We start from the raw sequence: 123,329 nt of genomic DNA on the forward strand, positions 1-123,329 counted from the left end.
GAAGCAAAGAGGAGTGATCAGATTTTATACACTCACACCTTGCCAACATAAAAATATTGTTCCTATGCTCACGTGCAGAAACGGAACCCTGTAGCTTCCTCAGATTTTGCCTGTAAAATATATTATACAATTTTATTACAAATTATCCACCAGATGGAGCAGGAACATCCCAGCCAGAGGGAAAGTTGTTGGCTGTGGAGGGGAGAAGTGATCAGTCCATCCGGCAGTGGCAGCTGTGAACAGAGAAAAAATTGCTCTGATGTTCTTCGCAGCTGCACACAGGGAGGCAGGATTAAGTATTACTTACAAAAACATGTATATTCATGTGATATACACATGCTCTACAAACATTACATCAGCAAAATAACTGCATGGGCAGGTTCATATGGAATTTCTCCAGGTGATGGCAGGTTTAGGGTGGGATTAGTGTAGTCAGAACTAGCAAAACAACAGTGCAAAGCCACAGATATACCCCACCTGTTTGATCAACCAGGAAAGTTATGTACAAGTCAGCCTTTAACTAATAAAAATAATTCAAAAAGAGGGGAAAGGAAAGGAAAGGAAAGGAAAGGAAAGGAAAGGAAAAGGAAAGGAAAGGAAAGGAAAGGAAAGGAAAGGAAAGGAAAGGAAAGGAAAGGAAAGGAAAGGAAAGGAAAGGAAAAGGAAAGGAAAGGAAAGGAAAGGAAAGGAAAGGAAAGGAAAGGAAAGGAAAGGAAAGGAAAGGAAAGGAAAGGAAAGGAAAGGAAAGGAAAGGAAAGGAAAGGAAAGGAAAGGAATCCAACAGTATGTTTAAGACACATCATTAAGGAAAGGCAGTTCTGCACTTTAATATTTACCACTGCGTTTTGCAGCTGAAGTTGTCCAAAGGTGACATGAACTTCACTGCTTTCTGATACAGTAACAAGGTAGGCTTCCTATGCAATAAGTTTCCTGCAGTGTCTCCTCTTCGATTTCCAATGTATGCTCTTGGGACACAACTCAAATCACGTGCCAGCCTGGGAGACCATGCCTGTCAGATTCCCTGTACACTTGACTTCTTTGGACTGTCAGCCAGGCTGTGAACCTTCTAAAATGCTTCCTATCATAGAGAGCAATCAGGCAGTTATCTGGAATTTCCCATTCCTCATTGTCCGAACTAGCATCCTCCCTGCAGTCAGTAGCATGAGGGTTGTCCTCTCTCCACTTCTGCATCTCTGATACTTCCTTCCTGTAAGTAGATGTTTGGGAAGGCTGGGTGACAAAATGTTGCCAACTTCTGACTCAATTTCTGTGTGTCAGGATCACTGTTTAGGGTGACGGTGGGTATAAGGAGCTGAATACCAGCTTCAATAAATTATAACTTTCAGTTTTTCTTCTGTGGCAGTTGTGTTGTCCTCTGACTGCTAATATCTAAAGCAAGTTAGGTAATATTTTTAATTTTCACACGCACACAAAAAATAAAAATAAAAGTTTAAAGATTCCTTTTTTAAGATTTTTCTTAAGAGTCTCCTTTTTATTTGCTCAAAAAAAAAAAAAAAAAAAAAAAAAGGATGAATTTAAATCAACAAGTGCTTCTTACGTGAGTAAAAAGCTGCAAGATAGGGCCCGAGTTAAATTATATGGGGAACTGGGAAGCAGATGCCTCCAGTGAAAGGTCAAGGGCTTATTCCCACAAAGCATTTCTCATTCAAGCAAGTCACGTAAAACACTCTTCGCAGAGAGTTACTCACATGAACAAGGTGACAAGACCAAGATCTTGTGTGCTCTGTAACCACTGATACTCTCAAGTTATAGGAAAACTCTTATCACAATGATAGTGTTTGTCTGCTAGGATTAAAGTTGATTTTAAAAATACTTTATATATGTAGAATTTTGTCATAATTTCTCATTTTTCTTTTTAAACTAAAACCCTACTTTTCAAAAGACATGATTGTTTAGGGATGCATTGTTTAATGTATGCATTAAACTAACAGACTGGACACCTAAAAAATCAGTGCTTTTGTGCCACCATTACATCAGTGGAATTTAAACAGCAAATTTCAGCGGTAATGGGCCAGAATTAAACAAGGGCTTAACTTCTTTAATTTAAAACTGAAATCCAAATCTCTTTTTATCTGAAGCCCTCAAAATGCTTCAGTTTTCATCACCGAGGCTTCCCAGGCACCCAAAAGCATTGTGTCAGTGGAAGATCAGCAGTGCCTGCACAGGGGCAGCCAAATGCCTAATTCCCTTTGGCACTATGGGAAACATCCTGCTAAATGCTCACCCCATGGGTCCAGTCTGGTCAGCGCCCTCCAGAGAGCCAACAAAGCACAGGCAGTGACAGTGGGAATGCCACATTTCATGCAATACCTCATCTGTAACAACTGAGAAGATCAACCTGGGTGAAATTAATCACGCTTCAGTTTAGCCATCAAGGACTGGCAAGTCCAATCTGTAATCACCAGCTCATCTTACCTGTAATGGAGACAATTTATTCTCTCCTCTTTTCCTTTCATGAACATAAAAGTAATTACACAAAATAAAACAGCTGCCAATTATCCTAAACAAACTATAGCCTACTGCTTAGAGCACTGTCTTAAATTGCAGAGAGAAGGAATTGCCTCCCTTATCTTGGTAAAGCTGACTAACCACCCAACTACTGCATGGTTCCCTTCCTCCCTCAGGAAAGATAAGAGCAGATTCCTGCTTTGTTTCCAAGGGAGAGAATTTAGGCATCTGCCTCCCCCAAAAATGTGGGGCTATGAGGGCTTTTAAAACCCTCAGACTGTTTAACCTGGAGGATCGCATGTGACTGGTACAGCCACAGACTTTAGGAAATTTTCCTTAACTGTACAGTCCTTCTCCACTCATTTTCTTTCCCTACCATCTCATACAGGAGAGCCTTCTCTATCCAGCTGGCAACAATACTGCCTTTTATTGGTCAATCTTTCTGCACAGGAAATGTGTTAAAAATCTGATTTCTTTGGGAAAGTCATCAAGGAAAGAAGCGCCTCACTGTTCCTACTTTCCCCTCCCAAACACATCTTGCATACTTTTAATGATGATAATAGTACAAGGGGAGATTTTCCAGGAATCTGGTGCTGGGAACCTTTATCCTCCTCCTCCATTAGCCACCCAGAACAAGGCCAAGCCTTGGGGTTTAAATTTGAAAAGTATTCCCAGGCATCAAACAACTAGTGCCAAAACAACCTATGAATGACATGTACCCTCTTCAAGGCACAAACTGGGAAAATAAAAGCCTAAAGCAATAGGTGATGCCTACCAAAGTGAGTTTTGTTTTGTTTTGTTTTGTTTTGTTTTGTTTTGTTTTGTTTTGTTTTAGTAAGGAAAATTGTTACCTACCTAGTGATTAAATGTGACCAATCAGGGATACATTGTGGTCATCACATGACATATTTATTTCACTTCTCATTCCACCTTCAGGAAGCTGCTACTGTGTGTTGTCAACAGCATTCATAGTTTTGTAATCTGAATGCTTTCTTTTTAGGTGGATACCTGAGCTTTATGTGTGATATGACACAGTGATATAAATGGAAGAGAAAAGAAAACTGCAAAAGGAGCAAGTCAGCTACACTTAGGTTTATTTTTCACATTAAATTAGGCTCATCATCAAGTAATATTAGAGCAGGAATGAATCCTTAGCCAAAAGAACTTACCGAGCCGTTAATTATGTAAGCTGTATGATGGAGAAGGCAAATGAAGAAAATGGCATTAGAGTAAACACTGCAGGAGTATTCAAAACAACAGAATCTTCACACTTTTCAGCAAATCCAACTTTAGAGTATACAATTAACAATGAATTGCATTCCTATTGGATAACTAAAAGCCCTCAAAACTTGGCAGAATGAGGACCAGGATTTAAGTAAGCCTTCCTATGTTTATTCAGTTGGTGAGAAAGCAAACCCATGATATTTAATGCAAACAGCTTTCAAGCATGAACTCTTCGTGATGAATTTGTAAATGGTGAATACTCACCATCTAGAAGTCAATGTGCTGCTTTGCGTGCCAATTACTTTCAAGCACGGATTTCTCAAATTGAACAAATCCTTCCAGTGACAGTGCTCAGGCAGCTTATCATGTTCCAGGGCGTAAATATGTTGGCTGAACTGTGCACACTAATATGCTGGTATTGACAAAAGGAAACTGGGAAAATTGACTCAGAATTAATGAAGCAGTTCAATAGCAGGGAACAGTATTGGCAAGAGGAGTTAAACACAATTACAACTTAAATAATGATGATTACTTGAGTTGTGAATCCCAGGGAGACAATCCCATTACAGAACAACAGAACAGAGAAAAGCAGCTTGGAAGCAGGAATCTGGTTAACCTTTTGGACTGGTTAACCATCTCTTTCCTTAGAGAGCATGCCCTGAGAAATGTGAAAAATGCTAGTGATTATCTGCTGGAATTTTGTTGTCAGCCTACCAGACAGAAAGGTTTGTCTGCAATGGCTTCTGAACTATTAAAAAAAAAGAAAAAAAAAAAAAGAAAAAAAAAAAAAACATAAACCAAAACCCCACAAAATATTAATCATTTAGTGAGAACTCTGCTGCAAATGTATGTCATACGGGCAATTAAACTTTTATGCTGTGATATGTAAACAAAATCCAAGGATGGAGACTCCCCAGATGGAAGGGTTTCTGCAGTTTATTCCCATAGAGCTGAGTATCTTGCAAATACAGTGATGAATTTTTTTAAGGAGAAATACAGGTCCTGATTAATGTGGTGGTGACAGGCTTAGGACAATGTATAGAAAATATTAAATTTTATATAAACATTTACATAAACATATAAAAATAATTTGACCTGGGAATGCTGTGTATTTTCCATGTTTTGGGCATATCTTAAGCTTAATGTGTGCCAAGGCTGCTGAAGACAGCAGCAAATTGCTTCATAGTTTTTGCTTTATGCAAAATCGTCCTTTTTCTTGGGCTACTTACTGTCAAAACACATTGAACTCTACTAGATCCAAACTGAAGAGCTGCATAATGTTTACCTAACACTCAACTGTCAGCTCTTACTAATACAATCAAGGGTCTGTGCAAAGATTATAAAGTAATAATTCAGTTCTGGTTACTGTGAGCATGAAGCTTTTAGTCTCAGTTAAAGCAGCAGCAGTCTGGAAAGACTTATTGACTATTCTTTGGATGAATTTCTCAGTCATTCCAGTGAGCCAGGGAAGATTTGATAGGCTCTCAGAAAGGTGAGGACCCCCATCTGTATATGTACATAACCATTGCACAGTATCTTTTACAAAATATGTATATCCTTAGCAAGTCTTAGAAATCAGAGATACACAGCAAGAACTGACCTATTCTGTTTAACTTCTGTTTAAGGTAAAAACTCTGGAAACTGTTTACAGCAATGGCAGTAAACACGCAACAGTGCAGTGATTACCTAAGTATCTTTGAAGGAATTGCTGAAACAGCTCCTCAAGGAAAGCAGAAGCACTCTTTATTGACATAAGGGTCACCAAAAGGCATTAATATATGTTTCTGTTTTCATGTTTTTTTTCAGCTGAACCGGAAACTATGGACATTGAGAAAAAGAACTAGCATCAGAAAATTAACTCTTGATCAGAGTGACCTGCTAGAGCAATGTGAAAGGTACTTATTCTAAGTTGTGCATAAGAATATTTATTGTTCCTGCTCAGCTTCTATTCAGCAATAAAGATTGATAAGCTGGATTTCATATTTCCACAAATAACATTCCTTTGTGGATTTTTCTGGGTTATGATGATAGTAAACTATAACAGTAAACAGTTGTCTTCTGTAGTTAAAGCTGATTAAAAATGAGCTGCACTGACATATATTACAGATGAGACCAAATTATTTGTCTCTGCTAAGTGTCTGGTATAATATTCTTCAAAAAAAAGGTTTCAGCTATGATTTGTAATTTTGCTACCCCAAAGTCTAGGGAGTAGTCCTTCTACATGTCAGTTATATGACTGCAATCTATAGTCTGTATGCATAAGACACTGATGTTTTGACTTCAAATGTAATTCAGGACTCAAAAATTATTTTAGTAAAATTCCTCTTTATTTGCAACAGTAAAGAATCTCAGACAGCATTTTGCTCAGGGCCCCAACATACAGGACAGCCCTTTCAGCAGAGAAGCATGCTGTTTTGCTTTACACATAGATGTCTCCAGGTGGAAATGTGGAGATGTTCCCCTCTCCATTTCCCATCATCTGATAGAACCACATCTGCCCTTAGAGGCAAGGACTTGTCATGACAAAATGCTTTTCAGAAGGGTCTCTTTATTTTTATTTTTTTTTGCCACTAGTAATCAATATACAACTTAAGGTGATATATCCTAACCTTTCTGTACTCTAGGGGAGTCAGAAGAATTGCTTCAAATTGAAACGTCTACAGCTCTTACTAAAAGTCAAACAAAAGCCAAAATAAAATATCAGCAGGACCAGAGAGTATGGCAGTAGTCAAACATGACACTGCAAATATGACTTCTGGTGTGTAGCATGTTACATAAACAGAGACTACACAAGAGACTACACAAATACAATAGAAGATGAGGATGGCAAAAGATATGACAAAATTTGTGAAGGGGCTCCCAAGGGGATGTGAGAAATTGAGGCCACGGTGGGGAAAAAAAAAAAAAAAAATCAGTATATACACGACATGATTTGTATGAAATGCTGAAAAAGACTCAATGTTTTTTTTCCAGGGAGAACTTACACTTCCAAAATCTAGATGAGCTCTTTGAAGGACTAGATGACTAAGCTGATAAGGGTGATTCAGCTTCTATCACAGCACTTGAGTTTCCAGAAAGACTTTTGGCAAAAATCCCTTGTCAGAGGCTCTTAAGGAAGCTGAGTTGTCTATTCATACTTGAAGTACAGAAACAAACAGTAGCACACATGGTCACTTGCCACAATGCAGGGAGGTTGCTGTTCTCACAGGGAATCTTTGCTGGAACTTGAGAAAGCATGAGAGCAACCAATAAGGGATACACAAACAGAAATTTGCTTTGCCAAACCACAAATTACATGAGCTCATTCAAGATGGTGCTCTCAGTACAGACAAATACATTTCTGCAGCATGCACTGAAATACAAACTCACTTTTTTTAGAGCATGGTGCTAAAATCACAGTGTGACTGAAGCTGGAAGGCATCTCTGGAGACCACCCAGCCCACCCTGCTGTTCAGACAGACTCAGCTATAGCAGGTTGCCCAGGATTGCATTCAGATGAGATTTTCATATCTCCAGGGATGGAGACTCAACAGCATCTGTTGGCTACCTGTGCCAGTGCTTGATCTGCCTCCCAGGAAAGCTCCTTCAAACGTTGAAATGGAGGTTCCCATCTCCCAGCCAGCGTTCATTGCCTCTGCTCCTGTCACTGGCTGCTGCTGAGAAGAGCCTGGCTACATGTTCTTTCCCCTCCCCCATGTATTTATACACCGTGATAAGATAACCCCCCTAGTTACAGTATATATAATATACATACGATGCTGAACAGTCCAAGATCTCTTGGCCTCTCCTCATACAACAGATGCTTCAGTACCTTTGTGCCCCATCACTGCATTCACATCTGCCTTACGCTAGGTTACCTGGACCTGGATCCAGCACTCACCAGTGCTGAGTAAAGTGGTAGGGTCACCTCCCTTGACCTAACACAGCCCACGGGCCTTCTTTGCTGCCAGGACCTGCTGCTGGCTCATGTTCATCTCAGCACCCACCAGGACTACACGTGTCCTTCCCACCAAAGCTGCTTTCCAGCTGGTTGGTCCCCAGCCTGTCTTACTGCATGGGGTTTTCTTCCCCAGGTACAGGGCTCTGCATCAACTTTTGCTGAGCGTTATGGTGTTCCTGCCAGCTTATTTCTGAGTAGCAGAGTAACCATCAGGCATACAGTCTCCTCCCTCCAGTCCTGCTGTATTTACAGGCTTCGTGAGACAGCCACCACTTCCTCACTCAGCTGTGTGGTGCCATCTCCATCCCATTATTCCTTGCTTACAACCCTCCTCACCAGGCTGGCCAGCCTGTTAACAAAGGAGCTTTTGTCCCACACGGTCACTCTTCACACTTCCCAGCTCTCTCCTGGCTGCATGGCTGATGGCCACAATGAAGAGCAGCAGGGGTAGAGGTCTGAGGGCTGGATGAGCCTTCACAGTCTCTCTGCAGCACCCCGGACCTGAGCCTTCTGGCAAGCAGCCTTGCTCAGAGCTACCCTGTAACACACAAAAGGCAGGGGGATGGTCAGAGGCTTCAAAAGACAGGGTGGTAATCTATAATGTCTTTAGCACTGATTAAGGAAAATTAGGTCAGATCTTATAAATAACATTTTGTGTGTGTGAGTTTTCTTTTTTTTTTTTTCCCTTTAACTACAGAGATACTAGCATAGGTGATAGAGACAAAGGTATCTCTCCCTGTTTTCTTTCAGACTCCTGGCACCAGCCCACTCCAGCAGCTGCAGAATGCTCCACACCCTCAAGGCTAGGCACCTTGAAGTATCAACAACTAATTCCTAGCAAAGCAGTAACAGGAAAAAAACAAAACCAGCAACATGCAGCAACCTTTCGAACCAGCAAAGAATCAGACCAGGCACGTACTTCTATGTATTAGACAACCAGTGCGCCTGTGATAGCTGTTTACTGGGAATACTTTTCCAATTTACAGTAATTCTTTTCATAATATATTCAGATTCATTTGCTTCTCTGAAACGCCAAGATGTATACACGTACGTGTCCAATATTAACTTACTTGGCATGTCTGGAATTGACAGTTCATATCATCAGCAGATTCTGACTGTATTGCATCCTCTCTGCTTTAATAGAGAAGCAGCAACAGCCTGAGCATGCCAATAGAGAATTGATCTGAGGAAATACACTAAAAGATGCCTTTGATTAGACCAGTGCTTTGTCTCATATTTTAACCAAGCACAGACTGCAGCCTGCAGAAGAAGTTGAGAAAACCAAAAGCAATAACAGGAAGTCAGAAATTACTGAGAGAGAAAATAGAGAGGCTCTGGGACTTCACAGAGAACAGCCACTGGAAATAAAGCAACACTTGATGATAAAGGCAAGAGACAGAAGTCGCATGATCAACTACTACTGTGCCCTGATTTCTTCAGAACAAGCAACAGACTGTTGTCCAGAAAATTCAAATGAAACCCCAGGCTAATGCGGGTACTAGGTGTAAAGCAAATTGCCAGATGTGGGCATTCTAAAGGCAATAATAGGATGTCTAATAGCACAGATGTTTTCTGAACACAAGCAACAACAGAACAAGGGATACAAAAAGCATCTTTTGTTGAAGTCACACTAAGAAAAAGCTTTGTAAAGTTACACCAAGTCTAAGCACAAAAAATGCATTTGCAAATACTATTTGATTGACATTATAAATGCTGAGACATGGGAAGGGTGACACGAAAGGCACAATGCAAGTTATGATGTTTGCGTTACAGGTATTTGTGAAACGAGCATGTAAGATTTATTGTTGCTTAAAAATCCATCACATTGAAAACTGACTCTAAGGCACCCTACCTACTGTCATCCTGTAGCAAATGATGACAGTACTTAATGTCTTAGTTGTACTGGCACGGTCTTTACCACCAGCATGAAGTCTCCAAGGTCTTTATGCATCCCCACAATATCTACAGTCATTTACAATCCTCAGGTATAGGCTTTAGATCGCATCATCCACCAAAATCAGGTTCCGAGGTTCCTCATATAAACTGTATGTATTAAATGAGCTGACTCATTGTTTAAGTGGCAACTTTTAAGAAGATTTAATGTGAAAGGAGAAACATTGGTATTCTTCACTGTCAGACTGCAAAAAGCTGGATGTTGACATTGAGAATGCAATAAAACGCAAATTGATTTTTTGCTCACAGGAAAAAAAAAGTTAAACCTGTGTGGCTTGCATTAAAAATGAAAAGCACATATAAAATGCTGAGTACTTAAATTCAAAAAGCAAAGATTATTTTCCCAGGGCACATTACGTAAGGTTATTCTAGAGTAATGTTGTATACTGGAGGCAACCACCCTTTTGCAGCTGAATTTCATTGCTACCTTTTCCATCTCCACACCCTGCCAATGGCCTTTCTCCCTTAAGAACTACTGCTCCCCTATGGATTACTGCTATGACTTTGTCACTGCCCCTTTTGAACTGTTCTGTTTTGCACCTTACTTTGACATACATCATGGACAGGAGAAGGGATAATGTAGGCATCTGAAAAGAGGCTCTCTAGACAAATCGAATATAATTAGTAATTACTATGTCCATTGTGTACACACACGCAGATCAAGAAGGGTGAAAAAGCAGGATTTCCTAACAGAGCTCATGCATCTTGAGAAAGAATTTAGATCTGGTAACACTGCTTTTCACTTCACTGTCTCCCAGGCCAATAGTATCACACACTGCCCTACCCTTCAATGCATTGTCCTGTAACATACCCTACCTTTCACACCTCAGAGAGCTGCTCCTACAGCAGCCAACATAGCCTTTGGCTGCACCTCACCCCACAGATTGCCTAAAACCTTTGCTCCCTCCCAATCTCAATTTACTTCCCAGTTTCTATGCTGAAGAAGCATCAGGAGAGAGAAAGTTTCCTCCTGTTCCTGAATGCCACAACTGGAAACATCATACACAAACCTATGAAGAGGGGGGGAAAAACACCAGCAAAACGTTAGCTTTGTTAGAACTGTCTTTTCTCAAAACCACAAGGGGACATTTCCCAAAGAAACATCTCCCCCTGCACACTTCTCTTTATAAACAGAGCTATCAGCCCACCAAACTGCTGGACTGCTACCCAAGCAAGTCACTCGCAGGGAACTGGGACACCGAGTCCTCACAGAGGCATTAGGATAATCTCATTTAGAGCACGGGCTGCCAGGGCAAAGATCCATGCCAGAAAGGAATTACCGCAGAGAAGCAGAGCCAGCACGAGGTGTTTTGTCACCCTGATGTCCTGTACAGGTACAAGCATATGTCCTGCTCCCTGCTGACCCAGCTGCCCTTCTCCAGCAAAGAGAAGGAATAACCTGCTGGCTGTGACCACCACCAGAAGGGACGTGCAGGTTTAAGAGGTTTTCAAGACAAGCACCAAGACCTCAATTTGTATATTGAAGCAGCTGAGCAGAGGTGTGGTTTTGTACTTGTAACAAACCTCTGTACTAGAAGCAGCCCAATAGAGAAAAACTCTAGCTACAAGAGAATAAAAATGATGCAGACTAGAAGCGTAAAAAATTACTAGTTGACATCTAAGGTGTAACCTTACTTGTCTATTCATACGACAAAACAGAGCCGGCATAGCCACAACAAAAGGAGGGCCTAAATTGCAACAGAAACGTAAGGACACTGACAACACCCCAGACTTCGCCCCTGAGACTTTTTCTCATTAATAAATAATACTTCAGCTCCATTCAAGGACTTCAAGTTGTGTTTTTGTGATACCAGATTATTTGATTTGCATTTTTAGTATAAAATAACTTCCTCTGAAATACCATTCACTTTACCTCTTGATTAAATGCTTGGCCAGTATTGAACTCAATTCAATGTCACATAGTACGCTGTACAAAAAGTCTGGTTAAAATAATTACAGTTCTTGATTATTTCATTTTTGAAAAACAGATTCCTGAAGTCAGGAATTGCACAAGACTGCTGGCTAGGTGCACAGGTCTTGCTCAATGCAAACAGCACATCAGCTCCGTGCCGTGCCCTGCTCCCCCCACCAGCCCCACGCCTGCTCTGGCTGCACATCAGGACGCACGTATTCTGCAGGGCGTTTTCCCTCTCCCTGTGCTGGATGTTATACTTTGCTCTCTGAGGAGACACCTTGCCAGGTCCTGGATGAACTAATAGTTTCCTGCTGGAAAGGATACGTTCACTTTTTTTTTCCTTGTCTAGGTTGGCAGTGACTGAATGAAGCAGTTCTTGAAGCCCATCCTCTGGCCCCTCGCTGGAGAAGGGAGTGTGTCACTCACAGACAGAAGTCAGGACAGACAAAGGGCTGTTTGTCCTGCATCTCCCGTCAGCCCTCCCTCTTCTCACCCCCGCTAGCTCTAGCTCTCTGTGTCTATCTGAAAATACACAGCTGCCAAGAAAGTGAAAGAGTGAAGCAGAAGAAAAAGGTATGTCGTGCTCCTGAAATTATCCTTGTGCACTTGTTCTTCTGGTGCTAGTTACAGACCACAGGATTAGAAATACATATGGGAACATGAAGAAGATTTGGGAAAAATCAGATACATTGTAGGCAAAAGATATTATTCAAGACAGATGCATCAATATGATCCAGCTAAAGATAACTCTTTCCCTATCTTGCTGTTCAAAGCTGGATGTTATATATTAACATCTGAAGTCATTAAACATACTATATTGCCTGCCTGTACTTAATATTATTGCAAAGTTGGTGAATGTGGAGAGAGGTGTGTTCACAATGAATTTCTGTCTTTAAGAAAACTAAACGGGTTTTAATGAGAACTCAATTTCTGGAAAGAATCATGGTATTGATGGGAATTACAAAGCAGTAATTCACTGAATTCATTCTCAGTGGAATAGCTGCTGTCCTCACAATGCACCAACTGTTAAAGAAAAACAGATTTGAAGACTTCTTTAATGGAAAAAAGTTCTTAATATCAGTTATGAAGTTCTTGTGTAATGATTTATTACAAATGCATTAATAAGCCTAACTATAATGCACTAACACCTAAATATTAAATGTTAAGTTTGGTTCTTTACAGGTGTTTCTGAGTTAGAAACCTGACAAATGAAAAAAAGATAAAAGGCATTTTATTTTGAATAGGTACTTCTAGCTCTCGACCTCAATACACGTTGAGATTGCAGTGTATAAGTTATGTCAAAAAATAAAAAGCCTCACCTTTTAAAGCACAAATTGCCAACTTGTTAACCCAGCACCTGCCACTGGACTGATTGGAACAGATCACACACCAAGACAGTACCAGTTAGATTAGAGTATCTGCTGTTTTCAGAATTAGGCAACTGGAGAGCCATAGACTGAAAGGTATATATAATGGCTGACAGACAAAATTGTAAATATTTATCTTTTCCCAAACTAGAAGGATCTCTAGATGTGCTGAAATATGCACCTTGTGCCATTTCTCAGTGTTCCCTGTGACTGTCTCTATTGCTAGCACCTGAACTCCTACAAATATCATGGGGCATTTAAAGTGCATCTCTATTCTCATGAAATACTACCCTGTAGTTCTCAGCCATGGATGCTGAAACCTGGGTTATTCTGTTTGGTCTTTTTGTGACTACCTCTGCTCCTTGCAGATCCATAAGCTAGATGGTGCCAAATCACTTGGCAGGACAATTCAAACACTCTCGGGTGAATGAGCAGGGATAGTGGTGATTCTTGACTCACAGCTCTCAGTCCCAAACAAAATGTTTTCTTCAACACAAAATCCTAATTTTTTTCAAAGCACTTGTTTTCACAGCTGAACTTCTCTGAACTTTACTTACACCATGTCAAAGCAATCAGAGAAATAATTTCTTAAAATGGACTTCTGCAAATGCAAAGTGATCTTAAATATTTGTGGATGGTTTTACTCCTCTGATAGAATTTGAGAAGATATAATCTGGACAGAGAACCTGGTCAGGCTAGGCATAACCGGCATTACTATTTTTTCAGAAGGTTTTACATAAATGTAAGACTGTTTGTGGGCAGTGATTTTTGAGTCCCTTTTGCAGTTGGATTTATTCAAATTTCCTTGATTTATTTTTTTTAAGACAGTTTCTATAGTATGCAAAAGCAGATAAGGTCTTTGATATGCATTTTCAAATGCATATGCACTTCCTAGCTCTGCTATTTAACTAAGCAATTGGTAACATTCAATCATTTGTGAAACCATAGTCAGAAGTTGCAGCAGTTTGTCAGGGGAAAAACAATTCTGCTTCTGAAAGATCTGCGGAGTTCATCATCACTGATCCTGTGCAGGGAACTGATGAAACACTCCAGTTCCTTGGCGATCTTTCATCTGCAAATAGGTACCATTCTCTCACTGTAAAGAATAACCTTTTGAAGAAAGGTCTTTGACTGAAAGTTTCCTTTCGGTTACTAACTGTAAAAAAAAAAAATAAAAAATAAAAAAAAGTAAATGTTTAAGAAAAAAAAAAAAAAGACTTTTCTGAAAAACAGCAATGCTAAGCAAATAAGATGCATAACTGACCTCTTAGTGAAGTTGTCTGTCCATAACTCAATGGCACATGACTCTGCTAATACCAATTTTGGCAGCTATCCATATCAGCCATCTCAACAATGCACCCTAGCACTATCTTGTTATACTCCAAAGTGGGCACTGAGGTATCCCTAAAGTGTAGATCATGATTTCTGAATCCAGCAATTTGACAGTCTACAGAAAATGTGTCCATTTTCAGGACAGAATATGTTCCTATGAATTTTGAGCAGATCAGCAGCTGGCAACAGACTCAAATGAGCATTCCAGCTAAACTCCATATAGAGAAAGCTCATCCAAATTATTAAGAACAAAAAACGTGCACAAGAGCAAGATATTATAAATGCCTCATCCTCGGGGGAAGAACTGATAGAATAATCCAATCACAGAAGACAGGCACAGAAACCTCTGCTTCCTGAATTTATCTTTCATGGAACATTTCTTCCATTAAATACTTTCATAATGAAGTTCAATTACTTGAACAGAAAAATGTTAAATTGTATTCCTGACATTGGCATTTATCAAGGTATAGTATAAACAAACTTCCTCTTTGAGTATTAGACGTCCCTTAGCAGAACCCTCAAACTGCAGTGTTTGTAATCCCACGAAATAAAACCATTATTATAATGATTCTTTACCTGATTATGAAAAAAAAAAAAAAAAAGCAAAGTTAGAGCAGTGTTTACTTTGAGTAATTTTGAGGCCTAGACCTACTAAAGACGGTACGTTATTTAATACCACACTCCAAGGCAATTAAAAAATAGATCCTTAAGGCTCCATTACTAGTAGTTTATGGAGTCTTCTCATAAGTTCACATACAAGTTCATAGAAAGTAAAAAGAAAGATTGGATGAATTATGTTTCAATGACAGAAGTTAAAAAATACACAAGAGCTTAGTCATATTCCTTAATACTTTGGCCACTTATTAATAAATTTGAATTCCCAGATTTTCTTAACTATCTCTAGCATATCATGGAAAGTCAGCAAGAAATCTAAGGTAGTTATGTAACTATGCAGGAAAAAAAATATACTACCAATACAGTAAATTTATATGTTTAAAAGCTTATTGTTTGTTTTTCAAGTGTTACCTCAACCATTCTACAAAACATCAGAAGCAGGACTCAATTATCTTAGTGACCTCTGTACCTGACACTTTTCTTACCTAGATAAAAGCTCTGCCACCTTAACCTGAGATTTGATAGTCTTTGCTCACATGTTGTTTTATTCCTGGTTTTGGATTAGTTTAGAGTGCTCTGCTCTGCAGCCACACAAGACAGACCCAAACTAGCCCATAGTGTTGTAGCAAAGGGCCACCAACTCTGAAGTGCCAATGTGATGAAACAATCTTTTTGATGCTACCACAAATAAAGTTGGGAACGCTCACAGGGAGAGCTAGCTACACAGACTTGACCATTGTTTCAGGTGAGGTTTCAGAGCAAAATTCATTTTAAAATCCAGAGATAGCAAGTCTCTTTCATTGAAGCACGAGGCAAAAGCAGTAAAAAAAAAAAAAAAAAAAAAAAAAAACGTCAAACCCACCAACCTCTCAATCCTAATACCAGTAAAAGAAGGACTAACTTAGAAAAGCAAATGCAAGTTCCAGGGTCATACCCAAAGCTTTGTGACACAGACTCTGTGCAAAGCAGCCCAGAAAAGCACAGCTGGCTTTAAGCAACCTCACACAGATGATGGGAAGCCTCATCACCAACAACAGTTCTGCAAGGAATAGTTTATCCTATCATTTAAAAAGAAATGTCTATTAAACTATAATGACCTCTTGTAGCAAGACTCAACTAAGTAGTTTTCAGTACCAAGATAGATTAAAAAAAACTTCTTGGTAATGCTGCATCCCACCAGAACCTGCAGTGCAGTTCTTGCCAAGGGTACAGCACCTGGCAGCCCTACAGGGCTCTGGCTGCCTGGGCCATATAGCACTTCAGTTTCTCAGGCAGCCTGGGACAGCAGTCTGATTCAGCAGACAGTTTTTCCACAACTTCTATGGGGGAAAGATAGTATTAATTTCATGCGAATTACTCATTTCAACTGTCTCAAACAGCTGAAATCACCAGGAAGGCAATGAGAGCCACGAACATGTCCCCCACACTGGTAGCCACCGATATGTGCATTTACACTGCTGAGAGAACACGACCAGCTCAAAGCAATTTTCTCAAGGTGAGAGGCCAAAGCAACAACAAAATTGCCAGCAACAGAAGCCTCAATTCCCAGAGAAAGGATTCCTACAGTTGTATAGAAAGTAATGAATATCAATTCCATGGCAATATTATTTACCTCCTAGGAGAAAACACTTGCCAGCACAGAGGCTCAAACCTCCAAAAGTTCACAGGAAAGACAGAAAAATGTGAGCCAGAAAGCAAGATGGGGAAAAGACCTGTTCAACAACTATACCTGTGTCACGTACCTCATTTCTCTTTAGCACTCCTGCCGTGGGGAGCTTTGCAAAAATGAAAACACTCTCAGCTCTGCTTCTGCTGAGCACTCTCCTGGGTGCTCACATGGCCCCTTCCCGGCGTCCCTCCTGTTACAAGAGGGCTCTGAAGGACCACAACTGCCACGGCATCCACGAGGGCATGGAGAACCTTCGACAAATCGATGGAAGCCTGAAGGATCACTTTTGGGAAGGGAAGGGCTGCGAGACTGTCTGTTACTGCAACTTCAAGGAACTGCTCTGCTGTCCAAAGTAAGGTTACATTCAAGATCATAGAAACTTGCCGAGTTCTGTACAGCCATCCATTATATTTCCATCACTTTACAGTTTCCACTGAAGGAATAAGCTGCCATTACAAAGAAACACATTACTTGAGGTGGTATGAAGCTATATCAAGATATAACCAGTTACCTAGCACACTGGCAGTTTTCAATCCTTGTTTTTCAGGGCCTCACCTGGGACATGCTTAGCTTACTTTGTAAACCTGCAAGTGCCATTGGGAGGGGATTTAGCATTGCAATTGCCCAGCTTTTGACTCTTCTGCCAATAACTGTTTAAACTATCAACATGAACTACAAATCCTTATTCACAGCAGTTTGCAATGAAAATGTTTTCAGGACCATAAACAAAGCCATTTGATTTCTGTTAGCCAGTAAAGAGTTATGTTGCTATTCCAAGGCATGTGCATATATGTCAGCTGAATTCTGTAAAGACAGCTGTTTTAAGTAGGAAGGCAAACGGGGGGAGAATAGGTTTTCAAATGCCTGCAAGGGAGGAAAAAGATTTAGAGACTTAGCCAACACTTTGCCTGCTGGCTGACAGTGTTGACAAAGCAATACAGAAATTCTCATGGAATGTGTTTTCGTTGTTGTTTTACAGAAAGAATGTACATCTCAATAAAATTAATATTTAGTGAATAAACACCACCAGCCCATACTGGTTTGAAGATATAAAATATATTAAGAGATTATTTCCATTCAGCTTTCCAGCAATGTCTTTTCTTCAGGAAATTTAGATTAAAACATCAACGCTTCACAACTTCTTAATGCTCCAGGGACATTGTAATGTGATGGCATTATATAGGCAAGCAAAAATAACTTTTTATATGAGCTCCTCTTGCCACACAAGTTTCTCAAGTCCCTTAAGTCCAATAAAAGATAACTTGTCCATACTCCTGTAGAGGACTAGATTTGAAACAAGCAGGAATGACTCCTAAAGCTAGAAATTTAAACATTTAGACCCATAGCACTGTTTAAGTACATTTTTCATATTTCACTCTCCCTATAACCAGATACAGTGCCCTCACCCTGAAGCACACTTCGGGTTTCCAGCCTTAACCTGAGCTTTGAAAGCCTCTTACTTTGATACAAATACACAAGGAAGTCTTCTTTCATCCATCTTAAGGTACGGAAGACCTAATATGTGGATCTGTTCTCAGGGCAAATTGCACTAAGCAGAGTGCATGCACGTGCCAAAGTTCTTTATAATATTATGTATTTTGTAATTTTATTTTTACAAAGCTAAAATACCATTCCAGAGTCCTGGCACAATGGTCAGCCAAGAGAGTTTTTGCCATCACTTCTGAATCAGGCCAGCAGAGGTAGAAACAGTATCTTCATACAGACCTGCAGCTGCATTTGCATAGTTGGAAGGGCATCCCATATACACAATAGTAACACATACAACTCATCAAAAACTAACAAACATAGAAATGCATGTCACGGTAAAGCTCTAATAATTATTAAAATATCTAAATCTCTTTCAGGGAGATTTTCTTTGGACCAAAGGTATCTTTTGTGATCCCCTGCAACAGTGAGTGATCAACATCAAGTCTGCCAGTGAGGACAACAGACATCGTTCTGCAATTGCATAACACTTTCAAGGGGAAAAATAAAACCAACATCAAGCAAAAACAATAATTAAAAAAAACACACCTCTCTCTCTAAGCACATTGCAGCACCTCTCTTTACAATGGAGAAAAATTTCCTTTCTTTACCTTTTTGGAATATGTAAGAAGTTCTCCCTTTGAATTTGGTAGCTGTCAATTAGCTCCACATATCATGCGAAAGACTGTACAAGAGCATAATAGTCTTAATATGCAGATCCCAGCAAAAAGCCTACCTTTTTAATAAGCACAGTGTTCTCAACTAGTTTTTATGAAGGAGTTTCAAGATTAAGCTTTCATGTGGTTAAGAACTCTTGCAGGAATCTACTGCAGTGCAGCTTCCTGTTGCTTTATTGCCTCTACACAGTTAATGTTGGTTTAAGCTGACACTATTCAGTACCTAGCACTTCCATACATAGGTTTCCACCTTCTACCTGGCCGTCTCGGAAAAAAAATAAAAACAAAACTCACACCATTCATCTTTGAAAATTCTACTGGAAAAAAGTTAAGATTCATACATAGTAAAGTACATGTAAATGATAATTATGTATAATTTTTCAGTTGCATCTGAAATCTTAAGATGAACATTGAACTCTTAGAATGCTAGAGCAGCAGTGATAGCATATATATATATATATAAATTCAGAAAGACATAGAAAATCAGACTGACACAGGGTCAGTTAAGGCAACATAAAAATACTCACTTAAGCAGCTTTTGGATCAAGCCTCATTTGAAATACAGTACCTGGGAATTAAAGTTAAAATCCCAGCTTTTTTATTTTTAGGGTAAGGAAACAGTTGGGTAAATGAAGACAGAGGTAACTAGAAATATTGGAAGTAATCATCTTAATTTGAGTTATTGTGATCTAGCCTATACAGTTACCTCTCAATACCTGCTGAGGCTGATTACAGTATCAGAGAAAAGTAGCCAGTAATTTATATTCACTTATAAATTTAACAGCAGCCATCTGAACAAGCCAGGCTTAGAGGCAGTAAACTATCTTACTGCCTTTCAAATGGTAACCCTTTAGCCAGCCACATGAAAAGCATGTAGTACTGAGGTCACTATTTTTACCCCCTCAAATCAGTATATTGTTCACCAAATAATTTTACATTACACTGAAAACTGCTAGCATTGAAGTACCAAACTTATTTCACATACCATATGAAACATCAATGACTTTTTCTGTTAGTAAACAAGGGTTGGATGGGGTAGCAGTGTCTTGATTATACATAGCTAATAATAAACGTTTCAAGTAAATCTGCATGTACCATTTGCCAAGTAATTTTTAGGCTACTGGGTGTTAAACAAACAGTTTGTTTCACTAGGCTTTTTAAGCCTGGTTTGTGTAATTATTCCTGAGTCATCTGGGCTTCTTACCAAATCATCAATTAAGGAAAAAATAATCTGGCAACTCACAGTTGAAACATACAAAGTCAGTGTTTTGCTAAGAAAACATATGGTATCCACTCTTGTGCAAAGTCCTCTATAAACTTCTAGTAGTAGTAAGTGCAAGTAGCTTCTGATGGTTATGGCACCTAGTTCCTGTGTAAATCATGTTGCATATGCCTATCATCCACAGCTTTCTAGAGCAGGAGCAACAAGAACTGAGGCAGATACACAGCTAGGTTGTAAAGTCAGTAAGTGGTTTTCAGTTACTTCCCCTTCCACCACTACTGACTTGGAAAAATCCACAATCTGCTGGAAAAAAAGTTTTGCCGCTTTCCACATGCGGATGAATAAGGTCACTTAGGCTATTACTTTAAGACCAATTCCCTATAGAAAATTGCTTTTCTTTCTTCCCACTCTCCTTCCCTCCTGAAGGATCTTCTACATGTCCTGCCAGACCTAAATGCAAACGTTCATCCCTGCCCTCCATTCTGTAAGAGAGAAAAAGCCTTTATCCTTCAGGTGCCCAGTTTAGCGCCAGTTTCTCTGGATGCTTTTCCAAATAATGTTTTGAAGACTACAAATTCAACCTGTGCAAAGACCATTTAGTAAACAATTTTGCAGACACTTCTGTGAAAAGGGTACTGAAACATCTCCCAAGAAATACCAACTTTAGCCACCACTAGCTAGATATCACTAACCCACTAAGCAGTTTGAACTTAGGCCATCACTGCAGAACTTCAATGTGGAAAGATCTAAGACACTGTGAGTGAAAGAAATTAGACCACTTATAGCTCCTGGGAAGGCAGCCAGTTTGAGTTTAGGGTTTATCATCATTCAGTTAAGCAACAGAGTGCCACAGGTCAAAATAGCAGAATGGAGCATCTTGGTTGCAGTGATGCCAAGAAAGTAGTTTTCCCAAAAAAACTCACAAGATTAACATCCATCAGTTTAGACCAGAGATACTCTCTCATTTTTCCCTATTTAAGAAATAGCCTTTAAACATCTGATAAGGTTAGAAGTTGCAGCAAATGCTAACTGAACAAACTGAAGCCATGTCCTCCTCTGCTTTAAGCTTCTCTTTCTGCCTTTTCTTCAACCCATGCACACAGTTTAACGCAGAAAGAAATATTTCATGTACCATACATTTAGAGTAGCACAATAACTAACAATGAAATCCAAGAAGTCATACATAATCCTGTCTTCAACATCACAGACTTTACTAAGATAGCCAATTAAATATATTTCTCATGGTACTTTATGTTTCAGTGTGTTCTTTGTTTTTGTTTTTAAGCAGCCTGAGTTAATGCATGTAACGAACAAGAAACAGCATGCCTATTAGAAGATACTGTATGAACCCAGCATAAACTCAGTCTGCCGTTCTCCAATTAAGTTCTTAGCAGCAGTCTACGTAGATGAATGGGAAAAAATGTCAGCAGCTAAAGAATTTTTTTCCCAAGTGGAAGATTTCTCAGCACAGTAAGCTGCAGCAGTCTTTTCATCCATGCTTATAGCTTTGAAATTCAAGAACCACATTTTTTTTTCCCCATTTTAATATCGGAGCAGGAAGGCTTGAGTGCTTGGAAGCACATATCCAAGCAATGACAAGATGAATAAACAAATCAGAAAAGCCCACATCAATTCTTGTTACCAAAGAGGAAAATGAAAATGTTATTCAGCAATTTCTGCCCTGCTAATAGCTGGAACTGTCATTTAAAACCTTTTACTCTAGGAAAAAGAGCCTATTGCTAAGTCTGCCACTTTTTTTTTTTTTTTTTTTTTTAAAGACAGCTTTGCATTATGAGAACTTGAAGTACATTCATAAACGTATTACTGGTAGATTTTAAATGAAAAAAAAAAAAAACATTACATAAGGAATTAAAGCTTAATTATTAAGAACAAGTAACTCACCAAATAAGTTAGACACATCCACTTGAGCAACAGTATAAGTGATATTTATTTAAAATAGTTTGCTGAGGAAGTTTGTTTCATAAGAGATGGTTTTCAAACAAATCAGCAAGGTTATGAAAAATAAAACAGAGAAACTCTCTGGGGAGGAAAAAGTTACAAAGAAAGCTTTTGCATATCAACAAAAACCCTCAGTCTTTTGATTTGCAGCGTGAGTCTCAGTCCCAACCTTTTCTGTCTAGTGAACACCACTATCCATCTTTAGATCTGGTTTGTTCTTGTCATTCTTCACTGAGTAGATGAAATATGTTAAGGTGTCCTTTTCATTCACTGGAATTGTCCTAAAATGGCAGCCAATTATCTACAAAGGAAGAATGCAAGGAAATTAAATAACCACTTTTATATGCAGAAACGGAAGATTCAGATTTAAATAGACTACATTAAAAAATGTTTAAGAGCTTGATCAAAAAGCTTAAAATTAATAGAGGAAACTCTACCTCCCTTCAAAAGTCCTTATTAGTCATACAAAAGTTAGGATAGGAACCATTTTATTGAGAACTCTGAAACAAATACAGCAGATTGTACCCTAGTTTCCAAAGTAAAACATGCAGAAAATTGTCAGAAAAAAACCAATCAATTCTCACAACAAGCATAGGAATATCATTACATCTATGTAGTCAACGCTTGAATCCTATAGAACGTGTAATGACTATTGAATATCAACAGAACTACAGCACAGAAATTAGGCTACTACTCATTACTCAGGCTGAAGAGGGACCTGTATCATATAGAAAAATGCAAGATCCTGAAAAAAGAATTTAAGACTGATTATTGAACATTCAGCTCTTCAAAACAGAGCCATCAGGGATAAAAATTCACTGTGGTATACATACTAAAATGTCAATTTCTACAGTTTGAATCACTTCCGTAATTCCAGAAGTTTTTTTTTCCCCTCTTCATCAAAATGGACTGTCAGCTTTATAAGTATTCACATTGACTGACTGCCTCAGTCTGTTCTTTGGCTTTTTGCAGAACAATTTTTTAGACTAAAATTAGCAAGAGGAAGGGAGGAGAACAGGACTGCTCTTTGAACTACCACAAGGTGTAAGTGTTTAAAACAATTAGCAAGTTAGAAAGCTTTTCAAACCCCTGTCAGAGACAGTTTGACAGAGCCCTTTAACATGGAGTTTTAAGTAACAGCTAGCAGAACGACCATTGTACATTAGGATAGGTTACAGGAAATCATATGGCCTATAAAGTAAGGAAGTTCTGTGGCTATATCTCACAAAGACCAGTAGGTCAGTCAAAGCACATGACAGAAGCTTTGCCTATTCACATGAAGCAGCACAAGCAGCATATGCTACTGCAAATATCTCATGAGATGCACCTAAAACAGACCCTTAGAAATGCCAGATCTATGGGGGAAAAAAAAAAAATAAAATCACTTGTGCTTTTTCAAATCAGTCCTGCTAATTCAAGAACTAGCTGTACATCAAGAAAAGCAAACTGGATTTAAATTCTTACTCATAGAAGCAGCAGCAGCATTGTTCTTTTACAGCTTGGCCTTGAGATCTCTCACACATTTAAGAACCTTGGCTTTAATCCACACTGCTTTGTAGAGAGATCAACAAAATGCCTGCACTGAAGTACAACTGAGCATTACTGCACAAAACTGAAAAGGTGGCAGCTGTACTTCCCTCCTGAGAGAGACACCAGTGCTTCCACATATTTATATCAGCAGTCTGTAACTGCACCTTAGCAGTGTGGAAGAGTTCCTTTAAAACTGCACTCCCATACAGTAAAGATACATACAGCTGTAGTCACTGCTTCATCACTTTTAGAAATATTACTGAGAAAAAAGAATTTCATGACATTCCATTCTGCGATAACAGAATTGTTTTTAATTGATAGAAATTAATGATCAATTGAAATCTGTTTTTCACGTTTCTGTACTTTCAACACATCAACATATGTCTATATTAACTAGGGTTTTAAAGCTAAGCTTGAGCCTTACTAGAATTTCATTGCTACCTCAGTTCCCAGCTATCATCAGCAGGACTCTTAAGCTGAAGGTGTGACTGATACACAGGCTACAAATCCACAATTCTATGATATTCAGAGAGACGCAGATCACCTTACCATTCAACTCAGCACTTAGTGTTTTTAAGCAGCATACATTCCTTCTCAAAGTTAACAGTCCCTCCTCTGGAAAAAACTTTTACTTTTGATTCACTTGGCTCAGGAGCTGTGGCCAATGAAGGAAGCTAGATAAGCTGCTCCTTTTTGTTCTCATAAAATCCAGATTACACATGCACTTTATGCAAGGATCATATTGTATAGAGAAGAAACACACATGCCATAGCAAGTTGCATTCTCTATTATGGAACAAACACTCATACGTACTTCAACAAGCTGTGCTTTGTTAAGTCCTGGTCTGGTCTGTAGCTTGAAGTGTCTTTTGTACCTTCGAAGTGTGTTTACTTGTAACTGATATAAATCAACCTAGAAGAAAATGAGGGAAGGGGAAGAAAGCAATCTTATGTAACTGATAAGGTTTCATTCATTAATAGCTTGCCTCTCAACATTTTAGGATCTCACGCATACAAAAGCATAGATCTTTGGAGCTGACAGTCTTATTTTGACAGAAAAAAAAAAAAAAACAAAAACAAAAACAACAGAACTCCACCCCACACCTTCAAACAGAAAGAAAAACACTCCAGTTCAGTTTAAGAGCAGTTTACTGTTAGTGAACATGGCTCTTCCTCCTGTTAGCAGCAGACAATATTTGGAACTCACTACTGTACTTCAATATTTTCTTTTTTTTTTTTTTTCCCCTGTTTGTTCCCAGTTTTGAGCATGCTTGCACAAAGGCCAGTAACAAATTTTATATAATATCTGATTCAAAGGATGCTTTTGTATTGAGATTTCAGCCATCAGATTTTACACAGGTTACATGCAAGACACAGCACATCTGTACCATGAGACAGCATGCATTAGAACCAAGAAAATGTATTTAGTACAAAGTTCTCTGGCTTTAGGTGAGAGAAGGAAACAGCTGCTCCTGGTCTCCAAACATGTCCCTGCTACATAAGCACAACATAGGAGGTACGTGCACAGGCATAGTTGCCCAAAACTATTTTTCAGTGTGAGTTGACAGTTGAGAGAATTGCACAAGCTCCTTTTAGGGATATAAATACACAACCTCAATCCAGTACTCCCTTGGTTTTAAATCCCACAAACTCTGATCAACAGTCACTTCTCCCACCAACAGCTTACCCTCCTGGACAATGCAAAAGAAAGTGAAATCAAAAGACTGAGGAGGAACGTAAACTGACAAAACAGGCTGAATGAGAAGTTCTGTTAGGTCAGTTGCTATTGCAGCAGTGTTCTCCAAACTTCCTGCACTAAAGATCAGTTAAGGCATTCATTTCTACTTTAAAGCCATTTAGCATTCTCAACTATAGAGTATTTTGTGATTTTGGGTAACAACAGTGCTAGTGCCTACTTGGTAACCTGGCCAGATGTGATGCAATGCTTCCTTATGTGCAGGAGGATGGGCATCCCCTGGTACTTAAGCCATACTGTGGAAGCCTAGTCCTCTCGGTAACAATCACTAATATCTAGTGATGGTCATAACTGAGGTGGAAATTGGAAGGCCCTGCAGGTGCTCAGAATATTTTTTTTCCCCCCTTAGTAAACTGGATAGCAATTGAAAATATAAGTGGTCAAGGGCCAACAGGCATGAAAGGTGTATAGTAACCACATGGGAAGTGCATACTGCTGTTGTCCAAATGGCTAGCTGAAACACCTCAAAAGTACTACCCTGGCAGCTTTCTTTCCTGCAGTAGAACCATTAAAAATACACTTGCTTTTTTGTTCTAGAGATATCCATCAGTTGTGTCATACTTTATTATTCTTGTCTGGGAAAACAAAACAGGCTCGCTGAAGAGCTGCAATTACCTCTCTGCCAGACAGCTACCTAAAGCCACACGGAATATTAGGTTTAAAGAGAACTTTCACAGAAGCGATCCAACATGTTTACCGACAAAAGATACAGTCCAGCATTGAACTACTTCCAATCCCCTAAAATCCTCTTAGTCAGAGCCTTCAAACTGGAGCCATGTGCCTTCAGGCAGGGATTCTTGTACAAAGTTTCATCACCTATATTGCTGATTTCTGCAGATGCTGACCATAAGGATGCCATTAAATTAACACTTACGGAGCAATTTTGAAAGAACGCTTTAAAAATCCCTCTTGGAGAAGACCAGGTAGGCTCTGCTCAAAATTAACACACGGGCTGTAGCAGAAATAATCCAGAGCACGTGTAGGAAGAAGAGAGCCCTAGGTACATTCTCTCCCATTATATTATTGGAAAAGGTTTGAGAGCTGTGGATCGCTTTCATAATGGGTGATGTTTCACTGGTCTGTAGTGCAGAAAGCAAGCAGAAGTGCCATCCTTCTCAGCTCATTTTGAGTACAGCTCCCTGAACATCGCTTCCCCCAGCAAGGGCTAAACACAAAGAGCTATGACTAAATTTTCCATTAGACTAAGGTAACGGGGTAACTGCAAGAACCATCTGCAACACATTTTGCATGACAGGCAAGGATTAGAGGGATGGGGCAGTGAAACATTTATATCTCAAGTCTTACATGCAATTCCCTTCAACCTCTGCAAAGAGAGGTCTTGCTAATAAGTAGCAAAGCACAACTTTCAGTAGGACTGTGGAAACAAATCACTAAAGGAGAAAGCTGGAAGCAGCAGTTGTCTGAGAGAACTAGCACACACTTTAAAACATTCTAGAAAGTCTTGTTCGTTTTGTTCTGCACAACTAACGGAGCAAATCAGGAGTCAGCCTTTTCCCCACTCCCCAAACTAAAGCTGTAAGAGTGGGAAAGCAGATCTGCGCAGACTCAGCGGTAGGTAAGAGCAAGCTTCGCATAACTATTAGAAAGAGCAACTGTTTGACTACCTCTGGAGTGTCGATGTCTTGCACTGGTGAGTCACCATCATCATCACTGCCTTTCCTCTTTCTTCTATTCCTCACGCTCTGAATTAAGTTTTTGTGGAAGTCACAGATATAAAGATGTCTCGCCTAAAAGAGCAACATCGCAGCTTTCAATCACCTCCGCGTAAACACCTCCTGGGCGTCCGACACAAACAAACGCGCACACGGCGCTATCCTCTCGGCCAGCCCGCTGGCAGGGCGCAGGGAGCTTCCCCACCCGGCCCCGCCAGGGCAGGAGGTGCCAGGAGGTGCCGTGCTGCAGAGCCCTGCCGCCGGCTGGGCCGGGGAGCGGCGAGGCGCTGCAATGGGCTGGCGCGGCGAGAAGAGCGCGGCACAGACACGTACAGCCCGCCCTCCGGCTCGGGGATCGCGAAGCAAACAAGCAAGGAAAAAAAAAAAAAAAAGAGAGAGAGAGAGAGAGAGAGAGAGAGAAGCCAGCAGGAAAAGCCGCCTCACGCTGTTTGGAGGACAAAAATCCGCCTCTCGCCCCACATATCCCCCCTCCCCGTGCTCCCACCGCCGCCAAGGTCAAGCAGCACGCAGCTTTACCCCCAGCTCCCCTCTGTAGGGCCGCGCTGGCTCCGCCGGGGCTCCCCACGCGTGGGGCCGGGGCCGGGGCCGCTGCTCAGCCCCGTGCCGAGCCGGGCCGCGCCCGATGGCTGCCAGGCGGCGGGGCGCGGGGGGAGCCGTGCGGGTGACGGGACGAGGCGGGGCGGCCGCAGCCCCGAGCTAACTAACGGGGCTGGGGCAGCGCCGGGAACCCCGGCAAAGTCCGGCACGAGGAAATTAAAAGAAAAAAAAAAAAAAAAAAAAGAGTGGGGTGAGACGAGGCTGCCACGCCGCCGGAGGAAAGAGTTAAAAAAAAAAAAAAAAAAAAAAAAAAAAAAAAAAAAAAACGAAATGGGAAAGAAAATTACTAATAAGAAAAGGCAGAACTTTAGGGAGGGCAGCGAGCTGCTGGGGATCGGGGAGAGCGGCCGGGCTCGCCCCGGTGCCGCCGGCCCGTGACTCACGCTCTTGTCCAGCTCGATCTTGACCTTCTTCTGCGAGATGCTCTTCTGGATCCGCTTGCTGAAGCTGGCGTTGCCGGCGGCGCGGCCGCAGCGCTCGCCCTCCTCCCGCAGGCAGCACAGCTGCCCGGCCCCGGGGCCGCCGGCACCGGCAGCACCCGCCGAGCCCGCGGCGGCACCGGCACCGGCTCCAGCACCGGCACCGGCACCGGCGGCCGAGCCCGGAGCCAGCCCCGGCGGCGCTGGCGGCGGTGGCGGCACCTCGGCGGCGGAGCCCGCGCTGCCCAGCGGGGCGGCGGCGGCGGCGGCGGGGTCGGCCCCCCGCGGGGTCACCTCCTCGGGGGCGAAGCCGTTCATGCCCGGCGCCAGCCCCGCGGCGGGGCGCTCCCGTTCCCCCGCTGCCGTTTCCCGGCCGGTGCCGCCCGAGTCGCCGAAGCCCCCCGCGGCTACCGGAGCGTCGGCGTCGCCCCGCGGGTCGCCCCACTTCCTCCTTCCCCCTCCGTCATGTGGGGACTCTTCAGCTGTTTCCTATGTAACAACAGCAACCTGCCCGCCGCCGCGCACCGCCCTCCGCCGCGCGGGGCGCCACGGGAAACGCAGTCCCGCCGCCCGCAGCCCTCGCCGCGCGGCGACGGGCGGGGAAACTACAACTCCCGGCGTGCCCCGCGGCGGGACGGGGGCCGGCCATTTTGCCGAGGCGCCGAGCGCGCTGGCCGCGGCCCGCCCTCTCTCCCCCGGGTCTACCCCTCCTCTCCGCCCGCCGCCGGGAGGCCGGGCCCGCCGTGCTGGGGCGGCGGCGGCGGCTCGGCCCCGCTCTTAAAAGGCCGCGCTCCCTTCCCCCGCTGCTGCCGGTCGCTCCTCCCCGGCCGCGCGGCCGTTGGGATTTGAAAAGCGGGCGGCGGTTGCGAGGCCGCGGGGGGCCCGAGGCGGGAAGGCGAGGAGTGAGGAGTGTGGGATGGCGGCGCCCCCCGGCGCTGCTCCCGGCTCGGTTTCTCTCCCCCGGAGGCTCGCGTTGGGTGCCCGGGCAGCGCGGAGCGAGGAGGCCTTTGTTAGGGCTGCCTCGCAGCACGCAGGGTCCCACAGCACGGGTCTGCGAGGACAAAGGCAGCGCGGAGCAAATTGCGAGTGCGGGCGTTTAAATGGTCCCTCTGGTAATAAAGGCGGCTCTGACAACCAAAAACACCTCAGGTTCCTGCAGCGCTCTCAGTAACGGTGAACCTTGACCTGCACAAGACTAGCTCAACGCTGCAAACAGCGACAAAAGTATTTTTGCTTTCCAGACTGCACCAAACTGCACGAGGGACGCTGCCGTGAGGCCATTTAACAGCTCAGCTGGCGGCAGCGCGGTGACAGAAGCGGCAAACTTTGACCTGCTGCCATGCAAAGCGCACGCACCGGCCAGCGAGGCTCCGCTTTGCTTTCGAGCCGCGGCGGACATTCCCCGAGAGCCCCGAAGCGGCAGCGGGGCCGGCCGTACGCGGGGCGCGGTGACTTAATCGCGGAAACACGCGGCCCTATCCATTACGGCGCGTTCTCAGCGTGCAGAAAGGAGCAGAAGAGTAGCGGGGAGGTCAGTGAATGATTTGAGAAGACGCAGATCCGGTGTAAGCCAAAGTTCTGCGCGAGCCAGGGAACATGATTATACCGCAGTTTCAGTTTGTGCTGCAGATGGTTTTTTAATCTGATTACATAACTCGGTATTAGAGAGTAAGGGCAGGTCCCGCTGACGCTCCCAACAGTTGTAATTGAACGAAGGATACAGCAACTGAAGTTAGGCTGAGCTTAAAGTAACAGGCAACAGTTACACAAAAGGCATGTTTCAGTGATTAGGGGGAGGAATTGGGTAAGGGTTGGAAAAAATATCAAACCCTCTTTTGTTATCAACCAGGCTGAAGACTAAACGAAGCATCTGGGTTTAATTCCGCATTCTGCCACTGTATAATCTCAGAGAACAGACGTTTAACTCACTTGTAAGGGTTCTCGTGATTTGACCATTTCAAACATCGTAATTATGTTAACATTAAAACAAAACAAAGAAAAGGAAAAAAAAAAAAAAAGTGGGAGGATGTACCTAAAGAAGGACATAGGAAGCACATGCTGGGAAAACTGGGCCAAGGGTGAGTTCCAGGAATTTTTCAGAGGAAATCTGGGTCACGAATAGCAATTTCTAGAATCTGACATTGTCTCTTTTGAGATTCATTTAATCTCTTCAGATGGTTTTGACCTTACAGGGAGCATAAAATACATCAATCTACATACACTATGATTTGGTAAAACAAGGATCATGCACACATTTGCCTGATCCTGCTTGTATAGTTTGTGAGCAACTAAAAGCCTGATTGTTACTCAGCCATGCTCGCCAATATGTTAATTTATAAGCTGAATTTCAATAGAGTAGTATCATAGTTTCATGATTAGATCATGATAAGACTGTAGTGGGGCTGAGAAACACAGTTCTGCTTCTGCTGTAAGCTGCTCTTTTTCACACCTGTGCCCTGTCCTTCTTTGTGCCTGTAAAAGCGTTTAGAAAGCTCCACAGCAAACTAGATTGGGTTACAGCTAGACTAGCAAAAGAAAATCAGTCAAGTTTAACCCCGATCTGCTTGACTGTTCAGTTGCATGATCGTGTCCCAGCACAGAGGAAGATCCAATGGAAGGGCAGGACTGTGTGACTGATGCAGGAACAGGGAAGGACCTTCTCCTTCCATATGAATGTCTGCTTAGAGATATCCCGTCCCTTTTAATCTTGTATCATATGTGGGATCAAAAAATGCAAAAAGTTTGGGCATTGTGAAATAAATACTAACAATAATAATAATAATAAAAGTTGTTGCAGAGGGACTCTGCTAGATGTATATTGTACAAAGCTATGATTTTTGAACATTAAGCTCTAATAGTGTTTAGTAGAAGTATTCAGACATAACTAGAGCATGTATAATGAGAAATTTTAAATAAATATCAAGGCATGCAGTATTGCAACAATATACTGATTAGAGTAAAACCTCAAAAATTCAAACAGTTAAAAGAGAGTGGCAGTTCCAAAGCTGCAACTCTCGGTATGAGATTCTACCAGCATTTATGGTCTGAATCTATGCCCATCATGGATGCCTGAAGCAAAATACGGCTGACACATAAGCAGTACAGAGAAGGAATGGGAGCTGCTTTCTTGAGAAGTGTGCCCAAATTCGTAGCTCACAGGCTCTGAACTCAGCGGGACTCAGGGACCAGTCCTAGCTCTAAGGAGGTCCAGGTATGAGCTGAGCAGCTTATGCCTGTTTGAGATGCCACATGTCCCAGCTCCTGCCAGCTTCTGACTGATGTGTTTTGTAATTTGAGAGGGCAGAACGATAATTGGCCACATCACCTTGGACATATTACAAGCACATTGTAAACGTATTATTAGTAATCTTGGAAAGGAAATGTGTTTTGTAACTGTATATACACCTTCCCATGATAAGGTTCACTGGGGATGACTACTCCCTTCCCCATTAGGTGCCATTCACCTCAAGTCTCAGTGTAGTCTAGTACACTTGTGTGCTGCATCTCAATTTATCCTGATAGCAAATAGAGTAATACAGAAAGTGATTGGCATTAGTTTTTCACATCACATGTACGTTTTGTTGTGGACTGTTAACTGCTTCAATTCAAAATAGATCCTTGTAAAGTGCTTTAAATATTCTGCAAATTCTACCACGTCCCCTGATGTTTTTGATGAAAGAGCAACCAGCTCGACAGGAATCCACTGGCTGTGCATCAGAGATCATGGAAACAGTTGAAAGTTTGTGTTTTAACTGCTTTATTAGAGATTGAATTCTATTTGTTGCTGTAAATTTTGTATAGAACAGCAACTAAATCTGTCATTCCTTAACAGAAATGAGTTGCATCCTTTTTGTTGTGCTCTTCTTTCTCAGATTTTTGATTTTCTGATTTTTCCTCTCCCACTCCAGCACCCACTAACTGTGCTATTGCCTGTCGTTCTGCCTCCCATTCATTGTTCAGCTCCATGTAAGCATAGAGCCTAAAACACGGGAACACTGGATTTACTTACAAACTATTTCTTTACTTCATGTTTTACATTGGTTATGCTGTAACTTTGTTTGGATACTTAATTGTATAACAAAATCTGCATAAGCACACAGAGTTTATTGTATGACAAGCAAGTGAGATGGTAAGAGAGAAAATCATACCTTTAGCCAAGAGAGCTAAATTGGTGCAAAACTGGTATTTCCAGGTCTTAGAGTAAGCCAGTGGAAGCCAATGTTCCTTTTTAAGCATTCTACTTTGTAAAATGGAAATTAAGGGTGTATAAGAGTTTATGTAATGTGGCTTTTATTAGACTTAAAGTAGTAAATAGGGTCCAAAAATAAATGTTGTATTTTAAGAATAATCTAGGTGTTACGGGATTAAAACTGATAAGCCTGTGTACTGTAAAAGCTTTAAAGATTTGTAATACATGCCCCTTAACTGTTTGTACCAACTCACATTTGCAATAGACATTTGTTGGGCATCAGAGGACCTTCTATTAAAAGGCTTTGTTTTCACGTGCAAAAATATATGTGTCAGCACAGAAAAATAAGATGTTCTTTGTTGAAGATACATGCCAGGAATTATTTGCTGGGAGGACTGAAATAATGAAGTACGTCACATACTTTTTGTTTGTAAAGTATATGTAGATGCAGCTTAAGGAAGATACTTCAGCTGCACACAAGCAAACACAGAGCCTACCTTCAGCTTTGTGCTGAGGTATGTATTAGGTTTCAATAATCGTTCTTCTCACAAGCCCCCATTCAGCAAAGTTAAAAGTGCACATTCATCTGCGTCAGAGTCACTGTGTCACTGCTCAGTTATCCATCCTGGCTACTTTGATTAACATTTTGTTTCATATTATGACTGCTTGTAATCACACAGTCAGAAATAAAAGTCCAACAAAAACAGCATTAGTGCTTCTCTGAAATGTAATACAACAAAAAAGCATCACCCCAGAGATTTTGTTTAGTAATGCAACAAAAAATTCAGCTATGAATAATAGATCAACACTTGTGTATTGTAAGAGTTATTTTTAATCCCTTGAAAAGAAATTAAAAGCTGAGTCAGCTCTCTTGATACTACAAAAAAGACCACTCTGTACTCTTTGCTACCATCTTACATTCTGTGAAACAATTTCTCAGTTACATAAACTCTGTTTGACATGTTCTTTATTCCCTTTTTGTTTTGAATAATGCACATTACACAATTTTTGTAGTTTTTTTCATAGGTTCCTAGAAACTACAAGGCTCCTTTACACCATCTGCTCCTTCTGATATGGGCACCTTTTACAGAAAGAAAAATGGGAAACATTCATGGCCCTGTAGCCTGTTGCAGTATCCTCATCTTTGCAGTACAGTTATAAGCATCTCTAGGTCTGACTTCACTCTTGCTGAAGTTAACTTCAGCCACGAAGTGCCCCTGGAGAGCAGGTGAACACTTCATCCACCTAAATCTACAATGCATGGATTAGAAATTCTTTAGAGGATAATTATTTGCTCTCAAGTCAGTAAAAACTAGAGTCTGGTGCTAGTAATAGATACTTTTATGAAAATAAAATGAGGAAAATTACATGTGGCTTTGGGGTTTAATTGTTTCTCTGACTTCCTGCAGAGCTCATTCTGTGTCAGAGATACAGGCTGACACTCCAACAAACTGAAGTGCAATGACTGTTTTGAATGAGACTTGTTTTTAGCTAAGGTTGCTTGAAAACAAATCCTTAACTGGGAAATATTATGAGGAAAAGATCTGATGCAATGTTTTACAGAATTTTTCACAAAACATGACCAAGGAGCAGAATTTATTATTGCAGTTGCAAAGCACACAGGGTACTGCGTTTCCCACATTTCTATAGTACTTACTGTCATCGATCGTTCAATATATAGCGGTTGATCAAAAGCATCACTTCTTCCTTAGAAATCACCACATTGTGCTTTTCCTGCTTCATCTTTAATGCTCTCAAAATCTCAGTTCTCTTGGAAGATAATGTTAGAGTCTCAGCTTTAGTACTGATAAAGCTTCCAATCTTTACAGTTGTAAAGATAAGTTTGTAATCAGGTCAAGGACATACATACTCTAAAGCAAAGAACGCAAAGAAAAATAGACTCCCACCCTTTAGTTTCAACATTATCATGCTTAAACAGATATTATGGCTTTTTATCTAAGTGTTTGGTTGTTAATGTTTATTAACATTATAAACACAAATGATGAGACCTGATTCCGCTATTACAGCTATCCACAGGCACTATAAGATCCTTAACTCTCTCCACAAGTGAGTGGGACAGAATTTTAGTTGTTCTCATCATAATTTATGTCAGAATTAGGAAAATAATAATACAGCTTTTTTACCTTTGAAACAACTTTAACTTCTTTATTCTGTGATTATCTATATTTTTAGTTATATCATGAAAGTCTATTCTAAAATGAATTATAACTTTGTAAAGTTATAAAGTACTTTTTTTTTTTTTTTTTTAAACTGCTGGAAAAAGTGAATGGGGATTGTATGCTTTTAATATTTGTACACATTACAATAATTTTAAAAAATAAATGCTAATTATTAATATAAAACACAGCAACAAAAATTGCACAAATCAAGCCAATGAACTGCAGCATGTTTGATCCAGCAGTAATAAGCCTTGCATCAAAATGGATTATTTCAAAGGTTTACACTGAAGTTGAGTTTACAGATTTTAAGGATTGTTCCTTTAATTAAAAAAAAAAAAGGGGGGTGGGCATGGTTCAAGCTGCAATTTAGTTTCTCAATGGCACTGAATAAGAAGTTGTTCAGTGTCAAAGAACAGCATTTGAAATCTCCTTATTTATTTTTTTCAAATGCATAACTGCACTGTTCCGTCTTTCTTTTTTTATTTGTAGTAGGGCTTTAGTCCTGCCAGTAATTACAGAGGGCTTCTAATTAGCCTCACGCACTAAATGATGAGGATTAATCACAGAACCAAGGATATATTACAGAACATCCCTAATACTTTTTCCACAGGAATTGGTCTGTTGAGTAGAAGCTTTAGGTTTTGACTGTTATTATAGGCAGATGCATTTTCTAGTAGTACAAAAGCTCTGAAATATCCTTTCCCGTTACCGTAACACACTTAACATAATGGTACAGTGCAGGGTATACAAAGGGGTCTTCTAGAGAAATGGTAATTTTATGTCATCAGCTGATGGAAAATCACACAGGATCCATGACTAAAAATGAGACTAATCATTGAATCAACAATTTCAAATTTTCCTAGGTATTTTTATTTATTTTTTCAACAGATTACCTGTGTATCCTGTGATCATTTCCATGACCCATGACAGCACTATTTGCCAGCAATAACAGAGAAGAGAAAATGATTTTACCATGGCAACGTCTACATTAGCAACAGCACAGTAAGAATATATTTGGAGAGTGAAACTCACATACACTTGTGAGGCTTTACTTCAGACTACTTTATTTCTCCAAGCCAGATGTCAACGACGTGTGTTCCTGCAACACATCTTTCACTGTGGTTTCATCCAAAAGTTATCTTCATTTGCTTGTGCTTTTACTTCTCTGAAATACGAAGGAAAAACATGGTAAGTAAAATCCCATTGGGAGACTCCCTTTAACAGAGTATTCTTGTCCTGAACTAATAAATTAATTCATGGAGATGGACTCACAGCTGTACTCCCTGGGTCAAAAATGAAACCCGGTGTGACTTTCATACCAGCGTGTACTTTGTGTGACCAAAACATGAGACATTTAAGTTCATCTACTACCTGGACACAACATCCATGCATAGGAGTATTACAGTTCTTAGGTATCAAGCTGTTTGCAGCCAAATCCACTTCCCTTTGGCCACATGAGAGAGGATACAGATTCTCCCTTTCTCTTGTGGCCTGTGGTACACAGTGTTGTCAACTTACCATTTTCTTTTTCTTTCCTAAAAGATTTAAGAATAGCAGTTACACGGGAAAAAGCTTTTGCTGTCAGGTTCGGTTTGCTTTCAAGTTTCTAGCCCTCATGACTGCAGAAAAAAATAGTCCCAGAAAATGGAAAAGGTATAAACAAAACACTCTGATTCATTCTGTAGGATTTTCAACAATTGCAAATCATCATCAGTTGCCACATGCTTCATTTTGGCAGCAACAAGCACCAGTGGCTAGCCTCACACAACTACTTATGCTATTCAAGAGCCGGACTGTGATTACAATTCTTCGAAACTGTTTCCTGGATGTCACACCTTCACAGACAGGCATAATCCAACCCGTTGTCTTACTGTATAGAAGGAAAAACATCCTGGAACTACGTCCTCCAATTTCTAAATAATGCAGCATTTGTATAATAATTACATTTTACTTATTAAGAGTAAGTCTCGTATACATTTCAGATAAAGTACCAGTGTTTATGAAGGCTGGAAGAGTTCTGGGGATGAAGGCAGAGGGAACTTGTTTTTCTTTTTTACCCATTTAAACCAATTCAGTAGCGTAAGTTACAACTAATCACATTTTAAAGTCCCTCTGCACTGCCTGTGAAACCATCTAATGGATGAACAAGGGCAAATGACTATTTTCTTCTCGTATCTGTAACAAGGGATTAACAATATAGCAAAATATAAGAAGGTCTATTACGATCTACAGGAGAGAAGCGTCATATGAGTATTAGTTTGTAAATAAGAAAGGAAATGAAATTTAGAATAAAATTACGACTGAAAAAGTTCAGTTCAGTATAACAATTATTGTGACCAGGAACAGCTGGTGTTCCTAATATTATCTGCATTAGTACCAAGAGAGATTTGTTATGTTTATTTCCTATCATATGACCACTTCAGTTTCACTCTCTGCTCTGCAGCTGTCCCTGGTAGTGTCTAATATAGGCTGTCTTTGTTTTAAATATTTGGTACACAGCACAAAGTCAAAACAAGTTACTGAACTCAGACTAAAACAGCCTGGTGTAACAAGGCCTCTGTTTGCCTACTAGCTGCTGAACTGGTTATGCAGGCTTTACAATAGCATGTACAATAAAACTAATGTTTAGACAGTAAATAATTTCATTTTTATAAAACAGATATCATGTCCATGTTATACAACTGAAAAAAGGGGAAAAGCTCTAACATATTACTTTAAAAATAAGTCTTTAAGATATGGACAGGAACTCCAGTTCTGAGAACTTCTGGGCAGCTGCACTGCTACATATGTTTTTGTCAAAGTACAAAGAAAGTAAATGCTGATAAGTGGAACACTACAGCAAGCTGAGCTTTGTTTGGAACTTCAGTAAGCAGTAGTTTAGGTAGTTCTAGATATTACTTTTAATCCTACAGCTGTTACCATCTATTTAGTATGAGACCCTCATATTGAATAGGCCCAAAACCAGAGCTGCTGTCTGTACACTTTGTAACTCACATTAAAAAGGAAGTTTTAAAGCAGTGACCTTTATTGAAATGCTATTCATGTCTTAGATTTTAATCCTTTTTTTTTTTTCTATACAAAAAAATGCTGATACTCTAAAGCTAAATTCACTTTTTCTTTCAATATCTTTCATTGTTACTAGTGAAGTTAGGTGACATTAAAAACGAGAGTGGCTTTAACTCACTTTCATTATTCATCCGGTAAACAGTGATTTCTCAAGTCCATAAGAGGGGGACCATTTCAGCTGCAGACTGCAATTAATCAAGAACGATTACTTTTCAATTTCGCTGCCATTAATGCTACATTATCGTATATTCAATACAGGCATTCAGGTAATAGCAGAGTCTCTGGGGAGCCACTTTATCCAACTGAATGAATTAAAACTAACTGATGTTGTCACCATATAATAGACTTGGATCAGAATAAAAGTTTGGTCTGAGTTAAGGTCTTGCAACTGTAGTTTGCAGCTCCCCCATTTGAACCATACCTGTCCCAAATGCAACGGATCTGTTGACTGAGGCTTTAATTAAGATTCAAATAGGAGGTCTTCGTTCTTTTATTCACTTGCTTTGTTCACAATAAGAACCGTATATATTCAGAAACCTGAACACACTGGTCACAGAAAACAAGAGATACGGTATGTTGTAAAGCATTAACACTAATTGCTCATTTTTGTTGTTCATAACACACTTTTCTTTAAACCAGTTTCTCAGCTCTGTAACCTGTTTCCAGTCACTACATTGCTTATCTTTCCTCACACACAGTTTACTGAAGATTAAGTGAAATCAACAATAGCACACAAAATTGCAATTATGGAGTAGATTAGAAACACAAAATGGCTTGAAACCAGGGAGCTATAAAACTTAAGTCATTTCAGAACTGAATTATTCAACTAGAAGTAAGCCTGAAGTCCTGGAGTTTGTGCTTCTTCCCCACAACTGTCATCCACATGTGGTTAATAAATTAACCACACGGACTGACCAAAGTCAATACTGCATAGATCACTGCTTTAGAAAAGCAACAGTGACTGAATCTCTTGAGACAGAATTTGTGGTTTTGTCTGTAAAGGAACAGTGTGGTGTAATGAGAAAAAAAAAAAAAAAAGTGACAGTTTATTGTGGAGCTAGGCGCACAGAGAAATGCTTTTCCAAGTATGAGGATTCTGGTAGAAAGACAGTTTTGGAACTGACAAGTTTTTAAAAATCAGCTTGCTTGCGTGGGGCTTTCAGCATCAGCACTGCTGTAGAAAGCTTCCAGTATCACATTCAAGCATGAAAAATTCTCAATACTGCCTTCCTTGTTGGAGGACAGACAGATGTTAAAGACTACAGCTGTTTGGTTTCTTATGCTGCCCTATGCTGCATGACACAGCATGATGTAACCCTCCAAGTTTATGTTTAGTTGTACAAAAGCTTTCTTTTTCAGAGAAGAGAACGTAGCAAAAGGCTGTTTTAAGAGAATGAAGAACCTAATTTTGAACAACTTCCTTAAAACATATGATTAAATCATTTGGAAGGCAGGCAGGTCTCATTTTTTCCCCCATAACAGTAATTATGCTTTCTTACTCTACCTGCTTTTCCACAATCATTTTCTTAGGGTAGATAAGAAAAAATGATGCACTAGAGGAAGTCTCCCTGCAGTTATATCCCATAATTTCCACCAACCATTCCAAAATATTTTTCCATGAACTTACTACACTGATGTTAAAAGAAAGAATAATAAAAAAAAACTATAGATTTTTGTTTTGTTTAAGAACTAAGATAGAACACCCAATTTACAAGGATAAAATTCACAATATTCTCCTCTGGTTTAAACCATTAAAAATCATTTCTAGTGCCCGTAACCATTGTGATTACTTTTTGCTTACAAGCTCCCAGAGATCATGACACACTATTTTAGAAGCACTGCTATTGAGAGACCTGTTTCCTGAAAGCTGGTGGAGCACTTTGTTTTTCTTTCACCAGCATTAGTGAGAAAACAAAAGTAAAACTGATTTTGATGGAGTTAATCTACATTTTTCTGTGGCTGTAAAAGATGCAGGAGGTAGTATGACTTTATTCTTGTTTGAATGGTATGATACAGAAAAGTCTGGTGGACAAATAAGGTTTTTAAAATTAGACATGCTAATGGCTGTATTATGATTCATTCTGCACACATTAGCATTCTAAGGATCTACTATGTTACAAAATTACTTTATTAACCAGAAAACATGCTGCAAGAAACTGTCACATACAGGTGGTTCACCACAAAGTAAATGAGTAACCATCTGTCAGCTTAATTCACTAAAAAAAAACAAACAACAGCACTTTCCAGGTAATACACGAAGTAAAAACATTTCTAAAGCTACATCAAGAATTAAAAGCACTCCTTGGGAAGTGACTCGGCCTCCACAGAGCTCAGTACTACAGAACTGAGAACATTAATTCACTACTGCGACGTAGCGGACTGGCTTACAGGAATAAACAGCTGACACCGGAACACAGAATATCCCCTGCGTAAATGTTTATTTTAGAAGATAAGTGTAAGCTTGGTTTGTAGGTAAAACACCATCAAAAGGAATAGCCACAGAAGTTAGCTGATATCAGAATTCTGATAACTGGCTTCTAACAGGCTTTGACATCTGCAAAGGAAATACTCTGCACAGCTCTGTCAGTTCACCTCCCAACCTCCCTTTCTCTAAAGAAGGTTTTGAGCAATTTCTTCAGTTTACACTCTGCCTCTCAGGGCTGCAGCTTAAGCAAACACATAAAGCTCAACATGGAAAGGGGCTGAAGGAGGCGTTTGTTACCATATTAGCAAGCTGCTCTGTGCGAACATGTCTTTGTCAGCAGGAAGAAAAACGAGCTCGGAGGGCCGGGCCCGGTAAATGCCTCTCAGTCAACGAGATCTGAGCAGATCTGCAACGGAAGGGACTCTGGAGATCACGTCAGACCCACTGAGCGGTCCCGTGGCTGCGACGAGTCAGTGCCCTCAGGGAGCTTAGGGCTTCTCGCCGCTCTCCTTGCGAGGCTCTCAGCGCCGCCGCTGAACTAGGTTAACGCGATTAAAGCTCCACCGAGGACGTGACATCCTCGGCGAGCGAAGGCGCACCCTGCGCTGGGGCTGCGCCTGGAAAGGCAGAGCCGCGAGAAACGGCGATGGCTGGGTGTGCCTGAAGGGACGTCAAGGGGGAAAGTGGGGGAGGACAGCGGAACATCGCCACCAGGAAAACACACACAGCGCCCGCAGTCCTGGGCCAAGCCGCCGAACGGGCGCTGAGGCTTCACCCCTGGCGCCCCCTCGGCACCGCGCGATGCCTTCCCTCGGCGGCCTGCGCGCTCCCGGCCGAGCAGCGGAGCCGAGGGCCACACCCCGGCTCCCCACGGCCGGGCCGGGCGGGGAGGCACCAGGCAGACCCCGGCCAAGCCCGACCCGCGCAGTGCCGCGCCCCGGCTCGCAGTGCGCCCCGCCGCCGCCTTTGTATTTTTAAACCACGCTGCCGCATCCCGCTCCGCCCAATCAGGAGGCGCGCAGTGGCCGGCGACCAATGGCGAGCGCCCCCGCGGTTTTTTAAACCGTCCCTCCCGTCCAATCGCTGCCCGGCGCGCCTGGCCCCGCCTCCCCGCCGCTCTCCTCACCCCAACCGGTTCCAGCGAGTATGCGGGCTGCCGACCCCCTCGCGCGCCACCTAACCCGGCAGCCACTCGGCCGCTGACGTCGGCGGCGCGGCGAGCCAATGGGGAGCGCGGCCGGCCCGAGGGGGCGGGGCCGAAGGCAGTTTGAACCGGCGCGGTGGCCAATGGGCAGCGGCGGGGGGCGGGCCCCGAGGGGCGGCGGGTCAAGTTGCTGTGGCGGGTAGGGCTGCGGAAAACAAGAGGCTCTAAGTGCGCCGCCGGGCAGGCAGTCCGCAGCGAGCCGCGCAGCCAGCAGCGCCCCGCAGCCGCCCCGCCCCGCCCAGCCAGGCAAGGCCCGAGCGGCCCCCGCCCGCGGAGCCTCCGTGAGGGCTGCGGGGAAGCAGGGAGGGAGGCGGGGAGGGAGGGAGGGAAGGAGGGACGGGGGCGGGAGGGAGCGGGCTGCTGCGGGCGGGCGGCCGCCGGGCGGGCGGCTGGGGCCGGCCCCGCGGGGAGGGCAGCTGGAGGCGGCGGGGGGGAGCGGGCGGCGGCGTGGGCCCGGCCGCCACGCGGGGAGCCGAGGGCTGGAGGGCGGCCGAGGGGCGGCGGGTGGTGCTGCGCATGCGCGGGCGGTGCGCGGGGCGGCGGGGGCGTGCTTGGGCGGGAAGGCGGCGGCGGCGCGCGAGGGGCGGGGGCGTGGCCTCCACGGTGACCACGCCCCCATATGACCACGCCCCCCGCCCTGTGGCCACGCCCCTCGCTCATCCGCCTTTCCCCCCTCTCCCCCCGCAGGGACCCGCCGCCGACCTCGCCATGGGCAAAGGCGACCCCAACAAGCCGCGGGGCAAGATGTCCTCGTACGCCTACTTCGTGCAGACGTGCCGCGAGGAGCACAAGAAGAAGCACCCGGACTCGTCCGTCAACTTCGCCGAGTTCTCGCGCAAGTGCTCCGAGCGGTGGAAGGTGAGCGCGGCCCCTGCGGCTGCTGCCCCTCCGGGCTGTAAGGGGCGAGTGGGCGCTGGATCTGAGCCGGGTTCCCTCCCCTCTCGCCCCCGTGTGTCTGCAGACCATGTCCAGCAAGGAAAAAGGGAAGTTCGAGGAAATGGCCAAGGGAGACAAAGCTCGTTATGACAGGGAGATGAAGAACTATGTCCCTCCCAAGGGAGAGAAGAAGGGAAAGAAGAAGGACCCCAACGCTCCGAAGAGACCTCCGTGAGTGGTTCTGTGCCAAAAAAAAACCAAACACACAACCCTATACATTCTAATTGTCTCATACTTGCTTAACCCCAATCGCTGTCTCTCATTTTAGATCTGCATTCTTCCTCTTCTGTTCTGAACACCGTCCAAAAATCAAAAATGAGCATCCTGGCTTGTCTATTGGAGATACGGCAAAGAAGTTAGGTGAAATGTGGTCTGAACAGTCGGCCAAAGATAAACAACCATACGAACAGAAGGCTGCAAAACTAAAGGAGAAATATGAAAAGGTACACTGAAGATAATAGAGTAGTGGCTAAAATTGTATAGGTCACTGTAAATGTAAGACTTCTGTTTTGCACCTAAACCATATACGGTTTGTAGTTCTAAGTGTTTATATGAAACTCTGTCAGGCTTCAGAATGCATGGAAAGGGTGTGGCATGGGAGGTTTCTGGAATGCTTGCAGTGAGCCTGAACATGATTTTTACATATCTAGAGATTTTAGCAATAAGGTGCTTTACTTCCAGAAAAACAGGTCACCTACTTGGAAAAGCACATAGTCATCTTCCCAAGCGCTGTAAGCGTAAAATTCTTAAAACTGCCTGTACAAATCTATGTTCTCTGGCCAAAAGGTGAAAGAATGAAAGTTCCAAGATGGAAATCCCACTTTTCCACATACGCGGCAGTATTAAATTATTGTAGTAGTGCATGATTGTCCTCAGAGTTACACTACCAGCAACTAACCAGCATCTTTCTTGCAGGATATTGCAGCATATCGTGCCAAGAGCAAGAGTGATGCAGGAAAAAAGGGGCCAGGTAGGCCTGCAGGATCTAAGAAGAAAGCAGAGCCTGAAGAGGAGGAGGAGGAGGAAGAAGATGAAGAAGAAGAGGAGGAAGATGAGGATGAGGAGTAAATGAATGTCCTGCTGTAAAGATTTACGCTGAAAATCCAATATTTTGCTAAGAATGTGAACTCAAGTGCAGCTCATTGTTAGCTTCAGTATAAAAATCTGTACAGAATTGTGTATAGGTAATGTGGTTCTTTGTAGGGAGACCTCTATTTTTAATGTAAGTAGTACGCCAAGGGGCTGCTACAGTTCGGTTTAAAAAAAAAAAAAGAAGAAGAAGTTGTGGAATGTTTCTGCATATTTAATGGTTTTGTTGAAATTCAGTGACTGATAGCCAGGTGTTTCTTTTTTAGCTAAGTAAAATAAAGGAGGTAGCTTAATAGCTGATCTTATATTTTGTAGTATATTGCATTGTATTACTTTTTTTAACAATTTTGTAATAAAATGTTGTACATGACTATTGTTGTATTCTTAATGTTTGAGAGGCTGCCTTTCCCCAGAGTTCTTAAGCCCTGTGCAGGCATTGCAGTGTTCTTGGGCTATCACCCCTGCTGTTAGCACAAAATTGACAAAACTCTTAAAAGTCATAGCTCTTTGAAATTCTTTACTCTGAGGGTAGCGAGGCACTGGAACAGGTTGCCCAGAGTATCTGTGGATGTCCCATCCCTGGAAGTGTTGAAGGCTGGGTCGGATGGGGCTTTGAGCAACTTGGTCTGGTGGAAGGGTTTGAAACCACATCCCTTAGTGGTCCCTTCCAACCCTAACCATTCTAGGATTCTATTCTAGGATTCTAAGAACTTGCACAGAATTCAGAATTTTCTTTTGCCTTTTAACCAGGGTTTTCTCTCCCATATATACTACCTTTAGTTGCAATTAAGTTTTTCCTTATGCTAGTATTTGCTTATATCATCTTCAGAGTGAATAATCTAGTTTTAATACTGAACTTGATAGATAATATTTATTCCTGGATTTTTTTTCCCTCAAGCAGAGGTTTCAACGTTTGTTCTTGCTTTATTAGCTGATAATAAATCGTGTACTTTCTAGAGCTCAGGTTCAGGGGCCTTTTCTGCTGTCCATGTAGGATAGGAAAGTTGGCTGTAAGAGACGTGGGATATCTTCCCTGATGTCCCCCTACTCTCTCCCTTTCAACCTGGCCCCCGTATTGGTGACTTTTCATGCGATGCTTTCAGCTTGCAGAATAGCCTGAGAAAGTCGAACATTTCCACATACCAAAGAGGAAGGAAGTATTTTTAAAGAGCACCTTCTCCTGGTGTGTTACTGTTTGTGATGGTAACAGTAACACCAGTTGCACTGTTTCCACTGTTTCATAGTGTTTTGTTTTGTTTTTTTAAATCCAAAACGATATAAAGATTTAAAAATCTAGATTAGATTTAGATATCTGGTGATATTTGCACATGGAAAAATGAAAGATTCCACCACTAACCTCATACCTTCACTTTAATTTGTTGAGATAGGTAAATAACTTACTAGCCTTTGAAAGCCCTGTGCTGAAAGTCATTTAATGCCTAGAGATTAAGTGCTATAAAGGGCATGCTTCCAACCTTTTTCTTTTTTTTTTTTTTTTTTTTAAGTCTCTGTTGCCCATCAAGGTCTGAAATAAGTTTGAGAAAAGTCATTTATATACAAGATAAAAAAAGATCTCAGCTGGATCACCATAGTAAATGTCATTTAGTTGTAGGTTAAAGATAATGTAGCATTCACTTTCTATAAGAAGCCAGTTCTGAGAAAACCATTTAGTATATTTGCAAAAGCATGGGAATAAGGCAAATCAAAACTAAAGGCAATTCACAACTATTTTATAACGAAGTAGGGTACTAACCTTTGAAGACCCACAAAACCCCAAGGCTGGTCTGCCCCCCCCCCCCCCCCCCCCCCCCCCCCCCCGATACTTAAAGTAGCATCAGAAGGGTTAACTGCAGTTTTGCTTGTTGGACCTACCAGAGGTACTCTGCATTTGCAGGACCAGTATCTCCATTTTATTACCTCAGATTTTGGGAAGCCACGGGTGTAAACTGGAAGTGAGAGGCAGTTGTTTTGTGCACTATCCTCTAATACAGAATTTGCAGTTCAAGAGAACCTTTGTCCTTGTCTCCAAAATTCTTCCATATAGAGACAATTCCCTTTCAGAGTATGTAGGTGAAACTGCACTGGTCTCACTTCCATCATATTCTGCTCAGGTTTTCCTGTAGAAACTTCCCATCATCTCCCCTGAATTTTCAGACTCCCTTCCAGAGTAAAATGGTGACACTTCAAGAAGTCTTCCTGATTGGGTTTCTATAATCTTTTGCAGTGGAACAGTAACATCAGAGTAAATTGACTAGTTTGATGATTTGAAATGTTTTTTAGTTCTGCTCTAGTGCTTTTAAATTGAACAAAATATAACACTTCAAGTGTCCTAAAAAGCTGTATGGGTTACAGAATTTTAAATACTGTGCCTGAGTAAGAGAGTATCTTGAGGTAATTCAGAATAAAAAGACTCCTAATTTTTTCCTCAGTGAAGACTTTTGGACTCAACTTCATTTAGTATTAATTGGCTAATTTAGCTTCCAACACAATTTCTGCACAAAATTGTGCAGAACTGTGTAACGTTGCCACTCTTGTCCCATATCCCAATAATGCTGTGTGAAGAGCCACCTGCATTACTTTTGCTTATGATCTCATTAACAAATACATGCTGACTGATGGAGATCTTTGTTGCAAAAATAGTCTATTCTGCTGCTTCACCAGCCTAACCCACATCATTACCCAGATCATTTTGTGCACACACATCAGCATGAGCTGCAGCAACCCACAGCAAAGCTCCACATCAGGTTGATCTATCAACTGAGAATGATATAGTGACTAAATACAATTAGCAGTTTTTCAAATAATATTTTGACCTTTTGATAAGAAGGATGTTGAATACAGATTAAAGACAAAAGGAAAAGAGCATGTGGAAATGACTACCTTCAAATTAAGCTTTAAAAAGCACGGTATGTCAGATCAGGAGTTTCAGATAATGCCCACCTGGGAATACTGGAAGAACTAGTAAGTGATCAAAGCATAAAAGGAACAGTCAGAAAAGACAAGGCTGTAGTAGAAAAGCTAAATTAGTTTTTCACATCCGTGTTCAATATGGACAATCTTATGAAATTGCTCACCAGAAACTTGTACCTGGAGGTGAACAGGGAGGTCTGTCTCAAATCAAATCTAAAACGGACACCCAAAAAGGTTGTCAGCATCAGGAAGACTGATAAATTGCATGAGAGGTCCAGCATAAATGCATACCACCCAGTAAAGTAGACCGAGACCACAAAAACCAAGACTGATGTGGATAAAGAGCAGGTGTAAAAGAATTACAAATGTAGGAGAGCAATCTTTTAAAAGTGGAACTTACTTCTAAACCAGTAAAAGGGAAAAAAAAATTGCACCCCAACAGACCAGATGCAGCAATGTATTGCAGGGAAAAATGCCATCGGAACACGTTGAGAAAATACATGATTATTAACTTTCAAACATATCAGAACCAGGAGGCCTACCAAACAGGCCTTTGGGACAACACGTGATCAAGATGCAAAAATCAATGCTCACAGAAGATTCAGGAATTTTTATTTATTTATTTTTTTTAATTTTAATTTGTAACCTTGAAGAGGAGCTTCAGAAAGAAGTTCATGACAGAACTTGTAATGGAGGAGGCATGGTGGAGCATCTGCATCAAATCCAGCTATAAAAGGTTTTGAAAAAGAATGACAGGACAGATGGTATTCATCCTAGAGTTCTAAAGAAACCCAAGGATGAAATGGCTGAACCATTAACTGTACTTTGTCTTTTTTCACTTAAAACTGTCTAGCACTAGAGTAATGGAAGGTCACAAATATGACACTAATTTTTAGAAAGCATTCCATGGGGATACAGGGCACTTCAGACCAGTCATGTCCATATGGCAAGTTGAGAAACTCTCACAGTACAGATGAGAATTTCTGGACAAATGGCTAAATAAGACATGAGAGGAAGTCCTGTCACATAGACTTTGAAAAAAATCAATGAATGTGAAGATAGGGAGATCAGGTAGATTTCTGAAATTCCTGACAGACTCCTCATAAAGAAAGCAAGCCGTCATTGAAGGTCTCATGTTAATGAGTGATGGGATAAAAAATACAGGAACAAGATAGAAATTAATTACCTGTTTCACCAGTTGAGAAGAATCACCTATGAAAACCCATAGGTTATTTTTGGAGCTCAGGTTAAGGGCTAGTGACGACTATTCGATATATATAAATATATATATACGTGTGTGTGTGTGTGTGTGTGTGAATGACTTGTAGAAAAGAGGTGAATGGTGCTGCAACAAAGATGAGAGCTAACAGTGAAGAACTGCAAATGTAGACTGCATCCTGAAGTGAGAGCATAATAAAAATAGCAGGTGAAACACGCTGTTTATACAAAATACATTACATGTTAATATATTTTCTCCCAACACAAGCAAAGGGGAAAAAGGAGGACTAGTGTTTATGTCTTTGGTGATGAGGATGGACAATACACTACATTACATGCTAGTCAGGAGGAGATGCTGGAACTGTAATAGATAATTCTGTGAAGATATAAGAGATGTTTGTTAGAAAAGTATATAGGAAGTCAGGCATTATTAGGTAAAGTAATTCAAAAAGTAACTTAAAAAAAAAAAAAAAAAGAAAAAAAAAAAAAGAACTACTTATGAATACTTCGCCTTATTCCTAAAGAAATATAAGGTTTAATAGGTGATTTATTTACTTATTGTGTTTTCAAAAGGAAAACCCTGATCAGAACAGCTACAAACCCAGGAGCTAAACGCAGTGTATACAGGCTTTAGAACTTAATCAAGAATTACAGCAACAACAACAAAACTGCAAATCGACTTGGACAAAAAATAAAAAAGCATGGAACAGAAGTTCTATCTTTGATTCACTAATGATCTGTCAAACTGTTTCATAACTGTGTATGATAAGTACCTTGTATGTAACACTAGTATATACTCAGCTGCTTACTGCTCAGCAATGGATTATTTGCTGTGGTGGTGACTGTCACTAAACCTGCTTCACTTGTATTACCATCCCAGGCATATATTTATCTTTGTTTTCTCATTTTGGTTTGTATTTCTTTCCACATCTTGAAGTACATAAACGTTTTGCCCACAATCCCTGCATTTCTGGAATTGCTGGGCCTCTCATCTGAGCTCCATCACAGCCTGGTCTGCTTTTCCATGATTCCTTTTGAATCCAGTGTCAAGAATCCAGTAACAGAGCCCAGATGTAGAGCTCATTGCTACATTCTTCAACACACACAGCCCTTGTGGGACTCATAAGCCTTCCAACTGTGGGATGTGCATGACATTTAAACCTACCCAGTAAAAAAGTTGATTGTCTATACCAATTTTTCTTCATCAGTGCAATCAAGAGCTGTCAAAGGCCAGCAGCAATTAGTGAGTGAACCTGTAGGTAGCTCCAACTAGATATCATGAGATCAACTAGCCTTAGCCTCACTATTGGAGACACTTTTGGATTTTCAGGACTGAATACGGTGTCAGCCACCAGAAAAATGTTTAGTTTGCAATCTGGTGCTACATCTACAAGCTCTACGGCTATTCTCAAAGTTTCTTGACCCAAACTTCTATTCGTAAAGTTGTGCACGTAAATCATCTCTTCAGCAGAGCCGAACGGATGTTTGAATGAACAAGCTTTAACAGCAGGGTCAGGTAGCTTCCAGTAGAAAAGACCACATTCTTCTAAAAAGGTCTTTTGAAAAATGTGTTGTGATGACATTATTATCAGTGCTGCCACCTTGAAGCCCGCTCCTGGCTAGCTGAACCCAGCACTGACCTAGCACTAAATCCTCCTTTGGGAATTAAGACCATTAACAAGCCTTCATAATTCTTCTGTATCTCACTGATTTGTCTCGGCAGGGGAACAAGCTGCAGAGCCAGTGTGTCCCTTTAGAAACCTTCATGCTTTTTGCATAATCAGATGTGATAGATGACCAAAGTCTGCCGAGATTCAAAAACTGGTCAGACAAATTCTGGAATACTAAATAGAAAAACACTGTTCCTAGCTCAGACAGCCCTTGAACTGTAAATTGCCAGAAGTAGGGAGAGTGTTACAGAAGTATCCTCACCCTGTCTTTTCGCTCTGCCCTGTGCTGCTTGACCACAGTGAGGCTTACTGAGGGAAGCAAGACCACTGTGCTAACTAGACTTTTTGTCTGATCTCGTACGTGCTTTTAAATTTCTTATGTTAAGCTCAGTTCATGTCCTAAGTCAGAATATTCTTTGCTTTTGTCCAACAGAGACAAGGGATCCTGATATTTCAGAAGCATGGACCACAAACATCACACGGAAGGTAACGGGACACTGTAACAGGCAAACAAACAAACAAAAACAAACAAAAACAGAACAAAAAAAAAAAAAAAAAAAAAAAAAAACACCAAACAACAGCAACAAAAACACCAGAAGGGGCAGCTCCAGTCTCCAAGTGGGAATGGCTCAGTACAATGTTACTTTATCCCTGACAACTTCAATACCACTAGCAACCAGTTACCACTCTGTAACTTGGGGTTACACAGCTGTTTTCCTCCTCTACCACCTTACCTTAGTTCCCAGGCCGCAGGACAGACAACTTTCCCTTCTGTCATCACTCCTGGCCTCCAGAGATCCCTCAGCAGCTTCAGGACAGTCAGGACTTCAGGGCATTCTTCAGTACAATGGAAAGTATGACTGGAAACACTTCCACAACTAGGTGTACTTTTTGTTCTGATCATCTCTTCCCAAATATCTCTTCTTATGAATCCCCAGGAATCCAGCAAAGGCCTCTACCTTCATTCATTGCTACTTTCATTCATTGTCTATGCTGCCTCAGAAATGAAAATAGGAAAATTGTAATTGCAGTTCTCTATCAGACAACCATGCTGGCCTTAGGGAAGCTGTCCTACAGGCTCAATCTAGCAAGGCCTCCACTGCCAGGCATGACTCGGTTTCTCCCAGGTGTACCACAGAAGGACACCGTGCTTCCCCAGGGGGCTTTGGGAAAGGGATCCCTGCCTGTGTGGGAACACTGCTTGCAGGGGGCATGTTTTCACCCAACACATGCCACCAGCAGCTCTTTCAAGGAATTCAGAGTCTCCATCCACGTGATCATTCAGAACAGCCACAGAACAATGCAATATTGTGAAAAACCTACAGCTTGTGTATATTGCTTCGCCCCCCTGCCCCTTGCCCCCTTTTACCTGGACCTTTGATTCTACTTTAGAAATCATTCTCAGCATTCTCAGGTTCATTTTCTGAGGGCATGGTAAATCTACCTAATTCAATCAGTGCAGGAGGTACAAAAATCCAAATGTGTCCATGTGGCAACTCACAGTGGGAGTAATTTTTGACTTTGCTGGATAAAAAACTGAGCTCCCTCAGATATGACAAAAAGTACCTAGATTAAAAAAAAAAAAAAAAAAAAAAAAAAAAGGAAAATAAAACACTTTTAATATTTTAAAGTTTGTAACATAGAAGTTGTCCGGTTTTAGAGATATGGAGTTCCTATAAAGATAATAATCCATTTTTACTCTACAAAAGTATAGTAAACCCAAAATTCAAATATTTTATTTACTTCACCTAAAAAACAAGCAACCCATAAGATATACATGTTTCCCAGATTTCTCCCTAATAAATTTTTTAAAGATTTATACAATTTCTACAGAAACATACAGTGTATCAAAATCTGCATAAATCAAATTTATAAAATATGTAGAAATGCATAGTGATATTATCATCAACTTACAAAGCAAGAATATGGGAATTATTTTTTCCAAGCAGGCTATAGTACGAAAAAGTCATTACAGCAACAGCTTCTTATGATCTCATGTTTTGCAAGGTTTCAGTCTCACATACAGAGATTCATGTTCACACACAGCATCAGCTTTTAATGAATTGCACAAAATACCCATTTAAAATGCACACCCGCACAATTTATGTGCCACCATTCTTTCTCTTATGCATAGTAATATGATTAAATTAATCTACCCAACACATAAAAATGGAGTAAGTTTTCATACACACAAGGAACAAGTACCAACACACACCCTTATTTTCCTTATTCCAGTTTCTCCCTCCTTTATTTTCTATTTTTCATACCTCTGAAAGTATAGGTGAGAAGTTTAAAGAAACTAGGAAAGATCCCAAACTAATATATCAGTGCAGACAGCCCTATAAAGATCAAACTCTGTCACCAAATATGATACATAACCCTTGTTAACATCAATGGAAGCTGCATGCAATGCTATTCTAGATTTCAGGGAAGTATTTAGTCATATTTAATAGTGTGACATGTTATAGACATAACTCTTATTAAGTCAGTACACTGATGTCAACGCTTAACAGTCACGAAATCTTGAATAAGGAAGTGAGGATAAGTCATTTCTCCTCCACCTGTCTGTTCACTCTGAGTAAATATTTATACTCCCAAGGGAGCTCTCACAAACTCCTCTTCGGAACATTTTCAGAAACTTCTTCATGTTCTGTTCTGTACATTATAGCACCAAGCGGTTGTATTTTGTGTTCATAATCCCTCAGGAAAAGTTTCCAATAAAAATATACGGAAAAAATTAACACAAATAAATGTGGTTTCAGGATTTCCATTTCTCTTTTCAAATCTAAGACTGGGCTCCAAACTAGCTGACAGATGTCCTTTCAGAGAAGTAAGCAAATGTGTTAGCAAGTTGGATTTTTTTTTCCTGATTGAAAGTTTTAGTTCATCTCTAAGTGATTTCCATTTAAAACAATAATATAAATGAAGCATTATTTTATTTTTTTACATAATCATGCAGTTTTACTTTATTTCACTTTTTTTAAAAAAATATTGTTTTTATGTAAGGCATGGTTTAAACAAGCAGGTGAGTGCTTATAAATTTGTAATTGGAATTGAGAGGGTGCTTACTTCCATCAGCATGTACCACACTGGTGCTAAACTCGACACTAAGCTCTTCCTTGCCCCACACAAAGCATCCGCTTGCTTCAGCACTGCCAAGCACAGCAGATGCAGGGAGTAGAACATGGGGCAGTGACCCAGCATAATATTTTCAGAGCATCCCCAGCAAAGGGACACATCACAGAGCCTGCAGCACGTCTGTGTGCAGCCTGTGCTCCCGCCCACCAACAAGCGGCCGAACTGGTGACAGAAATTGTCTTCAGCAACACAATAATTACATGGGGTGGTACAGTTGATCCCTACCCGTGGTGACAGCTCAGAAAAATCCATTGTATAATTTCTGACAAATGCTTTTTCTTGTGAAAGAGAGAAATGAAAGAGGCACTAAATATGTTGAAATTCACCTTCCAAAAAAGCAGCATGATTGTGAGAGAAGGCCACCCTGGCTAATAACCTGTGGCAGTGCTTAGTAAGATGTAAAATTAAATAAAAATATACAACAGGTTGATAATCACCAAGTTCTATGAAAATCTGGTTACTCCAACCTTTTCAAGTGTGTGTAAAAAAACTGCCTTCAGACCCCTGAGTGTAATCCCAAAGAAGACAACGCTTTTAGCTATGTTCCTATGAAACATAGCTAACAGCACATCAATTTACCAACATCTTAAAACAAAAAGATGTAAACATCTACAGAGTTTAAGGTAAAGCAGTTTTGTAAACATTAACTGCGGATGATAATGTTATTGTAATAATCACAGTTCGTCTATGTCCTTCATCCAAATCAGGAGGCTCGCAGCTGTACAAAGTTAATAATTGCAGCAGTTTTCAGGCTATTTTCAGTCCTGTACAAATTAATGTGTCAGTAGGTAGGTTTTGTTTGTCTACACACTAAGAATGTTGTTCATTTCCCACTTTTGTGTTGCTTTACTGGAGTCACACTCTGAAATGAAAACTTGATGTAGGACTTCTGAACGATCCAAGCACTTCCCTGATGGAATATGAGTAAATCTGTGCAGATTCTGGAAAACAAAACCATCAGGAACATGTTTTTTTGTTTGTCTTAAAACGTTTTCTTTACAATTGTAATATAGCTATTTGCTGTTACAAAAACAGGTTTCAGGGGCCCTGAAAAAGATCAGTTCTATACTCATCCTCCATCTTTGTTAAAACTAGATTTTTACACCTTTTATATTATAAAATGTTGATGCACGTAAGTTAGCTTGAAATGCTTTGCATTTCTCTTTGTGAGCAAACTGTTAAGAATATAAGCAAAACCATATCTAAAATGCTTCTAGCATTTTCATCCATCCTGTAACCAAAACAGAAGATTAACTCTAGAGGATGGCTTTACAAGAACTGACTTCGCTGGGCAGATCTTCCTTTAGTTAGCCCTCACATACAGCAAATGCACAACAGCAACATTAACTCCACTGGGGTAAAAAGCCATAACTTTGCTGCCTGTTTGACTAGTAGAAGGAAGAAAAGAGGGTATGAGAGCAAGCCTGGCCGCCAGAGCAACAGGAGACTGCCTAAGAAACTGCAGACCTATTGTGTGGAGCACAGTCAGGCTGAGACTCGCACATTTGGCTCCTTCCACATCCCCTTGCTGCAGCGCCTGGATCTCACGCATTTGCAAAGCAGCCCTATGGCTTCTCTCTTGCTTGCTGACCCTGCGCACCAGAGGCAGCCCTGCCTCACTGACAAGCTGCATCCAAACGACGGAGTAGCAGAAAAACCTGCAGAACCATGGCTGAGGCTTCACAGCCCTGTCCCCTGCTCCCATGGCCGCGGAAAGACACACTCTCTCCGGCACGCGGTCACCAAAAAGCCCTCCTGCTCCATACTGCAGAAGCACAGACGTTATGCTCACCAAACTGCACACAAATGTTCATTCCAGAAACAACCAACCAACCAGATAACATCTCCTGGCAGCTTTCATTTGCACCAGGCCACAACATTTTTCAGCAGTTCATAAGCATTTCATTCCTTACACCCTCCTCATTAAGAGAAACGGTCATACCCTCTGTACTGCTCAGCAAAGGGTGCCAGATTTCTAATATCTGCTTGGTTACACACCCTTGGTGGTCCTTTCGCTCTCACCCCCCACCTCTTTTTTTTTTTTTCTCTTTTTTTTCTGGAAGCCAGTCAGTTTTTTGTTCTACAGCCCAGACTGTGCCTACTGGGCTTCCTTATAACTTGTGGTAATAAGCAAACAATTACACAACTTGGTACCACTGTGGAGGAAATGGATCTTCTCGCATAAAAGAAATGCTTACAGAAGAGCCAAGTAACATGCTGGGGCACACTAGAATGGCTGGAGAGTTAGCAAGTGCTATATATTTTTCTAATGCTACAGCAGAAGTCAGCAGGCACTGAAACACTACTTGTTGATTTTTAAATTTCAGATGTAAAGAATTTTGTCTAAATGGCACAAGGTAACTGAGTGGAAACAGTGTTAGGTTGCTTGAGATTTCACAGCTCTATGCAAGTATCAGAAACAGTGTGGTGGCTTAAAGGATAACAGACAGATTTCACTGCAATCAATAGTATCTACATCTTTCAGACAAACACAATCCAGATAACCAGCTAATGAAACATGCAATAAGCTAGAAAGATTGAAGAAAAAAAAAAATCAAGGCATGAGATTTTCTTAGACACAGAACCAAGTTATGTGTAGCCATATCCAAGGATAACGTCACCCTTGGACTATTCATTCTCATTTTTTTTTTTTTTTTTAAGAGAAACAGAAATATAACCTTTAAGACTTTTTAAAAAATAACACTTTCAAAACTAGAATTAATGGCGGACTTGCAGATGTACTCACTAAATAGGCTGTAACAGCCCTCTCATGTATATCAGCCAACATTCCAAGTCTTTATTAAAAATGCATAGATTTTGCAATAGCTTTATAACGGTGCCACACCCTTAATTCACAACAGAGCATGTTCTTCGGGAATGGTTAATGAACAGGAAAAAGAAATACTGAAGAAAGCAAAGACAATGCAGAAAGAAAAACTATGTTTACCTATTCCAACATAGCCTTCTGTCTTTAAACACTTCAATTTAGCCTTCCCAAAATTAGATGTATTGTTCTTAGCTGCTAAATGCACCTTAGCACTTAAGTCATCTTCTCACAACACCCAATAAAGAAGCTTTCTTGACAGAAAGCACACAAGCAGAGAGGGTGGTGTCATAAAGAGCTTTTAGAAACACTATCACTGGTAGTAGACATCCTCTTTGCTTCCTCTGAGACAAGTGCTAACTCCTAACATACCTGTGGCAGAACATGTCCCCTCAGGAGATTTTATTTAAAGATTTTGCTACAGAAGTCAGCGACTGGAAGTGCTAGCAAAACCCCTAGGGAGAAGTCTTCCCAGCAAGCATGGATTTCTGAGAATGTGCGACTGACAATTGACTTTATGTGGTTCAGTTAATCTTGTCATAGATCTCTATTTTCCAATACATGTAGAATAATAATAAAAAGGTGTAACAAAACAAGATGAGAATTATAAATTCTATTTTCCATATATATCTGTTGCATACCTTGAAGTATTGCCAATCCTTGTATTCATTCAGATTACAGTGTGTAATCATAATTTTGGATCCATCCGGTCCTTTAGTTAAGCACTGATCATACTGCATGAGTTGGTTCGCTTCATTGATTCGGAAAAGCTAGCAGAAAAAAAGATGCCACCTTTTTAACAGCTGTATTGAAATAACAGTTTAGAAAGTGAAATACCAATGAAATACCATCACTAAAAATATTCTCTGGTATTATTACACCTACCTTCATTTTACATGACGTAACACATTTTTACTATTTGGACACTATTTTTTGATCACTTTCCTTTAGAAGGCTAAGAAACTTACCTAGCAAGAGAAAAATGATAAAAATAAAGGGACACCTATTTGGGAGATTTCCGAAAGTGTTTGTTAAAATTCTTTGTATGATGTGATGTTTAAGTGACCCGTTATCTTTCTAAAGGTTTGGTAGCAAGTCCTTGGTCTTGGACAGTAATTTCAGGTGAAGGCAGTAACATTTTGGTATTTTAGCCATGGAGGAAATCAAACTAATGCATACAAAAGATTGTCTTAGTTACTTCTTATGAAATAATTACTAAAGGTTTTTGGAGGTAACATATACAGAAAAAGTAGTTTAGGGAACTTTTGCATTAAATATCAAAGTAAAAGATAAATTTCCAAGACCTATTAAGAATTAACCGTGATTTTTTAAAGAATCTTCCTGCATGTGATTTCAGGACTGCAGTGACACAACTTGCCTGTTTCAAGTCTACATCAGTACAAACAGGGGTTTTAAATGCTGCAAAGTGATCCAACTGAAAAGGGAGATGCAAATACAGAACAGCATGTTTGCCTGATAGTTTGCATAGGTTTGTGAAGACGCAGGTCAAACATAATAGTAGCTTGGATTGCAATCATCTATTAGTAATTATGTTCTGACACTTAATTTGTAAATGAAGCAGACAAATTTATATTCAATATTGTGTCTCCTGTGGTGGAAGGTGAGTTATTGCACAGAAGTATTTTATGCTTCCATTAGAGCAAAACAAATTTGTGAAATCACTGAGCTAGAGTAAGGGGGGGGCTGTTTCCTGAAGGATTAATTATTAAGGGAGGATAAACGATGAATCAGCAGTGATGCTACCAGCTGCAGATGTTCTATAATGCAGTGATAAGGTTGCTTTAAAGCACAGTTCTCGCTTCCACATATACCTGCTTCTGTGAAAACAGGATTACGAATTTGCCTTCAATTCTGTGCAGTCTGTTTGAAATGATACTTTCAGATTCCTGTATTTTATCAGTGTCAGTATGCTTAAGAAAAACCTCTAGCTCCCATTTTCACAGCCAGCACATAAGTGACTTCATGCGCAGACTTAAAAGAAAAATGATCTGTTATCATTCACTGAAAGCACTTCTCTTTCAACCTTGCCTCAGAGTCACTTACCTGATTTCCTCCCATTCTATGGCACGGCCCCAGTTCGACAACGCCACCGTTGGTGTGGCCCATGCTATCAATACAGTAAGCAGTTTCAAAGCCTCTAATCTGGAAAAAAAGGTTGTGCACTTTCAGTTAGTCTCAAGGAAAAATAAGCGTGAAAAGTTCAGAAAATTCCCACTTCTCTTTCAGACCAGAAACAAATATCTGCCAGATGGATACAAAAGAAGTCTGCATATAAAATTTAAAAAATTCTGTTAACTGTTGGAGATGGAGCTCCTAGCTGCCCAGGCTAATCTATGGGCTCTTATAGGAGTTACACTAATGAAACTAGAGTTGCAAAGCTCAATTCCAAACTAACGACACTACAGTGTAGGACTTCCAAGTATTTTAATTTATTCAATCTCCTATTAAAGCACGTTTGGTCTCTCGGATCGTCATAAATAAAGGCAGAGCTTGATGAAGTTGCTCTCATCCTGTGGAAGACGTGAGGAGATAAATCTGATGCCAAGGAGACGCAGACAGCGGTCATTAAGTACAGGCAGGAGCAGTCCCGGCTGCTCAGCAGTTCATTCTGCAGCAGCAATTACACGGGGAAAGGAAAGATAACGCTGATGAGGGGCAGGCATAGGCACAAGGATAAAGAACACAAGTCCTGCCAGAAAGCATGCCTTCCTTTGCTGCTGATTATCCCATTCTCTTCTCAGAAGGATCAACAAATGGCTTTGAAAAGGCTTTATGGCACAAAATGACTTTCTTGCCAAGCCTATTTTCTTTGCTGGAGCTTCTTTCTCCTTTGTGACTGCAGAAGGAAGCCTGGAGGACTAAGCTTAGCCCAGAGACCTGACTTCCAGACAGTATTAGGGAAGATAAACCCCGCTTTCATTCCTGATGGTTTGGAAATGCAATTAGTGTGATGTTACAAACATATGGCGAAAAAAATATCTCAGATGTTGTAGGATAACTGTCAGCTAGCGAAGAGTTGAAGACAACTTCACAGAAGCCTCTGAACTTCAGTCTTTCCTGTTTCTGCTCTGGAGCTGTTCGCTTTTATCAGGGATGATTTTCCACAAGGTGACCATTATTATTTTATTCTCTGCAGATATTTTCACCCCAGTGAAGAGCAATACATAACAAGCGTTTCTAACCCTTTATGTGAATTCAAAAGCAGGTCTAAAGTTAATGCACTAACCTGATGCTTTGTGTCGGCTTTCAGATAAGAAATAAAAGTGGCATCGTTCACCTGGTCCCCAGATACAAGACTATTTGTACCCTCTTTCCACTATGCACACACTATAAATCACTAATTCCTCAGAGAAGTTAGAGATGACACATTCTTGGTCACATGAATATGCATAGATCTCAACTTTCTAATCTTCTTTTGAAGTTACAAAACCAGGTACATCAGAAAGAAGGTTGTTCAGTTTGGCGGGACCCAGGACTCATCCCCTGCTAGCAAAATAATTTTTTGGCTTTGCCCCTACTATCTTCAAAAGCGAAACTGATAGAAGAGAAAGGGCAAGGCTGGACCATCTCAGAAGGGCCAAAAAGCCATTTGAAGCTGGAAAGGAGACCTACAGTAATGGCTCCTCCAAGTGTGGGGTTACAGCCAGAAGGGAAGGGCAGGTTCAGTGAGGTGTCCTGTATCACCTGGTAGCATAACTAAGTGAAATTGCCGCTTTTGATAAATTTTCTCTAAGTGAAAATGCCAAGTTATGTGTAGGCATATCTACACCCTTGATTTAGCAAAGTCATACTCATATACATTAATGCTGGAAACTCCTCTTAAAGAATCATATCAAATCATTACATGCAGACAAGGGATTTACTGAGGCTATACCAACATGAGTACATCTCAGGCTAGCAAACATAGGCAGAATGTACTCTCTCTGTATTTCACTACCTATTCTTGAAGACTACACCAAAATAAATAAATAAATAATTTTTCACCTATTAATCTTTGCCAATATTCTAGTACAAACGTTTTTTTTTTTTTCTTTTAAAAATAAATAAATTCCAATTTTGGAGAAAAGAGTTTTAAACATAACTGAGACCATGGATAGATACAAAAATTAATCTTGAAAGAAACATGGATCTAATTTTAAAGAAATCCCAGCTTTTAAAGTAGCATTCTTTTTTTTTTTTTTTCTTCCCCCTTTGGTTATTTCTCTGTAGTCCTCTGGCTAGTATCACTTACATCGGTATAGCAGGAAACAAAGAGCCTGTTCTCAGATTAATGTCAAATAATAATCGTTTCCTTTTTAATTCTGAACTTCAAAAAAAATCCTCAGAAAATAAATACAGGTTATGTGCTTTACATACCTCTCCCCATTCCACGTTTTTAGGCGGTAAGGGATAATACGATGTTATATCATATGCTATTTCTTCCATGAACCACTTAAAGCTTTTGCAGTTGTGATCTTCACGGAATTTTTTCAGCTCAGATATATCTCCATAGGGCAGCGCTTTTGTCTCTGGCCGACTGGCATAAAAGTAATCTTTGTATTCATCCCACCACACTTCTACAACTCTGACATAGTTCTGTGAAGAAGAATGACATTGCTATTATTTCAGTGCATGCACAACAGGTCAGACACAATAACGTGTCAATTTCACAGATTTAAAGATTTCTTCTCTTAAAAACCATAATAGTGTGAAATTATTATATAGCAATGATATTTTGTCATCTTCAGCAGATTATGACACACAGGAGTACTATTTTCAAATTAGAGTTTAGGCCAGTAAAATAAACTGGCTTAATGGGAGTACAAAGTCTTCTAAATTTTTTTATTTGCTTGTTTGTTTGTTTGTTTTAAATAAGGACTCTTCAGTAAGTGGTGCAATAAATGTTGCAGTCATTTGCTAAGTACCAGAGCTACAATTCAGAGTTTGCATTCAACTTCTGCAATTTAAATATCCAGAATGATATGCTTTAGTCCACTAAGGGTGGAAAAAAAAGTCTTAAACAAGCCAGCTATGAAACACCAAGGAGATTTTACATTCCCATGCACCTTAAGTGAAGTATTTCATTGTTGCTTGTTAGGATAGAAGGGTGCCTGAAGAGGGAGAAAGATATTCCTCTATACTACCTCGTACGTAGAAGCTGCTTACTATGTAAGAACATTCAGCAGTGCTTCGTTTCACCCAGTAAGCAGGCAAGTTGACTCATGTAAGGAGTTTAGACATGCAGAAGATATTTTTGATCAGATTTTTCAGATTAGTGGTAGGGTTTTATAATTTCAGAGAGGTTTGCCTGCACTGAAAAATAAGCTATCATTTACAAGCCCCCTTCCCATTGCCCTTTTTCTCTGTCACTATGCCCATCTGTGCTTATTTCCAGCTACGCTCCATAGTACTGTTCCTACTGTTAGCTTGACTAAAATGTTAATCAATTCACCAGAGCCTGGGATAACACCCTTTCAGGCCAGTGGGGGAATGCAAACCCACGATCACCGTGTGGTTGAACATCTTAACTTTAGACACTAAATACCTTTGGATGAAGTGCTCTTTAAATTGCTACTGATAACTTACACAGATTTATTTAAATCTGTTATCTCAAATCAGCAGCAAAATAGTACCTTCAGTGTAGGAGAAGACCCAACGTAGACAGGAGGTGGATTTCCTTGCCAACCCTGGAGGCGATAAATGTGTCCAACACGGGAACAGGGGACAAACAACAGTTTTCCCCCACACTGCCAGATCTACAAGTTCAAGCAAAGATGCAGATATTAATATACATGCACAGGAATTTAAGATAGATAAATACGTAGAAAATACTTCTGTTACTATACCACCATGTGATACATTTAAATATTTTTTTACTTCAGACATAAGCATAGACATAATATGTCTGAAATGAAAGGAAATAAAGATGTATTGAGTACATCTTCAACTCCAACATGAAATTACTCAACTGAAGTAATTTTTCAAAAAGCTTTTAAAATAGTTTGTCACCTCATTCCATTGCTATTTTAAAAGAACAGTAATGAATGAGTGAACAAAATATGGAATGGGGTAATTTTTAAAATAACAGAATCAGTATTTTGATTTTATTGGAGCAATTCACATACTGTCACTAAGATGGGTTTTGGTTAGATGCCCATCACAATTAAGATTTCCTTAATAAATACCAGTAGGAGGTAATGATGTATTTGGTAACCGCATTACAACCAAGAACAAACAGATATTTTTTTTCAGTGGTAGTGGCTGAAAATAAAAATGGGGAAAGTGTACTACCATTCTGAAATTCCTTCCCACCCACATGTCCTTCCCACATAGATAATCCATCTATTTGTGGGAGAAAGAAAACACACCTAAATAATTTGAATTTAATTGCTTATAGCTTTGACAAGTTTAAAATGTAGTATCAAACCCAAATTCAAACTAACTTTGTGGATATTCCAAAATAGACTGAATTCCAAGTTAAAAATCAGACTTAACATTATTAGGTAAGATGGGCAGAATACTTCCTTCACTGCATGTGTTTTATCATCATATTAATTTTCATAAGAGCTTGATTAAAAAACTGATATGCAAAGCAATTTTATTCGCTATCTAGGAGTCAGCATGCAACACTGATAAATGTTATTTAGTTCTGAAGATTGGTTTTGATCTACATGAAACCAATTTGGAGGTCTCTACATAATCAGCAACAACTATCCACTTCAATTACAAAACTACTGTATGCAATTTCAATCACGATTTAGATCTAAGCAAGACGAGGAATTAGAAGGATAAAGACCCTGTATATGTAACATCCTCAGTCACTGTCTTTTGCATATGGATTTACAGCTGAGCAAGTGCACTCAGAGCTTTCCTCAAAATCATCAACAGCAAGAGTAGCTGGGGAGCTCTGAATGTACTTTTAGTAAATTTCAGCTACGATTTCACAGATCACTGCTGAGGATATTAGATGTCTCCACTTTCGTTTCTTAATTGGGACAGATTCCTGCTGTCTGCCACTTGTGTCATTACGAATACTGATGCTACCAGAAGCTAATGATCATCATCTTACATTTCCTGCTAACTGAAGAGTGTGCATATGCCTGGGATTGAAAATAAGATCTTCTGCAATGATTATGAATTATGCAGTTAGTGCTTCAATCATGAAGATTTCTCTTGTAGAGAAGTTCTTGAAATTTTGAAAAGTACATGAGACCATTCTTCACCCAGAAAAATGGCAAGGAGGAAGAAACCAGGATAGATTACTTCTGGTAGCATCCTTGTATACTTTACATGCATCTATACACAAACCAAGTGCTTCTTTTTCTCTTTTGTTAGAAAAAACATTTTTCTATAAACACATACACACCCTGAGAGCACTCAGATTTCCCCCCTCCTCTATCTAATTTGCCAGTCTGGTTTCAGTTTGGATATTCAGGGGAGCATGTGTGATCCCAAACCATTACTGAAATCTAGATTGCTCTGCACTTGGGTCTCTTTGCTAAGCCATCTCTCTGACAGCTCCTGACCCTAAGTTTGCAAGGATGCCAAGAGGAAAGTTTTCAGTATTTAGTGTTACCTTGTAAGAAATTTCAAAATTTTCACCACCCCAGATCTGAAGTCCTGGATCATAGAGACCGAGTTCAAAGAAGAAATCGCGCTCAATGGCAAACAATCCACCAGCCATTGCGGGAGACCTGAAAGAAGAATACAGTGTAATTCCTCCTGCCAAAAGGATTAGATAACATTCAGAGAAAGCACCAATCAAGGAAGCAATTTGCTGTTAACATGTAATAAAGATTAGATTAATGGCAATACACTGAAAAATCTTAAAGCTTTGTCATAAGCTTCCAGTGATTTCCTGAAATGACCTGTGTATATTTTTAGTGAGGTTGCATATCTTTTTTTTTTTTTTTTTTTTTTTTAAATTATACAAAATTTTGGTCAGAGTTATCATTCAGCCAGCCACCATGCTTCTACTAGAAAAATGCTAGGAGTCATTGTGGCAAGACATTTTTCACTGAACAGACATTCAAGTTTCTGATATAAGGGATGAGACCATATAACATACTTAAGTTTATGTTCTGCAGAGCTGCCACATTGAAACTGATGTTTACTTACTGTTAATCAAGCAACAGAGTTTTCCTGGTTAAATGATGGCTTTTTACTTTTTCCCTCTGGCTCTTTTTCTACCTCCATCACGTGAAACACTTTTCATTACCCTCTGTGAAATTTTTAAGAGGGCCTGGATCAAGGCATATTAGGTTTCCATTTTGGTTTCATTTTTTTTATTATTATTATTATTATTTTTTTTTTTTTTAAAAAAAGCTTTGTAAATCCCTCTACATATGCCAAAGTTCAATTAACAAGTTTTAATGTGTCAGAAAGATGCTGTGACTAGGACTGGAACATTTGTGCAGAAACTAACCAAAACTCTCTGGCAGCTTGCTTACATGGAAATGGAGAGTAGAATACGTTAAGCCATTTCCTGCACACATACCAAGCATTTTCCCCCTAAGGATCAATAAATATAAAAAAACCCTAGTGGATAAACCTGCAGTCCCCACTAGGTTGGGGATTAAAAATGGTGGCAAGGAAAAGGTGACATGGGGTGGCCCACAGCACAGCAAACATAGCTGTCCAGACCACCTGATCAGATGCTGAGTGCCTCCTGAATGCCCCCTTCCTTCCTCTTGTCTGCTTGTGGGATTTTCTTCCAGCCTTGCTGCTGCTCCAGAGGGACTGGAGGGTCAGGAAGCCAGTAAGCACAGCAGGGAGAAACACATGGCATCGCACAGCCCTGTGGCTTGCCTGCACTGCTGGCTTCCCTGAGCACCGTAAAGACCTGGCAAGTGTAGAGAGGCCTCAAATGCTGGAGTAAAGTCTTGGCCTTTAACACACCATCAAGTGTGTTAAAAAACACAGTAAAATCCACATAAGCTCAGTAGTTTATTTTACAAGATAAAAAGGGGTAAGCACAGTATTTTTGAAAGTGGGATTTGGTCCTGGGGCTATTCTCCCCCATTACCAGAAGTCATTTAAGTTGTTTAAGGTGTTGAGGATTTTTTTCATTATTGTTTTGTTTTCTTTTTAAACTAGGCAATCATGTCTACAATTTAAGCAAAGCCATTACTTGGTCTTACATGCCTTGGTTTTTCCGCAACAAAACGCCTAGAGCCCGGCCATAACCGATGCAGGGAACATCTCTTTTTAGAAAAGGCACTGTAACTATCAAAGTATTATTAAAAATAAAGTCATCTTTTAAACCATTCTGAGAACATGTGTTGTGTGTTTCTGGGAACATTTTAAAGGATTTTAAGACCTGTTTGGATGGTAAACACAGAACACAACAGTGATGTTTGAAATAGTTTATCCCCCTCTGAGCGAGTATTAAAGTTCCAATGTGGACAGCCTTGTCAGAAAATGGTATTATTTAGATTGTACACAAAACAGATCAAAGCTTTGTAACTTCCTTGCATGTGTTGCCATTTTAGCAAAGAACAATCATGGGTGAGGAGAGGGAATTACCAACATAAGTTCTTACAGTGCTTAAATCATACATACAAGCAATAGAAGACATTAGATTCTGAAGATGTGAAGATTGTTTTCAAATGTAGTAACACGATTAGTTAAGTGTGAAGGGGAAAGTAATAAAAAACAGCAGAACCACAGCCTCCCAGTCTTGAAAAGCAATCCAGAAACGTAAGCTAGGGTTTCTAGCCAGTTTCTGTTTGCAGGGAAGAAAACATATACCCCCCTACAAAGCCAAAGAAAAAGGTGGGACTTATGTGAAAATCATTGGAGTTTTCCCAGAAAATAAATTTTGGTTTTCTTCAAGTTATATGTATTAAAGTAAAATCCCCAAGCAAATTCAGACCTTAGAAAATATGTAGCCAAAATTCTTAAATAGTATGCATCTTTGTCAGATGTGATCTATTATGAAGCAAGTGGGAGAAACATGACAAAAGGCATTTTTCTGATGTACATGCATAACCCACGAGCTGTATGCATGCATCAAGCCATGACAGCAACCTACAGATTTTATGCATTACCAGCTGTTACAAATACTCACAGCATGCTCATTATTTCAAATCAGATGATTAAATAAGAGCTTTTGTTTCCAACATTACTTTTCAAAAATACCATAGCTAAATAAAGTTTTCACTGGAAACGAAGTCATACAATCCTTTTTCTCACCAAGCAAAACCATGTTATTCTGATGTACACCCTATTAACCACACAAGAGCAGGAGTGGAGAGGCAGCGGAAGGTAGCAAAACTATTTTGGTCAAGTAATCAGTTGCAGCAAACAGGTCTGATTAAACAAAGCAGCTGTCATGGTTAGCAATATCAAGATTTTCAGGCTTAAAAGTACATGCAAGTTTTAGTGGATCAATAGCTACTTAAGAAAAAAGAAACAGGTAAGTGATTTAGTGATTACCGATACGGTTCGGTTTTTGTCTTTCTTTTTTCCTTTTCTCGCTTGGTCAAGGGAACCCTCTTCCATAGCATACTCCAATCCCACGCTCCTCTAGCAAACCCATCTTCGTCACCACCCCCTTGCGGCACAATCTTATAAGTGTTGCCATCTATGACATCTATCAGTGGCACAGTGCATGTGGTTCTGCGGGGCGGCAGATGGTGGCAGGGAGGATGCGGTTATGTGCAGGGACCCGCGTGGGACACGTGTGCCAATCATGGTTCACGGGAGAAGAGGGAGGAGGGAAGAAGGAAAGGCTTTAGACAGTTATTCATTACAATCCGCGACACGTAAACAGCTTTCTTTACCGATAAGGCTCAGTTTTATGTTTTCGTTTGGACTTTTCCTTGTGGCTTAACGGAATTCGTTTCCATAGCAAACTCCAGTCCCAGGCCCCTCTGGCAAAACCATCTTCATCCCCACCTTGTTGTGGCTCGATGGAATAATCATTCCCATCTATGTAATCTATTAGAGGTACAGTACATGTAGTTCTGAAACGTTTATAGAAGGGAAAGAAAGAGCAAGATACAATTTAAGAAGAGTAAGAGTAATCTGTCTAATCTGAAATTTACACCATCAATTATTAATCTCCTCATCGAGTAGTTTATATGAAAAGTCACTCGTAAACATTATTTGCAAAAGGAGGCCTCATTAGAAAAAAGAAAGAGTCTTTTCTTTATGTTGTTTTAAGACATTCTGGAAGCAGGAAAATTCAGTCTAAAATGCTAATATATCAATTCATTTACAGTTTTTCCTGCATGTGTTCTTCTTGACATTGGTCTTCTAAGAAAGCATTGCTGGAGGCAACAGAGGAGCCTTTAGAAAGCTAAAACTCTCACAGTATTATTATCTTCTATAATTTCTATTCATATTAGATCTTAGCTGCCAATAAGTACGATAAACATTTTACTAGTGTAAATATGGATGTTCACTCTTCTGCCCAACTGTGCTGCAAATCCAGCCTTTAAGGATAAAAAATATGTTATTGGTGCTCTTTTAGCAATGGCCTGCAAAGAATTTTTCTTTTTTAATTTGCAATGTGCTCCTCATTATGATCTGTCATATACAGCATTTGACAAGGAAAAGACATCATGTTATTCTCCCCAAATTCTCCCAGTGACCAAACTGCAATCTTATTTTCTTCTTAGAGCTCTTCCATCTTTTTAAGACAAATCCCGTATGAGACTGGAAAAACACGTGGGGGAGGCAACAAGCAGCTATAATGCCATGCTCTTCCCTTGGGTGCTGAGGGACCAGCACGCTGTGCCCAGGGGAGAGCGCTTGGATGGAGGCTGCAGAGCTGCCAGCACCTCCTGCATATGCATCCTCTGCAGGCAGTGCCGGAGGAGCCTCTGCAGCTGCCTCCTCCTCCCACCTCTATGGCACGTAAAACAGTAATGCACACTCAGTGGAAGCATGCGAGCGTTTTTAACCTCTATCTAGTTATCAAACTCTTGAGATCACAGGGGCTTTAAGTCCCTGTTAAATCAGAACTCTTACCATTACTGCTCTGACACAAAATCACGATTTTGTTTATTTATAATAAACACTTTGCTTAATCAGGGTCCTTACTTGGCTACAACAGAACACGTTTGTAACTGTCCCTCAGATCACTGCAAAAGACAAGAGTTGTTTGATATTTAATCTACAACAAGCACAACATTCAGTATACCAATTGAAATAAACTATCTGGAAATTTACTTGGATATTTTCCTTCCTCCTTACGTAGCTTTTTTGCTGGGAGTTGACAAAACCTTGATTCAGCAAATATTGATGTAGCTTGAAATAGATATATATTGATATAGATATACAACTTATTGATTTGAATTTGAAAAGCATGGATTGTTACTCTGACTTTTCCTTCCTAAGAGGCCAGGCACTGGAAATCATAGTAGAACATTACCTGTCCTTGGATATAGGAGCTATAAGTGGCGCATACCAATTAATTCCCACCTCACAATGGGCATCAAGGTAAACCAAAACCTTCAAAAGAGAAAAACAAGGAAGCAGATGTACAGTCACTTTTATCTCTATACAGGGTATCACAAAGATTTAATTAACTTTATTTTACATTGCCATACTTTGATATTAGAGGCAGAAAAATGAAGCTTAAAAGGAGTAAAATTAAAAATATATAAGACTTATTTGTGAGCTGGTTCCTACCTGTCCAAGTTTAGCCTTTTGGGCTCCAATGCTTCTAGCTTGGATTAAACCTTCTCTCCTCTCATTTCGAAATACCTTCACCAGGCCGTTCCACTGTTTAATGTAGTCATCTAGTCTTTCCTTTAAGTGTGCTATAAAATAACAAAAAAATATTTGGGTTAAGTTTAGTAATAATCAGTTTTGTATTCCCAAATCCATCTCTACTTAATACTTACAGACACAGAGGATTTACAGAATCTTGAATTCAACTACTTGTGCTGCTGTTCACAAACACTAAACCTGAAGGGATCAAGCCTTGGAGCTCTCTGGCTTTGTGGCACAAGTTCATCTTTTAAAATCACATTTAAAGAAAAATCAGGTGAAGCTGTCCACACCACAGGGGAGCTGGGTGAAAAATTATCAGTCACTTTAATATATCAAGGAGTGACTTTCAAGTCTTCATGTATATTTCAACCACATAGACCAACAGAGAATTTTCTAAATTTCAGCTTATGACCTTTCCTCACCAGATGTCACATATACAGTAGAAAGCATAACTTTTCAGTTTAACATTTTTCTTCACTGACTTTCTTTTTGACATACAAAACTGTGTGTCAGCCTATGAAATCTGGAAACCTGAGACAAAAGCCCACCATACTCAAGTCATTCCCCTCCCTCATCTAGATCTCTCCCCACTTGTGGTGGTGGTGGTGTTTTCAATTAAAATAATAAAAGGAATAATTGGAGGGCCAAAACTGCAGTGGATGAGCTGTAGCTCTTCATACTGATGATCACGCTACAAACCTACAGAATGAAAAAAGTACAGGAACACTTTAGCCAAAGGGACTTGGTCAGTAAAGGGATGAGTTAACAGATAATCAATCAATCAAATTTGGCTATACTTGAATGCTTACAGATCTGGATTTGCACATTGAGCTTTGCCAAACTAATCTGGAAACCACATTCCTACCACACAAATTGAAAAAAGGATGATAGTGTTGCATAATATTTTCGCACAGCTGATTCTGTTGAGAAAGTTCAGAAAGGCAGAAGGGCTGGCAGTCAGGCGCTTGCAGTTTGAGGCTACACTAATTTAACTATTGCTGTTCATTTGAAATCTATTTTTGTACTGAAAGGCTGGAAAGAATGGCCTCCAGCTCCAGGATCTCCCAGAGGGGACCCAAAAGGAGCCACCTAAGCTAGAGCAGAGGCACCCACAGCAGGTCTACACTTGGAGGGTCAGGCAGGTAACATGTCTGGGCTGACCTAAGAGCATGCTGCCATGAAGAATAGCAGGTCTTTCTCCTCCTCTACTGCTTCTGGCTCCTCTGGGAGCATATCCTACACCTAGCACCAGTGCTGAACCTTGGGGCCACACAAGCCATTTGTCTGGCAGAAATCAACCTGAAAAGTATTTTTTTGCTGGGTAAGGTGGCTCTGTTTTCTGTTTGGGCAAACACCAGACGTGGCATGGCCAGGAGAATGGGAACGTATCCATCAAGGTGCTTCAGCTACAGCATTGTCTGCACCTTGAATTGAAATGACTAGAGTCTGGAGTTTGCTGCACCTTACATTTTAGTACATTTTCTGTTCCTAACAAAAGTATTCAAAAAATGTCAAGTTTAAACAGAAGCTACATATAAATAATTGAAATATGAATGTTTATTTGTTAAAAGTGAAGTTTCCAAACTTTAAAATTCAGCAGTTCTACCAAAGACCAGAAAATATTCCAAACCAGTAATCGTTTAATACTGGTAGAATTCCTCCTCTTCAACTTTATTAAAAAAAAAAAAAAAAAAAAGTTTTCTCAAGTGAAAGTTTTATGTAACCTCTTCTCCTTTCCCACACACATTTACAATGTCTTTTGTAAACCCTTGTGCATTAGAAAAACTTTGAGAGTATATAAATATCAAACTAGAGAAAGAACAATTTTATCACTTACGCTCTATAGAATAACATGCCATGTATTATATATAGAATATGTGATATGAAAGCTGTTATATACACTTTTAAAGGCTAAATTCAAGAGAGTTATGAGGTCATCCTGAAATGGTACTATGAGAATCTCTATATCACACCATCATTTATTCTGAAAATACCAAATACATGCTACAGAAGGACTGTCAGGAATGTTTCAGAGCTTTTAAACCCTGAAGTTATTTCCAGCTCTCCTGCCTGTGAATCCAAATGTTTTAGTTATCAAATGTTCAACTATGTAAGGTTCACAGGGAGCTGTAAAAACCTGTAATATTGATTGTGTAAAGCTTTTCTACAGCATAAGTCTCAGGACTTTGCAGTCCATTATCTGAAACTGTGCCTGGGCTAGCAGCAAGTGCTATTTCCCACAGGAAAACTGAATTTTCCCGCTTTCCCATACTATAAGGACTTGGCTTTGCAAGGCTGCGTGACAGTAGCGTATAAAAACCTGATCCTTTTACAGTTAGAAATACTGTTTGGCCAGTATTAAATGTCACTCACCTAAAAGGTGTATTTATGATATCTGTCAACAGCCTCAAAGTATTTTATTTTCTGTTTGAAAACATCTGCTTTACCCCCCTCCCCCCCCCCCCCAAAGTACTACAACCACCAATCTGGTCTTCCCTTGTTTGGGTGGTTCTCCCATGTCTCAGTGCATGATTACAGCATGAATCAATGCTTTTAAAAAACACGTCTTTTCTCCAAAAGGCATTAGGCGCTGCAGATTACAACGTAGGGTGGGGAGGAGGAGAGCTCTGTTTTATTTCCTTGGCACATGGATGTCATTTCAAGAACTAGAGAAACAGTACCAGAAGCCCTCCCTCAAGCTCCCAGTGCCCTGTGCTGTAACGCTGCTGGTGCAGAGCTCTCAGTTTGAATACGGGTACTCATTCACGCTTCAGTTCCCCCCCTACCCCGTGAGCACTATTAAGCAAGCTAATAAAAACTCTGTTACCTGTCTGTGCTCATTATTTCCCATTTTTGTTATTGTAGGGGATGCTGCATCAGACAACCATAAAGAAAAAACACACAAATGCAAAATACAGACAAATCCTTTAAACGCTACTGCGAACACTGCCATGTTCGTAGTCACTCTTTTTACGTGCATCGGCTACAAAAGGCAGATGCGTCACTGAGATTTTGACCTGCATTCTTCAGAAAGAAATACTGCTGATATGTAAATGTGTAGCTAGTTGCTGCAGACATACCCACAACTGCACTTGCAGAGAGCTGCAGGAAAGCGTACTTTAAGAGCCCTCGCTGCCCTTCCAGACCAGCTGCATTCTCTGCACAGCTAATGCTAGCAGCAAAATAGTTTTGATCTGTACAAGAAATTCTGAAGCAGAGAATATATAGGCAGCAGTGTGGCCACACCAACAGCGTGGTAGCTCTGCAATGATTTTTCAGTTCTAGTACACATGACTGCAGGGTTTTTCATTGAAAATATCGGAACTAGCATAATTCAATTAGCTTGGCATCATCTTCCTGTTACTGTTCTCTCTGTGTTTGGCAAATAAAAAAAAAGCTGGATCTGAATTCAGCACATCTCTCCGTGCAGCTCAACTGTTTGCAGAAGAGATGACGGAAGGAAGGCAGTGTCAAACAGCAAACAGACTGCTCCCAGCTGACTTTATACAAAGAACTCAAATGAAAATAACATTTTCCAAGTGTTGCAACTGTTTCTCCCTGTAATGTATGTAAGGAAAGGCAGACATGAAGCAAGTGGCCTGAAAGCAGGAGGGGAAGGAGAAAGTCCTGAACTTCAATCGGCACCACCTCTGTTCTGGCCGAAGAAGAAAAAGCCCTGAGCAGCTCTGCTATGGGGAAGCGTGTTTGTGTTTTGCAGCTCTCCTAACAACTGGAGATCTCTTCAGGCAGCTTGGCACACTGCGCAGGCTGTACTAGCTCGTGCTTTTCTCTGGGGAGAAAGAAGTAGAGCAAGATTCTCCTCCCTCAGCCACTTTTTTCATCTAGAATGCAATTTGAATTATTGAAATTAAGTTAATTATGTTTACCAAGTAATAGCCTAAAGCACTTTAATGAATTGTTATAGGGAAATAGTGCAGTTGCAGCAAGGTGTTCAGAGTCATTCCAGTCCCTGCTTGTTTTCGAGTCGCTTGCACATGAGAACATTTCATCTTGTGCTTGCTTTACTCAATTTTCTAACCTAAAGTTATTTGGGAAAATGAAGTGTGGGAAAAATGAAGACAAGGGTCTGCTGGTGTTAGTTCTAGGCTAGCTGTATCTGCTAGCCATGCTTATGTGAGCAAAGAGCATAAGTTCTGCGTTCGAAAACAAATTTCTTGAAAAACACTACCTTTATTTAATAATAATCAGGTACTGGAAACTGTAGTACCAGTTATGCCAAACTCATTCTGTAAATTACATATATATAGCATGGAGTCAGCTATGACTCGTGCAACCCAAACACTGAACCCAATCATTAGTAAAAGCCTGCTAATGTTTCTAGAGACCATCAGCATTGTAGTTACTTTATGCTGCTCACTCAGGCAGCCCTTGAATGGCTCTGAAGGAAAGCTGTGATCCCAGCCGAAAAGGAAACACACAGTACATGTCTGCTGACTGAATTATTAAAATTATATCCCTTAGGAGAGAAGATATTTTTGTTTTACAGTGTGTGTGTATATCTAAGCCAAATTCTCAAAGGCTGTAAAGGATACGGGAGACTATAATGTAACATTCAGTATCTTTATTAGACTAAGCCAGATGTAGTCAAGTTTACAATACTTTTCCTCTCCTGTAAAAACAAACAGAAAATGATACCTACCCACGGGTACGAAGTAAAAATTAGTATGCATTAATTATCTTTAATAGCAACTTATACTCAAAAAAGTCAATCCCAACTGCATGATGATTTCAAACGTAGGGTTTATAGCGGGCAGAACAGCAGAAAACAACTCCTGCTGTGAGGCTGGAGCTGGGACAAGCCCAGATCACTTGATAAAAGGGAGAGCCTCAGCACAGAGTCATCAGCTTTCTATGCCACTGCCCAATTCAGCTATTGCACAAACACAGAGGGCAAAGGGAGTGTATCCTACGCTCCTGACCAGCTCAAACTTGCTCATACTCCTAAAAGCCTACCCTGGCTCATCACCATCATCTAAAAGAAATTGTCATTGTATACCCTCAAAGTTTTGACAAAATGATGGATTAGCCCTGCTGAGAAACTGCCCCACAAAATCAGAGCCATATAGCATTATACAACATGCAAAGAGCAAAGATTTGAAACCATGATTTTTTGCAGTGGTAAAGCTATTGAAGACATTCTCTTTTCATCTCAGATTTTCATTTCCTACAAATCTTACCAAAACTACCAAAAGTTTTTTTTTTTTTTTTGTTTTGTTTTGTTTTTGTCTCACCATCATCTTGATCCCTGAATGTTTTGCCGGTTTTATGGATTTATTCCCACAAACCTGTGGGCAAGGCAGATGTGCTATTATTGCCATGCTAATAGCAGACAAGGGAAAAAGAAATCAAATAATTTGGCTGAAAGGAGAAAGTCAGAGGCAGTAACTGATGTCTAAACACTCTCAGTTACAAGAATACATTTCTTGTATATCTAAAATGTTCTTATTTATGCCACTACTCTTTTTCTCTGTCTACTTGTATTGAAGAACTACGTTAGAATAATATCTCGCAAAATTTGACTTTTTTTTTTAAACAAATATCAAAATAGTACATTAAGTTTAACATTAATTTTAAAAACAGAGTGATTTTGTCTATATCAATCATGTTATATTTGAATCTCTCCCATACTGCTTTCAGTTCTCTGGATTCAGCCTTGACTTGTATTAGCCCTGAAGACACTACTATTAAAGGAAAAACGTCAATGTATGTTTATATCTGTAAGAATCACACATAAATACATACTATAAACCAAGACCAAACATACATCACAAAGGAAGAGAAAAATTTCTGGACTTTTGAAAACATTGATATGCAGGTCTCAAATATAGGGAGAAGTCAACATGCACTTAAAAAGATTTTAAAAAATAAAAAGATAGTGAAAATGAATCAGAATAATTCAATAACCTTAGACACATTTTTATTACAGTTAAAAAAAAAAAAAAAGGGAATCTGGATTCCTCTACAGAATAAGAAAATAAATTATTTATAATAAACTTAACTCAAACTCCTTCAATACACTTAAAACTATTTATTTTCACAAGAGTGGACAGAGGTACCAGTTCTTCCAACTTTCTCCTACATACATCTCCACAGCTGTAGAAGGGAACCTAACACGAAAAGGATCACCACCTTTATGAAAGCAGTTCACTGGAAAAGTTTTCCCTTCACTGAAAACTGAAATGACTGTGAAGAATTAACTTATTTTTCCTGCAGAGTCAACTCAGTCCATGTCAGGTCATAAATCAAAAGAAACCTATTTTTAAAGCAATGAATTTTCCTTTTCTGCAAGCAGTGTGTTAATATTGCCAACGTACCTTTGTTGCTGAAATCATCAATCAGCACAATTTCTGCCAAGTATTTCCTTGGTGTTCTCTTAATCACACTGTGAACTGTCCTCATGAGTGTGGACCATCCTTCATTATGGAAGACAATGACGACACTGGAGGTGAGCAGGTTTTCATCGTAATGCCAGAATTTGCATCTGTAAAAGGATTTCCTTGTGTTAGTTTTATCAGTGATTTACTGAACTGCTTGATCATCTTTCCACACATGAAATCTTCACTGAGGGTGATCTTCTAGATGAATCAGGACACAAAACATCATACAGCTCAAGCAGCACATTACAGAGGTATGATGCCCAAATAACAGCCTGCTTTGGCCAAATTTGTGCAACAGTAAGTATATTTTGAACAGATACAAAAATTGTGCCAAAAACTCAGAGTAGTGATAAATTAAGCACTGAAATTAAACACTGTCCACTTAATTTTAGATAAAGAATTTATGGCTTATTTGAGAGTTATGCCTATTTAAAATTTTCTAATAAATGCTAGCACAATAATAAAATGCAAATATTGATTAAAATAAATAGTTTCTATCCCCACAAATGCACTGGGTGGATATTCAAGCAACAGGTTCAGTCAAACATATATCTGACTCTATCTTTCTTATTTATTTTCATTTTTCTTATGTCTTGGCCAACACCAAAAAAGAGTGACATCAGAAACATGACTGGTTCCTATGTTCATTCCTACTAAGTTTTTCAAATGAACCATCTATACCAGTAAAACTCTGTGCCGCAAAAAGCACTTCTGCATCCATTTAAAACATTCTGCATTTCAATTTCACTGTGTTGTCTAACTATAAGGAAAAAGTGCAACCCATCCTTGTCCCTCCCTTCAGCAAGATTGCCCATATCCACACAAGACAGCATTAGACTTTCTGACTGTGTATTCCCTAAACATCACTGCCTTTGAATCCTGTTCCTGCTGCTGAAATTATACAGGCAGCAGCCTATATCACAAGAACTGAAGACAACACTCTGGGCAAAGGACATGCAAGTGAATGAACATAATGGCATAATCATCCTTTTACTTTTTCCACTCATTACATTTTTCGCTCCACATACTACATAGTTTTCCCACACAAAGTGTCTGGAAGAACTCATGTCTTTTTTTCCTGAGGGATTACAGATGATTTAGTGGCAAGCAACACAAGTATTTCAGCCACACTTTTCAACATTCATTAAATCACATTTATCAACAATGCATTTATTTTGCAATTGTCGTGTTCGCTTCCCCAGCTGCAGCCCTAAATGAGACTATTCAGTCTCCCTAATTACAACCAGTCCAGGTATTTCTATACCTTGAAGTTTTCCTACCTGATCACCAGTCCCCTTTTCCAAATGCAATATACCTCCTATCACAGAATCCAGAGATGCAGACCCAGATTTCAGTGGGCAGAAGACAAGTAAAGCAAGCAAAGTCTCTACTAGAGTGAATCTGACTTTTTCCAAAGATACCCATTTATGTATTAAGAAATTATTTTTTACAAATGAAAACTTTGAAACTTACGGATGCACAAACCTACATAGTTTTATTCCCCAATATACATTAAAAAGCTTATTAAATGCAAAGAAACATTCCTTTGTTTGGAAAGAAATTACCTTTTTCACCAGAAATCACCAGGTTTTCTGAAACTAAATTAAGAGACACATGGAAAGGACTCATCTAACTGGTCTATAGATATTTAAACAACATTTCTTTGGTCAAGAAGGAATTATTTCATTTATTGCCTGGTAACAGCATTGATGCATAGTCCTCACCCACCAGAAGAAAGAAAACTGAGGCTGATAGAAAAACTATCCATTTTGTTCCTGAGGGAAATTAAAATTACTGAATCAAATCACTCTGCAGCTAAGAGCTATCTGATCAGGTCTTTCCTCCCTTATTCAGGCTTGATGTAAGCAATCTCTACAACAGCATAATCTCTAGAAGTACGGTTTAATGTCTAAAAGCCTCCCTCTCGATTGTTTTTATGTCTGAAGTACCTGCAGCTCATCGTATTTATAAGGTACCAATACACAGGTGCTAGACTTACTTTTTTTTTTTTTTATATGGATCAGGCCACTAATGCTTTTCTTCCACAAACTCCTCTCAGAGATTTCAGCTGATTACAAGTCACAATACTTCAATCTCTAGCACAAGAATTTAAGTTGTCGACAACTTATTTAGCTATTTGTAGAGATAAAATGGAGAGGCTAACTAGGTGTGTTAAGTCAGCTGTTTAAAGAAAGGTTTTCTGTTACACGTTTAACAGCAGGTTAATAACAGAACATTAATAACAGATACTGCCTTGAAGAAGAAGGCAGTATCTGGTGCTGCTGACTGACATCTTTGGAAGTTTTCATTGGAAACTTTTGCTTTCCAATTAAAAAGACAGACAGCCATGACATTTCAGACTGCCTTCAACAAACAAAACAAACAAAGCAAATGCTGCAACAAACCAAAATCCTGTGTGTGCTTATTTCTTCCACTTTCTGTAGTGTAAGCAAATAATATAGGAACAAAATGGTTAAAGGCATAAGAATGAAAGACAGTAATTTAGCATATTTAAAAAACAAACCTATTACAAAAATTGAATTGAACACCACATCTGTGAGCAATTTATAAGCTTTTTTGATCTGTATTTAATATATTTTTAAAACATAAAAGCAGAGGTCTAGGGTTTTTTTCTACCAACCCAACTTAATCTCCCCAAATCTCTCAGCACATTTTACTTAAACTTAAAAAATCACGTGTTGCTAAATATACCATTTGTAAGCCGTAAAAACACTGCACTTATACTTCTAAATCACACTTCTAATTTTTTGCAGGGACTTGATTTCACTTACTAGACAGGCAACATACCGACTCATCAAGCCCCTGAACGTAACAGACTGCAGTAATTTGCACACACAATCTTTTCTCTTACCTTGCATTGGGAATTACCTTGAATTGGGAATTAGTTGTTGCTTTAGATATAAGCGGTTAATGTATATTTTAATCTCTCAGGCAATTTTCCCAAGAAACGTGATTGCTGTTCAATTATTTGAGTGGCAAAACCCCAAATCCTCTGCTCCCGTATGTCCAGTCCCACAGCGAAGGGAGCTGGAGAGAATCTCTTTGTGGAGCAGCAGTGACATCCAGTGGTTAGCAAACCAAACACCAACCAACCATGTATGACGCACTTTCCCCGTGTTTGAAGCTGGATTTTACAGTTCTAGTTTACCTATGAATTTTAGACACCAGGAAGGGGAAGTTAAAAGCCTACACTTACAAGCTAATATTTCTGTTTTAAAAGATAGGGGCAAGTTGGTATAGGCGCCAATGCAGCTTTTAAAATCGGGCACGGGGCAGATTCAAAGTACAAGCAGATCTGTGACAAAGAGGATCTAAGTAGGTTCAGGCCCTAGCTTCCTCCTCTGGGTGCTCTGTCCTGCCCACGTGCTGCTCAGAGCAGCCTCTGTCCTGCATGGTGTCTGTTCAGACGAGGCCTGCAGGACAACTGTGGCGATAAGCTGCGAACCAGGATAGCAAACATCAGCTCACCTGCAAAAAATATTTTGAATTTTTACTGGTAGACCTGCGATGACACCACACTGCAGTAGATCTGTAGGAGTGAGACCAGAGCATCCTTAAGCTAGCACTGCCACTAGACACTTCACTTTGTCTGACCCCAGTAAAGAGCTCTGGCATGGAGCAAGATGAGGCAGAAGCATACACATCCATTAAGGACTGGCAACAGTGTTCCTCAGTAACGTTGCAGGGAGGAGCAGCTCTCTTTGCTTCCTTTCTTGAGGGAGCTCATAGGTGAAAGGAATCAACACCTTCAGACCAGCCCACAAGTCAAAGCTTCCTGTCCCCAAGCAAGCACCAGTAGTACTGAGCAGAACCATGGGCTGACTAATTGCTGGAAGGAGAAGAAACCTTTTGAAAGATACAGCCACGACCTAATGGAGAAACAGAGTGAGTAATGTTTCTTCTGACCACCAGCCCATATACTTACCATACAAATTATTCCCGCTCCCTTCTCCATAGCTGCAGGGACACAGTACTACCCAGCATCCCTGCCCCTCCGCCACCTGCCTCAGCAGAGGACACCTTTTCTGGGGAACTCCTCTGTACAAGAAGTTGGAGATCTGGGCTGAAGCACCCCTTGGCTTGAGGAAATGTAGTGCTTAGTTCTCTCTTTATTGGCTTGCTCTTGCTGATGGCCCTTAGTCCCACAGAAGTGACCACATGTGGGTGCATGGCCCAAGGACTGGATGAATCCTACAGCCTCCCTGGCAGCAACCACCACAATCACAGACGTAGGCTCAAATTTCCTCAGTCTAAAAAAAAAAAAAAAAAAAAGCCCAGGCTATTTGCTGCTTCTCCTGGAAGTGTACTCCAACCACCAAGCAAAAAATATAAGCAGCAAATGATGACAGCACCCTGACAGCAATTTAAGAGTTAGTCTCAATCAGATAGCTACTTAAAGGATAATTTGAGATCTTGAGCTAACTGAATTTCCTGTTATCCTGAATTCCTCACTTTCCTAGCAAGCAAGCGTCTCAAATCCAGAGAAAAGCAAGCATGTGGCCACAGCCAGCTCTCCTCCCTGTTACTGTCAAGCTCAGGTCAGCTGCTTAAATTGCACCTGTGTGTACCAAAGGCACACTGGGCCCCAATCTGGCTGTTTCTAATTTCAAAGCACCGTGCCTGTGTGCTCAGCCCAGAAGGCAGCAGCACAGGTTTCTCCAGGGCAGCACTGCTGTAACCGCCCAAGGAGACAACTCCTACAACACTCGAGTCAGTTCTGTTTCTGCTGAGCCCCAAGTGAGTGAAGAGATGAAGGTCTCAATTTAGCATTTGTATTAACACATTAACCTGAAATTGTGATTAACATTAAAGTTCTAATCTCTCTTTTGAATGAATATAAAATACAATTTAAAATTACAAACAGCTTTAAGTTGCATTTCATGTTGAAAAATGCATATGATTCACAGTGATATCAACAATCACCAACTGCTAATTGTTTGATAATGCATGCATTTGTTTCTTTGAGCAGCTCTAGCACTAGCAGAGCCTTAGAGGAAGTCAGGAGCTGTTGCCATTTGCAGCTTCCTTTTCTCATAAGCCCCATTCTTATCTTATAAGGACACAGGCGCTCAGCAGACAGCAGGCTGTTTACATAGTTTAATTCTGAATTCGGGGCTGCACGCTGTTTTAAATCATCAATTTATTATGACTACTGCAGTAAACTGCATCTACCCCCTAGGAAGATGGATGAGAGCTTCTTTCACAAAGCACCTTCCAACAGTTTACTCATCTATACAGCTGCCAACACCAAGGTCCTCACTGAGCCCTGCTGCTTGAGTGCCTGCAAGTCTGAAACATCAATGCCTCTGTCTGGCACAGAGAGAAGCAGATTACAGAACTCTGCATTCATTTGCTAAGGTATAACTAAGTAAATCTATTGTTAACTTTGTATTTATTACCTATGAATCATTACAGGATATTTTTATGCATTATCAGCATGAACTTTTAATAGATAACTCACAAAACAGGGGTTCCAGGAAAGAAGTGAACAGACAACCCAGGAAGGACAGTTTGCTCAGCTGGGTATTTTTCTTTTTGCCTTCAGCAGGCAGTAGCAAAACTGCTCTTACACGCTATTTAACAGCTTAAACCTATGCCAAAGCAGCATTTCCTATTTTTATAATAGCTACAGGCTTTGTCTGCTTCCATTCCTGAAGCAGCCTGCAAAGCTATATGACTGAATTTAGTTGCCCATTCCCCTGGAAGCACAAGCTGCACTTCCGAGCTATCTCTTAGAGCACCACGACCCAAATTCAAGACAAGGTTTGTAGAGACCCAACATTACTGCTAATAGGAAAGTCAAAAGAATAAACCTTGCTTTTTTTTTTTTTTTTTTTTTTTTTTTTTTTAAATCACAAGAATCTTGCCCATGGTTTTACTTTCACTGAAAAAGTTTAAGCAATAAACATGCTGGTGCAGGAGAGCCAGAGGCCAGAAACAAATTCCCTCCCCCAGGGGAGGCTGCCTTGCAGACATAGGGAGCCAAATCCTTTCCCCCACAGCTCCTGTTTTGTGTTGTGCCCAAAGCTGTCCTCAGCCTGTTCTTCCTGTGATATGAGACAGATCATTTTCACCTTCCAAGTTAGAGCCGCTGGGTTTTATGGCATTGTAGCTCTGCAGATACAACATTTAAAATACGTTCTTGGTTTAAAATAGTATTATAAAATGTATAATAAAAATAATACATTTATAATTATACAATAAAATATAATTATACAATAATAATTAAAATAGTATTATAAAATATAAATGTATTTCCCCACATTTCTCAAGTCCTCTGCAGAACAGCACACTACTACAGAGAGAAGGCAGACAGGGCAAACTGATCACCAGACACCTGAAGACAATGTTCCTGTGGGTCAGTTACACAAAAGCTGTTCTTCTGCCCTATACTTTGCTCTCCCCTCTGCAGCAGCTAGCACAGTTTTGTCAGAAAATACTGCAAAGAAGCTACAACTCCCTGTATATGGTAATTCTCATCATTTCTCTGCTTGAGCTTGCACTGCTTTAGGAAATTGCAGCTTGACGCATTTGCCAACACATGGCTTAAAAGAATGCAGTCTGTGACAGGTGTTTCCTAATATAATTAACCAAACAGCGAGAAGAAGCTTGTGGCTCAGTCCCAAGGAAATACGTTATTTCTGCCATGTCTTGCTCATCAGATATCAAAACCCCCATGTTCCTGTCTGGGCTCAGTTGGGCTGAATTATAACTTATATCACACCAGTTTATTTAAATGCTTTAACATGAAATTCTGATGAGCAGGAACAAGACAGAGCATAAGCAGTTCAATTATTATTTCAGCTTTGCATTCATAGTACAACTCCTTTGACAGAGAGTGCTTCCTCCATTTGCCCCAAAATGTTTATGATCCAAGGCTGCACTTGGATGGTTACATAAACAGCTGCACAAAACCTCTCATCCTTTCCTCCGCTTCCTCCTCCAAACTCAAGGCTTAAGGCAGAATTTGAATATGTACCAGGTATATATGCTGTACACCATATATGTATGCTATACATATGTATTTATTTGAATAAGAGGTTCTGTTCAGAGCTCAGTCTTCTCACTTAGATGTACACGCACACAGAAGTAACAGACAACACACCTGGTGCTTCTGTCAACTTCTTTGTGCTCTTAGGGTGAGCTATTTCTCTGCTGAAACCTAAAACTTGAAATGCTAGTAGCTGGCATTGAAGAAACACTGGATCCATCCTTACTCTAGTTTTCACCACTGGGACCTGTTAACAAAATGTTAACAGAAAATACTTATTTCTGCTTAAGTACAAGTGAAATTCATCTTTCCTGACCACAAGGAGATGCTCTGACAATACATCCCCAACTGCATTTTAAACACCATTTCCCCCTCCCCCCCCAGTAACTTTGCCAAGAGTAAGGCAGCTGGTGCATGGCCACAGACACACTGTCCTTCTTCACTTAGTCTGATCACCAGTGTTCACCTGATTCTCAGCAAGGCACACCAAGGTTTATGTTCATACTGCAAAACTAGTTTTCTTGGCCACCGAAGAGTTACAGTAGACTATGTAACGCCTGAAGAAAAGATTGTTCCCAAGGTACCATGTGAAATGAGACCAAGTCCCTAATGCTCCATTTCCACTGACACTGATACCAACAGTAATTACTGAAAGCTTATTTCATATAACAGTATCAAATATGTAATTTGCACAGTGCTATAATTAAGCTACTAATCATATTCCTGAAGAAAGCAGGCTCTACTCCAGAGCTTTTCTATTCAATCAGCTTAGCTATGACAAGATTCACTGGACAGCTAAGCATTATAAAAGATATTAAATTCATGTTATTCACCCAGAGTAAAAAGGCCATCCATTTCTAACGAGCAGCCAAGATTCATTTGCCCTATCATGTGCCTTGAGTAATTGTTTATAACTAAAGATTTTGTTATTTTTTCAACTCAAGTAAGCACTAAAAACGTGCTATAGGATTTGATATTTTTAACAGCACTGGGACCAGCTAAAGCGTCCAAGGCATCATCATCAAACTAGGGTAGGAAACTGTCTTTACTAAATAACAGTTTTGTTTTAATAACATACAGCTTGTTATGAGAGAATTCTTATGTTAACTCAAGGCTTTATTTTTGGAAAGAATTCCCTCCTCTGCTTATACCAAAAATAATAGTAAAAAAAAAAAATAATAGTATGAACGCCTTCCAAAACTACATTTATGATTTTACAACCAAGTCAATTCTTATTCACTTTGTTATGACCATCAAAAAAACATTTTATAAAATGTTGGGAGTTGCAAAAACAGTTGTCCAAAAACACATTTCTGTACACCCAGAGCATGGTACTCAAGCAAGGAAGAGTTACTTTTTGATTTTTTTTCAACAACTTATCACCAGTTCTTTTTGATGTAAAAAGATGATCCAGGACAACAGATCCAATTATTCAAGTATGGGGTTTATGGCCCAGGAGGCATGCCCTGTAAGAGGTAATAACGTCATTAAAAAGGAAAGTAAATTTGGATAATCCATGGAAGGAAAAAACACTTTAAAATATTTATTTTGCTACAATCAGACTGACAGATGAGTGTGGGTAATGCACTTGAGATTCTGGCTCACAGTGGTAAAGAGACAGCAGTTATCTGTTATAATACTGAAATAAAAATTCAGTAAGAGATTAATTTGTCTCATATCATAAACATTCACAAAGAGTCATAATGCTTTCTCTCCCAGTCAAACTACTCAGGGTAAAATTCCTGTAGCATTTGTCAAAAGAGGCTGTCAAAAAAATCAAGCATAAATAGAATCATAAGACTAAAACCCTCTGGGTCAGTAATAATAATTTGTAAGCAAGTCTTCTATGGGTAGGATAACAACAGCATATCAAGTCTGAGCAAAGCATGTTGAGCAGGGATCCTTTCTTACAGACAACACAGTTAATTATGCTGGCATAAAGTCTGATCAACAGTAAGAACATCCCTGGCTTTAGGGCTCCAAAGTAACCTAAGTTAGTTAACAGGGAGTTTCACAGAGCATCACTTGCAATATAGTTCAAGAGAGTGCTTCTTGACCTAAATCTTAACCCAAAGTGCTTAACATCAGCCCAGCTGAGCTCTCCATATAAGAGAATGGGGGGTGTTGTTCTGCTGTGGAAATGAACTTGATAAAGAAAAACCTGCATTGCTTCTCAGGGTTTCTGAGAGAAAAACTGCTATGAGAGACTGCTGCAACTAGCACGTCGCAGACACATTTCTTGTAGAAGCACTGAATGCAGGTTCTTTGGAACAACTAAAATTGTCTCAGGATTGTATAACCAGGCAAACCTCTTGAAATGAGCAACACACCATACAGCATCTTCTCAGAGCTCCACATTTTACTCAGTGGTTTTGTCCATAAGGCAGTTTTCTCTCCTTTGACTCTCTTTCACAATGAATCCACTGTTTAAATGTTTCCCAACATCTGCCAGAAGAAGCTCATCATTTCAGGTGTTACAAGTTTGCCAAAAGGGCCTAGCTCTCTGAGGACAATCTCCTCAAGAGAAATAGCCCATTCCTACAGGAATGGTACAGCAGAAAGCCCACCTGGCTAGCCCAGGAGCTTCTGATGGAGCTCGGATGCAAAAAGCAAGAGTAGGGAAAGTAGGGCCTGACTGCCTAGAAGGAGTACAGAGAAAAAATGCTCAAGCACATGCAGAGAGGAAGAAGAAAAGGCAAAACTCTGGTGGAGTTGAGATCGGTGAAATGGTAAGAGCAATGAGAAGGGCTTACAGACAAGAGGAAGACTAGACTAAATTTTTGTCATAGATTAACTTTATCCAGGGAAGATTGCCTTCTCCAAAATGAACCAGATACAGATTACCAGAACTTAAATGGGATCTTCTAGCATGAAGACAAGGGAAGCCATCGATACCACCAGGGGGAAGTACCAGCTGTCCAAGTGGGATTCAGACAGGCACCAGCATGTGCACAGAGGAATCAGAGCACTTGACAGCACAGAAAGCACAGGCAAGAGACTTCCACTGCCTCAGGGCACACTATAAATACAAACTGTGCTCCAGAGCATACAGTTTTAGGTATCATTAGTGTTTCCAGGGGACAGAACATCAGAAAACCCACAAGTGAAAAAGCACAATACGAGTCCTCAGCACAAAATACACCTGTTTGGGAGCCCTGTTCTAATTATGGGCACAACGTGCTTAGTGTTCAATGCCAAATAAGTGTCCTTGTTAACACCTCCTCTTGAAAAGGGGAGCTATAAAGGGGAGCTTTTTCAACGACACTATACTAGAAGCCCAGAATATTTACCACTAATCATAATAAATAAATAAAAGTCTAGCAAGGAACTACAAAAGGCAGCATGAATAAAAACGAGATGCTGCTAGCAGTGAGAATGACATTCTTTAAATAAACTGGGTGGTATCTAAAATGAAAACAGAAATGAGCACTAATCACTAATTCAGGCAAACTGAATGTAAGTAATAAGATAGATGGAGGGGAAAAAAAAAAAAAAAAAAAAAAAAAAAAAAAAAAAAAGCTTGGGAAATTGCTTACTTCAGTATGAAAGCTGCTATTGGATTTTTTTTTTTTTTTTTCAAACACAAGTAGGATGCCCGCCAGAAAGTCTGGTGGTCTGATAAATGCTCAGAATGAAAAGAGACCACTTCAGAAGCAAGAAAACTGAATTAAATATTTCCACTGAACTCTTTAACAGTGACCAACATCAGATATCCATGGAAAAAAAAAGGTCAAGTATACAGTGATACTTCCCAGTACATGCTCCTATCTTCAGCTACCCAAAGCTTACAGACTTTGTAATTTGGAAATAACAGATGATATCTGTAGGATAGCTTTTACTGGATTGTTTTTCCTCTGAATAACCTAATTGTTTTTTTTTGTTTGTTTTTTTTTTTTTGGTTAAACACAGTATTTCCAGAAGAATGCAACATAAACTGATTAACTATCATGGTGTATAACTACTGCTGACACCAGCCTTGATTTCAAGCAAACAGAAGTAGGAAAATCTGACACCATTTTTTACAAAAGGGCCCTGGGGATCTAAAGAATAGCTGACTACTAAGTCTGACTCCAGTGATGAATAGAAGCTAATAATAAAGAACCAAATTAGTAAGTCATAGGCACAGCTTTTGTGGAAGAAATCCATGCTGCAGAAACATATTACAATCTTTTAAAGGAATCAAAAAAATATGTGAACACAAGTGAGTCTGCTAAATAGAGTAACTGAACTTCCAAAGTCTTTGACAAGGATCTTTGGTTTCTTTTCAAGCAAAGCTCTTCAACAAAGTACATCAGGATAAGACAGAAGATCCTTTTAGATTAATAACTGCTTAAGGAGGAGGAATGAACACTGAAGAGAATTTGCGACTGTAGCAGCCTAAGCATCTGTGCTGGGATCCAAGCTGTCTACCTCCTCTTCCAGGTCATTACTGGGCAATAAAAAAGAAACAAACTTTGGCAGTCTCAATTGAAATGACTATAAAAAGCTGCAGAAGAATTCAAGGACACTATCCAGGCAATGAACTGGAAGGAGAGCCCACTACAAGTGGGAGTGAGTGCACACACAGTGTAAGAAACAGACACAGTGCACACAGCACTCAGAGATGGTCTCCGAACTTGTTTTTGCTACTTGAAACCTTGGAGCCAAATACGGACAGCTCTTTGAGCATTTTAGCACACATACTGTTTACTTCAGCCTGGAAAAAGACTTTCTCTCAGGATGTACTGAATTCTAGAAGTTCAAAGATACTTAAAAGACAAGTCAGAGCACTGAAAAGGGTCCACAAAGTATGACGATCCTGTTGCAATTTTTGGCTCAAGAAGCCCTTGCCCACTGGTTTCCAGCAATGGAAGTTACTCCATTATTGTATGTTTTCTCTCACGCATATGTTATTACACAGAGAAGATAGATCTTTGGTCAAACCCAGAACATTTGGATTTGTTATTATTATTATTTTTTTAAACACTGGACAGGTGGTTTTTAAACACTGGATGGGGTGCTGGAAACAAAATTCTCTTCAGATTTTTTTTTTTTTTTTGAGAGGACGCACCTTGTACCTAACAAAATTTATCCCCAGCCTACATCCATTTTCTATTTCCCTAGCATGGTGTGTTTATCTTGAATCTAAAATCATCCAGAAACTTTATCATTTTGTTTTTATTTAGCTTTATCTCTGTGCACACTCCTGATCACAAAAATACCATGGGAGTAAATTAATTAATTACTGTATTCCCTAAAGCTAACATTAGTTTAACTAGAGTTCTGCTAGGAAGCAGAACAAAAGGTAAAACTGAATAAAGGCTCTTTAAAAGGCTTTGCCTATTAGAATTAAAAATAAAATAAAATCAAAACAACAACTTGGTAAAAAAAACAAAAACACCAAGTTTTTAAAAAAAAAGTTTTCTTCCAGCAACCGTACAGAGGTTTTGGACAGGGTCTGCTCAGCCTGCCCCCATTTCTTTGCAACCAGAAGTAAAATGGAACACAAGTATTGCTCCACCTAAACCCAGCTTATGGTTCCCTTGGCCCTCCCGCAGAGTGCCGAAAGGCTGAAGTGAGATGATTTGAAATTTTGTACACAGATATTTCAGCATCCCCATACATTCCTGGTTTCATTTAACTGAACCTGTGACTTCCATGCCAACAGAAGTGTTTGCCTTCAACCTCAAAACAGCCTGGTTACAATACACCAGGCAGGAATACATAGTACTAGCCAAAGGAACATTTTCCGATGTACCTGACAAACCATATCAACACGCCATCCAATATTATTTCTCTCTACAGGGGGCAGCAAGAGGCTTTTTATGGCAGCTGAGACAGCCCACAGTCCCCAGCAAAGTTCCTGCTGAATCAATAACAGCAGCTGGCAAATCACCTTGGCCACGTATGTGCCTGACTCGAAAGACAAATCTGACCGTAGCAGGACTGAATCCCCCTTCACAGACATTTCTTCCCTCTTCCCCTTTCAGCAGGGTCGAGCCTCAAGGCTTCATGGCTTTTAAGCTGAGAGACTCAGCTCTTGCAGTGCTATTTCACTCCTGCCAACACCACCTGGGGAAGCACTTGGCGTACTTCCCTGAACCAATCTGAGTGCTGAGGGTAACACTGAAGAATTTTTATGCCTCAAGGAAAAGGCAGAGGTGAGGCCTACCTGGATTTGAACATCTCAGAATGTATAACTCTGTCTTTGCCTGAAATATCTTCCTCAATTAGCAATGCTGGCAACCAAAAAAAAGGATGATTATACTGTTCTTCAGTAGGATTATGCTGAATGTTGACCAGCCTTACCAACTAAAATGACCTTCTAAAGAGATCAGTAGGATGAAAAGGGGAAGGAAAATAAATGGGAAAATAATTCATCCAACAGGCCATCTGCTACCTTTTGCTACATTTCTTCCCAGTAGCAGGGGGATGAGCAGGAAAAAAAATAGGATATCTGAAAGCAGCCCCAGCCAATCCTACATTGCTTTCCCTCTCTTCTGCCTTTCCCAGGAAACACATTGAAGCAATAAACATTTAAACTATTCAGAATAATTGCAAGCGTCCTGGGTATTCATTATACAAAATAATTTATATCAAGTTGCCTGAAAGATGTGTTTTGTTAACATTTTTTGTGCTGTTCTGTATGCTTGCATAGGATACTAAACAGTAAAACCTAACTTTGATTTGATCTGCCGGCTTTGACCTCCATGGAAGACTTATCTGCAGGTGAACTTGGAGGAAGCTCTTTTAAATTTCTGATCTGATTGTGGCTGTCTTTTCTATTCCTCAAAGCATTTAAGTCTTCTTAGGGAATTTCTGTCTTTAGAGTAGTAGTAAAGATAAACTCTGAGATTACAGGTGGGGAACTACTTGGCAGATATGTAGTCTCTCTGATGCTTTCCACCTTGGGGAAAAATGGGCAGAATGAAGTCATGGAGCTCGGCTGCCAAAGATAGGGTCAGTAGCCTAGGCTGAGGCAGCCTGGTCCCACCTTCACAGGACATGTCATAGGACATGCTGCCATTTCTGCTCAGCTGTGTGGGCAGAGCAGAGAACAAAGAAAGGAGCATGCTCCCACCTCTGTCCTCCCACTCTCCTGAGGAAGGCAGGGCCAAAATGAACCCTGCTAACACAAACTCTTGACTCTGAGCAGCTTCACTCTGCTCAGTTCACCACCACACCTAGTGGGGAAACTATTTTTCTTTCCAAGTGTCTGTAGTCCTGTTGCCTCTTACAAAAAGGGCCTCAGTGGCTGCCAACACCACAACAAAAGCAGCATTGCTTAGGGAACGGCCACCTGGAAGGAAATGCTGGCCCAAACAGGTTACCTGGAGCATTTCCTCCCCTTCAAAAAATCTCTTCAGCACAGAGGCCCAACTGCTGACTGCAGTGATGAAATAAAATTAAAGTGAACCTCAAGATAGTGAACCTTTCCCTGCCACTAGCAGCTGACAGACTCGTTTTTCTCCTCCAGCTTCAGGCAGGTGGAAACCTTTAGTAAGTCACCCAGGGAACATGGCATGAAGAAAGAGAGGCGCTGTAATCTATGCACTTCAGTCATTTTAACAAATGCACAGCAGGCAGTAAATTCACGCAGCAGTGCTTGCACAAGCATGAGTCAGGCTCACAGCTGGCCAGCTGTCTCCCACCTCACAGCATGGAAAAACACCGTTTTTATGAAAGGCCACGGTACAGTCCCAGTGAGCAACCAGTGACCAACCAAACAGATCAGCTGCCGCAGCTGGAAGCGTGCAATGTCGAGGTGGGCACCAAACCCCGAGACTGGCAGAGCCCCCCCTCTCTGCTGGGGAGGAGAGGAGAGAGAAAACAGGCAATACATCATTTTGTACCTAAATTCACACACCCTCCTGTCCAACATAAAAAAGCTAATCCCAGGCAGGTTATTATTTTTTTTTTTTTTCCCTAAGATTAGTTCCTTCTTTATGATAAATGCAGTAAGAAGTGTAGGTAGAAGATTAATCTGCTGTCAGCTCCAAAATCCAAACTCCAGTATGGCAGATCTATACTCTTGTTAATGCAGGTAACTAAGCAGTTATTTAAAGGGAACAATATTACTTCGTGTTCTCTCTTTTTTTTTTTCTTTTTTTTTTTAAGCATTGGCATGAAATCATAACTAAATAAAACATACTATAGGAACTTACATATGAAATGATAATTAAAAAAAGCATTCTTAAAAGCAAATCTTAAGAAGTTATGGACTATAAAGAGAACACACCACAAGGAAGACTGACTGGACATGGAACATCTAAATATATGCAATTAGACTGGATGACTTCAGAGACAAATCAATATAGATTAAGTGTTCGTGAAAGGAATAATTGGAACAGCATTAAGAATAACATATGGAAACATTTGGTACAGTACAGCACATTTGCCTGTCAGGACAAGAAGTCTCAAGTACTTGGCCTAATTAATAATATTATTTTAAGCATCAATTAAGATCCATGGAAAGAAAATAATTAAACCTCATAAAAACAGAACTAAAAGAAAACAAAAAGTTTGCTTACTCTTCTTGACGCAAGTCATTAACGCTCCGATCTAGTGAAATCATATCACTTGCCACCATATTAAACCCAAATTCTTTAATGCTGGCTTGAATGGATTCTTTGTAATCTGGTCCTAAAACATATGGCTTTGCTTCCTCTCCAGGGCCACCAACAACTCCGTGAGGCTCAGGCTCTTTGGGTTCAAAATTACCAAGGACTCCAGGTCGTAAAACAGGATCTCGGTATACAAATGTCTGAGGCTTAAATGTGAGATACTGCCTCTGGATGACATTTTGCTGATTGTTATCACCACCACCATGCTGATTTAGTTCATTTTTGGCCTTATTTTTCCTTCGAATGGATTCCAAGTCCACTTCCACACCTTCAACATGAGGCCAAGGTACCACAGGTTTGAACTTCTCATTTCCCAGTCCACGTTCTCCTTTGTTTGGTATGGGTCTGTTGGCTTCTTTGTCATCCTATATATACACAGAGAAACGGCAGGAGATCAAATAAATGTATCACTTTTATTTATCCTTTCTCTCTCCCCTCTCCCCCAAATCCAGTACCTTGGGCACTGAGAATTGATACTAAATGTATGTTATAAGCAAGAATGGAGAAATCTCTGTTCATTCAGGGCCTGAATGAACACTTGTCATTAAAGCTAGCAGTTGCTGGAGAGCATCACTGGACAGTGTCCACACTTACCTGAGCAAGTAGTCCTGGAAAGGGCCTAATGTTCACACCCCAAAAATTGTTCAGCAATTTTACAGCATCCTCCCAGAGAAACACAAAATTCACACAGATTTCGAAACCTTCTTGGCATTTTCAGTGATCAGGAAGGTCCATGGGGGTAGGACAAGGGTGATTTTGAAAGAAACTTGGCAGAAAGGCTCTGAGTGGCTTTTTGTGAAGTCCCTGGAGTACAACAGCCCCACCCATGAACACGCTCTAAAAAAAAAAAAAGTCACTGCTTTCCCTAGTACTTCCGTCCAATGGGACAATGGGGAAACATTGCTGAAAGTTCAGATTTCCTGGTAAAATTATCTATTTGTAAATGTGATAGATGTTCTCTGTGGAATTCAGTGTCACCTAAAAACACATGCATTTTAGCAACATCTCACTATCTGTTCACAAATACAGGATCAAAATAAAATAATAATAATAAAAATCAGAAGAATGTCACTTATTCAAACCTGTTAGAGGAAGGTATAAGTCCAAAGATCAGGCTACTGAGACGCCTGTCCAGTCATACTCTGAAAACACCCAGTATCTCTGGACAGCCTCTTTCAGTGGTTTACCAGTGCCTCAGTGAAGATATTTATTTCTTCTCATACCCAATTAGAAATTTCTTGTTGTTTCTTGGAATGATTGCCTCCTGTCCTTTCAGTGTTGACCCCTGAGAGGACTTTATTTCCATTTTCTCTGTAACCTCAATTTTGAGGGTGAAAGGCTGTAATTAAGTTCTCCATTAGACTTCTCCAGGCAAAACAACCCCAACTCCTCTGCCCTGTCCATGTGCTGCAGCCTCCTGGCCTTCTCAGCAGGTCTTTGCCAGGCCCCTTCCATTTCTGAATTTCTCTCTTACACTGGGCACTGCAGGAGGAGAAACCAGACACAATGCTTCAGATGCAGTCTTGTTAATTGTGTGTTATCAAGAAATGAAACACTTCCCTTAACATAACTTGATGGCTAAGCTCTTGCTAGTCATTATGCAGTTTACCTTTACTGCAGCAAGGGCACATTGCTGACTACATCACAGTGTTTTCCTCACATACCATGCTGCATAATGAACTTCAGAAAGTAAGAAAAATCCATGATAAAATATGCCTAGAGTAACACAATAACAATGGGAGTCAGACTGGCTCCAATTCAAAATAACGTTCTACTTCTCTGTTCTAATTGGATCAGGGAAGATGTACAAAATGCAGAAGTGTTACATTATTCTGCTCTTCCATCACTTTCTGAGGATCCCTGAAAAGCCAACCTGGGAAAGGGAAGGATAAGAGCACATGAAAAGGCATGTTTAGCGAGGAGGTAAAAAGCTACGATGTATCTAACTAAAGTGTTGAGAGGACTCTTCAAAAGAATATCACCTCACACTTACCCTAGAAATCAACATGAAGGTTCCACCACTCAACTGCTAGAACACTGCTGACCTCTCACAAATTTGTGCCTAATTTCTGCTCCAAGTGCAGAGACAGCTAAAAAGCCAATAAAATAGTGGGCATCATCAGGAAGGATTCTTAAAGAAACTGTAATTTTGACTACATAACATTTTGTTACATTCCTGTCTTTGGTAATATTTAGTTCTGGTCTTTACATCTCGAAAGCACACATCAAAGTCAGAGGAAGTATAGAGCAGAGCAACTGGAATGAAGGAGGAGGCGGACAGGTGCCTTGGGACGTATGACCACAAGGGCTGGGATTACAGTTTGGTAATGTGATGGCTGAGGGCTATATGACTGAGTTTCAGAAAATCATGAGGGTGATGTATATGTTGATAAACCACTGTTTATCCTAAATCCAAGATCTAGAGGCATTTCAAAAAAAAAAATAATCATGGGATAATTTTTGTAAAAGAACAACAACAAAGCCAAAAAGGTTCTTTGCACAGGCAGTGATCTCCTGGAATATGCCACATGGGAGGCTGTGGACAGAGACAGTACCGACAGTGAACAAGGGATGAGGAGGCAAAGTGCTGGATGACTGGTTTATGAGTGGACAGTAAAAGGACAAGGCAGGAAGGTAGCTTCTAACAACTCTAATTCAACCTGTGTGGATGCTGGAAGAGTCCAAAGAGAAGGAAGCAGAGCCAGAAGCGAGGCTTGCCTGCACGTCCTGCTGCCACTCTCAGATAGAACCCTGGTCTAGATGGATCACTAGTCTCAGTCCACCAGGCATTTCTTATGCCCTTGGTCTGTACCAAATTAAATATCTGTTCACTCCATTTCCACCACCTGTAAAACATTACAAGCTTCGACTTCACCCATTCTCTGACTGAAGCAAAACACTTTTAAAAGTAATTTGTTTATTTTGCTGCCATCAGAACTATGGCTTACCTCGTATTACACTTAGCCTCATTATAACTGTTACACATAATTTGCATTATAATGCACTTATTTTCTGCTCCCTTCAAGACACTAAATATATTTCATTTTTCTAGGGCTGGAAAATACCGCATAGAACAAGCAGATTATACACACACACACACAAACACTCGTTCACCTCTCCCCTCCAATTTCTACACACCTATGACAATATGACAGCAGGCGCTCATTGTGGGTCAGCCCCAGGAGGCAGCTAAGCACCACGCTGCCGCTCACTCACTACTCCCTCCCCATGCCTAGTGGGGTGGAAAGAAGAGAAAAAGAACAGAAGTGAGAAAACTCACATGTTGAGATAAAAATAGTTTGAAAGTGAAGAAGAAGTGGAAGATGGAGAGAAAACAAAACAAATGACGCAAAGGCAATCACTCACAACCTCCCACGAGCAGACTGATGCCCAGGCAGTTCCTGAGCAAAACATGGCTAATCTCCCTAAATCCACTCTTCTTTCTGAGCATGACATTATATGTATATGGAATATCTCTTTATCAGTTTGGGTCACTTGCCTGGCAGTGCCTCCTCCCAGTCCCTTGCTCAATCCTAGCCACCTCCCTGGTGGACAAAGTGAAAAATGGAGAAGGCCTTCAGGCTGTGCAAGCACTGCTTGACCATAACTATACCACTGGTGTTATCAATGCTGTGTTGCTAGCAAACATTACAGACTGCTGTGAAGAAAATTAACAGCAGTTTATGGGGGAAAAAAAAAAAAAAAAAAAAAAAAAAAAAAAAAAAGAATTGCTTAAGTGCAGTACACAGGGCCAGGAGATTACTTATTTATCCACAGATAACAGAGACAAAGGATTTCTAAATACCATCTGGACGAAAAAGCAAAGTCAAGCCACAATCAAAGAACTATTTTGGCCATTATACATGTATAAACCCTTAGTTAGGAACTTCTAGAACTTCTCTTTTATAAGTGATGACTTCCCTTGTATTTTTTTTAAATGATTAAATGACTTATCCAGAACTGACTGAAATAGTTTTTAATTAGTGATTAAAAGTTCAGTGCAGCAAAAGAAGAATCAAACTTCTAAAAGATTCATACAACAATGACAGACAAGTTGGAAGGCATGCATATGAAAAAAAAAAAATCACAATCTTTCAAAAATTGGAAAAAAAAAGTCTTAAAATTATTTGAAAAAAAATTTGGAAAAAAAAAACAAATCTGTTACAACAAGCTGAAGAGAAGTCTCAGAAAAAAGTGAGCACAACACACACCTGAACATTCCTGTTTTTTTTTCCAGAAATTAGGGAAGAGAAGCAAAAATCTGAGTCATCTCACATCTAAAGACCACCAAAGAAGAGCAACAAGATCTCATGACATCTTTACAAAGGGCACGTAGCAAACTGTTTATATATAATAATATAGATTTCTTCCCCCCAGGAAATAAACCTGTTTTTTTTTTTTCTTTTTTTCTATAGGCTAAATCTAGAGATTTCCTGCCAGCTTTTGTAGCTCCAGCTCAAGTGAAGCCTTCTTCATTTTTTAGATGTTGTTTTCACCCCTTAAAAGGATTATGTATGAGTCACTGCTATGAGTGTATCGGAAATATTGAGATGATATAAACATAGTCAAATCCTGACTTGTGTAAAAAGGAGATACTCTTTTTTTTTTTTTTTTTTGGCAAGTTAGGTTCTTCCTTTTTGCAAACGAGAGGAATGAAACTGAACTAATGAGGAAAGTAACTGTATCCTCTCAGAATCACATTTCTAAATTATACAAAGGAAAAGAATAAAAAATGGGAGAGGCCTTCAGAAGGCTGCAAGATTAGTCAACTGACAGAAGGGCTGGAACTCTGGCTGGCAATAAAACTGAAAATGTCAAACTTGCATAATCTGCTTTTCTTAAGTAAACCAGTTCAAGACTGGCAACTCCCTAAAATTCTATGAAATAATGTCTGAAGTACAAACTGGTGTTTAAAAACAAAACAAAACAAAACAAAACAAATAAAAACACAGTGGATTTGTTTAATCTATAAAATGGAAAATTATCATACCAAAAAAAAAGTTTGCTAATTGAAAAGAATGTCTATAAAAGCAACTTGCTCATCTAGACAAAAATCAGTGATGCTTCAATAAATGAAGAGAAGCATAATTAAGTACAATTCAGTAGTATACTTATTACCCAAGGCTACAAAAGGAAATTAAAAACTCTACGCTCTCAGAATATATGTAGTCTTACCCAGCTGATTAAAGATGGATACCAAGTATTACAATATTCAGGTGTTCTTGATGAAAAACTACAAAACCTCATTAGGTTTAATATTTTAGTAATCCAGAAGGTCAATCCCTATATACTTGCATTTTTCTCCAGTCTAACTTTTGCCTTTCTTAATTCCTGGCTACATCTACACCACTGGCACTTACCATGAAATGCAAACACAAGGAAGAGTACAAGGACTTTTAACTGATGATAAATCAACAGCTCTCACAGCTCCCTTGACTGAAATTCTTCATGCAGGTGACAAGATTTAAAAGTAAACAAAGGGGGAAAAAACGAAGTATTTTGAATAGAGACTGTCACAGGTTCTATGACAGAGACTACACAACTCTCAGCTTAAGTTTAGTACTTCAGCAAGGATTTCAACATATTTAAAGTATTTTGCTTTGTTTGCCTCATCTTAATGCAGTCACACTCCTGGCTTATTGGAAGAAAAAAGGCCACTTGAAAGGGGTTCTGACACATGACACCTGAGTTGAGGAAATAGGAGGGATTGTTTTTAATTTGTTCAGTTATAGAAGAAGGAAGAAAGAAAAAGGGAAAAAAAAAAGAAATAGAAAAAGAAAGAGTTGAAGACAAAAGATAAAAGACAAAAGAAAATGAAGAAAAAAAGACAAAAAGAGGAAAAAGGAAGAGAGAAAGGGGGAAAAATAGGAAAAAAAAAAAGGGGGGGGGGGAGAAAATTAGGAAAAAACAACAACAACCACCAACCAACCAACCAACAAAAAAAAAAAAAAAAAAAAAAAGAGAGAAAGAAGAAAAGAGAAATACAACAATAGGGAACCACAAAGATTTCCTTATTGACTAGACTCATGCTGAGGAGAGACACTAAAATACTGTCTGTTCTCAGCCATGCTTCTAGCATGATTCTGCTCTATATGCTAACAACATGTGTGGGAAAACCAAATTGTATATATTGGTTTGCTTCTGATTGTTATGTGTAGGTTTTACTCACCAGGTAGAGTAAGCGCAGAACATAGTTGGAAAAAAATAGTGTCAAAATATAGCTCTTTGTTCTACAGCTATTTTTGTGTCACATGATAGGAAAAAAAATAATTCTGATAAAAAATTTGAAGACTTTTCATTGCACAGAACCAAACACAGACAAAGTAGAGAACCATCTTATCCAACAACATATTTGTGAATAGATCTCACAGCAGATACTCACTAACTTCAAAATAAATAAAATAAGCCATAATTCCCACAACACATTTGGCTGGCTGTCAGAGAAACCCTAGGAGATGGTACTGCTTCCAATTACACCCTTCATGGTAACCTCTATCCTAGCAATTAAGATGTAGCTACTGCAGGATCATCTGCTGAAGAGAAACCAAAACCAAAAACACAAAGAAATTGAAAAACACAACTTTGCAAACAAGGAGGAGGAGTTATGGCACAACTGCCATCACTTCAGAAAAAATAAAAAATAAAAAATTATAAATTCATTTGTAATCATTAATTTATGTGTTCCAGCATAAAAAGGTCTATTTTAAACCCCATATGCAGCACTGCCCACCTGTCAAATTTTGCAAAAGCTTCCACCAAGCAATTTCATCACAATGTACTCAAATTAGGGCAGAATTTGGACCACAAGAAAAGGGCTTTTGCTATCACAGTATCTGAGCAAAAATGGCTCACTCTTTTGCTTTGGCTTCTCCTCTTGGTGTCATCCTGAGCCACTCCAAAGGTGACGGAGTGCACAGTAGCTCCTACAGTAACTTCTAGGGCCTGTATAAGCTTAGAACAGAACATTCATGAGAACTGCAGAAACAGAGAAAAATATAATTTTACACTAAATTATAGAAAATTTCTAAGGTTTAAAAATACATGCTTGTAAAAATAACAGATTGCTAAATCACTGTAATTGTGTGCTTTGTGCAACTCAAGTGAAAAACATGTTAAAGGTATTCATCACCAACACTTCCAGGAAAACATGTCTATAAGTTATGCTCTTATGTCTACAGTTACCCTCAATTTTGACAGATATCTTGACAACATCAAAGTCCAATGCCATCTATCTGGATTTTTGCCTTGTTAAATATTCTATGAGAAACAAAAAGTACTTCAACAAGACCTAAATCTAACCTACTAGCATTAAAGCTGCATTAATACCAACCTGGAATAAGTTTTGGCAGACAGAACTGACTTGACTACAGTACCACAAATGTGTTACTGTGATGGCATCTCCAAACAGCAAGTAACCCTACCAGAAGATGACCACATCAGTCTACTTTTCAGAGTGTTCTACACAAGACTTGGTCAGAAGCCACAAAGAAAACTCAGAAAAATTAAACAGAACTTTGAAGCAAACGTCACTTTATATATATTACATATATAAATATGATTATATATATACACATACACTTACATAAGTATTCTATTCATTAAAAACACACAACTTGGAAGTGCAACTGAGGTGCAAGAGCCAAAAGCAGCTTTGGAGAAATGCATGTTCAGCAAAAGTTTTATACTACATGTATTGTACTTCTACTACATTTAAGAACGTAAAATAAAATGCAGTTATTATTATTTTATATGGAGGACAACTTTCCCCTTCACCTACCTCTTAGATTTTATAGTAATGGTCAAGCTGATTGCTACCTGATGCATTACACAGTACCCTGCAGCATCTTTTAGTCAGCTTGCTTTTCTTGCCCCCTTTCTCTTGGTTCCCAAGGTGCTCCTCAAGAGGGAACTGTTTTGCCAGATACCTACAACATTGTTAGCTAGCAGCATTGAGGAAAATTCCTTTCTCCTCTCACTCCTAATGTTCTATCTGATAAGGCAGTACAGGAGAATCATTAGTATTTACACTTCTGATTGGTATTCAGACAGAAGTAACTATTAGTTTTCACTAGATACCAGTGGACCACAGTCATTAATATCTACTCAGTCCACTAGGATAAAAAAAAAAAAAAAAAAAAAAAAAAAAAAAAGTACTAATACCTTTGTGCCCCAAAATCCCAAAATTACCAGAACTAATTGAGGCAAAACAACTTAGGGGAGTAAGATTAACAATTTACTTCCATTTTACTGTTGACTTTCCTGACTTCGAGAGCATTGCTTATGCACACCCTTTGCTTTGAGAGCAAGTGACATATCCATAAGAAAAAACATAGCTTACATAAAAAAGGAGAGAAACAGTTTGTCAAAATGTGAACTTGGTAAGTGCTTGATGTTCTACTACTACAAATGAGTTTGACTGAATTTAGCGTTCATGTTCTGAGCGATCCACATTAATCTGAGTCTCTGTGTCATTGATTACAAGAAAATAGCAAAACCAAGTTCATGTTACCTTGTAATGAGTCTAAAAACTAACAACATTCACTAACAGCTGAGGTCATCTTGTTTGAACTGCTAGAAAAGACAAGGCTCAGCTTCTCAACATTTTTTTTTTTTTTTAAGGTCGCAATTGCTGTAAGAGCTCCCTGGGCAAAACCATCAACTGGCTCTTCCTGTCTTATCAGATTTTTCTGAAGATACCATCTACTTTGTCACAGCAGAAGCATTCCTCTAGGACAGTGACTACAGGCTATTGCTTGCATACTGCCCTGGTTTGCGGACAACATTTCACAAGGTCATTGCACACCAAGTTTTACTAAGATATAGAAACCCTCAACACAAATAGAGATTATCTCTTGTCCTTCCCTTTTTTGTGGCATACTTGAAAATATAGTGACTGATATTAATTCCTAGCAATGCAAGAATACTCATTTTCAGTTGAAATAACTTGATGTCCCATGTATTTGGCTAACAGAGGGTAAATCCTGAGTTTTACCCATTTACCTAAGAGTACCTTTTTAGAGATACACGTCTATATTTAAATGAATCAGTAAGATATCCGTATGGATTTAAATGGTTCTCCTGCTGCCATCATCTTCACCCTTGCTGTGCACTGACCACCTCAGCTCCAGAAGAGCAACACCATCCTGCCACAAAAGCTGAGCTCTGTTTTGGCTTGTACTGCCCTACCCCCTGCCCTTGCTCCTGCACTCCTCCTTACCATGTCCCTCTGCCTCTGTGTCCCCTGCTGCAGTGCTCTATGTTCCTCCTCCTGGAGTAGTTTGGATTTTCTATAAACACAAAGGTTACACTTGTGCATATCTGGTCTGGATTGAGCAACTTCCTTTACTTAGCAAAGTTAAGTCAACTTCATAAAATGCAGAGACTGCCAGGAGACTTGGGATTGAGTCCTTTGCACCAGACCTGGTCACTTTTCAGGGATGCCGCTGTTCACACAAAGCTTGCAAACTTCTTTTGCTCCCTCTCCCTCCTTCCCACCTTTGATGGGTTTTCAGAGTACAAATAGGAAAGTGAGGATGTGGCCCAGCCACATCACGTGCGCCAGTCTGGGAGAACTGCAACACTTCTCGAATTCCTGTGTGACAGCCACTTTCACAATCAGACTCCTCTGTCTGACTGAAAGCAAGTAAAAATAGACAGAGTACTTCAGAACAAATTACTGTCAAAAATAGTAAACTTTTATTGTCTTCATTTTTACTATTACCCATTGTTTGGAGATACTGAGCCAACTTAATTTCTCCTACTTGCCTTTCTTTTTGCTTGAGGTTCAGCTCTCACAGGCTTTTACCCATCTGGTTGTCTTTCCATTTCTGGTATCGTCAGAGTTTATCTATTGTTCCACACTGTCCCTTGCCCCATTGACTGACAAATAATCATGCTGCATTGAAGAAGCCTTGTCAGGGATCCACTTCACCCAATGAAGTTCACTTAACACATTTCCAAGAAAACTGTGGAGACAACAAGCAATGTTTATCTCCTTGTAGCCCCCGAGAGCACCCCATAATCTTAGATAGTCATTAAAAAGATCTAAAATAGAAAGATTCAGATTAGAAAGACTCAGACCTGAATAAACAGATATTATGGTAGTCTCTGCTTAAATTTGTAGCCTCTTGTCATTACTCAAGTAGCACAGATATTCATAAACTGAATCATAAATGAGGCTGCTATATTGCCTAAGGTCATGTTATATTGTAGTTTCCCATATTGCAGAATGGTGTGGTGTTGCCACTAGTAGCTTGTGCGATAAAAAAAAAAAAAAAAAAAAAAAGTATTTGTAGCTGCTTCTGCAGAATAAAAGTTGTCAAAGAACCCCGGATAAAGCAGAAGTATGATCTAGAGCTTCCTATATATTCTCCTTATAGACTGTTCCCCAAGGATGACAAAAAGGCTTTTAATCTCAGAAAAGCAAGAATTTATTACAAATTTATCGCAACTAGAATAATTAACTTTTTCAGTAAAGGAAAAAGTGATGAAGCAGAAACGAACATAAATAAAACCAAGCATCTCCCTACCCACTGTCTCTTCACACGTTTTGCTTCTAGACTATGTCCCTGTTAATCAGGTGTCCTTTTTCTGTTGCAGTAAAGTGCAGTTTCTCTGGTCCCCAGGATGTTTCTTTCCATCAGCTGTAGATCTGCTCCTTGCTCTTCTCAGCTCTCCCTGCTGTGCCGTGAAGCTCACCACACTCTTTCCTTGCCTGCCCTACCTTGCATCTTAAACACCCCTCTGCTCCAAGAAGGCTCGGTTCCACTGAGCCTGCTCCACTCTCCCTAATGGAACATGACACAAAGCAAGAAGAGCAAACACTGTGCTTTGTACAAGGTAAGTCATTTTAGGTTAAGTACTTAAGACAGGTCTAATCAACCACCAGCTGACTGACAGACTGTGCTTCACCTCCGAGTGTGCCAAAAACTGTACTTTTTCAATGTCCGTAAACTTCCTTCCTTTCTCTGCATAACAGACAAATGTCTACATACTGCAGCTTACGTTTTGTCATTAACATGGTATTTCAACTGCAAACTTTTGCTGAGCATCATCCACAGTAATTCATTTCTGAACAGTGACTCAAATCTTAAAGATCTGTGAAATACCAAACCACCTGTTTGGCATTTCAGTGTGTTTATCCTATGCACAATACAGGTTGCTATACCATAGATGAGACTCAATCAAAAATCAAAAAAATAAGATTTGTATATCAGTTGACTTGTTTGCTAAACTTAGCTACTTTAAATATTTTATTGTAATTTAGCTGTTCAGAAAGCCAAGTCCCCTGGAGAGGCCAAAGAGCAAGGAGAGCATGAAGCCCTGTGGTACAGTTATCATTCTGCTGCAGCAACACAGAAAATAACTGTCCCAGGTAAGCAAAGCCCACCAGTTACTGAGCCTTGTTTTGCCAAAATAAAATCTAGTTTCTTGTCTAATCTTGCCAGTAGAGACTCTGCTAAGGACCCAATTGCTTTCAATTTTTCCTTCTTTTCCTGAAACAACTCCTCTACTTGATGTCTTAGTAGATGTCAAGTTGCATTTACTCACAGGAAGGAAAGTACTTATTGCCTAGAAAGTTAAACCATGTTTTCTTTGAAGAAGCTTTAAGAAAATATTTTCTTCTTCAACGTCTCAACCTGGAGGCAACACATGGGGTATCTTGCTGTGTGAGAGGTTCCGCAAGGTGACTGCATCCTTAAACAAATACTTCAGAAGACGCTGAAAAAAAACACAAACCCAACAGGTACCCAGGAGGAGCTGTGGATAAAGTGGTGCATTTCTAAACAAGTAACTTCTAGGGGCTCAGCCAACCCCAGAAAATTGTTTAAACAGATGAAAGCTGTGGGAAGTCTCCAAATGCTCAGAATTCTGGCTGGGTCTAATCAATATTATCATGACTCATTTCTGTAAACATTTGTTATTATGTATTTTGTTCAAATGCAACCTTCTGTTCTCCTCTTAATCTCTCTCAAAGTGGATAACATTTCCAGTTTTGTTCACAGTGTTTTTGACTAAGATAGTGCCACTGCTTACCTTGCTTTGGGGGGGGGTTAAGTATAGAGAAAAACTTTTTCCAACTGTTTCTTCTAGAAAAAGCTGAACATAATTTTGAAAATCAGCAAATCCCTTTTGAAAAATGGACAGTATTTATTGCAGAAGGTGCAAGGTTCCCTCCCCATCTCCTTCCTCCAACATTTGCACATGGTTATGTGGTTTGGAATGATCCCACACTCTGACCAGATTTCAAAAACAGCGCTGAATGTTTCTCATAACATCTAGAAAACAGAAAGGTCTTCCAAAAAAGGAAGATATCAGCTCGGTCCTTCAACTTGTATACAAGAGTTTCAGATTCAAGTGTTGGATTTTCTCCATTTTCCAAAAAGCTTTTTCTAAGAGAGAGGGTTTTGGACCATATAATACAGAATATATCGCAACCATAATGCTCCCTAATGCAGCTTGATAAACAGAAATCCATTTTTTTCCTTAATAGAAAAATAGACTTTCAAGTTAAGACCAGCAAAACGGAGTGAAGGTGAAGGCATTTATTGATTTAGTTGCAAGTGATGGATAATCAGAAACATACTTGGGATATAATAAATTGCTTCATAATAATTCAAATTACCACCACCTTTCTGGCTTATAAAAAAATTTCAAGGATATAAGGAAGAAGGGGGGCACATTTGATAGATAGCAAGGGATTCATATCTCTAAATTGAAATGTCAGCACTGTTGTAAGTTAGGTACTCTTGTGAAACAGCCATTATCCTCAATCCATAATTAGAAAACTGCCCACAATTTTCCTCTCTAGAGCTATTTTATAAATGCTTGACTTGAAGAATTCTGAGTATTAAGAACAAAATGGACAATTGTTTAATACCTCATCTCTATCAGAGTGGACTGTAAGAAATGTAGGGCCTCTACATTTCGGGTCTTTACCTATGACCCTGGTCCATGGCTTCTTTTTTCCCCCCTTTTTTCAGGAAAAAAAAAAAAAAAAAGAACGCATTGATCTTTATCTGAGCTCTCTGTATTGCCAATTAGAGGCTAGCAGAATGCAGGTCCTGTTTTGTAGTTAAAATTAACTCCATCCCTTACAGATCTCTAGGACAATTTTTGTTGTTAAATACGAATAAAGAACAAATGATTCTGAATACCTGGGAATAAAAATAGTGACACTGTATTAATGCCTTGTGAATTTAGTATATGCTGATCCATGTAGTTTAGCTATTTCTGTAGTTGTATTCCACTACTGCCAAAGGCACACACTTTAAAACACTTGGTGAACAATTTCAATAATTTTTGCAATCAAACAAATGAAAATTGTAGAAAACAGCCATAAGGGATTATGGCCATAAGGGATTGTTTCACTGTAATATTGCTTTAATCCACAGCTCTATCATTGCTAGCACATATACCTTCTGTCTGGTACGTCCTTATTTCATGCCTGCACTCTGTGATCTTCAGCAGCGCAGATCTTTCATGCCCTCATGCATGGCAGCTGGCCTCAACTGGTCCTACACCCATAGTTGAGTCATTACTATGGTTGCTAAAAACTTTCTTTCACAGCCCTTAATGGTTCAAGCAGTAATGAGCCATCTCTTTGCCATCCCCAAAACCACTTCCATCTTTTATTTCCTGGAAAGTTGTGACCTCCAAGGTCAAAGGCTTAAAACATAGCATCATTGATGAGACTCTGTACAAAATTTGTTCTTGTCACTAGGTTTCAAGATTAAAAGAAGCTGGTGACACTTCTAGTTGAATCACTGCTCTGTCCACATTCTGTCTTGCTCTGGGAATATCATTTGTTTTATGTGCATGTTTCAGCAAGATCTTAAAGACAGAACTAATTTTTATTTGTGTGGTCATTAGAGAGTCTTAAGAACTTCTAAGATGTCTTCTGTCCAGCTTCATTTGCTTCCTCCATTTCACAGGGATTACTAGCCTCCTTTTCCTATGTAGTAGTGTTACAGAGGCCTCTGAGGGGGCAAGGCTTTTCATTTCACTGAGACAAAGACCCTTTTAGGAATGCTCTCTGTAGACTGAAAAAAGAAACATTAGCTGTTTCTTCTGGACTTGAACAATCAACATTTAAATTAGCAAATTTAAGAGACCGAGGAGTTAAAATTTCTAACTCATAGCTTTGCTATTGAAAATAACCAACTTCTATTATTTCTCCCTCCACAGGGAAAAAGCCTCCAAAATAAACAAAAACTGCCATCAATCCTAATGTTTTAAGCAGCCAAGAACAGATTTCCTGGCCCTCCAGGCTATGAACACTACACTTACAAAAGCCAGTAGAGAAGGACTGGGGAACTTCATCCCTATTCCTCAATCATATGAGACAGAAAGATATTTAAAAATCATACATCTGTTTTATATACCTTGGTGAGTAAATGACATTCACAATACAATAAATCCATTGCTGATGGATATGCTTGATCAGGGGATGCGGGTTTCTGTGCTACATCTTGTATGCCCAATTTTTCTTTTTAGACTTTCAAAACTCATTTCATATTTCTTCCTATTAAGAAACAAACTGCATGATTAGATTTTCATTTATCTTGAAATATTGTTACCATTCTCAAGCTTTGCAACAGCCTATTTGTCTTAAATTGCATTCCACAATTTGATCAGTCCTACCATTTTGAAAGCTTTCTCAAAGAAACAGCCAAATCCAAAAGCTGCATTGTATGAAAATTACACATAGCCTGAAACCTATTTCTGAAAATTTCATCTGAACTCCCAATAGATTTCAGACATTCAGAATATTTACATAATTACCTTGTGTACTGCTTGACAAGTGAGGGGAAATCACTTATGATCAATTGTGTTCTGTCTCATCTTTCCATGACCCCTTCCTTCCTGCATCTTTTCTGTGTAGGACATTGAAGAGAATCTGTGTGGTACTTGCCAATAAATTACCGTTATATTCTACTGAATTGTTGAGGTAAGGGTTGTTCTTATCTGTCTTAACTACTTTTAAAATAATTCAACCAAAAGTCAACACAATACATGCATTGGAAGCATAAGGGAAAAAAGGTCTGCAAGAATACCAAAGTAGTGAGAACCAATTTATTGAACAGAAAAAATCAATCTTGGTAAATTGACTACTCTTTCTGCGACACATACATCTAGTGACATTTCTTGTTTTGCTGTAAAGTAGACATGATGAATGTCAAAACCTATTTCATAGCTTTGCTTTAGCAGCCACATCACGTGTGAGCACAGCTAGATTCTTGGCATCTTTCGGGTAGTCAGCAAGAATTCTATAAGCTAATCCACATACTTTTTCAAACAGCTTTAACAGACTTCATTGAGTTTGTTTGTTCTCTCCTGCCCTCCACTACCCTTCCAGCCTTGCCCTTACTTCTGTGCTCTCCATGCAGTATCTTTTCTTTTGACCAGAGAAGTCACCACAAGATCTAATGGAAGGGCAGACACTGCTGCTGGCCTTCAAGGAATGGACTTCCTTGGCATTTACTTGGCTAGTGCTGGTGATCCTTGGTGCATCTAAACGTGGAGTTGGCAAGGCTAACCGTTAAAACTTTACTTTCAAAGCCAACTTTGGGAACTGACATCCTACCTTCTTTCTCTCAAAAAGTCACTAAGGTTCAGCGCCTATCCCTGAACGTCTTTCAAGGCTCTCACCTACATCTGAAGAAGGATCCTGAAGAAAGTATTCACATGAATGTGTTCCCAGCTCAGGTACACTCTGACTGGCATTTCTGACCACATGTCTGGCGAAGATGTGCATAAACACCACCAATTCCTTTGCTTTGAAACAGCTATGCAAGCAGGGAATAAGTGTCACACTCCAATAGCTAGCTGTTCTTTTCCCCTCTCCCTCCAAAGCACTAAACACGGCTAGAAATCACAGCCAGCATTGGTTTTTACAGGATACATGTGGTCATTTTCAGCTCCCCACAGACATTAGTATAAAGTGCCAGACATCAGACATGTAGTAATTCACAAGCCTTATACCTTTTAAGTGATTGGAATTTCAATCAGTGTGATAAGCCTTTCATAGATTTTTTTTAAGAGGGCTTTAATATGAAAGTGCCTATTAGTGCCTGCTGCAATCTCTTGCATTTAAATCAGCAGTAGATGACTGTAGCAATCTCCTGTTGAAATTATTTTTGCATACAGCAGACAAAGAAAGATGCATGGGGTCCCTTCTTGCTTGCAACAAATGGAAGTCGGTGTTATCAGCACTGGGTCTAGCCCCCACTGCTGAAACAGCATAGCAAGAGATATTTGTATGACAAACTGTAAGCTTTTTAACAAACATTGGCTCCTTGTAAACATTTTCATTATGAACTCGGAAGTCTTGGCAACTCAGACTCTACATAAATTACCAGAATGGAATTTTGCTTAAAAATTGATCCCCAAATGACTGCAAGCCTTTTCTCAGGTTGTACTTTCTTTCATAAAGCTGCTTGCAGCTGGAGCGATTTCCATAAGCGCTAAGCCTGCATGCTCCTGGTAGGCTTCAAATGGAGGTGCTAATAACTGCATTTAGGAAAACTACAGCCTTCACTTCTTGCATCTAACATAGAAAAGATATTAGCGAGGTGTACTTATGATGTACCCAGTTCATTAGGTAGGTGTTTAAATGGGAACATGAATTGCCAGATCAAGATCTTTATATGCTAGTCTTGCACTTTAACTTCTAACAAAGACAATTTTGTTAAAACCTGTCAGAAAGCTGATTTCACAAGCCATTTGCAGTCCTTGAGAAAGATATTATTTTTCTCTCTAACAGAAAAATCTGGCCAGCAACTAGAGGTAGAAGAGTCAGTGAGGCTGTTTTTACTTATGTCTGGCCTGGGAGAGAGAGTGCCTCCCAAGAGGAAGCACTGCAGCAGCAGCAGGATGTCACTGTTTGGATCAGGAGTGTGAAGGGGATGCTGTACGCATAGGCCATCAAACACCAGAGGAGAAACCGACAGCAGTACTTGGACAGGACAGGAAGCGATATAGGCTTGCTTACTGTGCATCCAAATGTAATCAGCAAAACAAAGCCAAAAATCAGGAAGGAAGCTACTCTAATCCCAAAGTATAAAAAATAAAAGAGGGGATAAAATCCACTGTGTTTTGCTACCTTTCAGTAACCTGCAAAACTACTATACTGGAAGTGGTAAGGAGAAGCAACACAGGAGAGCCTTTTCTGTCAGAGACAATACATTCAGCAGACATCAACCAAGCCAATATTATTACTGTTATTAAACAATCACGTTTTGGGAAGACCTGTTTCCTTTTTAAAAGTTCTTGCTCACCACTGACAACAGCACAATATAAAAGGCATAAGCTCTGGTTAAATGTATCATATTCTAGTTACTCAAATCAATGGTCTCTCAGTGTGTGACATTATCATACAATGTAGACTTGGACAAACTTCAATTAAGAGAGAAAAAATAGATTAAGTCCTTATTCTACTGAACAATTCTAGTAAACTAAAGAAAAAAATAACCACAAAAAAACATTATTTTTCTTAAATTACCACTAAGGTATTTTAGAGTTTTAAGACTCATTTTACAGTTTTAAGACTCTAAAACCATCAGGAACAGTCATAAAGAGGTCAACGTGTTCTTCAGAAAAACTGATGGAGACATCCAACTGGATATGAGAAAAACTTGCCCCATGAGCAGAGCCGAGCAGTGGGACAAGCTAGGCTGAGAGGTTGTGCAGTCTCCCTCCTCGGAGGTTCTCAAGACCCAAACAGACAAAGCCCCAGGCAGTCTGTCTGACCCCATGGCTGACCCTGCTTTGAGCAGGAGGTTGGACCTCTCCAAGTCCCTTCCAGCTCAAATTATCCTATGATCCTATGCAAAAGAATTGGAATAATCTTTTTGACTTCGTTAAAGCTAGATTTTTTTTTTTTCACTTTGCATTTAATTCAGTCCAATTAAAAATATAAAAAGCTTAAAAATAAGCTACTACTCAGCTTCCATTTCTAATAATTTCAACAGAACATGAATAGCAGGAACTCTGTGCATCTCTTTAGTAAAGAGCAGTCGAAAGCCGCAAGCAATAGAAGTTGCTTCAGACATAATATTTTTCCTGGAAACAGCACACACTTTTTTTTTTTTTTTTCTTTTTTTTTTTTCCAGCATGCCATTTCCAGTTCCATAATTCTGGACAGCATGACATAACTGTAGGTTTGTAAAGGAAGTCAAACTTCTATTAAATGGGGGGGGGGGAGGGGAATCACTTACCTATTCGTCCTACAGAGTAAAGGTACTCATCTGACTTCCCTGCTTTATTTGAAAATCAAAGTTTAGAAGACTTCTGAATGTCAATACTATGATGCATTATATTGACATTTATCTTCCCAAGACTGCAGATACACTGGTACAGTTAAAACCTGAAGGTGATATTTTTCATCTCTGCTGCAAGGTGAGCTGTGGAATACCAGGAATATGAATTGAAAGATACACCTAGCCCTTGCTGAACAAATAAATGAAAAATACTGATTTTAGCTGATATAGAGAAGCTGCCCCTGCATTTTTATTTTCTCGAATTTGTTGTGGATTTAAACCTCCGCCTGATGAATGCTAGATGTTTGGTAATTTTTCTAGCCATTGTTTGAGAGTAAGATGGATACATTTCCACAACCAATTTACTTCTCCCCTACATTTTTATCCTTTCTGTGTGCCAACACAAGCACCTCTACACCTGCACAGAGCTGCATCAAGGACTCCCAAAGCAAGCTGTGTGGGCATGCCAAACGGATTTGGCACCTGTAAGCAGGGTGAACACCAGTGCTGAGCTAGTTCACAATGGGAGCATGAAAAAAGCTGCTGGGGAAGCTGAAAAAGGCAGATGAGAGTGCCCTAGCAGCAAAATGCACAGAACACTAGAGTTATTTCTAGACATCCTCAAAGCTCTCCTCAGGACCTTCCAAGGGCACACCTCTCGCTGTGTTGGGGAATTGGACACAAAAGCAGACACTCCTGGTGCAATAAGAGCATCAGAAACAGATGCAGGCTTGCCCAGCCGGGCCAGTTTCTGAGTTGCCTCCACGCCCAGACCCTATCTCAGTCATAGAAACCAGAAATAACCCATGCACTCCTGCGCAGGGAAAGCCCATAAGAACAAAACACTTTGCTGCAGGTGATCAGAGCCATGCTTGGTGTTCACCTTTCCAAGGCACCCAGGAGTGTTCTTCCAGTGTTCGATGGTAAATGGCAATGGCAATGCAGAAACAACAATTATCCTCTAAACACAAATCTCCCATTTCTCCTAATTCTTCTAAGACAAGATTGCTCTTCAAGGAAGCAAATATTTTCATCTTGCTATGGATTGATGGAGAGAGCTGCATGTTCTTAAATTCAGGGAGGCAGGAAGATGCCTACAACCAGCAGTTGCCCCTGCACTGTATGAGGGCACTCTCTCAGGAAAGCTCTAAGTGTCAACAGAGTTCTCATTAAAAACAAAACAAAACACAAAACAAACAAACAAACAAACAAATAACAACAACAAAAAACTTTTCACAACACTAGATTTGGACATGTTTTTCCAAATCTCCAGTACTATGCTTTTCTTGCAAAATGCACCCAAGCGTCAGGCAGAACTCCCTTCCACATAAGATAAAGAATTAAACAAAATTAGCAAGTATTTTCCCAATCTTCTACACCACTACAGCTAGATTAGAAATGGTATTAAGGAACATGCCAATTTAGTGCTGGCCACATTCTCTCAGTCTAGAGGGGAAATAAATAAATAAAAATAACTAAATAAATAAAAATCTAAAGACAAAACATACATAAATGTGACAAAAAAAAAAAAGACAACCCGAGTTTTACTTAAAAAAAAAAAAAAAAAAAAAAAAAGAGCTTCCAGGAATTCTATACACATCGAAGTTTTAATGATATAAAAACCACCTGAGAAAAACAAATTGTTGTTGTCATGTTGACATGTAATCTCTAATTCACACATAATATCCAGTAACATAGGATGGTGTTTGTTTGTACAAAGGGAAAGGAACAGTGCAGAGCTTGCTGTGCATTGGGATAAAGCCAGCATTGGTTACAAAAAATTGCAGCTACCTTAATCAGGTCTTTTTTGTACACTTCAAGGTTTCTGAGTTCTACATCCCATGCAGTACAGAAACAGTCAAGCAACAATAATGCCTGACAAAATTAACAAGTGCACGCAGGGGAAAAATGGACTTCTTAGTACAAAGTTGTAGGGGCTTGGTGCTAGAACCTATCAGGACTCTCAGAGTATGTACAGCTTTGAAGACTTCCACTTGTAAAGCTACCGTCAACTACATACAACTACAGACACGAATATTTAACTAATTCAGCCACAAGACACAGATCCTGTACTTGAAACCTTAACTTTCTCTTAAGTAAAACTGGGCTTAAAAACAAATGCCTATACAGTTTAGTAAATATGTAAAAGTATTGTGCTCTGGACTTATGAAATCTCAGGTTTGGGAATGAAAAAAAGAAGATAGGATAAATTTACTTCATATATTTGAAACCATTCTCCCTGATGAACATTTTAAGGTATCAGAGTCAAGACTGTTTGGCTAAAATACTAAAATTAATTTTAAAACATTGACCTAATAAGTATAATGAATTCTGTTCGGAACATCACGTCAGGGTAATGTTAAAAAGTACATTATGGCTGTTAGATACACCAAATTAATAGATAAAAGTTCTGTTTCTTAGGAATTAACAGCTGTGAATCATTCCTGAAAATCAGGATTGCTGGGATTAAGCTGCAAACAGTATTTTGACAAATTCTCAATACAGATTAAATTCTTGCAAATATTGTGCAAGATGAAACCTGTTCAAAAACCTGTTCAAGCCATCTCTCTCCTTTCCAGTAACAGCAACTGGCCAAGTCTATCAGTGGGAACTTTGGTGCTTAGCATTTAAGGGTGTAAAGACTTCTGTAATCCTAGACTTGAGTTGTAGAGCTCATAAGGAAACAGTTTTATTCATAAAAGTGGTAGTTTTATATCCTGTTAATAATAATTTTATATACCTGTTAAAAAATCTGTTAGAAGATGGACTGTCCAAGCTACTACAGAGGATTAAAAATCAAGAGAACTATTTTAATCCTTTATCTTTCTTCTAATTTATCTGTTCTTCTAATCATTTATCTTTCTTCTTAACTTCCAGGTATTCTTATCATCTTAGTGCAAACCAAGAAAACTCTTAAGTTGCTGAACAGTGTGGCATGAGAGGAAGCCCAATTAACTTCCCAAATCCCCACAAAGAATCAACAAGGAAAATAAAATTGACTAGGGGAAAAAAAAAAATAAAAATTAAGTGAGGTACTCATCCATCATCTGAGGATGAGATTGGAATAAGAACCTGGACCAGCAAAGGTCAATGCACCTCATTACACCAACACGAACTTGTGCTGGCTGCAGTCAATCAACGATCAATATCAGGCTTCCTAGTGAGGATCTCATCATACCTTATTCACCCGATGTGATCATACAGGACTGTTTTCAAATAGTTATTTTCTTTAAAGAAAAAGATATCTTCTCAATTTCTGGAAATATGAGATTATGTTAAGACCTGAAAATCAGCACCTCATGCCCTACTGTTACGCTGAGAACAGAGGCTGCTTAGCTGACAGTAGCTAAGTACCTTTGCCCGTGTGCAGTCTCAATGGGCATTTCCTCACAGACACGTATTCAAGTCATCTTCAGTTCATAAATTAGGCACCACAGAGAAATATGACCAAAATAACCACCTTCCAAAGAGGCAGTAAGCGTCACTCACAATGCTCAACTACAAGATCTAGGCATATGGGAATCAGAAAAAGGGGACGTGGGACAGATAAAACGTGCTCAAGGACAGTAAATTTCAAAGAATCATCATTATTTTTAAGTAGGCCAACCCCCAGGACATATCCATTTCATCCAGAAAAATTAATCCAGTCTGCTCCCTGCCATCCTCTTTTTCCCAGGGACCCTCAGGCATACACAAAGATTAAAGGCTACATGAACTATCCTGGCAGGCTGTTCCCTTTTATCAGAACAGCTTGACAACTCCCCTGTCATCACGAGTCTTGGTGGAAGATAACAGTGGGAACAAAATTCGGCAACTACCTGAGAGGTGACTTCTTATGTAGTAGCCATGGAAAAGGCAAGACTGTTCACTAAGATAACAACGCTGTGTCTTACAGATTCCCCCCTGATTCCCCCCTTTGTTTCTCCACATGAAATAATGGCTCTGGTATCACCACTTCGGATTCCTACTCAAGGGTCTCATCATACTTTGCTAAAGCAACCACAGTAACCACCTGCCCTAGGTTTGACAAAGCCTTCTCCCAGTCTGGACTGCAGAGCTGCCCTCCTACAGGATGTTTTCTCCACTGGTGACCCTGAAGGAGGAGCTCACAACAGGACCTGCTCAAAGAGGTTCATGGCCTCACTGTCAAGTCAACATTCTTTCTCAGCCTGACTTTTCTTATCCTGTTTGCATTATTGAAACACAAGCAAGTCTTCAAGATGAACGTTTTAGATTGGTATTTAAAGACAGGGAGGGACAGAAGACACAAGATGACTTCACCTCTTAAACATCTTGGTCACTCAAATGCAGTCTTACCTGAGAGGCCCAGAGGCACGGCTGGAATACCTGACAGAGGGTGCAGCTCACGATCACTTTACACAGCAAGTAAAAGTCTGGAGTAAAACAGATACTGGATTATCTTACACTGAGAGAAATATCATCACCATTTGGAGCTGATGATCTCTGAGAAGAGATGTAAGAGGCAGTGCAAGATTCATCTGCAGTATTACCATGAGCACAGGAAACCCACACACCATCCGTCCTTTTGCTCCTGAGAACTGCTGGCTAAACTCTTTCTGATCAGAGGCAGTGATTGCCTGCACATACACAATTAGAATACAGACTACCACAAAAAGCTGTTCTTCCCTTAAAACAAGCAAACCAAAACCCCTCCTCCTACCCTTTTCCACCTTGGCAGATCAATGAAATATTGTTCTTTTTAAGCTAATCTCTAGTGAAGGTCTTGGTTCTGCCTAGGAGGAAGATATTTCATAGAGGGGAGGAAAAGAAAGGTGCAAAACATGGAAGAGGTGAGGAAAAAGAGCAACATATTTCATAGCTGCTGCTTAAAGCTTCTCAGAAGGCTTTGGCATATTAGAATAACAGTGTGGGAGATGAATTACCAAAAGCAGAGCAGGTGAAACAATCTAAGATGCATGATAAATGCACATTGACACATGCATGGCTTATAAAAGACATATATACAAGCCTTGAAGAGCTGACTTCAAGGCCTCATTTAAGTGAAAGCATAGCAAATCATGTTTCAAGACTGAAGGATGCAGAGAACAATTTATTTTCATTGAAGAACATATCTCAATATTGTCTTTCTTGTTATTCCTTCATTGATAGGAAGAATAGAAAGCTCATGGCATTTCAGTTGCAGACAGCTGTAAGAGGTGGCTTGGTTTCTTCCTTGTTTCTATTTTGAAATGTCATTAGATGATGCATTTGTTAACAAATTAACTTAACAAAACAATAAATACCTCTTTGTTTGACTTATCAAGAATTCTTATTAACTAGCTCAAAATAAAGACGCTGTTTAAATATTTCAAGCCCATAAAGGCAGGAACTGAGCAATAAAATGGGAGTCCCGCTGTGTTTCATCCCTATTGAAAAGCTATTCATTGTTTTTTAGTCATCCTTCACAAAAGGAAATCTTTTATGGCAGGTTAAAACCAAAGCAAATTTTAATCCCCAAGTTGAGACTAAAATGTTCAACTATGAAAAAACAATATTCAATTTCAGTAAAAATCTTGCATTTTTTTTTCTAAAGCACATTATTTAACATAATACTTTGTCTTTTTAAATCAACCGACTATATTAACTCCATTCAGAATAGTTCTTGCTAAGCCATTTTCATTGCTTTTTTTTTTTTTTTTTTTTTTTTTTTAAGACAACAAAACAAATAAGAAACTTTGTGGGCAGAGCACCATCTGCTTATGCTTTAATTTCATTAACAGTTATATTTTGAGACCTTTAACTGTAAAGAAATTTTCCAAATGTGAACCAGTATACTGATTTTACTTTACACCTTCTTGCAATCCCCTCCTGCTGCTCAGAGGTGTACCACACATCAGTGCTGGTTGCTGCTATTTGCAACTTAGCATTCCACAAGGAAATCAAAAGAAAATAAGATGCAGCTTCAGAAAGCCAGAGCAATATGAAACAGAAACGAAAACAAAACATTACTGGAGTCAGTGATTAGAATGAAGGATTCAAGAAAAGGTAGTAAGAGAGAAACCTGAAAGAAATGCAATTAATATAACATGGAAAAAAACTACTAATTTGTTCTGTGAGTTGCAAGAAAGCATGGTTACACAAGGAGAAATAAAAAGCCTTCAAAATGATAAGAAGTCTACTAGCCTGGGGCAACAGAATTTAAAAAATAAAAGAAATGAAAATGGCAAGCTGGGTAGGGACACTAATATTTTTCTATCCTTAGCGGTGGTGGGAGTGAAAAGTCTCAGCTTTTCTTTCCTCAGGTATTCCGGCTTAATACAGTCCTTTTTTGAGCATCATCTTCATTTCAAAAAAGTAGCCATTTTTGTTTTCTACATAAAGTTTATACCTACCCAGGTAAGAATAGTACTGTTACTCCCATGTGGAAATAAAATGGGAAGGCAGTGGGTTTTCAGACAATAGGAATTCTGTTCTATAAAACGCATCTCTGGAAAAGCACCAACCTATTCCACAAACAGCTTGCTGCAAGCAAGGAATTTGTTCTCTCTTTTTTTTTTTTTCCCCAAAAAATTCAGACCTACCAATTCAAATGAGCTATCAAATGACTAAGCAAACGTTTCAAAACCATTTAACCACATATATGAAGAACACAATAAGGATTACTACTTGAAAACAAAGGGTGAATAAAAATATTCCCCTTCTCCTCTACCTGGTTTACAATTACCAACAAGAAAAGCACCCTTCTCCACAAAAGCACATACTTTGCCAGCGAGCTCTTTCAGGAAAGAGCTGACAATTAAGCCAATAAACCCCAAACCAGAAACCTGCTCTAAAGCACAAGCCCAACTTTTGGGTTAAGTTTTTCAGAAGTCTACTCCTGAAAGTTCTGAATGCCCCAAAATCCAAGCCTGAACAGCACCACAGTTCGCAGAAATGCACATTGCTGGCTGCTTACTGCTCCCATTTGTTCGACCATACTGGCAACATCCTGCTTTCTGCACACGGTACCTTGGCATTCCTATTAGTCATAGTGGGAAAATACCTCATTTGCCAACACAGTGCCAAAATCTAGAGCACTGCAGGGCGGAGGTGGACTGTTAAAGGCAGATTCAAGCAAGATAAATTCCCCTTAATTCACAAAAAGATTAAAGAAAACTGATGGAGGAGGCGGCCTTTTAAGCAGCATGTTTCTATTTTTAAACTAATCGTTCACAGCAGACGTTTGTTTTCCATACTTATGGAGGAAATCTAGTAATTAAATGTAACTGCTACCAGACTTGGAATCCTTCTCTCAGTTTATATGGCCTATTTTCTGTGAAAAGCATCCACCCCCCTCCAAGGTAGAAGTCAAACCTATTAATGTAACAGCTTATCCTGCCCTATTTCCACTTGGCAGTCTCCCGTAATGCTGATTTAATATCTGACAAAAATAGGACAAAGATACTGTCATTTTTCATTAGGGAATGCCAGCTCAGTACAAGCAATTTTAACTCTACTGAGCTCGAGCTGGAGCAGGTTCGTGCTGCTTTGCCATGTGATGAAAAACCCACGCACACACTTCTCTATGTGGTATGCTGCTCTCCAGGCTGACATCCCGATGACCCACTGGGCCTTTTCTGATAGCTAAACTTATTTCTACTGCTTTAGCTTAGCCATCACCTCTCAATTCAATAAATTAGAACAGAGTTAGCAGTTACCTAGATTTTCACACCTTTCAAAGTAAGGGCTTTATTGCACTCTATTTTTAATGCCCCATTCTGCAGCCACTAAGCAGCTCCAACTGCCACATCTATTATCACTTGTTTTCCAAAAACAACCCATCAAACCCATTGTGTAGATTCTTCCTTCCCAACTTTTGTGGTCTTACTCATGGTTTCTTTCTCACATACAGCATTAGTGGAATAGTTTTAGTCCACAGTTCCCGAAGTGAACACAACCACCAAGCTTTTTGTTGCACAAAAAGAACAGAGCCACTAAGAGAACAGAGCCACTTTTAATCCCATGCTGCAGATGCTACCAAAGGCTCCCTGGACAATCTAGAAATCTTTCCCCAGCAGTGGGATTCTTAAAAAGCAAACATCAGCCTTAACATCTTTCATTTTTCTGCTGTTCAGTTATTTAATTTACATTAATCACAAATGGTAATACTTGGGGCTAGAACAGGACAACGGGAATCTCGTCATATACATATAAAATGGTGCTAAAGTGCTCCCTACAGAAGAGTAGGTTTTTACATAATTAATAGCCCTGAGATAATGAGTTATTTACTTAACTTATTGCTAGTGATTTTTATGATGGAAAAGTTCAAGAAAGTTTTAATACAATCTATGTATATATACACAAATTGGAGGAATTATGTAAGGCTTCTTTCATTTCTTCACATTATTCAGGAAACCACTCTGTGGTCACTTATTCTGTAACATAACTGGAAGCATTTGACAAAAGACTTCATTTTTAATAAGACAGGGATTGGGGTTTTTACACTCTCCCAAGGGTGACAGATTTTTACAAGCTTTTTCAAAGCCAGTTTAGATGAAAGCACACATTAAAAACATTAACATTTAATATCTCAAAACATTTTGCCTATTACTGTCACTAGCAACACGAAAGATTACTGTAATAAACCAGGGGGCAGAGAGGGGGGAGTGATGTTTACTTGCTAGAACAGCAACACTCCAGCTACAGCAAGCTCTCTGCCTCCCTGCGTGCAAATTTCAAACAAACGTTGGTGAGTTTCTACAAATTCTACAAATTTCCCAATGTATTCACTTCTGCTGAGCATCAGGCAAGAAGCAGTGACTCGCTGGAGCTTTGATCATGAGAGGAGGAAAGTCTAGGTCCAGCCCCATGTCCCAAGGGAGCTCTGGCACAGAAAGCGACTGAGGGCACTGAGCTTTCGGATATCACAGGAGCGGCAGCACCAATGCAGTGCTCCTCGCCTCAAGGTCTCACCCAACTACAGGAAGGCAAAACAGTAAATAAAAGTGATCACAAATATAGTTAACCACAGTTAGCAATTGTAGAGAGACAACCTCGCTGCTTGACTGCTTGCTTGCCATGATGCATCACATGTTGACCACGCTCACATTTCTTATCTTAGGCTTGAATCCCTTCACAACACAACACCACTGCTCCCATTGCATCATATTTATCACCTTATTCCAGGCTCGGCTCCTGCCTTCCCTCCAGTAATGACATCAACTTCAAATTCCCCAATTCTCTGTTTCTCTTCCAAGCCCATTTGCTTTTACTCCTTAAGGGAAAGCAGCAAATTTCTGCTGGGACCTCCACTGCGAAGAATCTAATTTAAACCACAATAACACTTCAAGGTCAGCCTGCAACTTGTCATTAAGTCCTCAGTGACAATCCAGCCAAGGTGTACAGGAAATTAGTGGTCTTTAAAGCTAGGGAAAGGGGGTGTCAAGAGAAAAGTCAAAAAAATTCCATTTGCCTTCTGTTTCTTCCTATCTCCTCCTCCAAATCATAAATCCTCCACTTTCCAGTGGCCACATGAGATCTGTAGCATTTAGCCACCAGGTAGCTGGCTGCGAGCTGTTCCCTGAGCCAAAGGATGCATCAGAACAGCACCTGGACCAGGACCTTTCCCAAACTGGGAGCCCCGCTCCTCCTTTAGGAGAGCTGGCAGCAAGGAGAGCTGACTGACCCCTACACGGGTGCCCAGGGGTGGATGACTAGGAGCCCACCAGTGGCTGGGATGCAAGTAGCTATCAGCTAGTGGAGGCTGGGGAACATTGCTAGTATTATAGTGTCTCGGAAGGACTAGGTTCCCATATAGGAGATTATGCAGCACATGCTGAGATTTCGTCAGGAACGTTTTCCTCACTGCACGTGGGAAGTGGTCAGAACATGGCATTTGTTTTATGATTTTTGCTGTCTCAGCACATTTCTGACCTGAGCAAAGTCAGCCACATATTTCCATCAAATCTTTTATGAGCTTCCTAAGCCACGGATGATAAAACATGCTGGACACTCTCTCTTTCTTACTTTCCTTCACAGGAACAAACAAACAGGGTCATCTCCATGACCTTCCTGCAGTGGTCCAGCAAAGACTAGAAACCATAGGAGACCACTAATTACACTGCATCACATAAACTGTGAGCATGCAAAGTTGTGCTCCAAGCTTTGCCTCAAGTAGGCTAAACAGATCTTAAAAAAAAAATAAAATTAGTTACACATTTAATTAAAAGCTTCTGCATAGTAATTCAATCACTTTAACTCTTTGTAATTGGTCTGATTTAGAGAGTTAAAGTTGACCTATACTAAGCTTATGTAAGGCTCCTTCCAGGTATGCTGCTTTCAACTTCTCAGCCGTGAATCTTTCTTTACCTTTTCAGTCCATTGGCTCTGCCTGCTGTACTCCCGCTTCTATTCTCTCCTTGACAAAACCAGATTTTAAGGCTTTACCTCCGAGGCTGATCATTAGCAACATATCTCACTTGAGACCTGCAAGCACCATAGCTGGGATCCCTACAGCAATCTTCTTAAAATGAATGGCCTCAATCATCTCCTGCTGGCTCCAAAACCACCATCCCTTGATTGAGAAGAGCACAAACTCTCAGAAAACATCCCAAAGACCCCACAATGTGTACATAATAATCTAACCAAAGATTTTGTCTAATCTTTTCTTGCAGCTATAAACAAGAATGCGTGCATCCCTACCTAAATCTTGGGTACCTTTTTTAATCCTTGTTATCAGATAACCGATGTCTTTACTTACACAAAAACAGATATTTACTTAACCTCTCCCTCTGGATCCTACAAACATTTTTTTCTTGAATGCATCTTGCAGAAACAAAGCTCTACAGGCTTATTATCTGGAAAAGTGTGTTGTTTCCTCAAGTTCCAAATATGCTTTCAATAGCAGTGAATACATCAATCTGTGGTAGTCTTCTACCAGAAGGGAAAAAGAAATGCCTTATCTCCACCTTTCTGTATTACTGTTATTAATTGTGCTCTCTCATTTCCTTCCTAAATAGTTGCTTCTCCACTTTTCTTTTTTCTTTGGAAACTCTGCACCTCAAGTCATGCCAGTTCTCTAAAAGACCACTGAATTCTTTTAAGATCAGCAGGAAAAAAAAAAAAAAAAAAAAAAAAAAAAAAAAAAAAAAAGATATTTGAAGGTAGAATGCACTGTTTTGTTTTGTTTTTAAAAAAGGTACATAGTTATAGAACTACTCTAAAATCTTCAGTATTATTGCCTATCCTATCCCCATCAGCTGCTATAAGCAGGAAAAGATTCACGCTTGTGAAGATAAAAAGAACAAGGCAGCAGAACACTTCAGCTTTGTTTCTTTAATGCCTGGGTGTTATTAAAGTTATGCTCCAGGCTGTGCCCGGGCTTACAGTGCAGAGAAGGAAAGGTACTGCCCAAGGTTAGCTATAAAAGTTAAATTGTTGGCTAGACCTTTCAGGAGGAGGGTGTTGTACAGAAGGAAGAATTATTCTGTTATCTGCAGCCACCAGCAGAGCAAATACACGTGTTGGCATGACCGAGCAGAGCACAGGCCGCATGCCCCACAGTGCTGGGCCTTATTACACCCCTACCTGCAGAAAGCAGGCACTGTACCAAGGCACAGCCCATCCCCAGGTGCTAGAGGGAGCATCCCTGAGTCCTGGGGCAGGCAGCCTTTTCCTACCAAGCAGTGTGCTTGGAGGCGTCCTGGCATTTCCCCAAAACATGCCAAGGCACAGCCAGCAGTGGGCACAGCCACCGCTTACACACTGCTTCTTCGCTAGGATCTGTTACCTGAGATGCTGCTCAGGAGACAAGCAGTCCAAAGCAAAACACCAGTTTAGAAATGACACCACCATTTCCCAGAAAACGACGATAAAATGCGTTGTTCTCTCTCACATATATCATGGCATGGTGATAAGTAAACGGCTGATCTCGCTAATGAACCACATGTTCTGTTTAGATTTCTCTTTGACAGTGTTTACTTAAGAGAATTATATTTGCTCCCAACAAAGGCTGAATTATTTCCTGAGGTGGCTATCACAGATATTTCTTCCTCCAACCCAGACGGAGGTAATCAAGACAGAGCACTGCTTTGTCAGGGACAGGCTGCAAAAACTCTTCCCACTCATTTATCGCCACACATGCAAGTGAGAAGGGATTTCCACATTGGACTGACATGTCAACAGAGCTTGATACAAGGTTTCAGCTCAAAACTATCCTTCAGGCTGGTGGGAAGGATAAGTAACCTGAGTCAGTGTAGCACTCATAGAAATCCCCATTGTGCTGGGAGTGCAATACCTCAGCTGGGGCTCCTGGGGCAGCCACCTAAGGGCGGGCACTGCAAGGCCATGCTGCTCATCCCGCTTGTCCCAAGGATGCCCACTGGCAGGTCTGTTTCTCCTTCCTACGCAGGATGAGTAATTCAACCGCTTTTGATGTGAAATGTTTATTTCTTGACATTTTCCTGGGAGATATGGAAGCAACATTTATGAAGAATTCTCCGTACACAGAGAAGCCCACGTTGTGCCGAGAAGACCGGATTACAGGAACTCCAACACTTAATAAACTGTGTATCTCAAGAAAAAACCCACCACGGCCTATTATCTCAGCAGTAACTGCCAAGATACAGCAGACTGAGAGAGCTTCAGAAGACAGAGCGTCTGCCGAAGGAGCCCAAAGTCATTTTCGGTGTTGAAAAGCGAGAATGATGCCAGCTCGCTCGCCTCGCCGATGAGTCAAAACAGCCCACCGGAGAGGACCGAGCGTACGAGCAGGGCGCAAGACCTCTCCTCCCCCCATCGCTAGGCGATGCTGTGACTTTTCCAAGCCCTGCCGACGATCCCGCTTCGCGCAGAGCTCCCCGGGGCCCGGCGCGCCCCTGGGCTCCCAGACACCGGAGCTCGGGGGCAGTCCCCGCCCGGGGCACCGCCGTCCAGGGAAGGGGTCGCGGCCCCGGGGACCCGGGCTAGCTCCGGCCGCCCCCGGCGACACGGGGCGGAGCGGGGACCCCCCGGGCGGTGGCGCGGGGCCCATCCGGAGCGCGGCGCCCCCCGGGCCCCCTCCCGGCTCCCCTTCCCGGCGGCGTTGTGCCGCGGCGCAGCGCCTCCCGTGCGGATGCGGGGCCGGCCGGGGCTGTCCCCGCCGCTCCCCGTGTCGGGCCTGCAGGCCGCGGCCCCGGCGGCCGCCCCCCGTTATCCCCGGGCTGGCCCCGCGGCATCCCGCCCGCCACCCCCATCCCGCCCGGCGCCGCCGCCGCCGCGCACTCACCCGTCCCGGGGGAGCCGGCTCCTCGGCGCGGGGCGACAGCGAGGACCAGAGCAGCAGCAGCCCCAAGAAGCTGCCCGCCAGCAGCACGGCGCGCAGCAGGAAGCCCAGCTTCAGCCGCATCCTCCCGCCCGCCCGCCCTCTGCCTCCCGCCGCCGCGCACCGCCGGCCTTCCGCCCCCCGCCCGGCTCGGCACGGCTCGGCTCGGCCCGGCCCCGCCGCCTCCCCGCTCCTCGCCCGCCGCTGCACGTACAAACTTTTTTTTTCCTCCCCCCTTCTTTTTCTTTCTTTTTTTTTTTTTTTTTTAAATCTTTTTTTTCCCTCCCCCTCGCTTTCCTTTTCCCCTCCTCCCCGTTAGCTGCCTGCCTCCCTCCTTCCCTCCCTCCTCGCCGGGGCGAGGCGAGCAGGAAGGGGCGGCGGCGGCAGCGGGCGCCGCGGTTCCACGTGGCCGCCCCGCACCGAGCCCCGCACCGGCACCGAGCCCCCAGCCTGGGGGGAGGCCCCCGCTGCACCTGCCGCAGCCCCGGGCTCCACCGCGCCCCCGCTTCCCCCCCGCAAAACGAAAGGGGAAGGGACCCCAGAGCTCCCCGACCGCTGTATGTGTATACGGGGGGGTAATTTTTCGATTTATCCGCCCCCGCTTCTCTTTTTTCGTGGTATGCAATGGGGCACTGGCTGGTGAATATCCAAGCACAGTGTGAGCACAGTGATGGACGTACAGCTGGGCAAGCACAGGCCCCATTAATTACTGCAGGCAGCTGGGGCAGAACGGCGCTGGTGCGCGTTCAGGACAAGCCTGTAAAGTCAACACATTTTTCTTCAGGGTAGCAGATTGTGGAGGAGATTGCAGAGATCTTATCAGCCCCTAGCTTTGCATGTATTTCATTACTAATTTTCAGCATTAAAAGTTAGGCATCCTGTTTCTGCCTTTGAAGGGCTGTCACACACCTGCACGCACACACAAACCTGATTATTTGAGTCCTCCACAAAGCACAGTGATGTAAGGACAATACTCCCCACATAACACTTTTGCCTTTTCCATACGCTCAGTAATATCCGCTTATTTTTACATATTTCATCCTTTTTTTTTTTTTCCCTGTGTGCACTGTGAGGATATCAGATCCAGCAATCCTGAACGTTAACTTTCAATGATAAGCGCTGTAGAAATAAAACAGGATATTACACCTTGAACAGGATCACTTTGGAGAAAAAAAAGGAAACAGAGTGACCTTTGTAGCTGACACACCTAGACACAGAAGTCTTTGTTTATTCGTATAACCCATGCAAGTGCTGTATAGCACCCCATGATCCTTCCCCACGCTACAGGGTACAAGGCATGGGAAAGCACCACTTACAGCATGGGCAACAGCTCTAACCCTTACCGGTGTTTGCATGGCCCTCTGACTTCCAGAGGGCTGGAGGAGAGGTCCCCAGGGGTGTTTTCCCGAGCTCCCTCCCCATTTGCGATGGCAGTGATCACACTGACATCTCCACATGAAGGCTCCAGTGCCTGTTTTTAGGATGACAACAGCACCTGCACGAGGCTGGGGGGGTGGAAGCCCCCGACTTCAGGAGACCTTAACTGCAGCAAGAGGTGGCATTGCCTGCCTCCCTTGGCTTAGCCTCCATTTTGGGGATCCCTTTCTGTTCTGCTGTGCTGGTGCACACTCAAGAAGAAGAAACAAATCGCTCTAAGTGCTGCACAGAGGGTGGCATAGAGCTGGCTGCGGCCCTGGGAAGCCGCTCCGCTGCTGCTTGTCAAAGCTGAGTGACAGGGACAGGGCTGCCTGCATGCCGGTCAATACTACACGATTTCACATTTGTAAGGTTGCCCACCTATTATATATATATATATTTTTTTTTAATGGAGTCTTACATCCTGCCGATACCCGTGACTGAAGGGCACATCCGAGACCACGCAGAGCTCCCCGCTGGAGGGTGACCCCGCGTGCGGCAGAGCCCGGCACCCGGCCATAAATCAATTCCCCTTCAGCCGCCCTAGGGCAGCGGCTTCCTCAGCCGGCAGCTCTTCCCCACGGAGGAGGAGCAGCCAATGCCCGCTGGGAGGCAGTGCGGGCCCGGGGACGGGACCCTGGTGCCAGCCCCTTGGCCGGCTCGGCCCCGGCAGGGCTCCCCGAGGGGGCTCCCCTTTCCCTTTGCTGTCCCCTTGCTCCAGGAGCGCCGGTAGCCCAGCCCGACTCCAAACGTCCCAGGCTAATGCTGACCTTGTCAGTTATCTTCTGGCACCACCCCACCGAAGGCATTTGTCTTCATTAGGGACGAGTTGAAGTCTCAGGTTCTGCACTCTTCATTCCTCCCATGGAGTAAAGTCCCCCAAAATATATGCAGAACATATTTTTGCTCTTGCCAAACTCATACGGCTGAGATAGAGAATTCAAATTAAAGTTGCCTTTGGATTGTCTCCAGCAACATTCAGAAACACTTTAAAAAGTCTTTTATG

General features: G+C 40.5%; 4 protein-coding genes across 6 annotated transcripts; 2 read left to right on the forward strand and 2 right to left on the reverse strand.

Moving 5' to 3' along the window:
* Positions 1-16,600: 16,600 nt before the first annotated feature.
* Positions 16,601-18,404, forward strand: SCRG1 (stimulator of chondrogenesis 1; the record flags this gene model as incomplete). Its single annotated transcript, XM_084286614.1, has 2 exons — positions 16,601-16,836; positions 18,350-18,404. 2 exons carry the CDS (start codon positions 16,601-16,603, stop codon positions 18,402-18,404), a joined length of 291 nt encoding a protein of 96 aa, XP_084142740.1.
* A 3,394-nt stretch (positions 18,405-21,798) lies between these two features.
* Positions 21,799-28,338, reverse strand: SAP30 (Sin3A associated protein 30). The gene is made up of 4 exons (XM_084285531.1): positions 27,787-28,338; positions 26,738-26,860; positions 24,171-24,269; positions 21,799-22,128 (listed from the first exon to the last, which is right to left on the reverse strand). The coding sequence occupies exons 1-4, from the start codon at positions 28,138-28,140 to the stop codon at positions 22,006-22,008; spliced, it is 699 nt and encodes a 232-aa protein (XP_084141657.1). The 5' UTR covers positions 28,141-28,338; the 3' UTR covers positions 21,799-22,005.
* A 12,657-nt stretch (positions 28,339-40,995) lies between these two features.
* HMGB2 (high mobility group box 2) lies at positions 40,996-43,275 on the forward strand. 2 transcript variants are annotated; one of them, XM_084285770.1, is made up of 5 exons: positions 40,996-41,132; positions 41,574-41,744; positions 41,848-41,993; positions 42,091-42,265; positions 42,738-43,275. In XM_084285770.1, the coding sequence occupies exons 2-5, from the start codon at positions 41,595-41,597 to the stop codon at positions 42,888-42,890; spliced, it is 624 nt and encodes a 207-aa protein (XP_084141896.1). In that variant the 5' UTR covers positions 40,996-41,132; positions 41,574-41,594; the 3' UTR covers positions 42,891-43,275. The 2 variants fall into 2 exon arrangements, with proteins under 2 accessions (XP_084141896.1, XP_084141897.1); XM_084285771.1 differs by having other exon boundaries at positions 41,021-41,167.
* Positions 43,276-50,555: 7,280 nt separating this feature from the next.
* On the reverse strand, positions 50,556-120,991 carry GALNT7 (polypeptide N-acetylgalactosaminyltransferase 7; the record flags this gene model as incomplete). Of its 2 annotated transcripts, none has more annotated exons than XM_084286872.1 (12): positions 50,556-52,788; positions 55,313-55,441; positions 56,736-56,834; positions 59,049-59,267; positions 60,305-60,427; positions 62,248-62,365; positions 65,109-65,291; positions 67,051-67,130; positions 67,311-67,441; positions 73,730-73,896; positions 89,315-89,772; positions 120,872-120,991. In XM_084286872.1, the coding sequence occupies 12 exons, from the start codon at positions 120,989-120,991 to the stop codon at positions 52,651-52,653; spliced, it is 1,965 nt and encodes a 654-aa protein (XP_084142998.1). In that variant the 3' UTR covers positions 50,556-52,650. The 2 variants fall into 2 exon arrangements, with proteins under 2 accessions (XP_084142998.1, XP_084142999.1); XM_084286873.1 differs by lacking the exon at positions 65,109-65,291 and adding an exon at positions 65,456-65,638.
* Between the last annotated feature and the right edge of the window lie 2,338 nt (positions 120,992-123,329).

Source organism: Netta rufina, assembly GCF_964035555.1.
Source record: "Netta rufina genome assembly, chromosome: 4".
Taxonomy (NCBI): Eukaryota; Metazoa; Chordata; class Aves; order Anseriformes; family Anatidae; genus Netta; species Netta rufina.

Coding starts and splice junctions, on each gene's coding strand:
- SAP30 (XM_084285531.1), bottom strand. CDS start 28,140: ATGAACGGCTTCGCCCCCGAGGAGGTGACCCCGCGGGGGGCCGACCCC. Junction 24,270..26,737: donor AAGACATCGACACTCCAGAG/GTAGTCAAACAG, acceptor ATTTTCTTCTAG/GTTGATTTATATCAGTTACA. Junction 22,129..24,170: donor ACAAAGCACAGCTTGTTGAA/GTACGTATGAGT, acceptor CTTCCTTTGTAG/ATAATTGGCTGCCATTTTAG.
- HMGB2 (XM_084285770.1), top strand. CDS start 41,595: ATGGGCAAAGGCGACCCCAACAAGCCGCGGGGCAAGATGTCCTCGTAC. Junction 41,745..41,847: donor AGTGCTCCGAGCGGTGGAAG/GTGAGCGCGGCC, acceptor GTGTGTCTGCAG/ACCATGTCCAGCAAGGAAAA. Junction 41,994..42,090: donor AACGCTCCGAAGAGACCTCC/GTGAGTGGTTCT, acceptor CTCTCATTTTAG/ATCTGCATTCTTCCTCTTCT.